The sequence below is a fragment of the Aythya fuligula genome, chromosome 10 (assembly GCF_009819795.1).
Source record: "Aythya fuligula isolate bAytFul2 chromosome 10, bAytFul2.pri, whole genome shotgun sequence".
NCBI classification, from domain to species: domain Eukaryota; kingdom Metazoa; phylum Chordata; class Aves; order Anseriformes; family Anatidae; genus Aythya; species Aythya fuligula.
Window position 1 is genome coordinate 11,823,626 of NC_045568.1, and position 143,533 is coordinate 11,967,158.

General features: G+C 40.9%; 5 protein-coding genes across 7 annotated transcripts; 3 read left to right on the forward strand and 2 right to left on the reverse strand.

Annotated features, from left to right (window-relative positions):
- The first annotated feature begins 1,623 nt into the window (after positions 1 to 1,623).
- On the forward strand, positions 1,624 to 54,012 carry LOC116493183 (netrin-4-like). 2 transcript variants are annotated; one of them, XM_032194343.1, is made up of 10 exons: positions 1,624 to 2,485; positions 9,140 to 9,681; positions 21,739 to 22,002; positions 35,813 to 35,939; positions 36,472 to 36,660; positions 44,346 to 44,559; positions 45,425 to 45,561; positions 46,578 to 46,646; positions 47,733 to 47,903; positions 49,736 to 54,012. In XM_032194343.1, the coding sequence occupies exons 1-10, from the start codon at positions 2,419 to 2,421 to the stop codon at positions 49,870 to 49,872; spliced, it is 1,917 nt and encodes a 638-aa protein (XP_032050234.1). In that variant the 5' UTR covers positions 1,624 to 2,418; the 3' UTR covers positions 49,873 to 54,012. The 2 variants fall into 2 exon arrangements, with proteins under 2 accessions (XP_032050234.1, XP_032050235.1); XM_032194344.1 differs by having other exon boundaries at positions 1,624 to 2,308.
- Positions 54,013 to 59,861: 5,849 nt separating this feature from the next.
- Positions 59,862 to 68,683, reverse strand: CHCHD4 (coiled-coil-helix-coiled-coil-helix domain containing 4). The gene is made up of 3 exons (XM_032194476.1): positions 68,593 to 68,683; positions 66,442 to 66,540; positions 59,862 to 61,033 (listed from the first exon to the last, which is right to left on the reverse strand). Exons 1-3 carry the CDS (start codon positions 68,612 to 68,614, stop codon positions 60,738 to 60,740), a joined length of 417 nt encoding a protein of 138 aa, XP_032050367.1. The 5' UTR covers positions 68,615 to 68,683; the 3' UTR covers positions 59,862 to 60,737.
- A 217-nt stretch (positions 68,684 to 68,900) lies between these two features.
- TMEM43 (transmembrane protein 43) lies at positions 68,901 to 80,414 on the forward strand. Its single transcript, XM_032194342.1, has 12 exons — positions 68,901 to 68,992; positions 69,553 to 69,702; positions 70,724 to 70,858; positions 71,601 to 71,695; positions 72,465 to 72,514; positions 73,938 to 74,007; positions 74,905 to 74,975; positions 75,128 to 75,249; positions 75,857 to 75,931; positions 76,013 to 76,114; positions 77,631 to 77,748; positions 78,713 to 80,414. The coding sequence occupies exons 1-12, from the start codon at positions 68,981 to 68,983 to the stop codon at positions 78,913 to 78,915; spliced, it is 1,203 nt and encodes a 400-aa protein (XP_032050233.1). The 5' UTR covers positions 68,901 to 68,980; the 3' UTR covers positions 78,916 to 80,414.
- An 866-nt stretch (positions 80,415 to 81,280) lies between these two features.
- On the reverse strand, positions 81,281 to 92,761 carry XPC (XPC complex subunit, DNA damage recognition and repair factor). 2 transcript variants are annotated; one of them, XM_032194397.1, is made up of 16 exons: positions 92,629 to 92,761; positions 92,053 to 92,251; positions 90,998 to 91,122; positions 89,985 to 90,108; positions 89,804 to 89,888; positions 89,154 to 89,311; positions 88,831 to 88,951; positions 87,867 to 87,956; positions 86,445 to 87,380; positions 85,817 to 85,977; positions 85,515 to 85,596; positions 84,953 to 85,087; positions 84,274 to 84,443; positions 83,851 to 83,944; positions 83,221 to 83,310; positions 81,281 to 82,561 (listed from the first exon to the last, which is right to left on the reverse strand). In XM_032194397.1, exons 1-16 carry the CDS (start codon positions 92,738 to 92,740, stop codon positions 82,349 to 82,351), a joined length of 2,895 nt encoding a protein of 964 aa, XP_032050288.1. In that variant the 5' UTR covers positions 92,741 to 92,761; the 3' UTR covers positions 81,281 to 82,348. The 2 variants fall into 2 exon arrangements, with proteins under 2 accessions (XP_032050288.1, XP_032050289.1); XM_032194398.1 differs by lacking the exons at positions 81,281 to 82,561; positions 83,221 to 83,310 and having other exon boundaries at positions 83,925 to 83,976.
- Positions 92,762 to 92,824: 63 nt separating this feature from the next.
- On the forward strand, positions 92,825 to 95,690 carry LSM3 (LSM3 homolog, U6 small nuclear RNA and mRNA degradation associated). The gene is made up of 4 exons (XM_032194399.1): positions 92,825 to 92,893; positions 93,763 to 93,873; positions 94,869 to 94,964; positions 95,289 to 95,690. The coding sequence occupies exons 1-4, from the start codon at positions 92,873 to 92,875 to the stop codon at positions 95,367 to 95,369; spliced, it is 309 nt and encodes a 102-aa protein (XP_032050290.1). The 5' UTR covers positions 92,825 to 92,872; the 3' UTR covers positions 95,370 to 95,690.
- Positions 95,691 to 143,533: the final 47,843 nt, after the last annotated feature.

A 143,533-nucleotide genomic window follows, 5' to 3' on the forward strand; every position in this document is an offset into this window, starting at 1 on the left:
GGCAGCAATCAACAAGCAATGGCGACAAAGCACAATTATTAAATGACAGCATCTCATTAATGTCACACTGCCTGTAGCTCTAGGACATACTGCATTTCCCCAGCTCCCACTGAAGATGCTTGAGTTGAAAGAACTCAGAACGTCCCAGGGGAGCTGAGCACACCGCTCTCAAACCCTCTGAAGGATGCTAACTGTCACTTATGACAGAGAATTATGTTTTGTAATTATACAGTATTTTAACTGTTTTTAAACAAAAGGCAAAGACAAAAAGGAGAGGAAAAATTTCCTACATATTTAAAAATTTTATATTTGGTTTTCTTATTAAAAATGCACAACAGAAAAAAAAAAAAAAAAAGAAAAAGAAAAAAAAAAAAAAAGGAAGAGGGAAGATAAGGGTAAAGTTAGAAAATTCTACTCCAATACATAGTTAAATAACTCTGCCTTACTTAAACATTCCCACCCCAAAGGGAAATAAATCTTTCCTTATTCTTCTTTGTATGACCCACATTCTGCAAATCCCTCTAAGGTCTGATCCTGTGCACACATGGGCACAAGAATAACCTCGTCTACTCCCATTGAGCCTGCTTCCCTCCGTGACATCAAACAGAAGGTAGTGGTATGACACTGCCTTAACAGCTGAAGAAAGAGAGAATAGAGCTGGGGGGTGGGTTGGGGAGGGGTTGTCACTCCCTGAATTAAAATTATTTCTAGGGCTGTGTGCTTTTGCCCCTGATGCTGGAGCCTCGCTGGGTGTTGGAGTTACCACCTCCAAAAAAATCTGGGGCTGGCAAATCCGACTTCAAGGTGAAGGCAGATGTGTCAGGGGATTGTGCAGCCCCCCAGGGAAGCCTTAAGTCCCCTCGCTGGCTTTGCCCAGCTCGTGTCTGCCCTTGCCTATGGAAATAAACCCGATGCTCGCTCCCAATCGCCCACCTTGCGAGGGACAAATCCCCCCCCAAACCTTCCCCGCTGCCCCAAAGCCTTGGGGCTGCCTTTGGGGTGCCCTGGGGGGGCGGTGTGGGGCTGCTGTCATGTGCCGGCAGGGCTGGCAGAGGGTGCTGCAGGGACAAGGGACAGCAGGCAGCAGCCGGGGCGGGCTGATGGGGCTGCCCCCGCCCCGCACAGCCACGGCCGGACAGACGGCCGGGCAGACAGACAGACGGACAGGCAAGCAGGCAGGCAGGCTCCTGGAGGAGAAGATGCTGCCGGGGAACAACGCCTGCATCTGAGCGCACCGAGGACCAGCCCAGCCGACGAGGAGGTGCGGAACCGACCCATCCTCCTCCTCCTCCTCCACCCTATAAAAAAAAAAAAAAAAAAAAAAAAGCACATATAAAGAGAACAGGAAGAAGATCACATGTTATAATAATCCCCTCTGCAGCCAGACAGGACCAGAGAGGCGAACTGCCCGCTCGGGACCGAGGGATGTGCTAGAGGCAGAGAGGAAACTTGAGGCGAACTCCCAGCCCCGGAGGGAGGGAACCCCAACCCTGAGCCTCGCTGCAGCCGGAGGGAGGCAGGAGCTGCCCTCCAGCCCCTCTTTTTTTCCCCGCACCTGAGCGCAGCCCCTGCCCCAGGCTCCTTTCGGCAGCCCCGACCCCGACCAGGGGTCCCCCGGCCCCGGCGAGCCCCTCCCTGCTTTGGGGTTTTGCTCTTAGCCCCTGGCGCTCGCTGTGGGATCAGTGGCTTCCGTGCCAGCGGAGGGAGGAGGGCTAGGAAATAAAATCGAGCAACCCAAACTGAAAAGAGAGAAGAGCCAGGAAAGCACTTGCTTCTCATCAGCTCTCAGCGAGAAAAGCCAACTCTTTTCTTATGACCCTCTGCTGCAGGGAGCAAAGGGGAAGCGGGTTTTGGGGCAGAGCTCCCACCCAAGCGGGGTTCCCGCAGCCAGGACCCCATCGCCACCCCGGCTAGCTGCGGGGGCTGCCAGGGGGGTAGGGAAGGTTGCCAGGGGGAAGGAAGCCAAAACGAAGCTCCAGCAAAAGCAAGGAGCAGCAAGGAAAGTTTCGGACTAGCATCTGCAAGAGAGCGGAGCGAAGAGAGCTCCCCGCGTCGCACCAGCCCTCGATGGTGCATTCAGGGGGCTGCAGCAGGGATGTGAACATCCCCGGCCCGCTGCATGGAGAGGGGTGAAGACACGGAAAACCCTTGTTATTTATTTATTTATTGGAAGCGATGTACGGGTGACACCCAGAAGGCATCTGAGCCCTGAAAGAGGAAAAAAAAAAAAAAAAAAAAAAAAGCCTCCAGACCCAAAGGAAAACAAGAAGAATGAGACAGCAGCCTTGACCCCTGCACTAAGAGGAAGGTGAGCAGAAAGAAAGAAAGAAAATACAGAAAAGCCATGCAAGCACCAAACCTGTAGTTTACTGCAGCTCTTTTTTTGCTTCACCGAGGACAGATATTTTACTGACAGCCATGCAGCATAAAGGCATCGTGCTGATTGTGTTCTTGGAATATTTTATTTCTGGCCATGGAGGAGCAGGTAAGCAAAATAAATCAATATTGCCATTCATGAAACAATTTATCCTAAGTTGAGCAAGGGGAAAAGGAATAGAAATCTAATCTGTAAAGTATGGTAATTTTTTAATGTCAACCTCATTTTAGATTGCATTTTTACAAGGCTTCTGGGTTAGTCAATGTATACAAATGCCTCTTATTCCTTGTGATACACAGCTTTACAGCTCAGCTTCCCCCCAAAGACTTATAATAGGATGTACTGTTTCATACATTTTTAAAGGGAAAAGGTGTATTATTTTTGTGAATGAAAGAAAAAAAAAAAAAAACAGAGAAAGAAAGAGGTGGATAGATTGAGATATGCTGGATGTTTGTTTTGAGGAAGAAACACTGCCTTCCTGGGCAGGACAAGAGTGAAATGACAAGATCCTTGGACAGCACCACTGAAGGAATCTGAATTATTCTCTGCTAACTTCATTTTTCATCATTAAAAGTCAGGGACACTACTTAGGAATTCCTGTTAATCCAAGAAAACCCATTCATTCAGTGTATTCACTGATTCAATAGTTAACATGCAGTGGACAAGATTAAATCAGTATTAGAGAAAACAAACAAACAAACAAAAAAAAAAAAACACAACAGGGTAGGGCAGAAAGAGAAGTTGATAAGTTGTGTGTGTATATGTGGGTGTACAAATGAGCATACATAAGAATGATATAGCTGCGCTGGTATTCACATAGGCTTCTACAAATGCCTGGATTATGACAGAGACTAATTCCTTAAGGGAAAGGAAGCAAAGCAAAGCATTAGATTGCTTTCTTCCTGCTATGGTTTAACAAATCTTTAAGGTTAAAAGGGATGAATTATACAGATCAGCCCAGAAAAATATAAACAAGTGTTGACAAAACAGCAATATGTCCTTGGTGACTTTCTCATTGGGATACTGGCTTGGGATCCGTCTTTCTGCAGAGCAAAGCATACCAGTGGTTTAAATTTCACCTGCGTGCTCAGAGTATTAGGACTGGAGCAACACTCCTCATGCAGTGATTATAAAGTGACTGGAGTGTTCAGATACCATGCAGGCTTCGGTAAAATCAAAGGCAGATCAGGAGGCTTCAGCTCAGATTATGGTTTAGTTAGAACCTTCTTAATAACAGAGACATTAGATTTCCTAACTGCAGAAGTTATTTTCGTAAAAACTGAAAATAGCTCATAAATTTAAAGTCCTGCCAGATTATCCTGTGACTCACTTGGGAAAACATTTGGCTATCACAACATTACAGGACTGATTGGAGGGAGGACACGGTATCCTAGTCCTCTTGGTGTTTTATCTTGGGCATTCACTAGTCTCCTGGGCTAGGACTCTCCCTGCAGGATACATACTTTGAAACATAGCACAGGAAGGTTATGGAGATGTCTTGTAAACTTGCTGATGCTTCTGCAGAAAGCAGCCTGCTATAAACTAACCTTAATTTGCTCTGTATCCAATACATAAAGTGAAAATGAATCTCCAAGGAAAAGCAGCCCACAGCTGACCATGCGGAGCTAAACACTCTCAGAATAACATTGTAGGACACCGTGATTAACAGCAAAATAATTGACTATTGAAGGTGACGACACTAAGGATTCAAAGTCACTTTAAATAAATATAGACTGCTTGACCAAAAGGTTGCACAAACCACCCTTCTGTGAAAGCCTAAGGGCTACCTGTTCATATTTAATTCTTTTTTTCTTTTTAAGAAGCAAGGTAAAAATCTTGAACTGACCTTAAATCTTTCCGGGTCCTATCGGAGGCAGGGACAGTATTGCTTAGACTGTGGCTAGTTCTGGGAGTATTTAGCCAATCTGTGTAAAAGGAAGCAGACAGGTGTACAGAGAAGTATGTCCATCATATTCTATTAGCCTACACAGGAAATTCCTTTTTCAGCACTATAGTTGGTCCGTCCTGGTCAGAAGTGAAACAAATTGCTGGGCAGTTGTGTGGGGAGTACCTGGAGTACAAAATTTGTGGCAAGTGACATATTTGCCTTCTGCCACCTCTGTGCAGAGGAGACAGCCACAGTTGTCAGGATTGGCTCCTTAGATCTTTAAATACAATGCAAGGGGAAAAAATCTTAGCTGTTAGGCTGGAGGAGTCACCTAGGTTTTATATTGTCAGACATGGACCTTCCCCTCATCTTATGCAGGTGTAGGGCCTTATTCCCCTCATATAAAGCCCACAGCAGCCCGAAAACTCTTGCATATGGGGCCAGCTGCTCACAGGGCTGACAGCAGCCTGGGCTCTCCCTTTGCTCCTGGCCAGCCGCAGCCCTCCCCAGGGAGCAGCACCCAGGGTGCTGGGCCAGCTTTCCTTCCGATGGCAGCCCTCCAAAAGGGGGCGTGGTGTGGTCAAAAATGGCTATTTCTTACACCAAGCTTTCGGTCAGCTGTAGGACCTCATTATCCGCTGGGTTTGGTTTCCTCTGGGCTGGGATTGTTCAGCTCTTCTGCAATAAGGGTGCAGGTGCTGGTATTTATGGGTATTTATTTAGGGTATTTATGAAGGCTAGCTCATCAGCTTCAGTTGTGAGGCTACTCACAAATGGGTGACAACTTGTCAAACTTGTTGCATGCCGGCCCCAGACAAACCAAAGGGTTGTAGCACTTCTGGTGAAACCAGCGTTGAGGACCACAGTCCTAGATTTGATTAATAAAAGCTTGAGCAATTCATGTCCCCAGGATAGTGGGCTTTAGAATGGCATTTATAAGTCTTTGCTTATTAAGAAAAAAATTAAGCAAATGTAGAACAAGTGAAACCCAGGTTGGAAACAGATGGTAAAACTGCTCCATCAAAAACTTTGCAGAAGAAGACCAAAGATCTATTCAGAAGGGTGAAAGTTGCTCTCCTGTTTCACTGTAAGAGACTCAAATGCACAAAATCACAATTTTTGCATATGGAAAAGAAATAAAACCCCCAATTCAAATCACACAGAAAATATTAGGCATTTTTCTAGTCATGTCAGCAGGCTTTGACTCAGTTGCCATATGACCTTTCCTCTGCCAAATATCCATGGAGGGCGGAAAAATAAATAAATAAATAAAACATTGAATATGTTTTTAGTTAATATCCATAAGGTTACAAGACCCTGAAGGAAGATACCTCTGTTTGAAATGGTGTCCCAGCCATATCATCAGTGTGGCCTCCCCTGAAGTCTCCCCAGCCATCAGCTAACACCATTGTTGGAACACGTGCCAGCCAAGTGCCACTGACCTGCCGCTTTGTGGCACAGCTCAGAGGGAGCAGAAAGACAAATAGATTCATGATATCACTTCTGAAGCCAAGCTGTCCATCATGGAGTATAAGCTAATCAACTTCAATACCGGGCAGTGCCCGTGCACAATCAAACTGTTTCATTTTTTATTAATTATTCAGTGAGCCCTCTCGCGTTAAGTTGCTTGTTTGCCTGGCTGCTGTTTCTCTTCTGCAGCAGTACCCCCTTGCTGTCCAAATTCCACACTTGATGTTGTTTCCGCAGAATTGGTGAGTGATGGGAAGGCTGCACTATCCTTGCAGCCAAGCAATGTTCTGCCAATTGATTTCTTTAAATGCAAAGTTTTTAATCAACTGCAGATTTTGTTTTCCACCATCCCTCCTTCTCTCAAACTCCCTTCTGATAATTTACATGTTGCTCTTCTCCCATTTTCCTTATGGCACAGCAGTTTGGACAGAAACTATTTATCAATGTTGCTGCATTAGCTGGCAAGGCAGATAAAGCTTCTTGTGACTGTTGTTCAGGAGAACAACCACTATTCTTCCTCCTTTTCCAGGTTCAGATAAAAACAGCTGAAAAACTTGGTGTGGGACTGATAGCCCATTACTGGGAAATGTAAAAAGCAGCCATTCCTTTTAAAAAATGTTTCCTTTTTTGCTTTCTCACATTCTTGTCTGCAAAGCTTCCCCTGAATTTAGAACTCCAGCATGCCATTTCCTCTGTGAAAGCATCAGTGGCGTGGTGCATCAATAAAGATGGACTTTCTTTTAATTACACTGTATATTAATCCATAACCCAATAGCATTTGTAACACGAAGCCACTCTTGTTCAGAACTAAGCAATCTGGACTCTTGTCAGAGCTAATGCTCGTTCAAAGCTCAGCTATAAAGCTGGTCCCACTACAATTCTCTGGAGGCAAAGATGACACCTCTCTGCAGCATGGAGCAAAAGCACTTACTATCCAATCTACTTTAAATGCAGAAATTTCTGCACTTTCCTTATTTCCAGTAATTTCTACTGAACAGCTGAGACATGAACAAGTCAGACCAGATAATGTGGGCATTTAAGTGCCACTTGCAAAGACTTTCTTGAGGCATTGCAGTTGCGGGTCATTTTATTTTTGCTGACCTGCAAGGATGGATTTATCTTTATCTCAAGAACTGTGCATGACTCAGTGAAATTCACCCTCCAGGCAGAAAAATTTGGAATGTCAATTGTTCTGCAAAAAGGACAAAGCTCTAAACAACTTTTGGTGAAACCTGAATCCTTTCTCATGAAAAGACTCAGAGAAATTGCAAGAAACCTTCCAGGTAAAATGTCTGAACCTCCTGGTGTTCCCCTGTAACTCTACTAGCCTCAGATAAGAAGTTTATGCTCAGAAAGAAAATGGCTTGATATGGTTGTCAAGCAGTCAGGGTGGTAAGAGGGCTTGGTGGAGGATCTCCAGCAGTGCTAAGAATCAACTGCTCGGTTGCAGATGGGGAGCAAAGAACAGAACTGATAGAGAGAAGCATCACCATCTTCTTTCCTTTCATTTCCAGCTGACTGGTGAAAGTCCTCATTCTCTTCATTCTCCTCATTCCCACCTCATGGTGGGACAGCTTCATTCCTTCAATCCAGGGACAATTGGGTGCAGATCAGACACTGCTGCCCTCCAAACTCTGCCAATCTAGGATATCACTGGAATACCCAAATAAATCTTGGCCATCCCATCATAGCCAATGGTGGAACACCACCTCCAACAGGAGAAAGCCTACTATGTCTCCTGACAACTGTCCTTCGCTGAGACTCCTGCTAAAACTGTCTGCAAGGCAAACACACATTAAATCCAAGTGCCCCTGAAGGTGGATTCCATCTATTTCTAAGTAAAGAGCATTTTTGGATCATCCACTTCCATGCTACCTGAAATTTAATATCACCTTACATTGTATGTAAGCTAAAATAGCACACACCATTGGTCAATGGGATCCAGTGGATGTGCAGCAGCTTGATTATTTGTCCTAATCCTGGAATGCAAAATGCATGAGATGTTTTCCAAAACAATGTCTATCCCTTTCTCTTCTGGCCTGTGCAGAGCTATCATTAAGGAGCTAAGGACAGAAATAACTCAGAGGCAAAACTGTGCAGGCTCGATGCATTTTTTTCACCTTAATTCTTTGGGAAAGAAGAACACCAGCTTCACCCAAATACACTTATGCTTGGGCTAATTTTGTAAGGCTGAATCAAAATGATTTTTTTTTTGGCCTAACTTGATTTAAAAATTTATTTTGCCTGTGGAAAGACCAAATATAAACTGAGCGGGGATTTTAAAATTTGACCTAGAATCTTGAACTAATAGCTGACCTTTGAACTGCTCCTAGATTACCCAGGGTTTACGGTCATCCTATGTTTCATTGGAAGGGTCATTTCCTGTAGGACTTATATTGAGTCATCTGACTTGTGACCTCTTGGATTAGATTTGTGACCTTGCAAGGTCAGTCTTTAACTCATTCTGGACTGTTAAATTGCAAAGTGGACATTGTATGTCATTAGAGAAGCAGTTTTCTCCAATTTGGTAATAAGGTTTTGGGAGTGACCTGTAAATCCAGTGTCACAAAACACTGCTAATTTCCAAATAGTATTAGGATTTTGTAGTTATCCCTACCTTTCCTAATTTAGAAATAAGTAGATGCATACATTGAAGATATCAAATCTTTTTTTTTTTTTTTTTTTGCTGTACCTGCAAACTGGGCAAACAGAATGTATTCCCCTATCTCCATGTCAATGTGTAAAAAAAAAAAAAAAAAAAAAAAAAAGAAAGACAGACAGACTTGATTTTCAGCTCTGATAAGTATTAGAAAATCCACCTCATCTCAATAGTAGCAGAAATTCAGCGCCTCTTAAAATTAGGTCAATAACATATAAGTATAGAGATATATGCTTTCTTCACATGATTTTATGTGCAAACAATGTCTGCAATTTGTTGGACAGGAATCATCTCTTTTCTTAATGAATCTATAATGTACAGTACAGTTTAGCTTAGCTTTCTGATTACAGTAAAATAAACATATTGCACAGATTCAGCCGTCAGATATGCAGCTGTATAAGAGTAAGAGTAAGAAAACACAAGATTCCTGTAGTTAAATGTAAAACTTAATAGACTGATGCAACTGCATTTGCAACAGGTATCGAAGTTAGAGTTTCAAGTGCTTATGGGTAAAGGCTGAGTTTTCTGGAGATTTCAGTTTCTAAGTCAGGCACCTAAACCAATGACTAGATTTACTGAGAATCTCCCTCCAGACTTTGAGTGAATGAAGCTCTCCTTAGGACAAGCCCTCTTGGATGTCAGTCCCCAGAAGAGGACTCCAAACATTTGCACGGTCACCTGTCTTACAGCTTGAGAATTGTTTGAGGAGTTCTGCTTAGCTTTATTTCTTTTGCCTGTCTTTCAGATCCCATGAGGCTACAAGCTTTCCGCTGTAATGGCCGTTCTTGCAACCCTCCAGTGGGAAACCTTGCAAGAGGGAGGACACCAGTCACCCTCACCACATGCGGGCAGAACAGCACAGAACTGTACTGCTTCTACCCAGACCAAAACCTCCTCCACCTGGCCTCCCGTGGCTGCGGGCAGCCTCGCTGCACCAAATGCAATGCCAACCAGCCTGATAACTCCCATCTCCCTGCTGACATGACAGATGATTTCTTCGCAAATCCAGTCTCCTGGTGGCAGTCTGCCCAAGGGGTGCACAGGGAAGAAATCAGGCTGGACTTCGAAACGGAGTTCTACCTGACCCACGTCATCGCTGTGTTCAAGTCCCCGCGCCCAGCCGCGATGGTGCTGGAAAGATCCCAGGACTATGGGCAGACTTGGAGGCCCTACAAGTATTTCTCTGTCAACTGTACAGCGACTTTCGGGCTCCAGGATGATCTCACTGAGGAGGGCTCCATGTGTACTTCCAGATATTCAGATGCAGTGCCCTGCACCAGAGGAGAGGTAAGCGATAACTAAGGTTTGGACAAAATTTAATGTCAGACAGCTAAAGACTGGCTGAGAGTTGCAGAGTACATACTCAGAGAGACACTGTGCCTATAAATTAAGAAATGTAGCCCCTTCTCAAAGGCTTTATGTTAAGAAAATAAAGGGGAAGAAATAAAGAAATGATATATCAATGAAAACGAATGGAAATGTTTTAGCAAGTTTCTTTTATGAGAGCTGCAGAGGATGAGATTAACATTTTTGCCTATTTTTACATTGCAGATGCCAGTAACTGAAGTAAAACACCACTAAAAACAGATGTAGAAAAAACACACATTTGTAGAGCCTTATTTATCCAAAATGTTTTCCTCCTTTGTGATGACGTGAACAGCACTTTCAAATTGTCTTTCACCATATAAAAGGTCCTGAATGTTTTAAATACTACCTTCCCTGAACATTTCATGCAATGACTCCTGCTGGGGGTGTCCATTCTGGTTGTATCAAGACATAGGCTCCAAAAATGAAACCATTTAGAAACAGGAACTCTGACTGAGCAGCCAGATTCCACTGTTCAGCAGGGGGAAAGGGTCCTCCTTTGGTATGAATATTCTGACTAAATATGCAGAAGGCTTTCTTTTAAAATAAATGCACAATTGTTCTGATAAATTCCTCTGAGAAGAACATAAGTGACTGCTTAGTAATCAGATTATTAGTTTAGTTATAACCTTTTGCATTCATTAATCTCAAAACAATTCAGATGGGAAAGAAGGTAAGTATCATTGGTGTCTTTTTTTTTAAGAGGAGACAGAAAAGCACACAGAGAGACTATGAGACATTCCTGTAGTCCCGCCAGAGGCTGGAATCCTTTCACTTCCTTCTCTCTTCCTTAGAGAAGTCACAGTCCTCTTGGTTTCCCTGTCTGGAAGTGATCACACAGGTTTGGCAGTAATACGTGCTGTAAATTAAGCTCAGGTGTGAGGTAAATGATCCCAATAGCCTTCAGAAAAACACAGTGGTTTCAGCAGTGCACTTCAAAATGCACTTGAGAAGAAAGAAATCAGTGTGTTACACCTGAGACAGAAAAAGAGCAGCAAGGAGAGACTGAGTCAACCTTTGTGCAACAAGGCTGGGAAACATCTCTGAGTACTGGAAATCTGGAGCAAATCATCTAACTACTGTCTTCTTCCTGGAGTAGTAATTCTGCTAGTTAGTTATTAGGATACAATGAAGTCATATACATCCAATTGTCTTCTGTAGAGAGGTTAGAATTTGCCACGTCAATACATAATCTAGGCAACTATTGTGATTTTCCACTGTTTTGTGCCATCCAATGAAAAATCTGGAAGTACTTTGCAAGATCTATATAATGATCTTCAGCACGCATACAACAGTCCTGTTGCCATTTCACAGATGGGGAAGCTTCCACAGAAAGGTGGAAGTGGTTTGTGGTGAAACGGGACAGTTCTGGTAAAATAAGGAATAGAATTCAGGGTTCAGGGTTTGAGGAAAACGGCTTGGCCTTAGACACAAAACAACTCTTCCTTTTCTATACAGTATCTCCTGTTACCCTGCACTATATAGGGTTTTGTGCTTGCTTAACCTTGGGGAATATCATTAAGACCGCGTGTTGCTGCTGAAACAAATCCAAGAGGTGGATGGCAGAAAATCAAATAATAAAACACACATCCAACAAAAGCCTTTGTCATTACAAGTGTCAAATGATTCTTTCTACTTGGGCAGCACCCACACCAAAAAGAATATGCGTATCTTTAATCAATTCATGCTGTAGTAGTAGATGTTAGAAAATAAGAGTAACAGTAAGAACAGTCATATATTTACAGGTCATGTCCTTACAGATCCCAAATACTTTCATGAACTGTTACATGAATTGAATACATGCAGAGGTCACTTCCTCTATGGGATGGAGAGCTGAAGCTTTAAAGCAGCACATGGGAATCTGTACAGCTACTTAAGAGAGAACAAGCTAAACAGTTTCACAGCAAATAAACTCAAAAGGATTCTGGAGTTCTGAACAGACTTTACAGAGAACTCTTAACCAAGCCATCAAATACTGCTATGGCAAGGGTGCAAAAGCATCAGACTTTTCAGGTCAGCAATATGACACAGCAGATTCTTTTGTGAATGAAAATAAAAGGCAGCAGAGAGTAGTTATTTAAAGTGATACCTGACCAGATTTGCCTGTGTGACATTGCTGCTCTTACTACAAGTCTCGTGGGAGCTTTGCCCACACATCCCAGAACTGCAGCTTTACAATTTATTTTAAAGATGTCACAAAAGTCACAAGGGTATCCCCTCAAGCACTAGCTCCCAGCTGAGGTGGATGGAAGCTGAATCCCCATCAGTGCTTTGTGCAGTGTTCTCTCCTTTTGCACCCTCACTCTGACCCATCCAATTACTGATGGTGGCTAAGCCTTGGAGGGCTGAGGAGCTCACATCACAAGCTGACATTTCTGAAATGATCAAAACTGTTTCCAACCTAATTTCTAATTCATGCACCGAGATGAATGTCAGTTTTCTCTACTGAGGGACAGTCAGGTTTTTCTTGGGTGCTGTTCTATTCGCTTTCAGAAGAGATGCAAAATTCCCTTTTAACAGGGCACAAGAGGAATCAAAAAGAGGAGATAGCTTACTAAGAACACTTAGGTTTAAAACCCATGGGAGACACATCATGGAACAAGATTTCTCGTCAGCTGGCTTCCAGACCTGAGAATGTGGGTGGGTAAAGAGAAGGTGGCAGAGTTGCAGTAACCTACATGCATCTATAAACTGACACGCGTGTCCCTGAGTCAGCACACTCTTGTGAGCCTTTAAGACCACTGGAAGAGTCTGGGAGCATAAAAAGAAACATGGCAGAAGAAAAACTTTGAGAAGCTTAGAATGGAAGCAAAATCCCTTTAGGGGGGTGATATTACAATGTCACAAAAGAACCCAATGTATCACTACGTTAAGCTGTATCCCCCTTTTTTGGTAAATCATCCTTTATCTTTCACCTCTTGTTAGAGTCACACATCTCTACTTCAGATGGGGTACAGCTGAGACAGACGGTGTCATACATTCAGGAACAAGTCCAGTAGAAATGCAAGGAGATGATTTTTAGTGTCCCTTTTGCAGTTTTCTTTTACTCCAGCATTAATTATATCCCTTGCTTCTGCACTTTTGGAGATAAAATCTCAGATCCTGGATCTCCCCATCTTAATTCTTCTGGCAAAGAACTTAGGCTATTGATAGTTTCTGATTTTGGAGTCAGAGCAATTTATTCACTGCCAGTTGTCTACAAATCATTTGCTTCACTTGTTTCATCTCTTCGAAAAAGAGCTTCCATTGGCTGAATTCCCAGGACATCATTCTTGTCATTTGTCTCACCTTTTAGCCACAGCAAAACCTATACTACTAGCTCATTAGTTACGGTGGGCATCCAAACTTCCAGCTACAGTTCCAGCACTCCAGTTTTCAGCAAACTGTTTCTTCCTCAGTCTTTGTAACCACTAGAGATTAATAAGGATCCTCTAATTCTCAAGCTTGTTTAGCAATGTTTAGCAATGTCTATTAGTTGTTATGTTTGCACCTGTACTCACTAATTCTACGTATTTTATAGATCAAATTTACACTGGTAGGTTAATCACCTGAAGTCATGTAATGTTGAAATCTAAAAGTGAATAGGGAGCCCGACACTCATTCATTCAAACTTTACCAGTTCAGCTTAGCAGTCCTACAGTTTACTAGGAGCAGCACTAGACATGCAATTTCCTTAATCATTTGTTTATAATACCATATACAATATGTTTTGAATTGCAGCAAGGGAAGAAATAAACTACAAAGCATGTTCCAATCCCTGCAAGCATTTTGTTTTCTTTCATTGGTGTTGATCTGCAAGCCACCTGAGCATGATACATTGGTTTCTTGCCACTCTTTCCTAGAAGTCCTTGTTACTGAATATGCCAAAAACCTGTGTCTCCATAGGCCTTTGCCAGTTCCAATACAATTTTTCCTCTGTCTCCAAATTGTAGCTGAGTCAGGGCCAACCCAGACTGACAGCTGGCCCCAAACATCATGTCAAGGGTTTGAATCACGCCTCGATAAGTCAAGTTAATTAGGAGTACAGCAGTCAAAGTGGTTTTAAAAACCAAGCCGTTTTTTCTGTCTAGCAACCCACTTGCCTATCATAACCCAATAAGCTCGTTACAGGGTCTTTCCTTCCAAAGTGGTGGTGTGTTAGTTGAGTTAGCACAGTTCAGTCTCTAGTTTCTTGGGTTACAAATGAAGTAGAAGCCTAAAATGAACCTTCAGGCCAGCCATTGGAAATCTAACTCAAACCCAGACAAAAGGAGAAATTGCCACCATGTTGCATCAGATGTTAGTGTGACTTACAGTTCATACACCAGCTGGGGAAAACAGGGACCAAAATGTTTCAACCTGCATCCTGACAGCATGTGCAGTTAAGGAGTGCAGTCAACTATCTGACAAATTAAGAGCAGGTTTTTAATAAAGTGGAATATTGGGAAACGAAAACAAATGTTCTCTTCCATCTACAGTGATGTTTGCATGAAAGGAAGACTTTAGCATGCAAAGCTGGGTATAACACTAACCTGCTTATAACCACAAGACCCTAAAGAAGACTCTACCGCTATTGGGTCTGGCTAGAGGAAGGTAGTTTTAAATCAAAAGCTGGTTCGTTTATGTGAATGTCTGCGTGACAGATGACACCAACGAAGTGTGATATAATAAACCCATTACTGGAATTCACTGGGGGCTGGAAGAATTGTGTATGGCTGAATTAGGTACTGGTTTCTATGGCAACAAGTTAAATGTGCCTTGTGCAGAAGACCTGTTCCTTCCCCATTTTGTAGCCTGTGGTGACCTCTTTAGGGACAGAAGTCCCCAACAGCATCTTTTATCAAAGATCAGTGGACTTGCTTTGTAGCTGAGAGACTTTTAATCACTCTCCTGAACACACTCTGTGAGTGTCAGATCAAGACGCGGTGTGATGGGATGCAATTCTGTCTGCTTCAAAAGCCACCGGGCTGTTCAGACAGAAGCCACAGACAACCCTACTGAAGATCTTTGCCTCTGCACTGACACTGTGGATCTCTGCTGCCTTTCTCCATCTACAGGGACTCCTTGAGCAATGATTACTGCAATGGGGAACCACTTGTGCATTAAACCAGGCCAGGGATGGGGCTCTGTGTGGAATGTGTGTGATCCTGCTCTAACAATCCACAATTTTTGCTGTCTTTTCTCAGGTTTTTCTTTTACTGTATTCATACCAAACCTTTTGATAAACAAAGGAGGATCCCCCTCCCCTCCCACACATACCTCATTAAGTGGCAGCATCAATAATTCAAGAGGTCACCACTGAGGCTTCAGTGACTTCTTAAAGGTCTGATCTCATACAGCAGTGGGGTCACTAAAAAGAAACATGCTCAGCATGTCACGAGGTTGAATTCCTAGCAGCTAAGGTGCAAGAGCAGGGTCTTGCACTGCAGTGAATTGTCCAACAGTCATCAGGGCTGTCCTCTAAAAGTTGTATGATAGTATTCTGACTTACAGATGGAAAAGATTCCAGGAGGGATTAGTCACTCCTGAAGGTAAGTGCCTGGTTGTTATGACTAGGGCCGTCTGTTCAGCATTTCGTTTAACTTGAACTGTAGAGGAGATAAAATGCAGAGGAAAGTTGAGAGGAAGCAGTTAACACCAGCAGTGTAAACAAACAGATAGCACTACCAGGCCCTGCTTCCCTGGAGGAAGAATTAAGGGGCTCAAGTATTTGTGTCTGAAGGGAATTTGAACTGACATGAGACCAGTCCAGGATTCCCGTCCGTGGCAAGTGAATTCAGGAGTGCACCAAGTGTCCTGCTCTGACCTGGTATGCAATGAGCCATTTCAGAGATATTTGGCACCTTATAAACCAGCTAGGAAGACAAAATAGTATTTTGAGCATTACTTCTGAATTTCCTGACATAATAGGCAGCAGATATCAAATCAAATTTTCTTCCTGCCCTGTTTTATGAAAGCTTAGTGAAAGTCTCAACTGTGAAAAAAGTTCTTGTCTAAAACATTACAGATCTTAGAGATTCATTGTTGTAATTTTTGAACTCCAGGCTAAAAATCACTTACTGTTTGCTTTTTATGATGAGTGTTGTCCACACCTCACTCTCCTGGTGAGACTATGTTCTTTACTAGATCTTTTCATGTGTAAGATTTCAGCCAAGACTTAAAGATATAAGTGGCTCCACTTATGAGAAATGGATGCTCTCCCATGAGGATGCAGCTCAGTAGACACTGTGTGATACTAATGATAACTGGGTGTTTTAACTTTCCCTGACAATTCGGAGGAGTGAAATGAGACTCTTGTTCTCAGTCCAGGTCCCAGTAGGGCTGTCTGCGTCACAGAATTCCTCATGCCACCCTCTGCCATTTCAGAGCAAATATCATAACTCATCATGAAAAAGGACACTGCGTTGTGTGGGAGCAAGGAAGTGTTTTCAGATCCTCATGTAAGGTGATGCTGTGTAGAATGGAAGGAATTTTGTCCATTCTCTACATACGGACTGCAGACTGAATGATTTTGTACCCAACAGTCTAGATTTTGCACTCCAAATACATTATTTGGCTTGGTACAAGATACTGCTCCTTCCTACAAACCTTGTTTTTTACACAGATGTGGAAGTTTATATCTGCAGATAACCTGAAGCTACAGGAAACATTTGGTTCAAGGAAGAAAAAAAAGTCTGCATGGTTCTTCAGATTTGTCTGTCTCTAATCACAATTGTGCAGTCTTTCCCCATCATCGTATTGGCAGCAAAGCCTAAATATTAATATTAATGCCACACTGACTGGATTACTGGAATAACCTCAAAGCAGATGCAAATTGAAGGGACATTGACCTGTCCTGTTTTGGAAAACACAGAATAGATTTAAGACACCACTGTATTGAAAGTAGTTGGTTTTACACAGATCAGATAACTTTAAAAAATCAAATGGACAAATAGATTATTTCTTTAACAAAGTCTCATATTCCATGCTGGCTACTAACTTTTGTTCTCCAGAAGGACAGAAGAGCAGGGAATCTTGACTAAGAAACCCTTTTCCATGAATCATCAGAATAACCCTTCTGATAGCTAAGAGGGTACCCAGACTTTCTTTGTGCTCTAGGCTATTTCAAAACAGGAAAAAAGGCTGCTTTTATAGTAAAGTCTACTGTTCCACAAGATGGAAGAATTTTAGTCAAGAGCTCCATCAAATAGATCAGAGGATATTTGCCACTGGGTAGGAAAAATTCTGAGACACAATTGTTTACTATTCCTTTATGAGCAAAATCAACTCACATGAAAATCTCTCAATGAAGAGGATTTAGGACTGATGAGAGTTTTTATTGCAGCTTCCTTCTGATGGGCCTAGTATAAGCACACAGACATTTCTGACCTCATTAACCTGATTGTGTGCAACATGATCAGCATAGCTTAAGGATGATTTGTAATACCAAATTCTTGTTCTGCACAAGGATCTTCTTTTGTAGGAGGCCATGCATTGGCTCTGCCCTCCATTTGTGACTCATATTCCTTGACCTTAGGCTATAAGCTTGCAAGGGGGAACCTTTGCTGTGTCCACATCTTTTCTGAATAATACTGGCTGAAAGATCAGGTTAAGAAAACAGAATTATCTGCATCAAGGATGGAGAGGCAAAACATGGCAAAAAATCAAAAATCTGAGGCACTGTCTCTGGAATGAAGATGATCTTTTGACTGGGGATAAAACATCACCCTCTGTGAAGCTGTGCCAACTTGCGTACAGCAAAACCAGCCAGCCCTTTAACAGTGGCTATCATTTTTAGCTTTGCACACTTACAGCATTCTCCAAACTTCCTTGCTCTTAGAAAGGTCAGGAGAGGACACGGTACTGAACATCTTTTTGAGGCGTAGCTGATTGACTTTTGAAAATGAGAATGACAAATATGCGCTTGATAGCAGATATGCTGATAAGCATGAATGCCCTACTCAGCATTCGGCTCCAGTGGCAGCTCCTGATTATAAGGGAAACTCAGGATCTAGGATGTATTTCCACAAAGGGTCGAGACTATAAAGGTGCTGAATACCCTTAACCTGCACACAGTTCTATGGAAACTGAAAGATTTCTAGGGTGTCTTTACATTACTCAGCCCTTAGCAGACTTAATCACCAGCAGATTTTCTTCTGTAGCTGTGCATATGCTATTTTTATGAAAACTACATCCTGATGCTTAGAGAAGTGACTGGGGGATAGCCTGTTACAACAAGAAAAGAACAGATCTTCCATAGAGCTTGACCCCAGATAGAGACTTATATGAGAAATATCCTTGTGGTAATAATATCCCTGGGAAGCTGTTTTCAGAGCTTGCATCTTAATTATTAGAACATCTTTTTCATCACACTTTTTAAATCTCTTTTACATTAATGTAATGGAAAAGAGCAAATTTGCAAAATGTCTCTGGGAAATGAACAATGCACATGTTTTTCTTAAGCTAAGCAAAAGGCATAAGCCAAATGCCTATGTGTACAGAAGGAATCTCCTTCATGCGCTTCAGAAAGCAAAACACGACCTTGTGAAATAAACAAAGAACAGATAATACAGTGAAAATGAAGTGTCTCTTCCCACAGTGTATGATTCTAAGAGTTCATTAAGACTTAGATCTATTTCTAATCTAATCTTTAAAACATTTATATCAAAATGGTTGAGATTGCTAAACTTCTCTTTGACCTATTATTATTTTTTGAATTTTGAATGTATTGAACATCCATCCCTAGGAATTCTAAGAGAATTCACAGATAGCAATTTATTAATCTTCCTCCCCTCCTGTGAAGTACTTGAGTACTTGCATCCTATTTTTAAAAAATGTAAGCAGGACATACAGTAGATGTACATACTAAAGTAGTACTAAATACTGATTAAAACTATGCTACCTCCACACAAAGTGCAGCTCACCTAAACCTATTTACATCGTCACAACATATCTGCTTAGACTCTGCTGACACAATCTTTGTTTAATTAAGTCCTCAATATCTTTGACTGGTATAAAGCTAGGGAAGACAAATTCTTTAATGGTTGTTGAATCCAAGAACACCTAAATGGCACTCCCAAAAGATTTCACTAGTGTTATGTCACCCAAATCAGATCTTTAACATTTAACAAATCTTGCTTTGGGAGAGATGAGGACGAACAAATCCAGCCTTACCACTGAGCTTATTCCAGACAGAAATGTGTCATGAATTAATCATACAAGCAAACTCTTGTATCTCAACTGGAATGGAGCACTCTTTTTGCTTAAAAGGATAGTGCAATCCCTGTGGGACAACTAAGCTATTAATATGTCTATTCACAAATAAAGTTCAGAGTTCTAAGGAAATATGGAAATGCCAAAACAGCTCTCCTGAAGACATGCAAAGCCTGAAATGAAAATATCTGGAAAACAACAAATCCACAGGAAACCTAATCTTTTTTCCAAGTTGTAAAGCAAAGAAACAAAAAACAACCCAGCTTCATGAAAGCAAAAGTCACCATGCTGAAGAAGAGCACCCAACAACTGTTCTTTTGCCCAAAGAACTCAGTGCTGTCTGGGTACCAGTTAAGACATGGTGAGGATGGATGATCAACTGGAGATACCAAGACATGGACATCTCTCTAAACTTAAAATGTATGCAAAATGAGTTTCTACTAGCACAATATACAACATTTCCTTCATATTAATCATAACACAAAGCAAGACTATTGCCAGCAAGTACAATGCTGGAGAAGCATAGTTAAAAAAAAACACAACCCTTTGGCCATTATCTGGTCATTTCTTTCAGAGGAGCCCAGTAAAAACTCTGGTTCTTCACCTCATTCACCCTTCCTTTCTGTCTCCTGTGAGGAAATGCATACCTGTTTACAACTGGGAGCTCTGGTGCCCAGATACATTAAGCCTCTTGCTCAGGCTTGTATAAGGATGTCACTGGCAGGACCAGTGCAGATCTTGCAGAAGCTAAAAACATATTGGTTACCTGTTTTCAGATGTCTTGTCCTGGAGCAAAAAACTCTAACATTTATGTTCTTGAGCCAGTGATCTCTTAGGTATCCTCTGCTGAGCCATCCTGAAAGGAGAGACCATTTTTTACTAAGCATATATATTAGAGAAGCCACAGACAAGAAAGTCAAGTGTGAGAATGCAGCTTATAAAAACTGGTAACTGAACAGATTACTTTACCCCTTGGCTCCTCTGTTTCACACCAATTTAAAACAGCTTCACCAGGGCTTTTAGCTATTAATGTCCTAGTAGTTAGTTTTTAACGCTGCTTTGGGATCTTTAAGCTTAGCAGGCTCTGCAGAACAATTCTGTTCAGTTCACTGCATTGGGCTTAGATGAATTGGCTAACCCATGCAGGAGGCCGTGTGTGTCTGCATGTGACCAGGTCCTCAGGACTCTGAGAAACCACTTTACCTCTGTGTGCTCCAGAGGGGACTGGGAAGAGGGAGAAAAGGCTCTTAAAACTGGCTTCCAGTAAAAAGACCAGACCGCCCGGGATTAGGGGGAACAGGACAGATGAGGTTGGACTTTGTCCTTTGAATCCATCACAAGGGGAATGCTAGGCACCAGGACAAAAACAGATGGGTCATTTGCTTATGGTTCCGTTGACTGGGGGAATGTACACATTGGTGTGGAAAGGCCCAGGCTATTTTGTCATGGCTTCATTGGTCAAAGGAATGTAGGCACCTGCACTGCACAGCCTGGGCAATCTGCCCATAGTTCTATCAAACAAGACACCTCTCATCACACCAAACAGGGCTATTTGTAGCTCTGTAAATAGCTGACAGTACAAGATAAGGGAATTAAGGAAAGAAAAGAAAAAAAAAGAAAAAGAAAAAGAACTAACCAAACAGAAAATGCTACAGACAGGTGGGAAATGTACCGCTGCCTTCACTGTGCTACTGTCAGGTGCAGCTCTGTGTGAAGTCTGGAAACCGATGCTGTTAATTTAAGGGGTTTTATCTCTCCATGTGCCATCAACATGCAACAAAATTATCTTCCAGGTGTGTACCACAAGCTCTTTCCTGGATCCTGTGAGCAAAACGAAACAGAAGTATTTTACATGCTGCAAGTATTTAAATTGGTTGGTTCACCAACCAATAAATAAATAAATAAATAAATAAATAGAGAGAAAGAGGGAATCCCTATGGAAACAAAGCTTTCACTCCACTAACAGAGTTAGTCAGACAGAGACTGTCACCACTTATTAAGCTGGGCCAGAGAACCCTCAGGGCAAGTCCCTCTGCTATGATGGAGAAACTGAACCAGAGGAGAAAATAGCTCTTGGTTTGAAGTTAGCGTATCCATAACGGGCATCTAAGCCTGGGAATGAATGCATCCAGCCCTCTAGCTCACTGCTACGGACTGTGGCACAGCTCTCCATTGTCACCCTCTCCCCACAAAACCAGCAGAGACAAACACACCCTGAGACATACAGAGGGGCAGAGTAGTACATGAGCTAAAATGCAGCAGACAGCCAGCAGACAGCAGGCAGGCACAAAGCCCTCCTATCCTGTGAGCTCGCTGCCATGTAGCTATTTCTCCTCTTCCAATGAATAAACCAGCTTGCTTTGTTTGAAAACAGGGTTCTCTCAGTGCTTACTCACCCTAAGCCAAGTTGTGTTTTCTAGCCCATAGTCCAAGTGACCATGCCAAAAGTGTGATCACAGTTCTCACTTCTGTCACAGATCCACTTCGTGCCTTAGTTTACCTAGCTCTAGAACTCATACTAAAGCCATATTCCTGAAATGCTTCAAGAAATTTCAGTGTCATTAATACTGTATTTATGCCAATAAACCCTGGGTTTCTCCGAGTGACACTCTGATGTCACTTGGCTCAGAAACACAAGGAAGTAAACAGTGTTTGACAAGTTTCCATATATTTCCCAACCTGTAATAAGTGACTGGGCCCAGTAACCCCACTGACAGAAATGTAAACTAAAGTGTTTCCTGTTACACACTCGAGACGGAATGAAAGCAGGTATGCAGTCACGTGCTGTGTGTAATTTTTGTCTTTCAGGTGATTTATCGTGCCTTAACTCCGGCTAACAAGATTGAAGACCCCTACAGCCCCGAGGCTCAAGATCTCCTGAAACTCACCAACCTTCGCCTCCTTTTGTTAAAAAGACAGGAATGTCCGTGCCACGGCTCAGGATTGGTAGAGAAACCTCAGAGGTTTGCCCACTACGCTATTTATGACCTGATCATCCGAGGAAGCTGCTTTTGCAATGGGCATGCAGAAGAATGTGAGCTTGCCAACCGGACGGGAGACATGGAGAACGTGGTGAGTTGTAGGCATTCACTGATTTCCTAGAATCATTACCTGCTTGTGCTTTGTCTCCGTCCAACTGTGGATTGTGTGTATGGTCCTGTCCCATCTTCCTTAAGCCTGTCTAAAAAAAAAGACAGCACTCTTAATCCACATCAGTGAAACCTAAAACACCCTGGGTAAAGATTTTCTACAATCCTTTATACAGTTCCAAGCTTTAATTGCATCACTAGAGATGAGATTTTCCAAAACCTCTGGATCTCCAAACACCTATAAACCGTGAGGGAACTTTGTAACAGGAACAGAGGTCCAAATACAGGGATTGAAATCTACCTGCACAGAATGAACCAATCTCTTTAATGCAAAGAGTGCCCTGACTTACCAGAATTTTATTATTAGATCTTGATTTTCAGGTTTTCTGAGTTTGTGAGACATGAACAGCTCTGCCATACTTAGGGTTTCAGTCTTTACTTTTAGTTGTCAGCCTTGTATGTTTTTGTTAATTTCACTGCATAGGCAGAGGTGTTCAGGACCTGAAAATATTTTCTCTTCCCTCCCTTTTTACTCTTTAACTTATTTGAAAATGTTAGAACTTAAAATAAAAAATAAAAGGAGACAAACTTCATGTGAATCATCTTCCATAGTACTATTATTGCCAAGTAATTTCAGTATTTTATATGCATGCTCAGATGTTGCTGTTCAGGGGTAATCACTGATGTCTGCATTTTGATTTAGCTGCAAGTATTATGCAGAAGAATGGTAATAACAGTCACAGGGAAATGATGCTAACCCAATACCCAGGTACTTCTAAACATGTACATCACAGACAGACCTCAAGCCACTTTAAACTAGCCAATGATTCCACTGGTTCCAGTAGGCTGTCTATCCCTGTAATGCATTTTGAAAACCAAAATAACCTTAATTTTTTTAGTCCCTCATGCACTCTGACAAAATAGATGTAAGAAATACATCCTCAGGTAACTTCCGTCCATTTAGATGTGTGGCACTTGACATTTTGGTTTATTTTCTTCTGGAATATATATTCATCATCTTTCAGCTCTTCTAAGTTGAGACGTAGATATTGTACAAATAATTAGGACTGCATGATTTCACAATATTTGCAAAATCATCTCTGAATCTGTACCATCTGTGGTATAAATCTAATTTACAGTACTCTAGCACTGGGTGATGTCATGAGGCTCTGTTAACTACAAATATAGACCCACATAGGACATAACTGTGTGGAGAAAAGCTGTTTAAAGAGTGCATCCTCTCCATTGCAAACTGTTAAATACACACATGGTGAAACCAAATAACAGGCTAAATGAATACAGCTGGTAGAAGAATAAACACTCTGTCCATCAGAAGAGGAAAACAAGATATTGTGTATGTTACTGACATAACCATTGTAAACTATGACTGGAGGTTTTTTACACCGTTCACAAGGGAATAGAATCTTTGCGTGCCATCAATGACTTCATGGGGCAGAAGGTGAAGCAGTTTTGATGAAATGCACTTCATGAGTGAGTCATGTCTCAGGAGACCAGAGGGTGGATGCATCCCAGCATTCAACACAGGCACAGATATTATCAAGTCTTTGCCTAAGCAGGGATTCAAAGACAGCAGGAAGTAAGAAAAGCCTTCCAGAGCTTTAACTACTTCTTGAATCCTAGGTGAGGGCTGGAAAAGACTGTGATTGAGCTGCTTTAAGTCCTTGCATTAAGGTATGATCAAGCATACCTAAGCTGTCCGCTAGTGAATGCCCATTGAAATAGTTATTGAAAATCTCTAATTAGGGGGATTTAATAGCAGCCTTCAGTAGTTGTTACCATTCCAACAGTCTGAAAGCCCTTCCATGGTGCCTGCCTCAATAAGGTGGTTCGTTCTTGTCCCTTTTCCTCCAGTGATCATGGAGAGCAGTCAATTCTCATTCTGTTGATAGATCTGGAAGGTTCCTACCATGTCCTCTCCTGGTTTTTGCTTTTTTGTATAACCAGAAAAGCGTGAAACCTCAGTGGTCAAAACTGAAAATTCTAACACAAGTTCACACGAGCCTGAAGGAAAGATGGTGTTATTATTTTGCTGCTGTTTTCTATGCTCTGGTCATTAAATCTTAGCTCTTTTTCATATATACGGTGAAAATTGGCTAAAATGATGGTATTCAAGCAAGTGTATAACTCTGCATCTTACAATATGGTAACCTCCTTGCCTACATACAGAAGGAAAAGGTTTCTGTTGTTGAGTGGCAAACACCAACGATACATATCATATTAGCCAAACTGCACTGCAACAAAACTCTTTGTCATCTTCCAGTTCTCCTTTCTCAGCAGAGAGATGAAAGGTGCTCTTCCTTCACACAAGGACTAAAACAGAACAGAGGAAAAGGATGTTAAAAACAAACACTGCCTGTTCAGAAATAATCTGGTTCATTCCACTAGCCACATCTAATATTTAACAAGCACATGGGCAGAGAAAGTCTCAAGACACAGAGTTTATTATGTGGCTAGCGTGGGTGATAAAACAGCATGAATGCAGAGCAACTTCAAGTTTCCTGCGTTCTGTCATGTAATTAAATAAAATGCTGGAAAAAAATACAGACCTCCACAGAAAGGCCTAAGTAATAGGAGTCAACATCTCTTAATATCTCAGAGCCCTCATGCAATGGTCTTTTCTGTACTTAACAAAAACAAAAGCAAGTCCATGTAGAAAACAACTGTAATTATTTGTCATGGGATAGGCCCAAAAACTGAGATCATTCTGCACTTAGGTCTTGGAAAAGATGTAATTGTTAATTTCTAAGTCTGCTTTTCTTACTCTTGAAAGAAATCTGTTCCATTTCTAATACTTGTTGCACTGCTATACTGTATGGAGACTAAATAATGGAGAAAACGAAAACAAATTTCTTGACAATTTTGAACTAACACTTTTTAACTCCATTCTGGTGGGTCTTGACAATTTATTACTAGTAGATAATCTATCAATCACCAGTTTATTTGTGGATCTGTCAATTCAGTCAGGACAACCCGTTCAGCTTCTGGCTTTTCCACAGAGGCTGCCAATAAGAAATGCAGTGGTATGAGAAGTAATGTCACAGATGCCACAGTGTCACAGAAACTAATGATACAAGACAAATGCAAATTATCATATTAACCCTCCAAATGGCATATAATTATTCCTACCTTGGAATCCTAGATAGTATTGTGTATATTGACTCTATTTGGCCATAAGTCACTAGTGAAAATAACGAGTAAGTAAGGTGCAAAGGATACCATGGAAAAGTCCTTTGACTTAGTTGGACTGCAAACCAGTAATAATTACTCTTTCAACATGGCTTTTTTTTTTTTTCTTTTTTTTTTTTTTAAATTAGTTTGCAACCACCTCAGTACAATTTATCTAGATCTTATTTCCCATATTAACTACTGAGAGAATCATGTCAGACAGGAGAAAAGCTTTGAGGAATGAAGATGGGAACAGTAAGCAGTAGTCAAGAAACTTCTGGGCAAGCATATATTGAATTTGGGGTTTGTTGCTAGAGACAGTGATATTCTCTTTTCTACTTCCCTTCTTCAGACCAAAGACAAGAGACACGGAGATGCCGTGACCAACTTAAATAGCTTCTTATGATAACTATGGACAAAATTCTTCTTTCTTAATTTAATTGCCTGTAATATTCAAACTTTTTAAGGCAACTCCTTTGTCAGTGAACAAAACTGTCTATTGACATTGTATTTTGGTGAAGAAACTGCAGAGGTGCATTTGCTTTTAAGTGTAGGGCATGAATATGCTCTTATGAGGGAAACAAATACTAGGACCTAGCCACCTGAACACATTTCGTCATCTTCCACCATTGGATGGAATGGAAAGTAATCCTGCCCAAGATGTTGCTGATGAAGAGTATACAAGGGTATGTGTTGTTTTATAGTACATGATTCCTTTAATAAGCTCCAGCAAAGTTAGGAACCTTTCAGGTTTAGAATCTGCTTTGATGACATATTTTAGCTGAATCCAGGGGGGCTACCAGAATTTACAATGTTTACAAAGAAGAAAGCACACATGGACAATTCTGTCTGAATCTAGACCAAATTCCTTTCCATTTGCCAAACATTTCACAATTCTCTTTCTGGTGCATGGGAAATAAGCATGGACAGAGGAAAGCAAATGTAGATTAAAATGTTACTGACTAAAGCATTAGTTTTTTTTACTCATTAATTTTTGGTACCTTCACTGCCAGGAAATTCTTACAAGTTGCCTCGGATGTTTCTTTTCCTTCTTCATCCTGTTTACAGAGACAAACTAGACTCCCTGTGGGTCTGATCCTCCACAATGAAGCAAATGGAAAGTTTTCTATTTACTTCAAAGGGAGCAGGATCTGGTCCTAAGTAAGATTCCTTGTTTGGCATAAGGCAGGTTACATAAGGTAAAACTTGTTTTTCTACAGTGATTTTCTAGGCAACTTGGCTGTCATCTCTCTTGCAAACATTATCTCTTCTTCAAATATCTTGTGCAGTTCTTGATAATCCCTCAACTAAGTTTTCACATTATCTGATCCACGCTGTGCCAGTCTGTATGATGTCCAGCACTCAGAGCTGCCAGGAGGTGCACTATGCTGCAGCTGGCAACTCAAAGAGCAGGTTTTGTTTAGAAAAAAGTTAGTCTGAGTATCAGCCATGTGAGTAGCATTGTGAATGTTAAAAAGAATCACAAAAGCTTCAGAATAAATTACAGAAACATATGCCTACGCTGATATGGCAAACCCCCAAATCAGCAATTCCTTCTGAGATATTAAAAATTCACATCCAAGTGAAAATACCATACAACATTTCTGGTTTTGATGGCTCTTCACCAGTAGACTCAAACTTGAACAAGATGGTCATGCCCACCCTGACAGCATCCCTGCTACTTTGCTGTTTCAGCTAGAATAGCAGGGACATGTGTAAGCACTACTTCACCCAGTTATGAACCTGACATTCAGGTAAGGTTCAGGTAAGGACAGGTCTGCCCACCCCCTACCTTTCCACTTAGCACTGCCCACTGAGTTACAGCCAAGAGCAGGAGGAGTTTTGTGCTGCTCTGCAGCCCCATACATCTGCACTGGCTAACACGTTTTTTTGAGCTCTGAAATGAAATTAGTCTAAGGGCTATTTCATCTGATGAAAGACAATTAATTTGGCTACTCTGGTGTAAAATATATGATGTCCTACTGTACCTTGAATTCACTTGTGGCACATCAGGTGTGTGGACTGCGCTTCTACTGATTATAATTGGTGTGTTTAACTTGATGTTCATGCAGGTTCTCCATAAGCACTACTAAAAACCTGTGGTTTGCCACCACAGCATCTGGCATTCAGACCATCAACATGAGGTTTTATGTATGGTTTAGAGAATAACCACAATTTTGATGGTATGATCCACATCGTGGTTCAGCCAGCAGGAATTCTGCAATTATAAAGTCAACAAGTTTTCCCTGCATTTTATTATTGTTGTGGAAATATCTTTTACTACTGCTAAAGTCCAAATCAGAAAAACATGCCTATTCAGGAGTGGTGTTTAAACAAATGTCTAAATGCTTTCCTGAGTCAGGGCTCAGGGCAGATTCACCCATGCAACACTCATACTACGTTTAGGAAACTGTCTCTTATTTTTTGGAATGGGGTAAACAATTTCTTATCTCACATTATTAGCCTTTAAATGGTGTTTTTCTTAAAAGCATGTCTATGAAAGAGCTATTTAAAAGTAGTTTAATTTTATTGTTTAATTGCTTTCATTAATGTTTTTGTTGTTGTTGTGTTTTTAATTGCTGAATTGATGTTCTCTGCTAATTTTATCTCTGTGAAGGAACCATAATAACCCTGCTAGTAGAACCATTTGACTGCAAACAGTTGTAAATATGCTTTAGGGCTGGTAAAATATGCCTTACAATTCCTTCAAGAACTGCTTTTCACAATAAAGCTACGAGAGTCTGTGTATGTGTGAGAGGGAGAAAAAATTGCTTTATCTCAGAGATATCAGCCACCATTTTGCTACCAACACTTCTCTAATGTCCTGTAGTCCAGCATGTTTCTGAGTGTCTTTCATTTAAGCTCCACAGAATGTACACTGTTCTGTCTCTAGGTTAAATTTGACACAGCCACCAGTGCTAGGAAGTTGCTGTGATGTGACAGTCATAGAAGCTGCTGCATTTGGCCTCATACATTAGAACCTTGTGTTTTTAAGCTCCCCTGGGATGAACAGACTGCTATGTTGTTTCTGTCCTCAGCTCACCCACCTCTCACCACAACACAAGTTTGCAGTCTTTTACCAAAGCTTTTCAAGGCTTTTCAGCCCATGCACTCAGCCCCAGAAACCTAGTAATTTAAGCAAATTTTTCTAGAGTTGTACCTTGTGGGTATGTGGAGTTTGCAGTTAAGTGATTTGGAGGCAGGTGCACACACAGAGAAAATTTTCACAGGATCTTTAAAAAAAAAAATCCATATTACTCTGCTTAAAAGTTATAAAATCCTACATCCATTTCCTTGCCTTGTTTCACCCACTGAGCTAGAAGGGACTTGGGGATGAGTCTTATGCCCATTAGGGCTTCAGAGTCCTTCTCTTGCAACGTACAAGTTTTCTGCTAAATTATGGACTTTCTCTCCCTTTTTCTCCATTCTGTCAGACAGATTCCTTATAAATTTGGCTGGTCCAGTGCTATGTCAACCCTGCCCTCCCCCACTCTCCGAACTGTAGCCATCTGCAGAGGAGCTGTAGAAAACTATTTTTCTCTTGGCTTCATCTGTTCCATTACTCAACATAATTTCACTTGAATGGGAGCTACGCATGTTGCCAAATTCGCTGAGGTAAAAATTCAGAGAAGAGTATGCAGGCCCACACTTGGAGTGGATTTGAATCTCACACCCCCAGAGCCACTATGGATTAACCAGCAGAAACTCATCTAGTCCAGACAGTGACTCAGGTATTCACTTATTAAAATATTAGGACTTGCTCCACCTTCTGCTTCCTGCTTTCATAAGACAGTCCCTCAGATATTGTGACCTGTTGTAACTCAGGGGCGGCATTTCAGCACGACAGCTGTTACTTGTATGCAGCTTGTTATAGACTGATAATGGAGTTGTTGGCACTGTAGGTAAAAATAAAAGGACACCAGCTCAAAAAAGAAGAAAAAAGCACTGAGGAAGAAAACAACAGGAAAACAGAGAAATGTGGCCTAAGGCACAGCCAGGCATGTGTGTAAAGACAGACGGAGGTGAATGCAGGCAGAGGATGGAGTTGTGTCTTGAAACTGCCACAGGCCGAGGTTGGCCTGCTATATTCCCTCACACGAAGCATGGATTTTGTACCTCTTCCGTTCTATTTATCCTGTTCTTTGTTACTGTTCAGATAGGGGCTTAGCGATGCCAGTCTGAATATGCAGCTAAACACTGCCACTGATTTTTTTTTGTCACCATTACCTGGTTAGTCAATTTGGAACTGGTGGCAGCTTTCGCTCACTGCTGTACAGGCCGTATGGTCTCAGATGGCCTTGCCGCAACTGCCCCAGCTCTCCTTATCCCTGCCAAGTTCCCTCAGACTTAATTTACCAAAGTGACCAAGTACAAGCCAGAAATCCAATTCCCTCTGAAAACACCCATATGTGTACTAGTTTTCAGACACACACACTTGTTAGACCTTTCCCCAGAAACCAGCAAGTGACATAGGAAAATAATGGCTTTTTTCATTCCTGATTAGAGCAGGAATTTGAACTATCAACCTACCCATGGCAGGCACTGTACTCCCAAGCCACTCATTCTCTTAAGTCTTTGAAAACTTGAAAAAGTTGACGTAATTTTTTAATTTGGTCTCTTAGAAGTCAAATCTACTCTCCTCAGGACCTGATATTGAAAAATTTATTATAAATCTGCACAGATACACTTCTTAATTAGAAGAGACAACAGAGTACATTTGAACTGTGAGGCAAACAAAGGGGAACAGGAGACACTAGTTTGTATTTAACCATTCAAACAACCCAGAAAAGGTCATTTTACTAAAAACAGGTAAGGGACCAGCCTCTGATGTCATTGCAAACTGCTGTATCCAAAATTGCTCTGGCGACATTACAAAAGTGAATACAGAGCCCAAAGACAAACAATTTCTCTGAATCAGCAACAGTTGCTCTGTTCTGGAAGGCTTCCAAATTTAACCTTCATTCATTAGAGAAAAAAAAAAAAAAATAGACTGAGAATAGCCCAGGAGAAAGACTAGCAACCACAACATTTACTGAAAGGACAAAAGGTAAAAGAAACTGAACAGGGAGACAGAAAAGCAAAATGCTTGAGGTGTTATTCTAAGCTAAACAGAGTTTAAAAAATAAAAAAAAAATGTGGGACAGAGATGGCAAATATGCACTTGTTCTCTCAGCTGCAGATGAGAATTTAGGTGAAATTTTGTACAGGCAAAGGTGAATAAGTATAGTGCAATTTCTGGGAAGCACTGTACCAAAGTAAGAGGTGGTCCTACAGTATTTGTTATAAACCAACCAGAAGCTACTGAGCTCCATGCAAAAACTACGAGATGAAATTCGTGGTTTAGTGTAGCAGGGTGAGCTAAGTGATTGAAATTGATCATTCAGGCATTAAAGTCTATGAAGCTATAGCCTCCTTCAAGTCATGACTCAAAGCTGCTCAGGTGGTAGATGTACAAATCACAGCCTTTGGCAGCAATACCAGACTGTTATAACAGCACAACTGTACAGTGAGTCAGATCATGGAATTAATCCAGATTAAGAATATTATTGCCAAAGTAAAAATAAATAAATAAATAAATAATTTTAATATGGTTAAGTTTCACTGTCCAATTTACACATGACTCAAGGCATGATGCAAAAGGTAGTAACATAGACAGAAGCAGTACTAAAAGCAGAAATATCTTAAATTGTGCTTGCTGACAAAGACTTCATATCCTAAAACCACTGCCTGAGAACATAGCCACTATACAAAGACACAAAAGCAGAGTTTGCTTTCAAGTGGCTGCTAAATCCAATATGATTGTGATTGAGAGTGTAGTATAACATTTTGGTTCCTGTCCTAGACTAATAATATCTTCAGACTGCCAGCATATCAGCCTGTAAACTTTTAACCTTTGCAAAAGCTGATTAAAAAACTGGAAGTTTGACGTAGACAGAATATTAGTATTGAAAGCTACAGTTTTCATCTTTCAAAGCTCATAGCATGCATTAGTGACATGAATAACCTTGGCAGAAAACATTCTAGAAGCTAGACTGCAGGAATACAAACCATCACAGGTTATGAACATAGTACTTCTGACTGGTTTTATAAATGTGGTAGTTTACATAATCACACGGTCTGCCTGCAAGCGCACCTATTTCTTTGATCCATTTAGCACAGTAACTTTGGAAGGCACCGTTCAGTTTCAAACACATTTGTCAGACCAACTGAGCTCTTAATACAATGATGATCCAATGAAGGGGAACGATCATTGGAGATAACTAGAGTTATCACAGTAATGAGGAGAAGCAGATGGAGGGAGATGTCATGAAAATAAATTCCTTATTATTTCTGAAGTACTCAATTATCGCAGCAATAAGCATTGTGGAAAGGCCCATATTGGCCTAAATTCTTTTATATCTACGGATCAGTAAGCATTGAGTGATGTGGTGTCACATATTTCATGTTAGATAAAGTGAAATATTAGAGATGTGAGACACAAATCCCCTGCGTCTTAATCTTTCTCCTGCTGTACTAACACATTTATATGTATTCACATAAATCTCTGTCATAAACTAATCAGGCTTGAGCTGAAAAATGGCTAGGCTTCTTAAGTGACTGCACAAATCTCAAATAAGTCTGTGTTGCTCATACCTCACTTTCAAATCCCCTCTATCTGGACCACCAGTTCCAAGCCTAGAAAGGAAAAATATTTTTGCCTTCTAACAGCCAAATATCATAAATCTCCCAATAACGTGAATCCAGTAGTAATCAAACAATTATCAGTGTCCTGAAGGCTTTAATAGGGTTTTAATGGTTGTAACCAGCCCCACCTGGGACTCACACCCATGCCCTCTCTCCATAGGCCCAGAGGCTTCATTTAAGCTCAGCCCTGGGCCTGTACTTTTTGTTTAAGCAATGCTGTAGGAGTTCTTGCCTGTGTATCTGCCCCCTGGAGGGATGTTGGGCTTGTGCTATAGGTGGTTTCCCCTCCTGGTAGAGCTGTTACATTTGTTGTCATTTGTCTCCCTTTCTGCTTCCAGTGTGGGTTTTGGTCAGATGTTGTAGGCTTGGTTCTAGGCCTGTCTCTTGCTGTTCTTGAAGTCAGGGCACAGTCTTTGCTATAGTCACTGTCAACCTATAGCTCCATATCCCTCAATGTCCTTGCTGTTCCATGATAGTCATCTATCATATCATCTACCTTTACTTCTACCTTGCTTTCTAGAACCTAGAAAACATGTGTCTCTCCCTTAAATCTGTATTTCTTTAACTATTTTATTTACTGTGGTTTGATCATCCGGTGAGATCCTGTGCATCCTGAGGTCTTCTGTTATGCAGAGAGCACAACCTGCTTTTTGGACCCACTTAAGAGCTCTTAATGTTTTTCAGCAGGGAATAACAAGTCAGAGACCAGCCTGCTCTTGTGGTGTTGAGTGTGACTCTCACATTCTTCCTTCCCTGAGCAGATATCTCATTTCCAATTTTATCTTACAATTTCCTATATATCATTCTTGTTCCTTCCTGGACTTCCATTCCTGGCTGCCTTTCCTATCTCTTCTTCTCTAAAAGAACACATTGCTTCTCCTGTTACTTACTGCTGCCTCTTCTATCCTCATTTCACATCTTGGTCAGGTGTAACAGGTCTCTTCATAACTCAATTTCTCCTCCAGTCTTCCTGTCATTACCACTTGCTGAGTTGCTTCTTTGCTCTCTTCTTTTGATCCTCTTTCTGTACTTGTCACTTCATGTTGCGCTCTCCTCTTTAACTATTTTCTCATGTAAATGCAGTATGAGATGATTCTCACTGACTAAACATCTTCCACCCAGTCATAAGAAACACAGGCACGTTTGCTTTCTCTTCAATTATCCTTTACTGTTTTCTTAATGTCTATCAGTGCTTCTTCCCTGCTCGAAGCCAGTTATCCTTCCATGCATTTGGAAGTATATTTGCAACTGTTCAATAGCAGAGATTGTAAGCAGGAAGCTTCCTTTATGCTTTTGTCTTACTTGCAACATGTCATCCCTAGATAGTCTCCACAAACTACAACTTGCAACAAAACAAGTCAGTGGACAACATCTATTTACCTTCAAACAACAACTTCATTCTTCCTTCCTCATTGAACTTTCCTGTTTATTCTTAATAATTGTTTATGAGTACTCATACCATCTGTGCTGTGCACTGTAAGCACAGGGTTCTGTGGAATAATGAATATTTGATCATGTCATTCAAGGCTAAAACAAGATTGCATAGTTTAATTCTGCCATTTCCCAGCTGTATAGTCTCTATTCCTTTCATGTGATTTTTATTGTATAAAGGAAGTGTATATTTTGTATACCTGTAATCATTTTGAAAAAAAAGACAATTTACAAATGTTGTGCTGAAATACACAGGCATTTCCTGTAAACTAAGAAATTTTTGGTTCTAGTCTGTTTTGGAATCAGTTGAAAAGTTCAGATAGTCTGAAGTTTGGGGTCACTAAAAAAAAATAATTCTGTAGTTCTGAGTCAGGCTCACTTTTTCCTCAGCTCTGGTCCTTTTCTCTGTTCTATGGCTTCTGAAAAGGATTCATTGCTTTTAAGTCACTGTGTTCAGAGGGGGAACTAAAAAGCCTGAAGAGCCAAATTCAAATGAAGAAAAGCCAAACACTATTTCTTCTTGGTATTATTGTTTCTCTGTAATTTGTTGTCATATTTAGTACTTTGAACGTGGATGACTTTCTTGGACAAAGGTCTGGAGAGGCATCCCATAATGTGCTACATGCTGTATCCTCCTGAGGTTTACTGGTGCTGAGCCCTGACAGAGAAATGCATACCCTGAAGTCTGTGCTCAGTCTTCCGTGAGGAGGCAGCCAACCGCTCTGTGCAGCAGCAAATCTGCCAGCTGGCCAGAGAGGGGCAATGGCATCAGCTGCAGCCTATCCCCTTTGCTAGCTGCATGACATATCTGGTCTGGGAGGATTAAAAACCAGGGCAGCAGAGAGCAAATTGCTGCAGGGAGATGGCTTTGGGGGCAGGGGAGAGCATTCACTCTTTTAAATGTTTGTCTTGATCCCAAGCTACCTGCTATGAGGGATGGGGTTGAGGGAGAACAGCAAAGGGGAAGTCTGACTTTCAGGAAAGACTGTGGAGAAGCATAACTCACATTAGTGGTGAGATTAAAGGATTACATTCAATTCACACCACAGTCAAAATGAAATCTCGGCTTCTGCTTTTTGTGTAACGTGGGCAGAGCTGTGATGGTGGTTACAGAGCTTAGCATCCTGAATCATGCATGAGGGAGAGAGTCTAGTCCCAGATTTTGTTTGCTACTCTAGAACAAATGTCTCCCTCCATGTGAAATACATGCCACTAATTGACAACTGCTTTTGTGGTGGGCAACAAATAAGATGTACAGTCCCACATTTCCTCAAATAATTTCTCAGGGGCCTTTCTCTGAGGCATTGCAAATATATTGCAATCTTTTCTTAATAAATTAACAAAAAAAAGTGTAAAGCACTTCTTGGATATAGTTCAATTATAGAATCTCATGCACCTGTAGTGGACCTGGTTATTATTATTGTGTATGAAACTAATTTCAATAGTACATTTGAACTAGATTCATTTATTAGATTTGAACTAATTTCAATAGTTCATTTGAAGGCTGGACTCACCCAGTTTCTGATATCAAGTTTCTAGTGCGAATACCTGATTTCAAAACTGATATGTATTAAAATATTTTCATGAGTAAAAATAAATTATTGTATTCCACTGAAAGCAGGTAAGTATAGAGGAAGCAAGATCTTTCTTCAGATAACTTTTCAAGAAAATAGTTGCAGAGGAAACTATGCTATTCAGCCATCTCCAGTCAAGACTTTTTATCACTTCACTGTTTCCCCTTCAAATATTTGGTGAACTTCTATTTCCTTGCCTAGGTAGGTTCATATGTTTAGTTTCTGTAGATCAACTCTGTTCTTCATCCACACCAGTTTCTGTTGAACATCTTCTAGTTTCTCATTATCTGGTAACAATATGGTCAGAACTGAAAGCTGTAGTGGAGGTACAGTTTTCTCACAACTGAACAATAAATAACTATTTCCTATCTACTTAGAATCACAATCCTTTTTCTTACACAGCCCAAAGTTTAACTGGGTCATTCCTGATCATCTGTTCTTTGCATATTCATATGTAGGCTGGTAAATTGGTGCCTGTTGTACCTAGGTCTATTTCAGCATCTGTGCTGTCCTCATGGAACATGTGGTTTGGATTGTTTCTCTGTGGGTCTGCTGAGTGGTATTTTTCCAAATTTCACAATTATTTTTGCTCAATTTTTAACTGTGCTGGGAGGTCCCAGATAACTTGCTTGCTTTTCTAACAATTTATAATTTAGTAATTCATGATGATTTAATTACCATCTTCCAGATCACTGTTAGTACCTAATAAGACAGGGACCAACACCCTCTGGTAGGCTGTGTTCTGTTCTCCTATGACTCAGCTCTGCTAACCAAGCCTGTATTTGACACTGGAGGTTTCTTAACGGAGTCAGGCAGCTGTGGAAGAGCTGTGCAGAAGTCTTGGATCTTCACGAGGCTGTTGGGCACTCCACCATGTTAATGCTTGTAGCTGTTTGACTGTGTTCTCTTTCCCGACAGGTCCATGGGAAGTGTGTGTGCAGACACAACACAGCAGGGGACCACTGTGAGAAATGTGCACCACTATACAACGATCAGCCTTGGAAGCCAGGAGATGGAAAAACAGGGGCACCGAATGAATGCAGAAGTAAGTGGGAGGGGGTTTACTGATCCAGGGCTTCAGGGTGAGCACTGACAATGACAGCAGGCAAAGTTCTCTGGCTAAGATGTCATCAATTCACATTAATGATGCCATTACAGAAATGGTGGTAAGTTGCTGGTCGTTGATGGAATATTTCAGTATGCTTATTGTTTTACTGCAGCTGATGCATTTGGGCTATTGGAAAGCGGAATTCACAAGGAAGAAATCTTTTTGTCCACGCCTATATCCGCTCCTGCATTTTAGCATTCTAGGGTTTTGTGTAAGGCTTACAATACCATCAGATTGGTTTGTGTTACTATGAGAACATGACACAATTTGCAACCACCCAAGCTTCTTGGGTGTTCTCTGTGTTGCAACTTTGAATTTTTTTTAATGAAAATCAAGGATTGCAAGCAGAGGAAATGTGTTGTATTCAGATATTTCCTCTATGATTCACAGTAGGAAAATGATACTATTTAAATAGCATTTGTTGTGCCTATTGGATAAGCCTGAAGTATGTTTCCCTGTTTCCCATCAGAGTGTCGCTGTCACAACCATGCTGACAGCTGCCATTTTGATCTGAGTGTTTGGCTGGCATCAGGAAAACGCAGTGGTGGAGTCTGTGACAACTGCAAGCATAACACAGAGGGACATCGGTGTCAAAGGTGCAAACCAGGGTATTACCGAGATAAAGGGAAACCCATGTCTTCTAGCGAGGTCTGCAAACGTAAGTGATTACTGTTATGTTCAGTGAAGATAAATGAGTGGTGGAAGCCTGTTGAAACAATCAGCAACTATGGAAGTATTACTGTCCTTTCTTTGTATTTTGTTCCTAGACTTCAGTTTTCTGATCAAAGGCCATTTTTCTGATTTGCTGTGTCTATTCCCCTATGGTGTCACAAATTATTTTTTTCTGCTGACTGTAATAGTTCTCCCAATGCATTACATCCTAGTGAAAGTGACATTCCTCTTGTGCTTGCATTTAAAATAATGTGATTCTATTTCTCACTTGAGGTGCATTTTATTTAACTTTTTCCTGCACCTCTCTTAAGGCTGGGTGCCTATGTGTAAGCTATTGTTAAATTCCCTTTGATTATGCAACATCTGTGGACGTAAATGTATATGATAATGGCTACAGGAGGTGTATATCCATATGGGAACAGATGAATCAGAGCTCACAGACTTATCTCTAAATTCTACAGCTGTATTATGGGGTGCTCTGCCCAAATTAATTGCCTCATTAACACTTCAGCAGGATGTGTTAGGAAGTAACTCACACGCATGTATAACCTCTGGATCAAGGTAGTTTGCACCCAGACAGTCTGGAACATAGCCAGAACAAGCCCAAATCTCCCTTACTGTAGATGTTCTCTGAGTATTCTGCCAAGCTTCACACCTCTTATTCCATCTGGCATCTATTTGGGAGGATGCTATTTTCAACAATGTACGTGATTTTGATCCTCCCTTTGGATAGTCTTTCTTCCCTTCAACTTAGACATCGGTTGCCAGCGTGGAGAACTTCGGCCTCTATCATCCATACTCACGTCTGCTGGCAGCATATGCCTTTGAAGCTTTCCTAACACCTTGATGGTCTTCATCAAGATTTCTCTTAAACACTCCTCTCCCTGGGACTAATGGCCTGTGATATTGCTTAAACTTTCTGTGAACAGCACATCCTATGCTTCTGGTCTTCTGTATACTTTCCACTGGAATATCTTCCCAATTAGGGCCAGTAAGGACTGCTTCCACACAACTCTTTCTCTTTGATTTCATAATTTCCAAAGAAAACTGATAGACAGGGTTACAGTGAGTTTACCTAATTTACTCTGTATGCCATAGTGTTCTACAGTGGTTTCTCTTTAGTCCTGTTTTTATTCAGTGCAGATTTTCTACAGGGAAATGTTTGTAATGGGGATACATCTTTATGCGAGAAGATTAGTTTTCAGTCTTATAGTATCTGAAAGTATTTGTGTATGAACACTGGTATACAGCAGTCGGGTGAAGGTGTAGTAACCAACATTGTGTGTAATATTAGATAACCAGTAACATAAAGGTGCACTGGAGAGAAGCAGAAAGGAAAAAAAAAATGTTTGAAAATAGAGCCTACCTGTGAGGAAACCCTAGAACAGTCTGCCTGGGTGAAATCAGACCTTGACTCTACCTCTGCATCTTTTGTCTGGTCCCGTTACAAGCCTTGTAGTGCCTCCTGCCAATACTCTGCATAGCAAAAGAAAAACTATTCAGAGGGATAAGCAGAAATTTACCATGCTGAAAGAACTTTATTCCTATCATGCCAATCAAGCACAATAACATTCTTTTCACCTGGGAACATGCTGCTGCCAGCAGAAGTCCCCCAAATACAATTGTTTCCACTCTGCCTTGTGCAATCAAGCCTAGATTGCTGCCATTCCACTCTAGCTACCTGAAAGTTGTGTGTCTTTTCCAGCCTCCCTGTACAGGCAGTGGAGAAGCAGTAGGGTGTCCAGGGGATGATTTATTGTGTTCCAACATAGACACCTGTGACAGATGAACTGAATTGCCCTCTAAAGTGCAATTCTATTTCTTTTCCCTGACTTAAGAGGTATTCTGGATCACTAGCCTGCATCAGAGTTTCTGTTGGTTGAGATGAATTTAACAGGTTTGACCAAGCATTAATACCAATAAGTAAACCTGACTTTATGTGTGCATAACTGAAGTCACCGAGACCTTTCACAGACATGTTAAGTAGTGCATGAATGCTTGCCATATTAAGGTATAAGGGAAGGGCAGGCAGTTCACTCTTGAAAGCATCAATTTTTATAGCAGATTGGTGTGTGCATGATGCTTGTAGTTGTGTGGAAAAAGAAGGGATATTCGAGATATAATTAAAAAGTTAAGCTTATGTGTAGTGAGGAGTGTGCGTGTTGGGAGAGGGGCGTTAGTCTGCTTTTTCTTATCTAAGGTGAGGAAGACAATTCCTACAATGCCCTTTGACAAATTACCTTAACAAGGTAGCATTTTGTATGATGAAAGAACTGATCCCCAAACACTTACACACTGCCTACATATCACATGAGAAAGTGTGCACTTTGTTATGCTGTACATCTGCAGATAATTTTCAGGGAATATTACCATACTTTGGACGTTATTATCAGTGATAGCAAAACTAGGAACCATAGCGCAGACAGGCAGAATTGTTTTGGTTAGAACAGACTCAGTTTGATAGAGGTGAGATTTGAGATTTCACCTTCAGAACCACCATCATCTCCTTACGCCTAGTGCTGATACTAGACTCAAAGACTCCATGCAGATTGAAGGACAGACCATCTTCTCCATTCTTTACGTTGCAAGATATGCATTGCTATTAAATGTAATCTGGTGTGGTATGAGTAAATTTTTCAGGTTGTATGACCCTAAAAAATGGTTATTTGTTAAAAAGTTACTGTTTTTTTTTTTTGTTTGTTTTACCTTGTTAATAAGTACTAAAAGCAATAATCATATCGGGTAGATTTTTCTCAGCCTGCTGATCATAAATTGAAGAGCTGCCAATGCTGGACCAGAATGTGAAGATTTGCACGTACCACTTCACAGAATCACAGAATAGTTGAGGTTGGAAGGGACTTCATCAACTCATTTTGAGAAAACCATGCAAGCAGCACCAGGCAAACAACACTAAATAACCCACCCACTGAGCAAATGCTGAAAAGCAGTAATAAACTGCAAACAGCAGGCTGAATGGATTATTTTGGTGAGAGCAACCTGGTCATCAGCTTCCCATTTTGAAATCAGAGAAGAAAAATCTCCATGGGAGATCAAAACTTGACCCATGTGTACAGTGGATACTGAGCTGGGAAAGGAAATCTGATGAAAAAGCTGAATGAAATGCTGTGCTAATCCCTTTGAGAAAGCACGCTTGAAGAGTGCTCTGCCATCCAGAGCAAAGTCTAGGTTCAGCTGTGGCAGCCCCCTCAGGCTCCCAGAAAGTGAACAGGACGCTGCCCAGGCCCAGAAAGTCTTTAAGCATTAGTCATAATAATGAACAGCATTGTCTCTTAATCACTGCTAGGAAAAAAAAAAAAAGTTGTATAACAATTGGATGTCCTGGCATTATCCAAACCACCCTTTGCTGACCTCCAGTATGAGACCGCAAAGATATTCCCTTGAAAAAAAAATAAAAATCTGTTGAAGTTTGACATGTAAGTGTGAATCTGCTACTCCTTTTCATCTGCAGAGACAGCCCGCCTCTGATCCCTTTGCTTCTCTTCTTCCAGCTGGGGATGAATGAGAGCCAGGTCATGTACAGAGACTTGTTTCAACACTGTTTAGATTTATTAAATTAAAAAAAAAAAAAAAAAAAAGGAAGGCATGAGAAAAGTCCCAGAGCCAAGCCTGGGACACCTGCTTGTTATTGGGGGTGACAACACAGGATTAAGCAGTTTGAATATAGATTTGTGTGAGAGCTTTGACTCATAAGCCTAATCGTTTCCTAACCAATGGCTAGAAAAGCTGCTGTATCCTTGGGTCTTTCCTGTGGCTTATTTGGAGGCTTAAAGGATCCTTCTGAAATGGCACCATCTTTTGTACTCACACTTTGCTTAGCTTAAAAAAAAAATGCAGGCATGTAGACCAATTAGAAAGGCTCTCCAGGAAAACAAGCTTTCTACTCTAAGCACAAGGGTTGAAAATTAAAATGTGACCAGATGCACATGCACACACATTCTGAAAAGCTCTGCTGCTCTTCCTTTTACTTCTGCACAGAGGGAGTAAACTTTTAATTGTGATATCACAAAGGCCTGATCACATCTTGGTTCAGTCTGTCTTAACCAGCCCTGACCACACACACAGCTGTCTATCTTATTGCCTTCAGTTAAGAAGCATCATTGGCTGAGTCAATCTCCACATCTGACATGCTTTAAAAATTGCTCTGACTTGGTCATATGCTCAAAAGATGCACGTGTATATATTTCAGATTCAAAAGGCGTTGTTGCCTGTTTTTCATCAAGTAGCTGGTCTGCTCACAACTATCTTCTGCAGTGTAACTGCACAGAAGTTTAAGGGGAGATGCCTCAAAGTCCACTGATCTACTTGGACCTCTTGCTATTTTTCTATAACGTGGTACCACATTGTTGCAACCCATATTGCATTTTACATCTGTGTCCAATTACATGGAGAAGACAGCTGTGCTGAGGGCAGACAGATTTATTGAGGATTAGAGTGGAGACTGTTGTATGAATATGTTTTTTTTTATTCCTTGTTTCCCTCTTTTACAGTATGTTACATCCAGTAGAGTGACAAAAAAACTTAGGAGAGTAAAAGCCAAGAGGATGCTGGTAATACACAGTGAAGTGTTGTTCATTACACTGCTGTCAAGGGGAGAACCCATACAAACCAGCCATCTCTGGGCCAGAACTGTCCGCACACCGTCCCTAACATAATTGATGATGCCTTTGACAAACAAGGCCATTGTCATGCTGGCTCGTGTTTTGTTAGACAGGGAGGTGGATAAAGAGAAGACTAGGGTTTGCCAAGAGGAAAGAAGCAAAACTCAGCAGGGGAAGGTTCTTTGTTAAATATTGGGAAATGTGAAAGGATGGGTTTTTGGAAACTTGCTTTTCTGTTCTTTTAGTTATGAGGTTTATTTGCAAATCTATGATACCATTAAGCAGATAAAACCCAGTCATCAACAACGGCCCCTTCAGCATGTGGCAAGTGAGCTCTTATTTGGGGAGTTTCCTTAGATGCATAACTGATTTTGGCCATAACACTCTGTAAGCCAGACATGTACACACCCAAGCTGAAATGCTAAATAAACACAGACTGAGTAAAGCATTTGCAAGCCACTTGTATAACTCATCTGAAAGTGTTGTACATTTATTGATCTGGCTTGCTCTCTGATCCACCAGAAGGCTGTCCATGTTTCTAATTGGGAAATATGCCCCACAGTTCATTTGGGAACATCAGTTTTCATCAACTGCAGTCCTGAAATAAATTAAAAACCAAACCCAAAACCCAACAACAAACAAAACAACAACAAACCATGTTTTTTTCTACCTCCTTATCAGCTGTCAATGCTGTCATTCACTGTCCTGCAATACTTTCCCTTGGGGATAGGCTGTGAGAAGGCCTCGTCTTGAATCAGAATCTAGACTCAGTAATAGGGAGGCTAATGATGCTAAGGATATACCCATCTGTTATGTGACCCTCACAGATAAAACATGAAAACTGGAAGTAAAATGGGAATGAAGACAGATCCAGAAGTTGCAGAAACATGAGGAATTTCAGGTGAAAACTCCACAGGCAGATCATATCTACAGAGATACTAGAATGAAATCAGAAACCTGGATTCAAGCCAACATAGATGTTGGCAACTTCTGACTTCTTGTCAACCTCAGAAAACCTGCATTAAAGAAAGAGTGTTTCTGCTCCTTATCCCCAAATCTATGGCATCCATTTTTTTTTCAGTGGTGGATGGAACTAAATGTCTTCTTTTTTAGGATGATGTAGTCAGCCCTGCAAAAATCTGGGCAAAAGTAATTCAAGTTGAGCAGTGACAAATCAGAACTTGCCTTTGAAACTGTCAATGCTAATGAGCGCTTCGTTGTTACACCTGCTCTCCAGAACTGACAGCAAAATCCCTGGGTTTGCTCCCAAAGTCAAGACTGCTTTGTGGCAAACAGGCGAGCCTGCTGCCATCCGCCAACCAGCTCATTGTGTTGAGTACATTGCCCATGACAGCACGCTTATTTTCTGTCCTTAGGCTATTGTGCTAGTGTCCCTTGAAAACAACTGACTGAGATCTGTCTACAGCAGAGTGTAATAATATTATTAAAAATACTGGCATAAAGAACACAGGGCATGGTGAAAAAAATAACTATGTAGTAAGCAGATCATAAGAAAAATGCCTATTAAACAAAACTGCTCACCCTTTTTCTCATACTGTTTTTGGAAGATATTTTTTCTTGAGCATCAGATGTGAGGTTCCAGATGAAAGTGAATCTGCACTTGCTACAGTTAACACTCTTTGTAGTCATATACTCCCCCTCCCCTTGGAAAATGACGTGTGGAATCAGAGCATTCATTTGTTCTAGTATCTGTGAGCTCATGAAGAAAAGTAGTTTGATTAGTAGCAATGATGGGCAAACTTCGAAAGCTTTGGAGATCATGTTTGGTTCAGATAACCATCCAAAAGGCTGGCTCCTGATCCAAGCTATCCAAACACCTTGGGTGTCCAACATTTAACCGAAAATCTCTGTTAAAGCAGGTCTTAGCCATAACAGTTTTACTTCTCCCCTTTTCCAGATGGATGATGTAGTGATGCATTTACTCCTCAGTCTCTGCTACAAGCAAAAGCCAGGGCACAATGCTTTATTAATATATAAGTTCAGCTTAGTTCTCCTTTTAATCTAATTTGTTTGAATATCAAAATGGATGGGTATGTTAATTGCTTTTATTTTACCTATGCAGAGCTGTTGGCACAAGGCTTGACCATTTCAACTAGCCTCTTTCCTGATGAGGAAGAGTCAACTGAGCCTGGCTTTGTACCACTATATATATGGATAAATATAGATATGACTTTCCACCTCACTCCCTTACGCTGTCACCTTGGGAATATACTGGTGGCATGGGACTATGGCAATTTATTGTTTTTGAAGGCAGAATGGCCAACAGGAGCTGTAACTATACTGCTGTGTTGTCTTGAGTTGCCGAGGCTGGTGTCAAACAGGCAATAGAGTTGAAGATGTTTGGTTTTTATCTCTTGTATTGCCCTTCAGCTATATATGAAGCATGTTTAGTGAGTTTAGAGATCCTCTCCCATTCTGTCACCTTTTCTTTCAACAAGTCTGCTTATGTATTTGTACAACAAATTTAATGAGTTTCCCCACACACCTACAGTACTGCATGGTGAGACATCCCTTAGATCTCACAGTGAAAGAAATTTGTGGACTTCTTGCAGGCAGAAATTGAAGAAATATTTCAGGTCATTTGAACCACCTGTGTAAGCCACAACTAGCCCCAGAAGAAACACTAGTTTGTTTCATAGGAAAGAATGCAGGCAGTAGCTATCATTTGAGACCATATCCATGATAGTGCATCTCTCTGTGAATCACCTGAAAGCTGCTTGAAAATTGAACACACAGTGGAGGCCTCCTGCCACTGCTTCAAAACCCTGTATGTTCCAGATTTGTGGAGCAGGTAAGAATTGACTTTCACACACATGGGTCTTAGTTGGATGTGTTTTGCTGTGCTTCATGTTATAAAGAAAAAGAATATTGCAAGCATAGGCTGACAATGCAATGATTACCTGCATCGTTTCAATATAAAACTGCTGAGTATCAGGAAGAGGGAAGGGGTCTCTCAACCTTGCAAAAATGTCACTTAACCTGATGACCCCTGGGCACATAATCTCAGTCACCTCTTACCGTATTTCCATAGCTTGCTCCTGCCAGCCAATGGGTTCAGCCAACGCAACTTTCAGCAGAAGCTGGCGATGCCACCCCAAGACGGGATTCTGCTACTGCAAGCCAGGTGTGGCGGGCCCCAACTGCGATAGATGTCTCATGGGCTACTGGGGCTTTGGAGAGAATGGCTGTCGTCCTTGTGACTGTGCCAGAGACTGCGACCAGCATACTGGAAACTGTTTCAATGGGTAAAGAAGCCCTTTTTTGGGTTCACTTTGAGATGGGATTCTGTAAAAATGAAACGAAATTTAACTGAAATAGTGCAGTGATGACAGTAAATGGAGGATGCTGGAGGGGACCAGGGGATGCACATAGTTTGAAAAGGTGGCTGTAAGTTGTAAAATGTATCCTAGATGCCATTTGGTGGCTGGCACACTTGAAAATCCATTGTGTTATCCAAGGCAAACTAGAAATGATGACTTTTGCAGTAACAGGCAAGTCCACAGCACCAAAGTAGTCTGTATGGCATTTCTAAATGCACCTGTTTGCCTTGGAAATAAATGTAAGAGTCTGGAGTGCTTGCCTTTCCTCTGTGCCCAGGGTAAAAAGATACAAGGTCTCCTTTTTTGTTTCTGGAAGGCAGGCATCTGCACCTCAAACATGCTTTAATCTCAGTACAGGAGTCCCATGGCTTGCTTGCTGACTGGCTGCAGTTTTATTGGTCCTGCAGGTGTCCTTAGTTCCTAGCGATGCCAGCAAGTGACCACTAACTTTGAGTTACTTGGTTGTTCAGTAAAAAAAACAAAAAAACAAAAAAACAAAAAAAACAAACAAACAAAAAAAAACAAAACCAAAAATAACCTCAAAAAAAAAAAAAAAAAGGCAAGAAAGGCTCAATACACAGTTATTTCATAGAAATAGTAAGTCAGCATTGCTGAGGCCTAAATAAAAGCCTAGATCTTGTGGTTTCTCTGTATGGCATGAGGTTTTGCTCTTATTTACACTCCCAACCAGAAGAAAGTTTACCTGTCTGGATGCAGCTACATGCTATGACCACTTGCTTCCCACCCACCTTGTGTTTTAACCGAGTCTTCTCTTTTTATTCCCTTCCAGCTATGACAATGAGCCATTCTTTAATATCCCCATTGGGGGACGAATCCCTGACCTTGTGCAAACACCAATTAATGAGAGTGAGGATGAGTGGAAGTGGAATGACCACGAGCAGGGATTCTCTGCCCTGAGGCACCCAGGTACAGCCCAGTCTGGGAACAGCTGGAAGCTTCCCTCTGTGCCAGCTCTTTCTTCTCTTCACCCCTACTTAAATTCTCCTACTCATCTCTAGCTCCAATCTGTCCCCCATCTGCTGGCAACATCTGCTGATTTGAACTATCGTTGGTTATTATTATACCTACATTGTTATTTTCCAAACAAGGCTCTACTTTTTTTAGCACTTTGTTTTTGGAAACTGATGAGACATAATTAAGATTGTGTGAAAAAACACGCCCCATTTGTGGTCCTAATTATAGTCACAATGCTTATGAATTTGCACAGCTTCTCAAGTATTCAGTTTCCCACAACTTCAGATGCCATTTGTAAAAATATCATGTCAGCCGTCACTGAAACGCAGCCACCTCTGGGGTGGCACGCAAATGGTTTTAAGAATAAGGAATTCCTCATGGCACAACAGCTCAAAAGAGAAAGCAAAGAGTTACTATGCTGTATCCAGATAATGTCATAAAGTAAGCAAGCTTTTAGAACGAGGTGGAGTCTTTAATACTTGAACTGTTGTTGGTTTTGCTTGCCACATGTGAAAGTCAGCACTTACTAGCATCAATGACTTGGTAAGGCCCCGAGGTAACAGTGCCACCTGTTTCATATCAAGACTTCCCCTGAGAGGCATATTACCTTAATAACAGCAAAGTTCAGCATTTCTTAGCTTATGTGATTGAATAAAATGTATTTTTACTTACTTGATTTATACCTGGGTCCAACAAAACTCTATTAAATATCAGTTTATTATCTATATAATAGGCCCCATGAGGGCCTCATTTTACTCAACAGTACTGATAAGTTGTCAGACCAATTATTGTATCATCTAACAAGTAACACATTTGCAAATAACTGAGTTCACTCTCAAACTTCAGGTCCACCCAGATTATAGAAGTTAGATACATCTAACTTTATAACTGAATAGCATATGCTTTTCTTTCCTCTCTCATGTCCTGGCTCTTCTCCAACACCTTGTGTGCTGTGGTTTTCCTGCTAGAAAAGTGTGTGTGCAAAGAGAAGGTGCTTGGAAGTGTCACTGACTTCTGCCAAATGAAATATGCTTACGGTAAGTGAGTGATGTGCCCTCAAGGTATGATACTTTCACTATGTTGTTTATGCGTGTTATTAGCTGATAGCAGGGAAGAATTACAGAATTGGCAAAGTCATGAAATAAGAGGTAGGATTTCCTCTGCCTTTTTTGTCCAGTGACGCGTCCAACTTTTGATCAGAGCTGAGCAGTGAATAGCCTTTTTCATACCAGGTTCCTTGGTGTCTCCTTTCCACTTTCACTTTTTGCAGCAGGAGTGCTACAATTTGAAGTCTGCAGAATGGTTGACCTCTAGATCAAGAATAAATGATAAAAGCCTTGCATCTAACCCGCCATTGCTTTTGCACTCATTGTGCAGGCTCAAATGGCCACGCTTGCTTACCGAGAATGTATTTAATGCTGTGGGTTATGAACACCTGGTTCATACCATCACATGAAGAAAGGAAGGCTTTGAGGTTTGATGTGCTTGTGTCATGACACAACAAAGCTTGCTTGTGGGGCTATCTGGATGAGACTACTCTGCCAAAAAGTTATGGATCCTACCAAGTTAAAGGAGCAGAAATTTATCATGGCAACCAGATGTTAGACCACAAAACAAAAATACTTTTTCTGGCTTGTTGTGCAATCATGGAATTTCACCATGTGACATGCCTACAGTCTGACAGGAAACTTCCTGACTTCCTTCCTGTGGAGGAGACAGTCCCTTCCCGCAGGACACAAATTTTGAAAGGTCAGAGGTAAAGCTATACAAATTCACCACAGGTTTTCAAATCGTCAAATATAAGGCAAATAATCAGTGTGCTTCTATCAGACTGTTAACTGTATCTGTTTTTGTACCCTTCCTCTGCCTACACACAAGTGCTTTACTACGAGTTCCAGGTGTTTGACAGCAACCCATTAAAGAGCAGTTGATAAATAACATGGTGAAAGGATTAGGTAATTCAACAGAAAAAGCCAGTTTTCCTTCTCTAAACTCATTTAGAAGGAATTATGAATGCCATGGAACACAACTTCTGTAAAACTTCAGTGTTTTTCATGTCTTCTTCCAAGGTGTTAAATCACTTAGAAATTCTTTGTTGGTCTTATCTTGATGTTTTCTGGCAGTGATAAAAGCAAGAATCCTATCAGCTCATGACAAAGGGACACATGCAGAAGTTGTTGTGAAAGTGAAGAAGATCCTGAAATCAGGCAAAGTGAAAATTGCTCGGAGCAACAGAAGCATTTACCCCGAATCCTGGACCAACAGGGGATGTACCTGTCCCATTCTCAATCCTGGTAAGGACAAAATGTTTGTAGATCTTGTTCTGTGGGGTCACACTCAGGTTCATCAGTCTCATCTATATCTGCACTGCTACAAATCAGGAATAACTCCCCGAAAAGAAGAAAGTCATGTAGCGTGAGTGATAGAGATCAAAACCAACTGTGGTAAAGCAGTTCCAGGTAACATAAAGCAGAGTAAACCTATTTCTTTCTGTGGACTATTAAGAAAAATGCCAGCTGTAATGCACTCCAGGTTTAAACACTCAAAGCCAAACCACGCTTCCTTGTGGTGGGTGTGCTAGGTGGAACCTTTATCTATTGGACAGTAGCTAGACTTAAACTACCTTCAACAGCTACTCCAGCCCACAGCTTGCTTCCCCTGTAAACAGTGGTGACAATTCTGAGTTTTCGGAGTAACAGTTCATTAAACATCTGTGAGACACAATGAGTGAGTGATCACCTACTAGGGTACCCCATCACTGCAGGTTAGCCCTCTGATCCTGCCATGAATGCCTGATGGTTCTGTTTCCTGAGGTCTGAATTGCTGTAGTCTCCCAACTGCGAGAAGGGAGTGTGGATTGCTGTGGCAGAACACACAGCTGTCACACTGAAGAGCCATGCCAGCTGAGCTGCACAGGGCACGTAGATAAATCCAGCCCTTCAGGCTGCTCAACAGCCAGCCCGCATGCAGCCTCTCTCAGGCACTTCAGTAATTGTGTTTATTTTGTTTCTCTCCAGAACACTGAAAATGTGGTCTTTCTGTTGCCAAGAGTTTCAACTCTGAGTTCCTTCTTGTCTTTACTCCAAAAAGTTTCGTTCCACAGATGGAACCCAAAGAATTGCTCTTTGGAAGTTAAGTGGGTGGATATAAAAAGGTTGTCTGCCTTCCATCAGGATGGATGTAGAAATCTCAGCTAAGATCAAACAGCCAGCACAAAATTTTACAATAACAAGTAAAATTAAACAAACAGAAAACAGCAAACAAAAAAAAACTATTCTTTGTGTATGACTTTAAAACACTTTTCTTCCCTGAACACCTCCACATAGAGGCTGCTGAAAATAAAAGATCATAAACTGCCAGTGCAAATCTAGTCGTGCATAGCGTATTCTGGCATTTGCAAAACCAGAAAATACACATGTGCAGTCCATGTTCCACACATCTATTAATAATACTACAAAACCAAAATATCCAGCCCCACACGTAATTTGCAGTGGGTGCCTCTCATTTCCTCCAAGTTCTAATCACTGAGGGAATTTTAATTGTCACAGTTCATAAAACACAAGGAGTGCTTATCTATCTAAGTCAGGGACGGGATTTTCACTGGTACTTGTTCCTAGTCTGCACATGCAGTTACCTATTTTTTTGTTCACAGACCTTGTTCTTTGAGGCCCACATACCTGTATCTTCAGGTTATAGGTCTAGGAAGTCTGGCTTACTATTATCACATATAAAAATTGAATTCTGCTACTCATTATACCTACACAGGCCAGAAGTAATGCTACTGAAGCACACAGAGTTATACTGGCTTAAAACAAAGGTCAGAGATAAGACTCAAAACTGGTCACCTGCACACTGAGGCGGTGAATTCACAAGTGGTAAACCCACTGGAACTAAATCAATTTGTAATTGCGTGACATTTAACCTGTGTGGCCAGGAGTCAGCACTGACCACATGCCCACAAAGGCATGTATATAGGTAAGACTGCACATGCACAAGCTGGAATATAAAAACTGCAGGAAGCAAAAATGCCACAATATCACATGCCAGATCATTAAGAAATTGAGAAATTCTGTTTAGTCTTACTCTCTTTTTATGTTTTTTTTTTTTTTTTCCTTCTTTAAACTAGGTACTGACTACCTTATAGCAGGCCAGGAAGACTCTAGGACCAGCAAACTTCTTGTGAACATGAACAGCTTGGTTAAACCCTGGAAAGCACATTTGGGAAAACAAGTAGCAGATATTCTTCGAACTGGGTGCAAGTAATTTCTGCTTCAAAACTTACAGTGATGAACTTTGCCTTTTAATAACACTGCAGTGAAAGGTTTAGGTAGTTTGTATGTTTCCATTCATTGTGCTCCTAGCTGAAGTGATGAAGGCAGGCTCACCACCCTTTCTCCTTTCATTTCCCTAAACAGAAAACTTTGGGACATGACTTTTTTTTTCCAGCAATGCACAGCCTTATCACACAAAATGAACTAGTGCATCATACATAGGTTGCAAGTCAGTTTTTAATTTGAGCCTGATTCCATGTATCCAGAGAATCATTTTACAAGGCCAAACTGAAGCTATGGATCAGTGTTTCCATACTTCAAGTCAGCGCCTGATATAAGCATGTATAAGCTGCTTACATAATGCATTCATTACTGGGGTGTAGTTTTCTTTATGTAAGTGACCACTAACAGGCAGCAATTTCTTTCAGCTTTACAAGTGGCATAAAGTAGACAAGTATGTCATAATAATTACCTACAAGAGCTCAGATATTTTTATTTACCATCGAACTGTTGTTATGCCAATATAACATGCTGCTTTCTAGAGGACAATATTATCACACTGCTGAACAGAAACTAACATGGGACTTAGATCGGACAAGGCTCTATAGATGTACATTGCTATCATCAGTGCTTAGTGATGAGGCCTGCTGCAAAAAGCAACTTGATTCCAAATCCAACTTGTGCTCTTTAAGGTCATTTTGCTCTTTCCTGTAGTACTTGAGTCTGTAACACCACACAAAGGTTTCACAATGATTACCACCAAAAAGCCTTATGCTAGGAAAGAGCCAAAACAAGTGATGAACGTCAGCTGCTCTACTGTTGAATTTGTAATTCTACAAAAGCTACAGAAGTAGGTGGAGGTAAATTGGTTGGCTGGACTGCGTTTTAGATGAGGTAGCTGTGAGAGAGATGTGGTACTGTTAGACGAGGTACTGTGAGAGCAACCTGGCTATTTGAGCTGTGCTCAAGACCACTGCCGTTTGATTTGCACTTAGCGCTTTCATTCTGCTTTATTTCTCTTGGTCATACTTGAGGTTAAGATCTGAACCTAGGCTGCCTTTCCATCGTACCCGAGGATTGCTTCTCCCCCCAGAAATATAGGGGAGGTTAACACCTGCCCTCTAGATAGTAGTTATGTTCTGCAAAAGCATTCTTTCTAAATCTGTTTCACCGTTCTCCAAAGGAAAGGAGAGGTAGCTACTTAAATTGTTCCCTAACAAAGCATTTTGAGGAAAGTGTAGTTCTAGACTCTGTCCATGGGACAGGGGACTCACGAGCAAATGAAGCTCATTGGAACGCCTTCCCTCGCTAAGTAAAGCAAAAATTATAATGGATCAGTCTGTACTTCCAGGTGGTTACAAATACCACTTCTGTATATTTCTGCTCCATGTCTATGACTTGAGCTCTCAAGAGGAGATATCTTAATTTATCACTCCCTGACTGGTGCATGGAGTATCTAGGAAAACCTTAAGCTAATGCACAAGGATGTCTGTTCCAGGTTACATTCAGGCCATCAGTTTGTTCTCTTTATCACTGAGAACCTGAACAAATCAGCTTCATTAATTCCATTTGTCAGTTGTCCTTTTAACTGTGTATTGGTTGAACAGCTGAAAAATCTTTAGGTCATTTGGAAGTGGGCAATAGGCAGATATTTACAAAATGAAAGCACCGCTTTTCTCCTAACTGTGCGTAGTGTTTCTTCCCCTTCCTTTTCAAGTGCTCCCCTTCTCCATTGCCATTGATTTTCCTCTTCCCTTCTATTTATTTGTTGTTGCTAAAGTGGTATCCAAGTATATGGCATCTCCAACAAGCCATTTAATTAATGCAATAAAACACATTTTAACAAGGATATTTGGCTTAATTTATATTAAGCTTATAGAAGTTAAAGCATAACAACTGCTTTCTTTATAGTCTTCAGGCTGTCTGCACAAAAAGATTGATGATCTTCCTTCCAAGTAGCAATAAAGATGTGCACATTAATTTATAGTCTGTTCTCAAAGGGCCTCTCAGTATAAATGAAAATCAAGTGAAGGTTTATAACTAAGTTAAGGAACATGCTTTTCAACACAGACCATTTTACCTGCGGGGCATCCCATTTACCAGTGATCATATTCCACTTTGGTTTACAGTCAGTATTGTATTAAAGCAAACTTCCATGTTTCAATTTTTGTGCCAGATGGATGGTTTTGTGGAGAGAGTAAACAGCTGCATAGTTCCTTCTGTGGGCGAAAATTATTTGTTACAGGGTCATTCACAAGTATTTCCAGCAACTGCTAGGAGAAATACCATCTGTAATGCAAATATTCATACCCCAGCATGTTCTCTTAGGGCCTACTGTAATACAGCGATTAATAACTACCATACTGCAAACACTGCTGTGTGCAAAGATTGCCATCAATATATCACACACTTCAAATATCTCAAAACTGGGTGACATCCATACACAGTGAGGTGTGTGTGGGGGGTGACCCTAAAAACATTCAACCAATTTATTTTCCTAGTTTCCCATTTTTTTGGATCTCTTATTTGCTCATAGCTGTATAGTTAAGTGTAATTAATTCCCTCTATTAGTTAGAAACAATGCACATTTTATTCCAACTACTAGTTCTCATTTAATGGCTTTGCTCTGTACAGTAACAGGTATTCCATAAGTATGGAATTTAATTTCAAAGTACAAAATGAAAGCATATGAGGGTGAGTCAACACTGCAAGTTGACTTTTCACGTCTCTGTCTGCTGATCTGGTACCTGAATTAACAGAGAAGAAAAATCAAAGAATGAAGTTCCAACCCAGACTACCACATGCAATCTATTTGTTCTGCAGTGTTAAAAATCCAAGTAGTCTATCTGAAAATAAGTATTGAAAATTAGTCAACATGAACTGCAGAAATCAAGTTAGAACAGCTACTGATTAAGGTACTGATGAGAAAGTTTAAGTGATCATAATGTGACTCAGGAAAGTTAAAAAAAAAAAAAAAAAGTTATTTGCTTGCGTATTGGTATGTGAAAAGATGAGCCTGAGATGGCAAGATGACAACACTTTTCCTAGCAGGAGCTGTTACATATTTCTCAGAACAAGTACACATGGTCATGGCACAGTAAATTAACAACAGTTAAAGAACCCTACCACAGAAGATATCTCTTTCCAAGAGGAATTGTTTTGTAGGTCTGTATTCACTATCAAATATCTTGTGCCCATCTGTCATAGGTGGCACAGCAATATAAATAGCACTAACATGGAGAAAAATATGTATTTGCCCAATACAGAAGTGGCTGGACAGCTTCTTTCAGTACTAGTGCCCACCTTAAAAGATGTCCCCATGAACAACCCTACAACACCCACATGGATAAGGTGTCTCAGTAGCAGCAGCAATCACATACCAAACAGTAGCAATAATGCATCGCTTGGAAATCCTGCATAAGGATTAAATAAAAGCATTTACCCACAAGACAAATCTGGAAAGCTGTGGAAAATTTGTAATAGTGCAGGCAATTGCTTGAAGGAGAAGCACATTTAAGTTTCCACAGCAGCAAGCTTGGTATTGCTGGTCAAAACAGCTCTCTAGCCACTGTACAGCATGTGCAGCCATTAACACATGGTCACTCTTGCAACACAGACCCCAAAGCATCAAATTAGTTCATTAAGTGGCCATTGTGAGTGCACAGCCTTAACTCCAATGTTGTATCATTACTAATGCTTCTTCCTCTGCTGCTCCTGGCAAGCGGTTAAGGAAAATCTATCTACGCACAACCTTGTGCAGTGCTCTTTGGAAAATGGCTCATTGCTATAAAGAACAAGTTTTCTCTGTAGTGTTTACTGTGTCTCATGATTTTTCCATGCTGCTTGATGTAAGTTTTCTTTGAATTAATATAATTCATCTGATGTGCTCTCTGAAGAATCCCCCAAACCTGGAAGAGTTAGTGTGTTATTTGTTAAGTGTTACAGCACATTCTTTTTTGTACTTAAAACTTCAATTAAAAATACTCAAAACATTTACACTGATGTGAGGTTTGGGATCTATTTTTAAAATTTTAAACCACACAATCCTCAAACCACATGCACATTAATTCTTTTTAAATTAATAAACCACAAGCATTACAGACATCAGGCTCTTGCTTCAACAGTCAGGCATAGTCAGGCAAATGGAGAAAAGCATTTAGCCAATAAGGCAACCATGATGGTTTTTTCTACTAACTTGTGAAAAAATGTCCGTTTTGTATGAAAAGGTACAGATTGAATGCAGAACAAGTGCTGTTGATTTATGCTAATCCAATAGCTGATTGAAATTCAATGCTGCAAAACCTTACATGCAGGTACTTGCAGGTATTTAATTCCCCATTAAAACACATGCATGAAGTTTTACAAGTTTGAAGTCTAAAAAGATACTTACCAGGTTCTTAACCACTTCTTTGCACATAGCTGATTTCTGGGATGCAAGACATGAAAATAGAAAGGTATTTTTGGTATGTGGAAGATGCCTTACCTATAAATGCTCAGAACTTAGAAGGCTGCTGGCGTTAGTCCCCATGCTTAAAACCAAACCCAACAAATTATCAGAGACTTACCTTCGCAATTCTTTGTTGTAGTTGAACTTATTCTTCAATATACTGTACAACTGGACCTCTGAGGCCTAACCTTCTTTCTTCATACAGTAATGACATGATACATACTGCCATCACACTTTTGTCTTGCAGTTTGTGATGGGAAAGCACTTTTGTCTTGCAGCTTGTGATGTACTACTTTTAAATGCACAGGTCTGAGTCCTGAATTAAAATTTAGTTTTAGGAGATTGTCCCACATTGGCTTATGTTGTCATGGCAGCACTACACCTGACATAAAGCTGTTACATGGTACCAGTGTTGGGGGACAACACACAGAACAAATTCTGGTAGACCAGATTCTCAGGACAGTGGCTCTTCTGCATTTAAAAAAACTAAGTCTAGCTCCGAAAATACTAACTCAAATGTATTCAAAATATGGCTCTTCATGAGAAAAATCACAAGCACTGAGGGTATTTCAACCTTTACCTGTACAGGAAACATCTGTTAACAACATGTGTACACATTCCCAATATAAAAACAATGGTTATAAACAGAAGTAATTCTGAACCAGAATTACTATATATACAGCGTTGGAAATGCAAACTACAAGCACCGAACCCAACTATCAAATTCTGCCAACCCTAGCTTGTCCCATGCAATGCAGTCCCAAATCAGAACAGTATCAGCTGTATCCAACCTAGGTCATTTTTAGGCTCTTTGTATCTCAACGAGAAAGAAGGGGCCAAAGAAGGGAACAAAGCACCTGTAAGAAGAAAGGGGACTGCCTGCAGCAGAAGGGGGATAAAAAGAAAGCAGTAATAATATTTGGGAGTATATGAGAAGGGGACAACATAAAAAGGAAAAGGAACAGCATGGAAACAGCATGGTAACAGCAAGAAAAAGCACTGGAAACAGATGCAGAAATCCAATACCCCTCTCTCATACAGCACCCTGTGAAAGGAATAAGATTATTTTGAGAAGATGCTTTCACCTTCTTAGGAAGCATAAAGGACTTGCCACTTTCAGAAACAAACAAATCAGCAGGACCTGTCATCAGATCTGGTACAGCAAATCCTATGACCCTTCAAAGCGTTGTGGCATCCGGGTTAATCTGCACTGTGCAATCATTACAAATCTTCCTGTGCTCTTTGTTTTGGCTATAACAGGGCCTTCGTGAATGGTCTGCGCGCTGATTCATCAAGACTAGTCTGTAATGTGTTATCTTTAATTTTATTTTATTTTATTATTATTTTTTTTTTTTACAAAGTACATTTGTTATTGATTTAGAGATTGTATCTCCATTCAGGCTCTGACTGCTGACCATAGCTTATGCTAAGAACATGGAATTCACTAGAGGAAACACAAAAAGAAATAAAGAAAAAGTCCAAGGATTCCTGAGGAAAGTAAAGTCAGCAGCAGATAGGAGAAAATCAGAGCCCTGTGTTAGGCAGCCACAGCTGTACATTCTACGTCTGACACTACTGGAGGAAACATGTCACCTCATGCTTATTTTCTTTGAATTAAAAAAAAAAAAAAAAATTTTTTGTATACCAAGAAGCAACAGATACTGCAGTCCCCATAACAGGGAGGACAAAAGGCCTATTGTTTAATGATTTCAATTAAATTAGCAAATGGCAGAAAATTAAGCAGCATTCCAAGCATTTCAGTGTTGCGTGGGGCTACTTTCAGTGGATCTGAATGCCTGAAAAGGCCTTTCCAGCTTGAACCACTGGCTGATGCACAGCATACTCTAACCATAAGCCCTTGTGCTTCTGGCAGAGATAGGCACAAAACCAAAAGCAAGCTTTTACTAATGCTATTAGCATGTTAACAGCAGCTGTCTGCACCGCTCAGTGTTAGTAAAAGCAGTTACATACTACATTCATTAATACTTCAATATTTTAGCAGTCTTTGACATTATTTCTTGGTCTTCATAACATCAAGATACGTCAGTATTTGAGAGACAAGCTTCTCCTTGCATGCTTAGCTACAGAACTAGAACTCCAGTCATCTTACCCTAGCAGTCAAAATTAGTCTACAGTGAAGAGCACAAACCCACTAATATCTTACCATTTCAAGCCTACAGAACTTTGTGCTCTGGCTATGAATTTGATACCAAATTACATAGTTTGTATTTCAAATAGCCTAACACTGACAAATGAACACTACTAGGTACTGTTTGATATTACTGGGAAAGAATTATAACATTGGTATTGTAATTACTGCTGTACTTTTTGACCCTTCCTTTACTGGGGAGGACTTTTCTCTTAAGTTCTCAGCATTACTAGCAAACCATCAGCTCCAGAGGGGTTAAAAGCAGTTAAAGTAATAATAATAATAATAATAATAATAATAATAATAATAGCAGGCAAGCTAGTGCTGTTCTACAAAGTTAAGTCATATTTAATAAACAGAGCTGATGAAAAATAAACAACAAACTGCTGGTAGCTTCTCTACACTGTACGACAGTAACGGTTAGAATTTTAATGAGAAGTAAAACAAGAGTCCAAGAAGTATATACTATCCTTTTTTCTTCCCTAGGAATAAGAAAGTAGGTCCTACCTATTTAGATAACAACTTTCCTCAAAGAGATTCATTGACATGGGATCAGATAAGTGCCTTAGATGAACAGGAGACATTGCTGTAAGGTTTAACAAGGACGTTCTCAGTAAGAACTGGATAGAATCTAGATCTTGTTTCCAGCACAGCCCTGCCAGATTCCCAGATGTAACGATCCTTAAAATAAACTGTAAGATATACATCTCTCTCTTGATACCCTTGTGTACGGCATTCCTACCTAGTGCAGGGAAGAAGGCAAATAAAGGTCATTTTCACATCTGAAACAAGGTCGTATTTCTAGGAAGATTACTAAGCACAAATTAATGCCAGGAAGTGGGCTGTATAACAAAAGAAAAAAAGATAATCAGCAAATAATTTTAAAATGTTCTGGAAATACAGTTGTAACTAATTTTAATCATTTTTCAGGAACTATATTTTAGAATATACAGTATATTAAAATATTTGCTAATAATAGGCAAGTGTTACAGAATCTTTATCATCAAAAGATGTGACACTTTCTCCATTATTTAAAGGTTAAGTCGATTGCAGGAACAATCCCATCCTAACAAGCAAGTTATCACAGATTATATATGAATTTGTGGCCTGCATCATACATGGGTTCCAAGTGACTGACAGCAGCCCTACCCAGCCTTCAGAATTACAGCTTGTTTCACCTGTGCACTAAGCCTGGAATTACAAGGACATGAGGCATTACACACTAATATTGTACAAGGCAGTATTTTAGGAGCAATGACAAAAATCAGTTAAATGGATAAAATCCAACTAGGATTACATTTGCACATAACTGTTTGGGCTAAACAGTTTGCATTAAAACCATGTTCTCTCATGTCTAGACATACTTCATGTCTTGCTAACAGTTCCTTCCAGCTAAACTCTAATCAGCATTTCTCGATACTCAACAGTGTTTTTGTGAATTTTTTTTAAAGACAGAGAACAACAGAAAGGCACAGAATTAAATAAAGATCAATTATTTCATACTGAAATCTTTCCTTCCCTCCCAATGATTACTTTTGACCTGATACATAGGAATACCTGGTAAAGCATTCTGATCATTGGAAAGTAACTCCATGCAAGCAATTTCTCAGAAACATTTAAATCTACAACTCACACCCAAGATTTTGTAATTCACTGAGACAGAGAACCTAAGTATTATTTATACAGCAAATCAGAAACACATTAGAACAAGACAGCATTATACAGCTACAAGTTTTCTATCTAGACAACAGCAAGACAACTTATCTGTTTATTTCACAGGTTTGCCACATGCCACACGTGGGATCATTTTATCATCCAGTTAAACTAGATGATAAACTAGTGAAAAAAAAAGAGGGGGCATATGAAAAAGACCAGAAATGTTTCCACTTCTAGAGGGCTTATCCAGAATACAAATGCAGTGAAATTAGGACACTTTCTAATTTGACAGGGAGAGGGGGGAAAAGAAAATGAATTTCCACACAGATGGCTTGAAGATTACAGCTGAGTCCCTTTCTTAAAACATCTCAAACACATTAAAGGTTTTCAAAGCTTCTAGTATAAAGCCCTAACACGTACACTGTATTTGTACCAAATCTAGCACAACAGGTTACCAAGCCATAGCAGGTTCAAACAGAAACAACTCCACCCTAAACAATCCTTCAAATACATTAGATTATATGCTGTGATTTCCCTCTGTCCGTATAGCTTCAGGATCCTAACTACTGTGGCACCAGGATTCTTATGTTTTATGTTGTGTACACAGATGCTATAAACACTTGTTACAGAGGACAAATCCAAAACCTGTAGAGCATTGAGGCAACGTGGGAAAGAAAAGCAGAGAAGAAAAAATCCAAGACAAACAAACAGGTCTTAGAACAGAGCACCCCTTCACAACCTGCTATTGCTCCGTCACAAATAACGCATTGGATTTCCATTTGAACAACCAAAAGCTCAGGTGCATGTGACTTTTTTTGTACTTGGTGCCCAGTGTTTATCTGATTGCCTAACATTTCATGTTCATGGTCCAACTGCCTATGTGCCAAGGTTTATCACTGCTGCTTTTGTGCTTATTTACTCAGGTTAACTTGGTATTTGTCTTCCTGTGCATGAAAGAGTCAGGCTGAGAAGCTCTGTCACATCTTGTCTCTTTTAAAAGCACAGATGCTGAGTACCTGCTATCCATCCCCCCAGAATTGCGTTGTCAGCAACTCAATTCCCTCTTCGCTTACAACTTTTTTTGAGGATCCAATAGCAATACTGAAATATGAGCAGTTCATGCAGACCTTAAAATTTAACAGAAATTCCCTTCAGACATTCAAAAACATCCCTCCTAACACTGAAATAACTTATGCAAACAAGATACTAAAACTTTGTGAGGAAGCAATGTTGCTGAGCACTCAAGACTGCTGCACACAGAGACAGGCAAGTGTTTAAACATGACTAGACTCACTGCATGCTTTTTATGCTTTAGTTAATCAACACATGGAGGAAACCTGCAAGGAACACTTACTGAAAGGCACTGGTAATATCATTCTCAGAGCCTATATTTTGCTATGCAAGAAAAACAACATAGCATTCCCTTATCCATAGGTATTAAACTATAGTGGATTACTATTAAATTATTTGTACCTGTAAGCTAATTCTCACATAGTTTACTAGCTCTTCAGGTCCTCTATAGTGCTGGTTCATGATCCAGTAACTATGGCTACTACAAACGCTTTACAATTTTTATACCTTCTCACTTGGAGAGAAATAAAGCAGCAAATGATCTTCACAACACACAAATTGATTCCAAGTCTCATCCTTGCAGAAGAAGCTCTCCAAAATACAAGCAGCATTAGTTTAAAAACAAAACAAACACAAGCAAACAAAAAAGAGCTTTCAGTGAAGGTAAAAAGTATTTGCTTTTTAATATGCACTTAAGTCACAGTATTTCTTTTGAGATCATTACACCAGGTAACATTTCCATTGTATTCTTGAAGTATTTTCTATAAGCCTGTCTAAACATTAAAGGAGTAGGCATTAACTAAGGGAAACAAAAAAACTGTGCTTTCAGAACAAAAATAAAGCAAGTGATCAACATTCTTTCTATTCATTTATATCAGTGGTTGCACAAGAGATTGTTTTTCAAAATTTAAATGCCATCACAATAAGCAAACAAAATCAAAAGCAGCACATACTTCATTGTTTTTCTGGCAGTCCTTACCTGATGTCAGTAGTAAAATGCAACCCAAATCTAATCACACCACTTGAAATTATCTTACAAATTTTTGATTTACGCTATTTTCTGCATCTTGTATTCTAGCAAAAAAAAAAAAAAATCATTAAGGAGAAACAATCATTTAATGCAATTTCTATTAACAGAACAGAAATACATTACAAAAGAGCAGCTACTGATCAGAGCATACTGAAATGAATACAGACCTGGTGCACTACCAAAATTTTTGCTGACAGTTATGTATATTTAAAGAGATTATTCAAGTCAAAACTCAAGGAGAAACTGAGGTGTGAGAACAGCTGTTAAAGTATTAACTGCGTCCGGTAACAGTTCACACAGCACACACACATACTGGTTCTTTCTGCAGTATTTATTTGCGAGGCTGTAGCACTGAGATTTCTCCTCCTACAATAAATTACTTACTATGATACAGTGTATAGAACAATGGTGAAACATTTCTTGACGACTCAAAGGACAGACATACTGCAAAAGTCCACGCCTCTGAAAATGAGAAATGGAGACAACAGCCTCCTTGCATCTTCATTAGCTAGATCCTTTCTCTTCTTTGGCAACAGAAGCCTCCACAGGAGTATCTTCCAAATCTTTGCTTGACTTCTCTTTCTCATCATTTTCATCTTCTTGAGGGTAAAGATCTGGGTATTTCTGCATGCATTCCTGCATGGCACGGAATTGGTCCACACAGTCTGATCCCTTTATTTCTTCTGTGCTATAGTGGAAACAAGAAAAGGCTGACTTGAACTGCTCCCCACAAGGACCACTAGCCATTCCACCCAGACACGGGCAGTTCCAATTGATATCTCCATTGGGCAATATCAAGCCTGAACAAACAAAAGAGAGAAGAAAAGTTAAACGCTCCTTTCAAAAATTAATTTCATTCAATGAAAGCTGCTAAGCTGCAGGTGTAAGTGGAAGTATCAGGAATACTATACTACTTCTGTAGCTTCAAGAGCACAAAACACCTCATGCTTCCTGGCCCATTTGTTTCTCTCTGATCTTTGTGACCAATAGCGGATCATAAGTGAGACTGTTTCTATATCTATGCCTGAATTAAGGCTTTGTCTCTTGACTACAAACCACTTAGAATATGCTAAGGCAACTCCAAAAGGAATCAGAGTCAAGTCAATTCACTTGCCAGACTCTGTCAGGGAAGCATGCAAGCCTTAAAATCACATCATACAGGACACAAGAATTTAATTCCTGTATTAAAATTAGAATTCTTTTTAAATCAAGCTGAATGGATGCTTTTTTTTTTCTTTTAGATGAACTCTTGAACGCTAATCCAGAAGTTCTTTCCTCAAAATTTGAGCAGGAAATCCATAACAAAAAAAAGAAAATCAGTTTCTTTTAAGACATGCAAAGACTAAGTCTCATACCGCAGAACAAAAAGAAAAGGGAAAGCATGACAGTCTGTCTGATCCAAGAAATCAAACAGCAGTTTAGATGACAACTGAAAGTGAGTTAAGTTGCATTCTATACACTAACTAGACTGGAATAGCTGGAAAGTTCTGCTCCAGAACAATTAAAGTCACCACAGAAATACTTCAGTGATGGAATAGCAAGGTGGAGATATAAAAGGGGAATATATGTACGCTCTTTGATAGAACAGATGATTTGCATGAGGGAGTTCAAACAGAAAGCCAGAGAATTCATTTTCTCTGTATGTTTTAGAAAAAATCCTTTACAGTCAGGTAGGAAAATTGAATATGATGGACCTGTTAAAGTGCACCGCTAAAGTTGCTATTAATAAGCAATACAACTTCGTTTCCTGTCTCTGCTTTGTGAGAATGTACATGTAGTTATGTTTATCAATGAAGAACAGAAAAAGTTCTTTAATCCAAGCAGGTTTATTCTTGACTTGAACAGTTTTCTCCCCTCCTCTCCAACAGAGGACTTCCCTAACTTCATCTCCAGACTGATTTCCTGCAGGAGCATAAAACTGAAGTTTAAGTGCTTTCCCTTTAGAGGAAGGTATGCAACTACCATTATTAGATAAGTATGTATCAGTTCTGCTCTGAACAAGAAATTATATTTAGGGCCTGATGAAACTTAAGATTACCAAAAAAAGCCTACTTAATATCTTTGTCCTGTGAAATCATGAATTTCCAGATATGCTTATTGGTGTATTAACAAGAACAAAAGGAAAATTTTACTCAATACTTTGCTCTCAGTCAAACCAGTTCAGCAGAAAATTCACTAAGTCAAATGTCAGTGCTGATCTCCTTTTCCTTCAGGAGGTAAGTCTCCTTAGCATGACTTTCTCAACTATAGTATTGTCATTTTTCATAGATCAAGCTTTATTCAGCATGACAGTTTTGTAAAATATCTGCATTAATCACCGTACTGACAAGATACACCTAGTACAGTGCACTGTGGCACCTCTAGCTGTCTGGAGGAGAAACAGAACAGCTGAGACAAGGTGATACATGGCTGGTGCCAGATTCCTTCTTGCCAAAGATGACAAAGGAAAAGAAGGGATGTTGATCACACAGTGTAGAAGAAAATTGGCTTGCTTTAACTAGACTTTGAAGTCCTATATTCTTAACATAAGCCAGACATTTTTTCAATACTCATAAAAAACAGAAAACACAAGAGGAGTCTTGAAAAGTTCTTGAAGATAACACGGCAACAAAATTACTTATAAAATATTTCTCTTTAATAAATACAAATTATTCATTTTGGAATCAGAACTACTTGTGAGCATTCAAAAAATACAAACACTTCCTTGCTGATAATTGCAACAGGATGCATACTTAAATGATTCAGCATATCAGTTAGATAGTAACACAGTTAAAATAGCAGCAGATTTTATCCATTGCTCTTCCCAAGTCACAAGTCTATAATAGACAAGGTTACTATCTTTAATTCTCTGAATTAACACTTCTTTCAAACGCAGTCTGAATGTCACTGATTCAGTGGGATATAGTCTATTTGAGCCTGCACTTGGGGGAAGAAAAAACACCTGTTTACATCACGGGGGAATCAAGGCTTGGGTTAGCAATCAACCGCTGACCTCATGCAACCTAACTTCTCTTAGTTCGTGGGATGTGCTAATATCACGGATGAATGCAGAAACATCTGCATTACCTACTGAAATCTCATAGCTGATAGGACAGAAGTCAAAAAAAAAACACCAAAATACAGCTTTATTTTCTTCTCAAAGACTAATGTCTATTAGTGCCAGGTGCTACATAAGAACTACGCAATAATAGGAACCTACATGCTTATCTTAAGGATGGAAAAGGCTCCTACCAAAAAAAAAAAAAGCAACACTTCAAATAAATTAAAAAAACAGTTGTATAAAAAAAAAAAAACAGATTATTATATATCTATATAATAAATCTATTATTTCTCAATATGACTGTTCTGTATATAGTACAGCAAAGAAGATAAAGAGAGACATAACAGGGGATTATGCCACAAAAAACACTGGAAACCAAGTCTTCTATTCAAAGTAGAAACTAAATTAGAAAAGCCTGCCTGTTACTTTATGTACAAAGCCCTTTCCAATTTTCTTTTAAATAAAAACCACACAAACCAGAGCTTCTGCACTTCAACGTATTCTAGAACGTTTTGCCCATGTGTCTTTGCTGGCCACAAATTTCTCTCCCATTAGATGCAGCTCATTCTGTGATATGTGAATTGTTTTGATCTGCTGCATTGTAACCTGAGGCTGTTCAAGTGAGAAGCTTTCAGAGAACCCTTAAAACATGGCAGCAACTAACCACATACTAAGAGTAAACTTATTACAGTTTTTAAACAGTTTCACATTCTGAATTATACAGACACACACTGTCACTGTAAGGTGTCCCTGATGTAACCAGCTTCTGGCTTTCTTTGTTCTCTTCTCTATACTTTAGGAAGAAGGTGATCTAGCATACCGTAAATACCAGATTGCTAGGAAAAAAAACGCAAACACTTCCACCTCTATTCTTCACCACAGCTTTTCCATTCATAGCAAAATGCATATCAGAGGAATCAATTAATACGGCAGTCAAAAAAAGAAAGAAACAGCTCCTTTAATTTTTGCTAGTTTATAAACCAAATAAATGGCACAACCCTGTATACTCCTTGCATATGTACAAACAGAATAATTTGGGGTAGAAGGACAGAGACACAAAACAGAGAAGTCCCTCTTTGGAGGCACCAAGATAATTGTATTTTATGTTGGCATTCTAAAGTTTTAGGTTAGATGTTAGGAAGAACTTCTTTACTGAAAGGGTTGTGAGGCATTGGAACAGGCTGCCCAGGGAAGTGGTGGAGTCACCACCCCTGGAAGTCTTCAAAAGACGTTTAGATGTAGAGCTTAGGGATATGGTTTAGTGGGGACTGCTAGCGTTAGGTCAGAGGTTGGACTCGATGATCTTGAGGTCTCTTCCAACCTAGAAATTCTGTGATTCTGTGATTCATAGTATATCTCTGTTAGATCTGAGACACGCAGCCTTTCCTCTTGAAATCCAGTGTCAAAAATAGATGCTTAGTTGCAGGACCAATATGCATTCTCATGCTGTTGCTAAATACCCAGCTTTTGTTAATAGAATATCTTAATTATGACCAAAGGAAGACCACAAACGATTGTAGCAGGGAAGATGTACAAACTTTAAACTACCACATGTAGCATCAATACAGCTTGCACGTTTTGATTGCTTACATTTATTTACCTCAACAGCAAGCTTCTCTGTTTAGGTGTACATCACACAAGGTGATTTAACAACTAAGCGAACAATAAAACTCTCCAAAGGTTTCTACGCACTCCAGATGTAGTATCTAGGAAAAGTATCTTCCTTTGCTTTATTTTGCAAGCAGTCGCCAGGTTTTTTTTTAGAGGAAACAGAAAGCCACCAGCCAATGAAAAGCAATTGGGAACTTAATGCTGCCATTTAATCATTAGAGGCTGTTACCTCTTCACGTAATAGACCAATAACGGATTATAGGCGGGTCTAGCATGGCATCAGCCAGTAAAGCACAACCTGCCTGAAAACATAACAGGTAGAGGAATTCCTGACAGACACTAAGCTGCAGCTTTTAAACATTTTTCTGAAATAAGACACAGCCACCTGATGACTTAAGGCAACATGAAGTTTCTATATTCTCTTCTCATTATTCTCATGTGGGTCATTATAAAACTAACGGATTCTGTTCACATGAAATAAAACATTTGTGTATATGTTTGCTGCTCCTACAGTTCTAATGAAACCAGGATAAACAGCTAGAGTGCAAGATTATTTTCACACAGATCTATGTAGGAAAACAAAGTTATTTTAACGACGCAGAAAGATATGGTTCAAATTAAACCACATATCACATCAGTTAACAAAGCATCCCGTGTGCTACAGCTGCTAAACAGTGCTTAAATGCTGCCCTCTAAAGGTCACACAGCCACTTGCATATCTTCAGTTTCTAAAATTTCAGTCTCAGTTGAGCTATAAGCAATGAAATCGCACAAAGTGAAAATTAAAAAAAAAACAAAACAACAATTTCATAGACACTGAGAACATTTTATTAACCTAGGGCAAAATTCAGTTAATCATCATGATAGGAACAAGATATTTCATTCATCCATTAGAAACAAACTAAAATACACCCTATAAAACCAAAATATTAAGAGTCAATCTCTGAAATATTCTCATCTCTTAAGTCTCCTGAACTAATTCATTTGCAGGTTCGATGTACTTTCTGTAAGATCTGCAATCTTCATTGAAAACTTGAGCTAATCTCTTCTCAAGACAAGATAGTTACAATTGAAAACCAGTAATTTGAACTTACCTGTCATACGAAATAAAAACATTTTACATCTATTGATTACATTGCCACTTGTACCATATAGGGTAAGTGAAAAACATGTAATATTAAATAGGATAACAACCAGAATTTACGCCTTTTAAGCCCTAACTATGTTAACACAAGAAAGACATTTTTTCCTGGATATCTCTGGTTACTAACTGAAATTATAAGCCATCAAGTGATGTAATTGAACAGATCACTTTGAAAGACCATTAAAATTCAGAAAAAAAGAGTTTGAGTGTTTTTTTACTGAACATTTTTCTAAATTTACTAAATAGATTGCTTATTTACCAAACCAGTTGCCCCGCTATCAGTCTGTAAAAATTAATCAATATTTTTGCTTCTACTTCATAAAAAATTTGGTGTTTTCTTCTTTTTTGGGGGATTGTTAGATTATCATATATTTCATATCTCACTTCCTACTTCCAGCCTGCTTACTACTGACCTTGTTCTTCATAAGGGTCATCTGGGTCATCCGCAACCAGTTCAGCACTGCTTGGTGTCTCATGGTCCTCCTTGGTCACAAATATAATTTTGTCTTTTCCTGTCATACAGGAGACAAAAAGCAAAAGTTGAGAGAAAGCTGAGACAGAATGAGTCATTTACAAAGCTGGTGAACAGCACAAGATAATGAGATATTCAACATGATGCTTCGGTGGTAATAGTGAATGAATTCTACTGTGCTTATTTATCACCTTCAAATACAAGTTGTTGGTTCACAGGAACAAACATAGAAAAACAATTTGGAAAGTATTCACAGCGAAGGTGCTAAAAACTATAAAAAAAGACCTTGAAATAAGACCTACAATAAAATCAATGGAAATTTAAAAAGATTAGGCATTAATTTATCTAGAAAAATGATGAAAGAAACTGAGCCTGTTCTTTTTGTATCACTCTCATGTACCTGTAGGAAATTTTTCTTTTCCTATTGACTAATGAGAATAGGACATAACCAGTTAAGCTGATTTACAATAAACATTTGCATAAAGCACAGTTAGGCAATGCAAATAAATGTCTACAGAGATTGCAACAAGTCTTCACTAAAGAGAAACAAGATAAAACAGGTGCTTATTTCTAGAGGAGATCAGAATCAACTATCAGGGCTCAGAAGCAGTAGAAGATTGCACACTATTTCTGAGCTGTGACAGCATTTAACATGCCTCAATTAATTTTATTTTAAACACCAGCATCCCCCTCCCCGCCCTAATGGAGGTAGGGACTGACACAGTGTGGTGACAGGAGCTGGGTGCAAGCAACCTGAGAAAGGAGGTGGAGAACATGAAATAGTTTGGGAAGCGTTCTTTTAAAGCACTCATTTAAATAGTGTTAGCATACATAATAACAGATCGCCCATTTGTTTGTTAGAATATACATAATATCATAATATTCTATTCTGTTTCCTCTACAGTTCCAGTTTTCACAGCAACAAACTGTAATGGCTGGAGATCACAGCACAGCTCATTGAACTGTGAAGTTAAGAAGTTGTTTTGAAACAAGCTCAAGCTACTACTCTCCTAGAAGAACTTGCTCAGCTGAGGGTGGTTAGACAAAAAAGGAGCAGTGAAAGCAAAACTATAATGAATTACAGGCAAGCATTCAGGAGGATACTCATTAAGATCAACAGCCTCAATTAGAGGCCAGTGGCATGTTTTGCAATTATTACGTGAATTAAATACTGAAGAGTACACCTTAACGGGGTTGAACCAACTACACCCAACGGTGCTGCGCACATTACCAAGGGCAGAAAAGCCCCAGAACGTGCTTCCTGCTCTGGTGCCACTCCTGATTTAACAAAGAGGTTCTGAAGGGGCAAAAAGAGGCCTGGCTGGAAACCAGGGCAGAGTTTCCCAACAACTCTGCGAAACTATAAAAAAAATGTTCAGAGGCAGGAAGGTCACTACAAGGACGTGGTGTAATTAGAAATTAGTCGCTCCTTGCATCTCAATGTGACCTCAACCAGCAGCTGCTCAGGGCTTCCCTTGACTTTGCATTCAGACATGTCTCACACATTCAAACATGTCTCAGAAGCAAATAAATTTAAGTTATTTTTAGGAATAAAGCAGTTTTTCCATTTTTTTTTTTGGTCAATTCTGCGTTGTACTCCAGCTTGCTTTACACCACAGAACACCTCAGGATTTCTCACAGAGAACTAGAAACGTATGAACTCTAACCCCTATTGCTCTAACTGTAACTTTGTACGATGCCGTAAGCCAACTTACGACCTTATGACCCAGAACACTGTTAAATTAGGTTATAAGCATGAAGCAAAGAGGAAAATAACTTAAGGCTGCCTCATCACAGCATTCAAACAGCATTCAGCGTGCATCAAGAGCTTTCAGACCTAGAGAAAAACCGCTTTTCAAACTAGAAAACTCTTCTTTCTAGCGTAAAACCAGTCACGTTATCAAACATGAAAGAAAAAAAAAAAAAAAGCACCAAAAATCCACCCCCCGGGGCAGGAGGCGGCCAAGCCACAGGAACCCCAAGACCCCTGCAGCAGCCCAGGCCTCCCCCTCCCACCTCTCCCCCTCAGCGGCCGCTTTCCCTCCCCAGCACTCGGGCCCTGCCCGCCTCGCCCGGCCGGAGCCCAGCGCACCTTCTTGCCTGCAGTAGGACATGGCGGCACCGCGCACACCACGGCAACGGGCGGCGGCGGCGGCGCGCGGCTCCCCCCACCTCACACACACGCTCCCGCCTCCGGAAGCGGCCACCCGCCGCTGAGGCGTCCCCTCGCCGCGGCGGGAACGGAGCGGCCAATCCAGGCAGGACTACATCTCCCAAAGTGCTTCGCGTGAATAGGGGGGACACCATTTTCTTGCACGCTGGGAACTACACATCCCGGCGTGCACCGCGCTGGGGGGGCTGAGGCGAGGCGTGAGGCGCGAGGCGGGGTCGGGCTGAGGCGGGGTCGGGCGGAGCGCGGTGCTCGCGGCGGTTCCTGCGGCTCATCCCGGGGCGCTGCCAGCTGAGGGAACGGCCTCAAGATGTCGAGGAACGTAAGTTTGGCCCTGCCGCCGCCCCTTCTCGCTCTGTGAGGCTCCTTCGGCTCCCCCGGCGTGGTTCTCGGCCGGCCCCTGCAGCCCCCACTCCGCAGGGGGTGTAACCGCCGCTGTCAGCCTTTAGCGCCGCGCCAGAGGATGGCGATGCCAGATTTGCGTTGATAGCCTTCTTTGGTGCCCGGGCAGCTTTTATTTTAAAGTATGCTGGCGCTGGTCACTGGCGAAGTAAAGCGTGAGGTGTTATTTATAGCCGTGTTGTAGCTGGCGTGGAATCTGGGAGCATTACTCAATTTCTCATCGCCCGAGCGAGGGGCGTGGGCACCGGGTTGGGAGCGCTGGGACAGAGCTAAGGAGGCCTGAAGGGATGGGCTGAACAGCTCTTAGAGCAACTGTTTTTTCTATCAGGCTGGAGTTTGTTTGTAGTGGGCAAGTTTAGGCCCAAAGCAAGAGGCACTACTTTGCAGAGTAGCAGGTTTAACAAAGCTACAAAACTCATTTTGGAACAGAACGCCTTCCCCTTTCACACTGACACTGCATTTTTGGTTTATCTCCAACAGTTCTCTGACACAGGCAGCAAAAAAGAACATGTTAAAATCACAAGTGAGGCCAAACCGGGGTTCCTGGAGAGGCTCAGCGAGACCTCTGGAGGCATGTTGATGGGACTTGTGACGTTTCTTCTGTCTTTCTACCTTCTTTTTACCAACGAAGTAAGTGAAGTACTGTCAGTGTTTATACACAGCTTTAGCATGTCATAGCCGAGTTGACATTCAACTGTTTTGGCATGTATAGACTCGCTGAAATTTTCATGCTAAAGTTTTAATACTGCATCCATGAAAAGAGAGTAATATGTCTGGAGAGTCTGGTGCTTATGCTTGAGATGTAACAGAAGAGTGAAATCACAGGGCCACAAATGTTTTTTCTATAGAACAGTGTGACAGAGATGTAGGATGTGTGTGGTGGGAGGTAAGATCCAAAACCTTTGAGGTGGTGGGGAAACAGCCTATATATAGTGTTATTGAAAGAGGCTCGTATGAGACAGTCACATTCCATTCATCTCTCTTATTGAGCTAACACAGGGTCCTCATTTCTAGTGCTGTTACAATTTCATTAAAGGAATTCATATTCCATGTTGCAAAAGTGAAGGTGTTAATTATTCTCAGTGTTACTTTGTCTTAGTTTTATGTTTAAAAAGTAATTAAAGTAAATAAGGAATTCTTATACCCTACCCTTGCAAACATGCATGAGTTTGGCAGTTTTGAAGTGAGGTATGAGACCTTCACCTAGGTGAATTTTCACCTAACACTTTCTTTTGTACCTCTACAAGAGGAAAAGGAACTACTGCCAGTTCCAGTGACTGTGCAGGAAAAAAGTAGTCAAGTAGTTGTACAGGCCTTTGGAAAAAGGATTATAACTAGCATAATTTTTGCAGTCATTCAAGAACAATAAGGTAAGAGGTAAAGAGCAATAATTTTAGACCTTTGTAATAATAAACTATGTGTGTTTGTGTAGTTAAGTCAGTGTTAATTGTCCTGCTGCATGGGTAAGAAGTATTGCACCAAACTGTCAGATGCGGAGAAAGAGAGTGAAGGATTGCAAGCTGAGAGCTTGCCTTGAGTCTGAATGTAGAAGTCCCAAGGGTCTGCAAATTGCTTGTCTGCTAACCTTTTTCACAAAATACTGCAATATCGTTGTTTCTCTACAACTTGATTTTGTTTTTCTTGATTACAGGGACGAGCTTTGAGGACAGCCAAATCTCTTGATGAGGGACTTTCTCTTGTGATCCCTCTTGATAACATTCACAGTGTGTCTCAGCAGAATGAGGGGAGACTAGTACACTTAGCTGGCGCTCTGAGCACATCAAAGGTAAATACAAACAGTATCCTGAAGATAGGAGAATTTCAAGCTTGGAGGGAAGAAATTTTGCTGCCAATTAAAACTGTTTGCTATCCATGCAGAAAACAAGTAGCTTCTCTCCGCTTCTGTAAGAACTACGTGCTACCATCCAAGCTATAGTTCTTGGCCAAAATCAGGGAGGTGCTGCACAGCACCAGTCTTCATTCTCCCAAGCAACATGCTGTGTTTACCCTTCCACTAACTTGAAGGATAATTTCAGTTTCCTTTTGTGTAAGGAAGCTGCTGTACATTCATGGCATTGTAAAGTGTTTATGCTTTTACAGTACAGATGGGATGGAGATGCAACCTCTTGTGTTTAAGGTATTTAATTCAGTTGTGAAGTTGTTAAAGATTTTTGAATGAAAGAGGCTGTGTGGTGGGAAGGCAGCACTGATGTATTGTGTTGCTCCTTTGGCCATGCAGAAGTAACAAACTGGAGGAGCTTTGATCCTCTATTTCATCTTCTGGGACTTTTTGCACGTTGTTGCTTTGTTTAGAAGTATTGAAATTGAATGAAGTATTGAAAATGTATTGAAATAAGTTTTCTTTCAATTCATGTTTTCTAAATAATGAACTTTACCTTTGCTCTAGCAAAGTAATAAAAGTGTAGTAGTAATATAGTAATAAAAGCAATCAGTAATAAAAGTATAGTGTTTGAATTTGTGAGGAACAGCATTTATACTGACTTGTTTTTTCTTTATTTTTGACATAGCCTTTGTTTGATCCCAGCTATGGGCTGACAATCCATGCTGTCAAGCTTAAGCGCACAGTGGAAATGTACCAGTGGGTAGAATATGAAGAATCTAGGTGAGTGAAAGAAACTTTTAAAAGTTGTTAAGACAACATCTTCGTAAACAGGATCCCATTAACAAATACTCCTTTTCTTTCCCCGCTCACAAAGCCAAAAAAAAAAACCCACCTACCAACTAACCACACAACAGAACTCTGTCAGGAGAGGTCTGGAATTCTTGGGGTGTTTTATGGAGTCACTTTAATTTCCTTAGAGATGTCAGGTTTTGTGGATGGCTGATGTTGCAGAATTTACATCCGATAAAATCAAAGATGTTTATAAAATGTTTCCACTTCCTGATTTAGTATAGTTTGTATGGGGTTTCTTGACCTCTGTGCTGTAGCTGTGGCTTTTTGTTTTCATTATTGTTGTTCTGTGCTGGGCCTCTTCAGAAACCACTGATTTTTGGTCATACGTGTTTTCAACAAAGTTCAAAAATCTTTAACAATTTATGGAAAAAATATAAAACACTCCTGTTTTTCCCAAAGGCACAGTTGATTGCTACCCTTTCTAACGTTCCTAAAGCTTCTCTGATATATTAATGTTCTTTCTGACTGTTAGGAATTCCCTAGTTCCATCCCCATAATATTCCCTCTCTGCTAGTTGTTTAGCCAAATAAGTATTGTTTTCCCTGAATATTTGGTCCTGTTTTTTTTTTTTGTTTGTTTGTTTTTTTAAATAAAACTTTATAATCCTTTTATTCCCCCATGATTACTAAACCTTTCCTTCTGTTCTTTAAAACTTGAGCATAGACCATGAAGCCAATTCTTTTATCTTTCTTTGCAGGGAGTATGAAGAAAATGGTGAGATTAAGAAAGAAACAAAGTATACATACAGTAAGTTGATTAACAGAAAGTCCCTTTTATGCTCTTAACTTTGGATTTTCATGTGTGTGTATTCTGATTTTGTTGTAAAACCTTTATTTTTTTCACTAGAAAAGAAAGCTATTTGAAAAAATAGCAAAAATTCTATTTCCTAAGGAAATGGCAGGGCCTCTCGAAGTAACTGAGGGGAAATGATACGTGCTGTGAGCAAGCAACTTCTAAGTCTTGTCTTGGAAATCCCAGGGGTTGGAAGCGCATCCAGGGATAGTGTGCTCCCATGATAGGATCCATAGGGCCCTCAGTGATGGGAGACGGGCAGAGCTGGGAGCCCAGTGTGTTGAAAGCTACTTCTGAGATTGCTCTTCCAAAGTGCTGTAATTGGGCGTATGTCAGGTGTGAGCAGAAGCAAACAGACAGGGAAGAACGGCGTAGCTCCAGTCTCTAAAGGCAAAATGTTGAGAGTCTGTTTATTAGGTGTTGATACTAGCTAATGAAAACCACCACCACCTTCTGATGTGTGCTGTAGCTTTTGCCAAGTATTTTTTTGGTAGGAGCAGAAGTGGGAGGATCATTCTGATCTACCCAGTGGCAAAAAAATTGAGTCATTGTGTATCTGGAGATGAGTCTCTCTGCTTCATTTATTCCCAGTTAAAGCGCATGGGTACGTAACGTGGGTGTGTGGTTTCTGGGTGTGATCACAAAAATTTCCCAGCTCACTGTAGCATGGGGCTCTGCAGCATGGAGATCTATAAGGAGCAAAGTTAGGTGGGTGTGAGCTATCAAAAATGGCAATTTAAAAACAAAACAAAAACGAACAAAAACTGTGCTCTCAAGATTGTTGGATTCTGTCCAGTAAAAGTTGGTATTTTTCTAGATGTGGTGGGTTGTCCTTGTCTGGCAGCCAAGGGCCTACATAACTGATCGCTCGTTTACCCTGCAGCCAGATTTGGCTAAAAAGAAATCTGCTCTGGGGATGTGGGGAGCCTGCTGTAGCCCAAATGAAGGCAGTGTTAGGCATTTTTGACAGTGGCAGCTACAGATTCCATCTTTATCTTGTTTGACTGCGCTGAAATCTGCTAGTTCCAGCAGAGCTCACAGCCTCTCCTTGCAAAACCAGTTTGATCCTAAAATGTGGAGCCAGTGCTCAAAGTCTGATCAGGGAAGATGCCAACAGCAAAGCTCCCACTGAGTGAAGATGAGTTACAGTTTTATCTCTAAAATCCTCTTCTCTAAGCCCTTCCATTTATTGCTAATATGTTAGGAGGCTAGATTTAAGTATCATTACAGACTATCACATTTTGTCTCTTGATGTAAAAAGTATTACTGTGAGTGTAATTATGTAATTTAGAACTGATTGATTGAGAGGTGTCTGCAGTAACTAAGATCTGAGTGGCAATTCTTCCTGTCTTATCAATCTTCATATCGTTTTCTTCAGATACTGAATGGAAATCTGAAGTTGTGAACAGCAGGAATTTTGATCGAGAAATTGGACACAAAAACCCAAGGTAATTTATCACCTAGCACAGTCCCTCTAGATTCTGTCAATGTATGCGATCAAAGATGAGAGCTCTGCACCTAATCTTCATGGCACAGCAAAGTAGATGGAAAGTGTTTGCCTCTTCCTATTGGAGAGAATTTAATCATAGATAAATAGCAGTTTAAAGCTGCCTGGTGGAAGCAGCATTATGCTACTCATTAGCCATGGCTGGATATCCAGGCTATTACTTTACCTCTGGACCATATGGTCTCCATGTGGGAGAACTTGAGTGGGTTTCTGTCTGACTTTTATTGTCCTTTAGTGTAGTCTATTGCTAGTTCTTTCTTCTACCACAAATTGAGTGAGAATAGCTGTCATCCCATGAGCTTGCCATACCACTTGCATGCTGTTCTTCTAAGCTAGCATGTATGAGCTCAGGCATATTTGTGGCAATTGCCTCTATATAATCAGTTTTGTATTTCTCTCATCTGCAACATTTTAATTACACTGCAGTGTGCCGTTTTTAATGCTAAGTTTTAACTTGTCATTCTTAGAGCACCTGCTAAGTTCCTTAGGAAGCAGGGTACCATGTGGCAAAAAAAAAAAAAAAAAAAAGTGTAAGTGACAAATACAGCCAAAGGGATAGGAGAACCAGGATTTGAATAAAACTTAGAACTCTGCCTAACCTCCAGAGCTTTGTTTTGGCCCTATGGGCACATCCAAATAAACTGCCCTTTATTTGGAAATACTGCGTTAGGAAGAAAAATGAAGACATACATGTTTTTAATTATAAATCCCAAGTAAATAGACCTGTTTAGATGAGAATGGAAAAAGGAAGCATAGATGACATACCTGCTTTGTCTCTTGTCCCCATGCACACTGTTCATAATTCTGGAACTAATCAGGAACTCTTTCTGTTCTCCAGTGCCATGGCTGTGGAGTCTTTCACTGCAGTTTCTCCTAATGTCCAGGTTGGAAGCTTTGTCCTTTCCAAAGGTAAGAATTGCTTTGTACTGACTTCGTGTCTTCTGTTAGCAGCAGACTTCAGTTCTTCCTAAAGTGGCAGTCATTTCAAATGAAGCCAGGAAGCCACCCTGCAAACTGGCTGTTAGACACCTGACCTGAGCTTGTTTCTTTATTCTGCTTAGGTCTTGTGGATAAGATTGATGACTTCAAGCAGTTGAGCTTGTCAAACCTTGAGGATCCACATGCTGATGTTACTCGGGGAGGAGATTATTTTTACCACAGCGAGAACCCCAGGCGTCCAGAAGTAAGATGAGAAAAAAACTAAAGCAGAAATTGCTATAATGTGAAAAAGAAAGCTGGGGTATGTCCAATTTCTGTTTCAACATGTAGAAAGTGGGGTACAGAGTACCACATAGGGCAATACTGTTAGTATAGTCCTTCAGCGAGAGTGATCGTCATGAAGGAAGCTTCTGATTCTGCTCGCATCTTCTCTTTTTGTTTGCTTGCTTGTTTTTTGTCTATCATGCTTTTAGATAGAATGACATGGGATGGTGTTGGGAGGTAGGTTCAACCTGTGCCTTGCTGTACTGAACTGAGTACAAAGAATGTGCTGCCTGCCTTCCTCTGAAAAAAGATGAAATGACAAGGGATGAACATAGGATCTCTTTGGTGTTAATGTGTTCATGCAGCTAAAACAGAGGGGATATTGCAAAGCTGTGTTTGAGCAATCACATTTTGGTCTCAAAAAAGTGCAGCTTAGAATTTCTACAGGATATCCTCTGGCTTGACATAAATGCTTAAGAAAAGTGACGATACAGAAAGAGCGTTCCGATGCGCAGTTGTCTTCTCTGTGATTCTCCTTTGTAATGAAATCTTTCTCTGTTGATTTGAAATATTCTCCTTATTTGTAGGTGGGAGACCTTCGTGTCTCATTCTTCTATGCAGGTCTGAGTGGAGATGACCCCCATTTGGGCTCAGCTGATAAGGTGGGTCTTCAGCTGCTTGAGAATTTTTCAAATTCTGTCCCTAACTCAGTAACCAGTAAAATTATTTCTCTTTCTTCCAAGGTGACTGTGATTGCTCGCCAGAAAGGTGACCAACTTGTTCCATATCACACCAAGTCTGGAGTTGTCCTGCAGATTCTCTACCCTGGGGATCTGTCCGTGGAGGTAAGATACCACAGTGTACAAGTGAAGGGTTAAAATTGCCGATGGTACTGCAGAAGCAGCAGTGGAATAAGCTCTCATTCTCCCGCAGGCCTGTTCTAGAGGAAGAGATAGCTGATGTAAACATTGGCTTTTCTCCATGCTTTATCTAGGGCAAAGCATTACAGCCCATGTTTGCCTTCCTGCTTTCTGCATGTTCTTTGTGTTGCAGCAAAATGCTGTGCTTCACCTGCTAGCAGTATATAATTTGACTGTAGTTATTCCTACTTCTTTTTCCATTTTAAGAAGAAGCTGTAGCTAAACTGTAGTTTAAACAAAAAAAAAAAAAACAACCCCTTGTAATGGTGCTGAACATCATTTGCTCTAAGGACTGTTCCTGTGCCTTCTCATTTTGCATTTTATTTTTTCCTTGGTAGCTTCTCACTTACACACACACAAACACATGCTTTTGAAAAGGTCATATGCAAAAACAGTAAAAATCAGGCTTTAATTAAATAAACCGTAGGAGCTATCCTCTCTTCAGCCTCTCTAAACAGGGAGTTTAGGCTTGCTTGAAATGTTTATTGCTGTTCTGGCTGAGAAAGAACCTTCAGGCAGTGCATAATGCTCCAATAAATCCTGCATGCTCCAGCAATTTGGTGATTCATTTACTACTTTTAGTAGGTTGGTTTCCATTAATGATTGCTTTATGCCCTGCCGCAAAAATCCCAGATGTCAGGAATTTACAGGAGCTTCCAAAAGCAGTTAAAGTGTTTGTTTTGAGTTGAAAGAGTAGCAGTAGAATCAGCTCTCTGCTGCGAGCTCTGAATCTTCATTAAGTAGAATTTTAATTCCCTGGAAACAAACTCACTAAAAATGAATAAGTTCTAAAGTATTTGTACATACAAGTAGTCAATCAGTCATACGTGTGTCTTTTCCTATGAGTGTTGTATTATTTCTTAGCCATCTGCATGTGTAGGTTTCACTATGGAGGGAGAAGGGGCACAGAATCCATTTTGAAAAAATCTTGCTTGGAATTCTTGCAAATAGATGTTTTGCTTTGCTTGGTGAAATATACACATCTTTTATCTTTTCTTCTCAGCATACTATTTTTTTTTCTTTCATGCACTTTTCCTTCATTGCCTTTTCTCTCTTCCTGCAAAGATACCGAAACTAAATCTTTCATGTTACATGTACTTACTTGTGCTCTGTTTTTCACAGTAATGTTCAGTGTATCCATTTGCACCAAAGTGTGTGTGCACTCTCTCTCTCTTTGGTTATAGAGAGTATCAGAGGGTGCTTAATCGAGCTATCTTAAATTGGAAAAGTAGAGGCTTCCCTTGTGCTGCGCTTTGAAATCTCTTGTAGTGTGCTGGGGTACTACAGCCACAAAAAAAGCCGTAAAGAATGAACTGCAACATATCTTCTGTGGGAGAACTTGTACCTCTAAAATACTCCGACTTGTTCAGAATGCACTGGAAAGAGTTGGATCAGAAAAGAAGTTGAGAAACAGGCTGCATGTAATGGCATTTGTTTTCAGGAGGTGTTTCAGAAAGAGCACGAGAGTAACACCATGAAGACTTGGGCCCTCCGTGCAGCTGGCTGGCTGGCAATGTTTGTAGGCATCAACCTAATGACCCGAATTGTTTACACTTTGGGTAAGTTTGTGACAGAAAACTAAAATGACTTAGAAATAGGATCATAATCCACAGAGCATCGTCTCTTGCTCAGATGTGTAATTAATTTGGAGGCCAGGAACAATCTTGTTTGATCTTAGATTGGATTCAGTGTGAAAGTCCCTGTAAACAAGTGAGGATAAACAGAATCCCAGCACCAGATGGATGCTTTGTGAAAATAAATAAATAAACAGGTATCTCTCTGCCAGTCTCAGAAGATCCCAGCCTAGTGCTTACCAAAATTAGAAGCCAAAGCACAAGCTGGGCTGGTTCTTTCAAGTCTTGCTGTGGCTGCTGCAATCCAGTTACTTTCTACACCCATATACAGGTGGTCTCCCACCAAGTCTTAATTAGTAGTTTTATAATAACTTGTCTTTAGTTATTCTATGCTACTGTGAGCACAGCAAAGAAGTTTTGGTTTCTTCCTTTTAACTTAGAAGAATGTTGGAATAAACGCTCACTGAACAGGAGAACGGTGCCTCAAACTTGCATAAACTTCAGACATCAAAGCTATCATTTGCTTTGATAATCTTTGATACTCCTTTTTATTTATTTACTTATCCATATGCATACAGCTGAAAGCTTTATTTTTGCCAGAAATTCCTATTTTGCTTGCATGTTATATCCGTTGCCTTAGACTTGGTTCATAGCTGCAAGGTTATTTGTCTATGCTGCCTCTTGAGCGTTGGACAAGACTTCAGAGTTAATTTTGCATGATTTCCTGTCTGAAGAGATGAGGACACCATTGTCTTAGATGGCTAGCTGTTGCTTATTTATCAAATGCCTGGAGGATACTCTGCTGAAATGCCTCATCCAGTGCCCTTGGTAATAATTTGAGTCTTCCTTTTGATCGCAATTGTTTATGTGTGGATCCTAAGAATGAATAAGAGTTGTTTGTAAACGATAATCTTGTCAACTACTTTATCTCATTTAATTCTTCCTGCAGTGGACTGGTTTCCTGTTGTGAGAGATCTGGTTAACATTGGATTAAAAGCTTTTGCCTTCTGCGTAGCCAGTTCATTGTCACTCTTGACCATCTCCGTTGGCTGGCTCTTCTACCGCCCTCTCTGGGCTTTGCTGATTGGATTGCTCTCTGTAGTTCCAATCGTGGTTGCAAAATCCCGTGTTCCACCAAAGAAGCATCAGTGAGAAAGAAGCTCTCATGTTCTGCACTGAATCCAGGCTAGAAACTCTTCAAGTGCATTTCTGTTCCAGTTACTGCAGCATGCTTACAGCACATCGGGGTTCAGCAGCGTGCACCAGCAGCTGGGGAGGGCCATTCATAAATGTATTATCTATGGAAAAGATGACTGTAGCATGCTATTTGTAGGAAGTCAGTGATACTGACTTCAGGAAAAAAGTATTTTGGAGCATCTGTATTCATTCTAAGTCAGAGAAAAAGCAGATTATCTTTCACCATTTATTAATTCCCCCTGAACTGGCAAATCCTTACCAACAAGTGTATTACCACTGTGTGTATTATGGAGAAAGTGCCAGCTTCATCACATGGACTGGGATCTGAAATCCTTAGGAAATACGTGTTCATACCTATCTCTGACAATCCATCCCTCTGCTACCTTTTCTGATTTGTACAGTCATGTGCTCTTCTTTGGCTAATGTATTTGGAAGTGCATTGTTAAAGGAAAAACAACTTTGACAATATATTTTTGTAAAATATATTCTTTTGGACTCAGTATTTTTAAAGTTAACTTGAAGTCTTGAGTGTCCAGGTTAGCCGTGCTCTAAGACAGGGAAGATTTGCCAGAAAGCAGTGATTTTCCTCAACTTCTTTTAAAAATCTCTGAAGCTGTTCTCAGTTAAACACCCAAAATGGTAGTGTTACATAAAAACTTCAAATTGCACTTCTTTAAGGGGATACTCAGAGATCACTCACCTTTCACTTTAAAAATAAAACCTGCTGCCTTGAAACAAAACTGATTAATAATCAAATATATATTCGTCATAATATTTGGTGTGTTTTGCAATACATACTGTTTTGTTTCTTGAATTTCATTTAGCAAGGACAATGAAAATGCTCCATGAAATTAAGTCATGAAAACATTTCTGCCTGATTAGCTTTCATAGACTTAGTAGCTTAAACGTTGCGCTATCGCTGTATCATAAGAACACTTTTCTTGTAGAGTTGTGATGCTTACAGGTTCCTGTTGTAACTAGTACTTGAGACTGTATTCCCCATACCAAAAGAATTTAACTTGAATATACGTTGAAGCAAACGTTTCCTATAAATGGTACTAAAATAGAGATCTGATTTATAAATCACAACCATTTTGAGTAGGAATTACGTTATTAGCCTTAATTATTTTATTTTTTCTGGTATTTAATGCTGTTAATTCAATCTCCTGTCCCTGAAAGCAGTGGTAGCGAGTGGAACATTATAGGAAGTGCACGTAGTCTCATGCGTGTAGCTGACATGTGTTGGTGATCCTGGGCAGTCTGTATCTGCTGCCCTCTGACTTTTACTGCATCTAATGAGAAATTGCACTTTGCTGGGGAGAAAAACAAACGCTGGACTGCTGTTTTACTGATGATGCAGGAAGCTAACCAGTATTACTATATTAGAAACAAAGATACAATTTTCTACAGAAGTGCTGAGCTTTTGTACGTTTAATAAAATACAATTTTCAGAAGATTGGTCTGCGGGCTTCTTTTTTTGTTACCTTTAAGCATGGCACACCTTGTGTCCAGGTACATGGAAGATTAGTTTGTGGCTTCTAGGCGAGCTAGTTTTTTACTGTTGGTGAAGATGAGTGTTCAACTGGGTTTTGTATAACCTGCAACTATTTCCCCATCTTGGGAAAACTCTTTCATTTTTTTGCATGCTTAGTTTAGGAGCTGGCTCCCTTTGCAGCCAAGTAGCATCCTGCCTTCTGCAGTCATTTTGTCTCTCTTTCCCTGCTGACTGTATGTAGCGACTACTCACAACTTCTTGTATTTAAGTATCCCGAATTAAGAAGTGCTGAGTCACATTGATACAAGTGATATCAGCTCTCAGTTTAAGCAGATGAAAAATTACTAATGCCAGGTGGAGCTGGACTTCAATCCTTGCATTCAAAGCACTTGTCTCAGGGCGTACCCTCCTCCATACCCACACAATGATTAACGCAAAACACACTATCAGCTTGAGTCCACTGCAGTGTTAATACTTTATGCAAGACAGAGACTTTTTCGTGAAGTCTTATGTACAGGTTATACCTACTCACCAAACCTACAACTCATGTTTTTGTTTGTTTTAGTACTCAGTAGCAAAAACTAAAACTCAAAATGAGTATTGCAGTTCTGCAATATCCTGGGACCTGATGTGTGATGTTTAGAAATAGCTCTCTTAACAATGCTTTTTGTCTCACGTTAGAATCCTTTCAGGTAAAACAGCTGCTGCCAGAAGAGAGGAATAAAAGACAGCATTAGTCTGTTTTAATACTTTATTTTATTCTACAAATACAGTACAAAAATAGATTTTTTAGAAACATAATTAAATGAAAAACATTTTCTTGCATTTTGAAGTCTTCCTCTGTAACAGCATCCAGCAATAAGTAGACCATATTTTTCTCTTTAAAAATATAGACTGTCAGTTTAATGTGGTTTTAAAGATACTGCAAAATACAGATCAGTGTTTCTGTTTCTAAACTGCAGGAAAAGCTTGTATAGATTTAACATTCCTCTCAACGGTTTTTAAGAGCTTAAGTACTAGATAACATTTTAGAAAACCTCCCTGGTTTCACTGAATTTCTTTTCTGACAACACTGCCAGATTTACACATTTTTTTTCCAGAACAATACCAAACAGTCTTGATAAAACAAAACTGAAACACGTATACGTTTTAAATGACTTAAGATGACACATTTAACCTTAAGTTTGAAACAAGGACAGGGCTTCTTCCTTCTAATGCACAAGATTTCTGAAAGTAAAGGAAGGCTGAAGACCATAGGCTAAAAAGCCAAAGCTGAGTTTTCACAAAAGGCACATGTGTTCTTCAGAAAGTAAATTTTTGGATTCCTCTAAATCTTGATTGCATGTTTCATGACACCTTAGAGGAAGTATTTCCCCCTCTGTGATGATGAGACAGACGGTGAGACTAGAACTCTACCTCACTACTGATTTGGATAAAGTATGAACTGAAAGTACTGAAGAGGACATTAGCAGTGTCTTGGCCAGCTCACCACAGACTGTTAAACAGCAGCTGCATGTTTTAGTTCTGGACAAGTAGGAAAAATGGAAAGGAGAAAAATGGGAAGAGATAGTGCTAATGAAATGCCTCAGAAAATGGATTTATTACAGTGCTAAGTGATGCTAAGTGATATTTACAAAAGAGAACAAAAAGAGACCAACTTCATTTAGAGATCTTAGAAGGTCCAACTCTGCATCTGCTTCTCCTAGGTTCAAGGATAAAGGGATGAACTTAATCATCCACAACAGCAAAAGATATTCCTGATGCAGAATTAGGTTGGTCCCTGATAGCTCAGAAACACAAGTGCACAGAAGAAGATCTTAACTGGCATAGGATACATTTGATGTGACAGTTATGTTCTTGCATCTGGAAATGGTAAAGAAATGCTTGTTTTGATCACAGTTTCTCAAAAGGAAACAACTGTGCTGCCTCTCCCTTTTTTTCTCGCTTGCTCTTTTTGGTTGTCTGCTCTTCCTTCTGCTTCTCTACCTGGCGATTTTGGGGCCAAGAAATTGCCACATCCCGTCCTGCAGTTCCTGAACTTGGACCTCCTTCTTCATCAGAGGAGAATCCAGCTCCTTTCTCTGTCTCAGGTGCAGATGACTCAGTCTAAACAAAAAAAAAAAAAGGCCATGAAAATGGAAAAGGAAGCTCTAGGAATCACTTGTAACTAAAAAGGTTCATTTTCTGTCACAGTAGCTCTCAATGACATTACAAAAGTTGGCTGTTCTTGTCTGGGCTTCTCACCCAAAGCAGTGTGTTTCTATTTCTGAACGTCAAGCATTCTTCCAACTCAAGCAGGTGTTTTAGGTCACAGAAGAATAAAAATTAACCATCTTTAAAAAGATCATGCTTTTCACCTTTCGCAACAGGGAAAGGATTAAGAACTAATATCTGAGTTCATACAAAAGAGCAGCCCACTGACATTCTAATAGCTACATACTTGGCTTAGAGGAAGAAATTTAGGAAAGGGGTATATCAAAACAGAAGAGTAATATAAAAATAAAAGTGCTTTGTTAAACAGTAGTCTCTTGTAAAATAATACTTAATCTTTCATGGCTGTTTCATGACTGTTGGATTTTTGGCGTAGATTTTTTTTAACTAGTTGTTAGTCAAATATTAACAGGAAAGAGAAAGATTTTTGAGCGATTACATTCTGAAGTTCTACACTCTACTGCTGGAAAAATAACACATTGGAAATACTGGAAGAAAATCTCTCCGTAGAGAAATATCTTCCTGAAAAAGAATATAGCAGAAATGCAGAATACCTTGATGGAATAGCGTTGCTTCAGTCTCTCTCTGATAAGAAGTCCTTTTGTCAGCAACTTCCAATTCCCCAGAGCTCTCTTCTCACGCTTCTGTGTGGTATTAACATTGAAAAGAAAAAGAATCACTATTTCAAGTTCCAATGTGTTTACATTGACAGAAAATATAAGTTTGAAGACTTTAAGTGGCAGTTAAAAAAAAAAACACACACAAACCACCAACTTAAATGCATCACATTAAAAGATTATAGGCTGGTAGGATTCTTAGGAGTATGATGTATTGGTGTCCGCTTATCTGCTAAGCGTATTAATTACTGTCACTTTCTGATATGTGCACTCACTGTGTAAAATACACTGGAGCCTCTTCAAAAAGTTTAACCTCATACATGTATTCTTCACATTTCCCAGGAGCCATGGAAAACTGTTCCAAAGATTTCACTATTTCAGATAAAACTACACCCTTGTATTGCTTCCCATTGCAGTACAGACAGCAAGCCCCAAATAAGGCATTTGGGGGATGCCATTAGCCTCTTACCATCATAGAGCTGTGTCCACTGCTTACATAGCCGACCTTTTATTGTCCACAGCTTAAATTAAATTTAACAGTAAGGAGGCTGCAAAAATAGTTCTCACCTCCTTCTCCTTCTTTTCTATTTCTGCTTGTTCATTCTCCCAGGCAGCAATGAGCACCTCTTTATATTCTTCACAAACAACGTAGCCATCAGTACTAGGAAGGAGAACAGAATCCTCTGTCAGCTACTAGAAGAAAAAAAAAAAAGGGAGCAAATGCCTGCTGACCCAGCCAAACTAAAAGTTGATGAATACTGACAGAACTGACTAAGCTGTCTCATAGGATCTGTGTGTGTAATTCGTCAGCTATCCTCCGCACACAAGTGCAGACCCTTTAAGCATATAAAGTCACTTCTGCTTGCCAGGGACATTAACTCTACTACCACAGCTAGCACAAAAGAGGAGGACATGTCCTCCTTAGCACAGGGGATACTGCTTCTGCAGAAAATCGAAATCCCTCAGCTGCAGCAAAGCACCTTTACGTACACTGGGTGCGAGTAGCCACCATGAAAATCAAATCCTGTGATTGCTTGAGCACAGTCAATGTCCAGCTTCCGTGCCAATCTGTTCAGGTTGGGGAGTCTGAGCTGCACACAGCCAACGGGTAACATGGATGGCAAGAAGAGATAGACGTTTCCATACTCATTCCGAGGAACCTGTTATTGCAGAATTAAAGAGAAATGACACTCCTGCCCTCTGGAGAGAGGCGAAAATCCCCGCTGCAATTCAAGGTCTCTCCTCTATTTCTGGCCTTCTACATTCATAGTACCATATTCATATTCACATATCATATTCACATGAAAAGGCTCAAGTCTATATTTTAGCTGCATGGTTATCTCCTAGTTATGTTCTCCAACCAGGCCTTGTTACTCTGGCTGTAATGCACAGAATTAGCAAAACAAAGATGGGGTAGGTAAGTTGGATCAACTGAATTAGAAAGTCAGCTGCCTTTCATTACTCAGCATTACTTGGACTCAGGAACAAAAGGCCTCAATAAAACTTTCACCATTTCTCTCTTGGGTACAGTTACCTCAGAACACTAAACCTCAGTTCAGATGTTACTGACTGATCTCACCTTACAACTCACATATAACTTCTGGAAAAATAAAGCCCACAGCTTCATACAAAACAATTCTTTTAACACCAACACTGCCCTCCTGGCTACCTTTCCATCCACTGCTATAGGTGGCTGGTACTCCTCTGTTTGCCAGCGACCAAACAGTGCCAGGTCCTCTTTGTCCCGGTTTGCAGGCTCTGCAAGGCGTGCCTTCCTTGCCTGGTTGGAATATCCCTTCACCATCTGTGCAAAGACAGAGATCAAACTTGTAACACCACAAAAACAAGCTGCCAGTGATTTCAGACTTTCCTGGGACAAAAGAGGCATCAGAAAGAAATGCCTATTTCCTGTCTTCAGTATCTACTGCTTATAATGATAACTCATGCCTCCTGTATGGTACAGGGAGCTAGATTCCCAAGTTTAAATGGAAGAGGATGAAAAGGGTGCAGTTCTGCTAGACACCCTTGGAGTGGGAAGAACAGACAGCTGGGATTTGGGTAGATTGTATGCCCAGTAAGTGGACAGATGCGTGGTGCTGCTACAACATGCAAGCAAGTAGGAAATCTACATCTGCCAACAGAAAGAAGACAAAAACAAAATAAACCAAACCAAAACAAAACTTCAACTTCAGAGGGCAGACATTGCGCAGGAGGAAGCCAAACTCTCTTACCTTGTAAGGTACTTCTCCAATCCTCACTACTCGAGCCTGCTTTAGCCAAGTGTCCTTGGAGTGGAGCGTGTGTACACAATCTCTTAAAAGGTCCGAAGAAAACATTTCTATTAGAGACTTTCAAACCTTTACTCACATGCTAGAAATGGTAAAAAAGCTGTATCTAACTGGTATGCAAATGCTGTCTGAATTGCTAAATCTCACACCCTATCCATGCATGTGGCCTGAGACTGTTGTTGATGCCACTGTGGTCTTAACACCAATTAACTCTTTAATTTGTTACAGAGACACACTCCACTCACCTGGAGTAGACAGCCTCTCCCCTGCAGTACCCTAGGATAGCAGCTGACTCAGGATAGATTGCCTGATACTTCAAGAGATGCCTCTTTAGTGCATAAAGAGGGTGGTTCTTGTACTCTCCAATTGCTGTTGGTAGAGGTTGATCTTGAAGCTTAACTTGAAACTGTAGGAATTACGCAAAAGAGAGTGATTTTGCAGCTCTCTTGTATTAAACATTTAAGAAAATAGTAATCATTATAGTCTGTATCAAAGGAAAAAAACACCAGGAATTTTATCAGGTGAACCAATGTACCAAAGCACTCTTGTTGCACACAGACACTTAGATGTGCACCCAGATCTATGTATCCTAAAGACTCTCTCCAAGAAGGGTAATGCTAGTCTGTACAGAAACTCATGCTGGTATGTTTTCAGAATGAGCTGTCCAATACTTTTGCTATCTGTATTTCTCTTAACAGCCTCTATCTGACTATTATTTGAATCGTATCATTGTATATTCTACTTAAAACAAAAATATTTCAAGTTCAATAGAAACTTCCTCATGGAACTGTTACTAATGATTTTTACGTGAATGAGAATCCAAGGACTGAACTCATGGTATTAAAAGTCCTGAAAAAAATGATCATCATTTACCTCCTTTTCCTCCTTCTCGTCTCTTTCCACAAAGGGACTTCTATATGGCTGCAGCGTGTCCTCCCACCACTCAGGGTCCACACGGTTCTTCCTCGTTGTGGTCATCCACACTGGGTCATATCTTTGTGTCACGTCCTTGACGCTCCCATCGTTGTCAAATCCCACAACGTAGTAAAGTGGCTTTGTGGAATATCTGAAGCACTGCTGGGGCTGACCAACACTGCCATGAACGCAGTCCACACACACCCACTTGTTCTCACGCTCAAGGTAAACCTCTAGCCACTGGTCTGTGCCAACGACTTTCCTTACCAGCTGCTGCCCATCATCCTCATCACTAGAAATGATTTTGTTCCTCTTTCTCGATGCATGAGGCAATGCTGGAGCCATGCTTTTGGCTGGTCTGGGCTCAACTCCAGAACAATTTTTGGATTGCTTTGATTCTGAAGTCTCAGTTTTGGGGCTTTTGATAGACGTTAGCTTTGATTTCTGGGAGCCCAATGACCTTCTCTGTTTTTTAGATACAGTTACGAAATCCTCATCAGAGAGATCACTCTCCTCCTCTGAAACCTCAAAGTCTGAAACACTGCCCTCATCACTTCCACTCTCTTCTTTGTAACACACTTTGGAGGCCACTCGTCTCCTGCGATCGTTCTTGGGCTTGACGGGCACATCTTTTTCCCCTAAACCACTCTCCTCATTACCAATTTCCTTCTGCTCCTGGCTGCCTGAAGTCAGCTTCGACTTGTGTGTCCTTTTGGTCCGAGCAGTTCTGGGTTTCTCTGGCTCCTTGTTGTCTTCTTCACTCCCTGAGGATTTCTCATCCTTCTTGGCTTTTTTGCAGGGACATTTTTTTGCCACAGCTTTGGGTGTTGTGCCAGAGCTTTCCCGCCCTTCAGAGGTACTGCTGAGTGACTGCCTCTTGGATGAGCCTTTTCCCTGCAAGAAAGAGGCTAGGTCACTTTTACCATAGCTAACAAAAAGCAGGGGAAAAAAAAAAAAAAAAAAAAAGAAGATAACACTGAGATCAGCATGAGGTAAATAAAGACCAAAGGCATGGTCAATTTGCATATCTTAGGGACTTGAAAACTTCAGGCAGGTGGATGAAGAGAGATGTACTCCAGCAGCATTTCCTGTCTAAGTTTTTAAAAATATTCAGTTCATCAACTGAAAAATGAGAGAACATAAAAAATACTGTGCTTAAACATACAAAATAAGAGTTTTTTGTTTGGTTGGTTTTGTTTTTAGAAAGGATAAATCTAAAACTTAAGGGTTTGCGTCTCCTGTAGGACAGACAGAAGAACACTATTACCATCCTGGTTCATGCAGTAAGTGATTCACTTCAAGCTGCAACAGCCAGGCAGCTTTTGCACTCCTTTTGGGGAGTGACTGATTAGAGAATTCTACAAACCCTATGAAAATTACCTTTGCTGTTGTCTCCTTGAGAGGAACAGGCTGAAGAGACAGCACAAGGCGACACAGTAGTTGTAATGCTCGGAGAATAATTAAAAATATCTGCAAAAGGAAAAACAAAGCGTGTTTAACCTTTTTTTAAGGTACATGAAAAAAATCTCAAAACTCTTTGACAGCTCACAAACCATTTTCATTCCTAGCTTTTACCCAGCACTGTAGACACTGACAAAGACATGCAGGTAGCTCAGCTGCTATAGTATCAAAGCACTGCACAGTTGTCTTTGGCTCTTATTTATGGTACAACAGTGACAGAGGCACTGCTGTGAACTCACAGATAAAGACCCAAGAGGCTAAATGACCCATCCTGCTGGAGCACATGGTGAGTCACCATAGTCCCATCTACTGTATCAGCCTCTTGTTCTTGAGGCAAACTGAGTAAGATGACTCTAAATTCTCCTTCCCAAATGTGGCCGAGGCCAACAACATACCATAAGCTGAACCCAGCAGAAATACCAGCTATTCAGAAAATGGCATTACAGTCACAATTCAGTGCTAACAGCTGTGACCCAGCACCTGCTTTCCTGCATGGGACTTCTAAGTGCCTAAGCCAGGCTTGCTTTGTCTTTACCTCCTGTCCCAGGAAGTGGCATCTCTATTTACAGAACAGGGATGCAAAGACCACAACAACTGCTTTGTGACACAGAAGCTACAACATCCAATTTATCAGCAACAAGGCAAAGCTGCAAGCCACACGTCTGCAAAGCAGCAGCTCTTTCAGTTCTTTCTTAGTCACAGTTCATACTGAGGAACTTAATCACAGAAGAACTCCAGACAAAAATAAAACAGAAAGAAAAAAGCAGGGAATACACTAAATCACCAACTTGTTTTCTCCAAATTCACCCCTCAAACACCACCTTGTTTGCAATGATCTAGCATCCAAATTCAGCAACCAACCCTGCAGTTCCCAGTCACTTACATGAACCAACTCTTCATCGTCTCGTGCAGCATAGATGGCAAAGCGCCTCTCCAAGGTTGACTGAAGGGGCTCTCCTTTTTCAATGGAGAGCTCATCATTGACAGTGAAGGTTCCAATAAACCTGAAATGTTGAGACACCTACTTATTATCTACCATTGTGAGTATATTCTTACACTTCATAGTTCATCCTTTCCTTCTTCACAAAGAACAGCCTCTCACTCTTGTATTTAAAATTACTGAAAATTTTTAATTACATTTACCCCTCTCCCTGAACCCTTATTCTACATTCTGTATGACAGCAGGACTAGCAGAGAGCATTTTACCATTTCACGAAGTTGGAAAGGTAGAGAATGTCCACTTGGCCTGCAGACACTTTTGTGAAGTGTGTGGGGATGATGGACAGACCAATGGCATGAAGATCTGGCTGGCTGCAGATCCTGTTCCTATAGAAACCATTCGCTAATAAACACAAGAGGTGAACCTGAGAGAAGAAAGTTTCTATAGTGAGTTCAAACAAGGTTTTCTTTGCTGGAACTACTGTCCATGGTTAAAAATGAGGATACCTCTACTGCTCCTTTTGACAGAGACAGGCAGCTACAAATAAGATGGGCACAGGACTGTCATCTAATCACCATCATAATAGAGAAAAGCCTTGAAGTTCCTGTCAGTGCCTCCTGCTCACTTGACTGACAGTTTACATGAATAGAATGAACAGATACACACAATGGGGAAACACACCCCCTACTCACATCTCTTTTCACTTGGAAATTTACTAACACAGTCATGGATGTTTCTAACTTACAGTTCAAGAGAAGTCCAGTGAGCATCTGTCTGGACTACAGCCTTTTATTTTTTCTCTTGTAGCCATGACCCCAAATTATTTTGATCAAAAATTACTTTCTTCCTCATTACAGACCAGTTCAGAGATTTTACATTCATTTTTTCCTCTGCCAGGTTTCTTTGTGACCAATACCTTATGCGTGTCCTCACGAACCTCCTTGCTGAAACGTTTCATCATTCTCCGAAGATAGGTCTCAAACTCAGATTTCCTTTTTTCTCTGCATAAGATTACGGAAGAAATGGATGTTGTAGTTTTCTATGGATCTGCCTTTCTAGATTCATGAGATGCGCTCCACTGCCTTCCCTGTTCTTACCTTCTCTCTCTTTTCTTACGTTGTTCTGGCGTTTCAATCTCTATCTCAACCGGATTGCTTGGCAGCGCCACTGAGGAATGAACAGCAGCTTCTTCTAACTTATCTGTGACAGGTTCCTGGAGTTCTAGAAAACCAAACCAAAACAAAACATTACTAAAAATACGCAAATGTGGAATATTTGCCATAGGAAGGACTGACAATGGGTAAAAACCCACCCACTCCTCCTCATGTGTTCAAACAACCTACAAAGAGAATGTCCCCAGTAATTATCAGTTCCTGGATCTTCTGTAACACAGTGTCTACTCAGCTTTTTCTAGTAACTGGGGGATGATAGTCAACTGCCACTGAGGAATCAGCTCAGCACAGTCTAATGACAAGTGACTGCAACAAGCAAATTTAATCATGAGAAAGCTGAATGAAGCAGATACCACCCAAAGAGTACTTGTACTGAAACAAACAAACAAACAAACAAAACAACAACAACAACAACAACAACAACAAAAACACAACTGACTTCACTTTAGAAGGCATAAATCTATAGCAGCAAATTATGAAGATTATGATCATCATGATTCTTACAGGTTGTTGGTAGAAACCTCACTGAACAGCTCAGTTGATTGCACCTCCATTTTTCTTTACAAGGAAGTCAAGAGTTTTGAATGTTCAGACCAATTCATTCTTTGCTTCTCTCAGTATTAAACAATGCTAATAGCTAAGAAAGTGCTATACATGGTAGCATAACCCTAACAAACACCAAAAAATTGTCAAATTCAAAGCTTTACCTTGAAGTCAGTTGTCTGTTTTTTTCCTACTTTGGAATCATTCTAGAAGTATTGTGAGATATGACCTTTTAATATAGAACATACATGGAACCTGGCACATGGAATATACTCAGTACACTTAGAGTATGTATTTACCTGAATCCAAATGGGAAATGGCTCAAAAATCAAATTACAAAAAGACCCATTGTGTACAAGAATATTTACTGCTTGGAACAAACATGCAATTGTTACCTTCCACATCCTCCCATTCATCTTCACTTTCATCATCGTCATCAGTATTGTCTTCATCCATCTCCTTTTTAACAGAAGATTCTCTCTTCAACTTTGTCTCCTTCTGAGGGGGCTTCAGTGAATCACTATTAAAATTACCAAAATGGTTTTAGCATCACAAAGTTCAGGTGCTTGTTTATTTAAAAAAATATATAGAAAGAAAATATTTAAAATGGGGAAATATATGAAGCATGACCTCTACATCTGTAACAACAGATGCAAAGGTTTTGAATATTTGACACGTAAACCACAGATGTCGTCTCAGAAAAGCAAGCAATCTTTGCCATAAATAACCACAGGTTCATTGGGCAACATTTTTTCAGTGCAAACTTAAATCTTAGTTCTTCAAGGTTGTTTAGGAAAAAAGATGCTTGAACCTAAAAAAAAGGTCCCATCCTTTTTAACAGCTTGTATAAATGAGTTCTTGGAGAATTTGTTCATTGAATAATTTGTCCTTACCAAACCTTCACAGAGTACTGGGATTGGAACCGTTTCTGTCTCACTATGCTAATACCAAAGGATCTGGTTGGCCAGTGAAGTGAGACCAGTTTCATTTCTTCTTATTGATACATTCCCTATAGAAATCACGGCAAAACCATACTAATGTTGTATTTGGATTCCTAAAAAACACAGAGGAATTATATGTTTAAAAGTTTCTGCTCATCATTCTACACCCTAATCTCAGGGTCATATTTCTATTCGTGCTAGATTCCATAAAACCTCCCTCACCCTATGTAAAAAATAGAATAAAATAACATCATATATTGAAACCATTGTTTTGAAAAGGCTCAGATATTTGCTTCCCATATAGACGGTCTTCCTCAAGACTGATTCTGCAATCAGACAGTATGTCTGTTAAAGTGTGTGGCACAAATGAACTAAACTGGACTTCTAGCCTAAAGCAATCTACTCACGTGCATATTTGCAGTAAAAGACCCTAAAAAAAATATAAACAATCAACAACCAGAAACAGAGAGCCCCTCTATACTCTAATGATGAATAATAAGTAAACTTACCTGCAGGTTTGCTCTTTACTGTGATTTCCTTTATTTTCTGTGATTTTTTTATTTTCTTTTGCTAGCAATTTTACCCCTTTTTGTTTTGAAGGTTTATTTGCTGACTTGGAAACTCCAGGATCAGAGTCTTCTTTCTTCTTCGTAGCTGGAACTTTGGGTTTGCTCTTCTTTATACTGGGCTTCTTCTCTTCAAAATCATCTGCATCGGATAGAAGACAAGAAGCTATGTCAAAGGATCAAATCTCACCTCCGTAGCAATCAGAAAAAAATACCTCCACAGACTTCGTTAGAAGCAAATTATCCACTAGTTACATAAGAAAGCAAACGCTCAACATGAAGAGCACATCATCGTTTTGTAGGAAACAGGCAAGAACTGCACAACAGCTCCAGGAACGCACTCATCACAACGCAGTGAACAAGAAGTACACAGAGATCCCTGCGGTCCTACCAGTGGGGTCAGTTAAAAACAAGCCCCCTGGTCATCCAAGCAGCTTCTCCCCCCTCCAGTCCCACACAACGGCCCCTGTCCCTCCTCGCAGCCCCAGGTCCTGGCGATGGCCGCCCGCTCGCACCCACCTGCCTCCTCCTCCTCCTCTTCCTTCTCCTTCTTCACCTCATCCCGCGGCCCCCCGGGGCGTTTCTTGCTGGCGGTCGCCGCTGGGATGGAGGCTTTGCGTTTCCTCGCCATGGCGCTACAGCGGCCGCGGACACCCGGCCCCCTTGTCTGCCCGCCCCACAGCCCGCCCCGGCGGAGAGGAAGGGGACGGGGAAAAGAAGGAAGAGGAAGGGCCATAGCGGCTCGCGGGAGAGTGTTTGAAAGATGGCGGATGAGGTGGATCAGGTGAGCGGCTCCCTCCGGCTGGGAGGCACCGGGGAGGTCTTCGCCGAGCCCTGGCTCCCGGCCGCTGAGCGCCGTGGTGGCGGCGGGGCCCTTCCTGGCGCCTCGCCGCCATTTGCTGGGCTCCTTCCCTGCCTCCCGCCTGCTCCCCGCGCCTGTGAGGAGAGCGAAGGGGGGCGTAAGATGGAGGCGGCCCGCCGAGGGGGTTCGGCTGCACAGCTGAGGTGTGGAAGCCGTCGGCTGCGCCTCTCTGAGGGAGAAATGGGTGACGTGTTGGGGGTGGGGGTGTAAAAAGGTGTTCACACTTCTTAGACGTGGTCCTGAAAGTTTGCTTTCCTCACAAGGAAGAGACTTCAGCCCATAGGGTGGCCGGGTCTCTAACCTGCTTTGAGGCTTGGCAGAACTGAGGTGTGGTGCTCGCCTCAGCTGGGGCTGTCTGTGTCACCCAGCTGGCTGATGTGGGCTCGTGAAACGGGTGTGGTTTTGTTTTTTTTTTTTTAGCTAGAGCAGTGTGGTGCTACAGATACGGTACTTTCTGTTACCATGCTCCTTTGTGCAGATTAGACTTTCTCTTTTAGTACTGACAATGCTTGTGGATTAAAAAATACAGCTCTTATGACAGTATGCATGAGGCACTTTTTGGTGCAAACTAGCCAGACTAACAGACTATCTAGTCTGTTAACTAATTCTGTACAGGCTGCTGGACATCTGTAGAGTATTAATATCATCTGCACTTAGAGTCACCAGGAAACAGAAAGAGTGTTTCAAAACAGCCAGCTTCTGTGTCCTTACATGTTTGTTTTCTTTTTCAAATGTTGAGGAATCTAGAAGTTCACAGTCATCTTTATAAATAACTTTATTGTGTTTTTTAGCAACAAACAACAAATACTGTAGAAGAGCCACTTGATCTCATCAGACTCAGTCTAGATGAGCGAATCTATGTTAAAATGAGGAATGACAGAGAACTGAGAGGCAGACTACATGTAAGTAAAACTCAGAACGCTACTATGCTTACTCAGCCAAGCACTGGGCAACATTTTTTATTTGCAACACTTTATTATACAAGCTTACCTGTAACATTCTATTGATTGTTCAAACAATTAGTTTAAAAGCACAAGTAATTAATTGTATCTCATGATTAAATGTGGAGAAGTGGCTGGAGAAGGTAGGTTAAAGGTTATCTTAGTAGCAAGGGTTGAACCCTTTCTTCTTTCAAAAAGTGTAATATGTTCAGGGGCAAAATTGAATTTGTTCAGTACTCTGCTATAAAAAGCTCCTCTAGAGATTTAAAGATGCTTTTTTTTTTTTTTTTTTTTTTTGCCTGTGGTCTTCTAGATGATATCATGTAATTAATTCCTCTGCTTCTGACTTCTGTTTCCATGTCTGTAAAGTAAGTAACGATGCAGACATCTTCTTGTAAAGGACTCTAAGGTCTATTTAGACTGAAATAACAGTCATTATCAAACAACTTTCTTATAAGGCATGCCCGTGAAGGTATACTGGGATATGTACTTTGTTGGATTCTCTGCAAATTTCATTTAAGTGCTTCTTCTGAGCGTAATATGTCTCTTTGTAGAAAACCAGTCTGTCTCATTAGGTCTGTCATTCTTCCTGAATACAGTACAGTGTTGTGGAAGAGAGCCAGTTGCCCAATGTATTAATAAAGTCTCAAACTCATTTGGGAACACAAAGATGAGAACAGATCTGTGATGCGCTGGTGTAATTCTTGATGTGCTTTTGTAGGGTGGAGCTTGTGCTTATTTTAAATTTTTCTCACACCGTATGAGTTACAGTTTTCATGGCCATTTAATTTGCCCCAGACAAATTCTGGGAATGTAGACTGATGGGAGAAAGTTGTTTTGACATAATGGTACATTTTGGTCAAAATCAGGCTAAAATAATTGTCTGAATGTCTTGCTAAAATTGTAATTTTATTGAGTTTGAATTTTTGAAGAAATAATTAACTTTATTCCTACAGGCATATGATCAGCACTTAAATATGATTCTGGGTGACGTAGAAGAAACTGTAACAACAATAGAGATTGATGAAGAAACCTATGAAGAAATTTATAAAGTAAGGACTTCGGTGTATTTATCTCTACTGAAAACTTTTTTCAAGCTAAACTATGTCGTGTGGTTAAAATAGTGTATTAATAACTACTTTCTGGACTAAAATCTAGCAAGTTTCAGACAAGTTGTGGTGAAAGTCCAAAGGATGTGGAGAGACTTGCTGTTGATTCTTTTGATCTCGTCAGCATGACAGAGTTATGCATCTGAGCTGACATTTGTTGGAGTTGTTTCTGGTGTTTTGTTATGATTGAATTTGGTCTTTGGTGCTTAGCAGGTGTTCTGTAAACTATCTTTTTGTAAATTTAAACTCTTCTTTCCTTCTTCATAGTCTACCAAAAGGAATATTCCGATGCTCTTTGTCAGAGGTGACGGCGTTGTGCTTGTAGCTCCCCCGTTGAGGGTTGGCTGAAGCAACCAAGGATTTAACCTTGTGGGAAGGTTTCAGGCCCTTGGACAATGGTTTGTGTTTTGATCATGTGTCTCAAAACTGTGTACACATTTTTGTAGGATGTTTTTGCCTGTTATTTTTGGAAGGAAAACAAATTTATCTTGCAGAATGTGCATGTAGTCAGTTGAAGCAGTGTAAAACAACCACATTTCCCTGAATTAATGTAACTGCTGTAAATTGGCTGTCTTGTCACATCAGTAAAAAAAAAAAAAAATCTTTTTTTTTTTTCAAATCTTGGGAATAGCAGTGTCTTTGTTTCAAATAAACTTGGCTTATCTTTCAGATTTGACTTGTCATATTTTTGTTGAAGATATTTTTATGTACTAATATAGTCCTAATGCTATATTAGTTGTATGTGAATTTACTTTCTGAGAAAGTAGTAATTTGAGTATGTTGTGTTAATTTTTGTCCTTACTAATACTTAAGTCTTGCAGATTAACATTTATGGTGGGGACAGCATTACATTAATCTATGGTGCTATAATTTATGGCTTTTCTGTGTTCAAATTCTCTAACCTTATCCTTGTGGCAGGGAAATTGTATGTGTGCATATATATACCCACATGTGCATCTCCCACTTATGATACATGAAGAAGTTTTTATAGTGTTTCAGATACTTCTATTACAGCATTATTAACAGAACAATGGTTTGCAAACACGTAAGTAGGGAACAAAGATGCTCTCTCACATGCTCTTGAGTTTCTCTTGAGTTGCCTATTGCATGCGTTCATTTTCCACTGTCTGTGGCTTGCTTCAGTTCTTGAATACATGAAATTCTGCAAAATGCTTAAGATGCTTATTGGTTATCTGCTGTGAAGGTGTACTGGAACCCTGAACAAAGTCCTTTTCTTAATATGTAGTTTCTCAGGCCTGCGCTACTTGCAGATTATTCTCCTAGGGGGGTAAAAAGGTTTGAGTACAGTTACTCTATGCATTGTTTAAGTATGTTTGAAAGGCATACCTGGACAACTGGTCTACACTGGGACACTTTTTACAGACCTTGACTCATGACTTTATAAATTTGTCTAGGTTCTTAGGCGTGCTCTTTATGGTTGGCAAAAGCAGCTTGCTTTGTCCCTTTGTTCTACAATTAAAATATTCTTAACTTACGATGTCCATAACCTGTGACAAGGGTGAGGAATGCAAGATCTACCTTGGTAAGCTCCAAGCTGGATCCTTTTTAAAGGAATGCTAACTTTTTTTTTTGGCAATAAATTATATATAGCCTCAAAATGTGAATGAATACTTCATGCACTCAGAAATAAAGAGAGTAGGGACTAATACAAAAACCTCTGGCTTAAAGGCAGCATCCTTTGCTGCTCTCATGAAATGTTCTCTAGTATTGGAATAGATACAAAAAGTAGGAATGGTAGCTGAAGCTGAAGTAGTGAAGCTATTACTGAGAATTAGTGTTAATAGCAATTACATTAAACTTTTTATCACGTGTAGATTTACATGTATATTCCTTTTACCGCAGCCTAGAAAGGACAAGTCATTCCAGTTGTATACACATGCAAGAATCTGTTACCTTAAAGCTGTGCACGATGTTATTTTCATATATAGGTACCTTATATGCAAAAGAGAGGAAAAAGTATACATACAACTTAAAATTCTTAACATTATTTGAATGATGAGAAGGTATGCAGTGGCTTTGCGGTTGGCTTCCTTCACTATATCATGCTTGTTTTGAAGTTGGTCTGGGCTGGTTTAAAAACAACTGTTGTCTGTGACCTGTATCTCATCCATCCCTAGCATGCCACCTCTGCAAGAGTTAGCTCAATTCCTGTTCCATGGGTGCAATGCTCCTTGATGTTGGAAGAAACCTATGGATGCTGTAATAGTTCCCCTTTTGAATTGATACAAGGATGACTGTTCTGAGATCCTCTTTAACATATTATCTTATCTCCTATTACTCCAGAAAGCCAGAATAGATAGATCTGGGGAGAGCAAGAATGGGTGAACATATAGTCTTCCAGTTTCCAGGGATCTACAAATCTGTTATCTTTCACAGAACCTGATGGAGTTTTCTTCAATTAATGAGTCTACATCCATCTAGCAGTCTTGTATTATTACAGGATGTCACGGGCTGAGTACACGTTCTCTGAAGAAATACTTCTAGTTTTGCCTTTGTATAGTTCGGACTTGGTTTTTAACTTGCCACCTGTTACTTTCATGTGATGCCTCTTTAATTCTGTGCGGCACTGCTGTCTTCTCAGTATTGAGATAGCAGATTACATGTTTACTTTTTCGTCTTTTCTACTCCTAATTGTCCTTCAGTTTTCTCTTTCCTAGACTGCAAAGGGATTTCCTATTTAACTGTTTTGGGGGAAAGCTGCTCCATTCATTTTGTACTATGATTTTTTAATTGAAGAACTGATGTGATACACAAGGTACAGGCACATCAAGAACTTCTACGCTGATAAACTTTAGAGTAGATAACTGTTAACAGTTATGCATTTTGAGAATGCTAATGGAGATATGTGGTGTAAAGTTCTCTTTACTTGAACCATATATGCCTGCATAACATGCTTATCTATCTAGTAATTCTTACTAGACATCATAAACCATCAGCAGAGATGAACAGTTAGATTTAGTAATACACAACTCACTGGAATCCCTATAGAAATCTTTTAAAAGTTGTCTCAACACCTTCTGCCTCTTTTGAATTTTTAAGTAACAGGTTATGCATAGTGGTTGCTCACTCAATTATTGTCTAATTGAGTCCTTGGTTATTTGTGGTCTGGTCATAATGGTCTATTATTACGTTGCTGAAATGTCCAGCAACATCTTTTACTGAGCATTGAATTTGAAATGTGCTCTTCAGAGTGGAAGCTAGCCGAAGGTCCTCTGTGATGAATGCAGATTTAAAAAAAAAAAAATAAAGTTTTTCTACAATCTTGTCTTTCTGACTGTTGTTTTTATTCTTTTGTTGCATATCAACTGTAATCTTACATGCATACTTGCACTTTATTTTTCAAACATGAGGATTGCATACATAATGTATCATTAACTTTCCTAAAATAACTTCTCAAGACTTCTCAAATGCCTTTTCAGCTTGTCTCATGGCTTCAGATTGCCAGAATTTCATTATGTGATGTAACTTTTTAAAGATTCTCTCTTTTCTAGTAGCTTTTTATAAATAAGAGTAACATGTCTAGTAACCTTCCAGTTGTTGCCTTTGGATTTCATCTTTTTTGAGAAGAGTAACTTCTCAATTTATTGTCTTTGCAGACAGTGCAGAAATTCTTTAAACATTTGACTCCCAGTGGCTCTTTTAATACAAACTATTTATTTTGTAATTCCCATTCCAGAAGTGCTGTTATAGCCGGATTCTTTGCTGTCCTGTTAATTTTGTGAGCATCAACCGCTTGTGAAATTCCTGTGCAGACTTCTTTGAATTTAACTCCTGTAGAACGCTAGGTGGTGGTGTTGTCTCAAACTTCAGCTTGGTTGGCTTTGCCTGATATTGATGTATGTAGCCTGTGTCAACAGGCCCTGTGGTTGTACAATTACTCATTTGTTTTTAATTAGTATGGCACTTGCTGACAGTTTTAAATCAACTCTGCTGCTCACCCATAAGTCAAAATCAAAATATGTTTTGATGTTTATGTAGGCACAGAGCAAGTCCTCAGAAGAGTTGAAGTAAAACAGTATGTGTGTCTTGCATTGTGAGACTTCAAAATGCACCAACTCCAAGCTAGCAGTTTTGCTAGCAGCATTAGCTGAAGCAGTATGCCATCTAGAACAAACCGCTGTGGTTAACCACTTTGCTGCTGAGCACTGCTTGGAGATGAACAGCACCCTGTTGTGCGTGGCATACAGTGCTGCTCCTACACCCCCTGCTGCAAGTGCTAGCTGTACGGCTGGAGAATTTCCCTGCTGAATTAATGGCATGGTGAAACAACCTATGCTTATGAATGTATGTACATTGGACTCTCGAGGTGAAAATGTCTCATTTTACTTCTAGTCACCAACACTTCTTCTGGAACCAGAGAAACATTTTGATCCAGTCCATGTATCTAACAAAGACAGAACTTTGTTTTAATTCATTTTTTTTTTTTTTCAGGTTGTCCTTGTTTTCTTTTAGTTGAACAGAGTTTGTTTTCTGTTTCATTCCTATTCCCTAGCACAGGACAAGCCCAGGACGTGGATAATAGGTTCCAGTAGGCCTCGAGCTGTGTGAGCAATGGCAAAGCTCTGCAGGCACTCAGGGCTGGAAAAGCAGAACAATATTGATCACACTGGGAGTTCTCCAATGACATTGTCTTCTCTTGTGTTTTATTCTTGTTCTATAGGCATTAGGAATCTATAATCTGAACTATTTGAGAATAGCATTTAAGCTTCTAAGCTCTTAGAATTCTTATTAGAACTGGAGCACAGGGAAGGGAGCGTGATTCAGTGCAAGATGACAAATGCTGTGCATTGTTTCTTGGACTGATGATGACATGTGCAGAAAATCCCATCAGGCTTATTAAGGTTTAAGGCATTCATGCCAAGATCATTGATGGGCTGAATACATCATTACTGAGGGTGTAGGACTCCCATGTTTCTAAACAGGAAGCTGCTTTCATATACTAAACAAAAAGAATGGGAAAGAAAAATAGAAAGTTCTGCAGAAAATTGAAGCACAGTGTCTAAGCCAGACTTTTTTGGGGGGAAAAGAATGGGTGGAAGGAAGAGAATAGATGATGTGGGTTGGAGCGGAAAACGAGAACCACTGACGGAAAAAGATGTAGTCAGAAACCCTGTTTATGAGTGAATTTTTTCATTGTTACCCAAATTAGTTTGAATGGAAGAAAGGCCTACTCCCAAATTTTGGAAACTTAAGCCAAAAAGCCTATTTGGTTTTACAATGGTATTTGGTTTATGATGTGACTGCCTGCAACAGCAAGGGACTAGGCCTGCTGACTGTCTGTGTGGGTACACAAACTATTGCAGAAAGCTTTGAAAGAGTTGGGTGATCATAACTGATCATGAGAGGTTTTTAGCAGTGTTTTCTACTGCATGGTACTTGGTAAACATGGATATTTACTTAAGGTGCATATAGAAATCTTTGGAAGAGATCAGAATATTGAAATGCAAGCACTTTTTGAGAGTTGGGATGTTACTTCCACCAGAATATACAGTGGTTCTTAGTCTAACGCCACTTTTTATATTCTGAAAGTAAGGGATAACATAAACCTTAAATATATAACTATAGTTAGATCATAAAATACCTTTTAATCCCTCAGATAATTGATGTATTTCTAGTTTCTCTTTGGTTTTAATGAAGAAAATTGCTCAAGGTTTTATAGAGCAATATAGAGCAAGAGAGAGTTTTTGAATTAATTGTCTGATAAAGACCTGTGCCTTCTGCATCTGTGCTGGCTAAACATGATGCTTTCTGATCAGTCTGTTAGTTCACATCACCCGAAGTCCCTGTCAGTACACAGTTCTGTACAGTAGATGATGTAGTGCTTTACCCAGCCTGTTTCCAGATGATTTGATCAAGGAACTTTCACTGATGTTTGTGTTATAAATAGTTACCTGTTTGACAAGTGGAAGCCTCAATTCCATCAACTCTGCTGCGATACTGGATTTGTTGTAGCCTCTAAAGGAGGCCTTTGTGCCACGGCCTTCTTAATCTTGTTCCTGTCTCCTAGCTATTGCACAGACAGGTTGTGTTTGTTGGTAAGGAGGCTGCAAAAATGTTTTCTACCAGTGATACAGTTTATTAAATGTTTCACTCTCTGTTCACTACCTAATAGAACTCAGTGTGGTGATTCAGCTACAGTACATTTTCATTTGCTCTTATCTAATCTGCTGAGTTGTTGGACATAATTACATCAAATACGTACGTCACTGGAGCCTGTCACACTAATTAGCGTAATATGCTGTCTAAAATCTTGAATAAGGAAGCCAGGTAATCCCTTCCCCAACCTGTCCTATAGAAATCACAAAACTTTCATGAAAGCAAATGTGTTCTTTTAAAGAAGAAGTTGCTGCTCTAGATTCAAGTCAAAGCTCCACTCCTGTCGTGAGGGAGGTGCAGGCCACCATGAGGCTTCCTCTCAGCCTCCTCTGCTCTGGGCTGAACAAACCAAGGGACCTCTGCCGCTCCTCGCACATTTTCCCCTCGAGACCCTTCACCATCTTCATAGCCCTCCTTTGGGCACACTCTAGTAGTTTTATGTCTGTCTTATATTACGGTGCCCAAGACTGCATGCAGTGCTGGAGGTAAGACTGCTCTGTAACACCTTGAGCCTGTCCCGTCAGCCATTTGTTCACCCGTCATATTATGTGTTGTCATAACTGAATGCATTACTGAATTCCTCCAAAGCCTCCAAATTTCATTGGTAGGGAAAAAATCTGAACCAATAAATAGTGGTATAAGCCTTGATTTCCTTAAATTACATCTGCAGCAGACGACGGTGGCTTTGTCACTCCTCGTATCATTACTCTAAGTAGTCTTTGTGACATAAGGTGATACAGCCTAGGTAGACCTAACTACTTTTTTGTAGCAGCTATTTGTTAGCTCATCCTGTGCTGTAGGTGGTGTATTAAAGCAGTGTGCCACAATGTTTTGTAACACCTATATTTAGTACTTCACTGTAAAAGCTGCCTCCCCTGACTGCCCAGATGTTGGTTGCATTCCAGTGGTTACCAGAAATCTGAGGAAGAAATGAGATACCAACAGATAACATCTGAGAGCTAATTTGATTTGTTCTACATTTGTAATGCATTCCTCCAAGCTAAATTCCTGTGGACTGAGGTGCTGCTTATATAAGGAAAGAGATGCAAAGCTCTGTTGCAGCCTGGGAAAATACACTATAGTTACATTGGGCATAATTTTATACATTTTCATACTAAACCTTCCGATCATTGTTGCTCTCTTGGTGTAATTCAGATATTCAGGGAGTTGTTTCTGTATCAAGGCTGTCCTATCCATAAAGCACTGGCCTTAATCTCAGTACCAGCTAACAGAGATTTTCCTCGTGATTGAACGTTGAGCCTTAAAACCAGCATTACTATATGGATGCAGTTTCCAGTTTCATAGCATGCTACGGATAACACAAGAGATGCTTATCCTCTGTTCTCAGTGCTAGACCCAGCTGTCATAGAGCTATTTTTTCTTCCTTGAGGCAGTGATGTTTATACAATGATTTTCCCATCATGTGCAGTTTCATGAGTTAAGGAGAAATATTTTACATGTGATGTTTCAGGTGTTGAATATGAAGCTGTATAACTTTCCAGTACTTTTTCTCTGGATTCTTTCAGTACCATCATCCCACAGGAGGGTTCCCTTATTATGAAGGATTCTGATGTCTCTGGGATAAAACTTCCTGAATAGGTGTTTCTTCATCTTACTTTTAACTTTCTGGTGCTGCTCTTGATGCACAACTCTCAAAACAGCACTGTTCTTTCAAATCAACACTACTGCACTGAGAAGAGAACATTATCAGTCACACAGACAAATAATAATAGCATCACTCTTATGACAGAGATCTGCTGGTTCTGGATCCAGTGTCTCTTCTACTGTCTGGATTCTTTTGGCACAGCACTGTAATTTATAATCTAGTTTTCTTTTCTGAAAGGGATTAAATCCGTTTACCTGATTCAAAATAAATGACTGGTTACAAAAAAGCCATGTCTAAGGAAGTAAGCAAACACTCACCTAATCTCCATGGTATTTTTCCTTGTTTTGTAGCCTAGAGCTGGTTAAGTTTTTTGTCAACCTCCAGAATATACTCTAGTATGTCCTTTTATTGTAAATGATGACAATTTTTCTCTTCTGTTCTCCTCTGATTTGTAATTGTTTTGTTGTTTTAATGGAAAACTAATAATAAATATCAGTGAATGCTTGACAAGCGTCTGCATGGTTATGAAATTTCTGTAGACACTATATTGATCTCACAGGAGAAATGTCAGAACAGTTGGGATCTGTGGATATCTTCTAGCACATCAAGCAAATCTCTGAAACTTTTTAAACTATACTCAAACTGCAGCTGCAGCTTTGATCTGATGATAATCTCAGTGTACTGGCAAGAGAAATGTCGGGCACATGATTTGTGGCACATTTATAGCAACCTAATAAAAGCATGGTACTGATCTACCATAGCGATTGAGAGAAATTATCTGCTCCCCTGATCCTGATACCAAAGCGGAGATCAGCTGGGAGATCACTGTTTGAAAGATCCTAGTGCAAGTGATTCAAAGAAGTGGCAGGCTTCTGTATTTCCTCCTCTACAGTGCACCATTTTGATGCAGGAAGCAGTAGGTAGATTCAACCAGCATCAGTATAAGATGCTTAGCAGCAAGAAGTTCATGGAATGATGGCTGCCAGGATGGTATAAATATTCAAGAATATCTTACAGTTTAAAGAGGAGAGGGGTGGAGAAAGATTTCCTCTCATGCTGCTTCAATCTCACCAGTTTAGGGCACTTTGTTTTCTTATTTGTTTTTCATTTCAAAGACTCTGTCCTGGTCCCTTGTAGCATGTAGGTTTAGATTTAATTTTCAATCCTCACTGTAGTTTCATGTTCCATTGAGATCTTAATGAGATGGTGTGTGATTAGGGAAATCAGATAAATCTGGTGTTGAAGTATGAGTGTAGGAAGATGCAATGCATAGCTGCTGACATCCTTGGAGCAAGAACTCTTACAGCAATATATAATTTTCAATTTCTGGCAAGCTGTATTCAAAGTTCCTGAGCTCCTAAACCAGTACAGCAGACAATCAAGAAGAATAACTGAAGTTTGCCTTTGCAAATCAGTAAGTAATCTAAGTTACTTTAAACTGTGGAAAGACATAAATTAAAACACTTGTCTCGACAACAAGAAGAAGGAAAAAAAGCCCCCAAAGAAGCTACGCTTTCTCTTCACTCTTCAGGGTCTTATGCTCCAGAAAATTGCGTCGGAGAAAAGATGTCTGGAATTAGATATCCTGAAAACATATGTAATGTTTGCTTAACTTCATTTGGTTAGAAATTTTATCCTTGCCTGGTTTTGGAGCTCACAGAAAAGACCCTCAAACAGATGTACTGAGGTGAAAATTCATGCAAGCAGAAGCGTTATAAAGGAAAAGGCAGAGCTGGGATTTGTGACCCATTGCTGCCCATGGGGACTTGAATCTCCATGTGTATTAATCATTTTCTTTTTCAAAACCATCTGTTGTCATCAGGTATTTAATAAAGAAGTATGGCCGTGTAAGGAATGATTTAACTTTTGGCCTCTTTAAAACATGCAGGTACATCTCTGAAGCGTTTGCTTTCTGTCAGGATGTATCTACCTCAGGAGCTCTTGTTTCCTTGTGATGAAAGAAAGGTGTTAGATGGTGAGTTGCAGAGCATCCTTTCAACTAATTGTCCACCCACTTGTTTACTTTAAAGTAAGCCTTTTCTGTGGCAATAGCAATTAGTCATTAACCCTTAGGGTTCTTATTTCTGGTGAGAGTTTATGATGACTGCACATCCAAAGCCACAGAGTTCTGTATGCAAAGAGGGCATCCAGATGTTTAAAAACTTTTTTTCTGAGTCTGGAGGTATAACGTATGTCTAATTTTCATAGTATTTTCTTTTTCTAGCTGTAGACAAACTCCCTTGATTCCTGCATTTCTCTGCTCAGGGATATTCTGCTTTTGGAGGAGAATTGATTTTGTTTCCGCTCTTGAAACCAATCATTACAGCACTGCTTGAATTCTCATCTCCGGCATGCCTAGCTGATGCAAGTCTTCATAATCATAGAACCATTAAGGTTAGAAAAGACCATTAATATCAGGTCCAACCACATGATGAGTTACTGTGTAAGTTTCTCTTTCTCCCCCTCTCACTCCCCCAAGCCACGGTGAACTCCAGCCACCATCTCTGTCACTTTAAAATGCTTTCTGAAGTTTGGGTCTCCTTTCTTAGAAATGAAACCACAAACTGACTGCTTAAGGACCTGATCTTCCTTGTAGTTAACTCTTTAGGGACATGTGACATTTGAAAGAAAATGATGAAAAGCTTTGCAGCAGCTTGTCAAAATAAAGTCTTTATTCTAGACCACAAAGGAAATTAACAGGATTTTTTAAAATTGCATTATAATTTTAAGATATTCCCTACTTCATTTTTGGTCCTTTATGTATGTGTTCTTCTGACTTGGGTCTAATGCCTTTTAGAGCTGATCATTTTTGGCTGGGCTCTCTTTTCACACCATTACCTTTCTTTAAAAACATGGGGTCTCCCTCCAGCTTCTGCATGCAGTATACAATAGTTCTGGATCATCACTCAGTCAGCAGATTCCCTCTTGCTCAGGAAGCCTGCCTCTGAGTTCCTATGAGTCCTTCTTGAATATTTTAGGTATTCTGTTTTTAAATGTCTGCTTTATTTATGTTGTGCTTTTGCTCTCTAGTCCTTTTGCTCCTTAAAGCTTTAGATGTCTTTGGCCAAGCTGGAGGAATTCAATTGTCTCTGGGATGAAGATTTCTACTTGGCAAAATCCAGTGAGTTCTGACATCCTGCATGGCAGTTATCAACAGTGGATTCCTGAATTCACAGTTCCATGATACTGGGGCACTGGGGGTCATTTTTGGGCTATTCTTACTCATAAACCTTTCTTTCCCATCTGCCTGATATCCCTTCTATTTTCTGCACAACATTCCCAGTTCTACTGACAGATTATTTGTGGGGACCTCACTGTGACTCAGTCTGTGAATCAAGTTAAGAAACAGGCATGGTGGGTGAGGGAGAATTTTCAGGAAATTTTCAGTTTTTCAGGGATTGCTGATAACAGTAGGATACTATTGATAGAAGTATGATAAAAGGAGGAATTGTTCGTGTTGTCTGAGCAACTTGGGGAACTGACACAGGTAAAAGAATTGTACCTTCAACCTGCATTAGTTCTCAGGTCAGTTCACTGCTGGGAGCAGGAAACAAGAGCTGCTTTAGCCAGCACTTCAGCTGGGGAAAAATGTTCATTAAGTTCCTGCTTAAATTAACATCAGAGTCCCCTTAGTGAAGAGTTGAGGTTTCAGACTCCACTCTTTCGTTTGGTAGTGCTGATAAGTAGGAATATATACGAGAGAACTCAGAAGTGAACACGGAGGGAGGGAACAGTGCTCTCAGAACAGAATTCCCAGGGAGTATATGGAGGGCATCGCCCCCTCATTATACTTGGCCTATTAATGGTTTAGATATTAAAAATAAAACAAAACAAACAAACAACAACAACAACAAAAACAATAAAATAACAAAAACTCAAATAAACACATTTAAAAGAAGACGATGTTCAATTGAAAGCTAAGATTAATGTTCAAAAGTTTGTCTTTTTCTTATTTCATCAGAAGTGATGCACCCATGTCTTATACAGCAGAATTGTGAGAGTCCTATAAGGAGAGATTGTAAACAGAGCATGAAAATATTTGATGTACATGTCCAATTTGCCTTGAGCAGTGTTTTCTCTTCCACCAGACCCTGTTGCATAACTGTTCCCTTCAGTCTGGCTCGTGTGTTTATGAGCTGGATGGTTACATGATGAACTAATCAGCATGTTTTCTGTTTCTAAGGACTGGTAAATTTTAGTGAAATCTAGAGGTCTTTGTATGTAGGAATAACATTCATAGAAGCAAGGGTTAATTCTCATAGGATTGCTTCCCAGAGATTTCTCCAAATATTCTAAGTTAGTAGTATTTTTATGTCCTTTGAGCAGTAATTGGGACAAAGAGGCTTGTCATAAATATATATATAGGTAGATAGATATAGATATAGATATATTTAACTGTTGTACCAGGGAGTTGTGTTGGGTGATAGCTAGTCCTTGGTATGTGTTTAAGAGCAACAGAAGCAATTACTGCAGGTCACACTGACCTTGGGCTAGGTTCCTTTTGATTTTATGTTGCTTATTAATTGCCCTTCTAACCCAACATCTTTTGTTTCCGATTGAAAGCCATTGTAGGAATGTAACAGCAAGGGAAAGAGGAATGCTTCATTCATAAATCTGAGAGCATTTACAAAGGAGGCTGTAAATTATTATCTAATTTATCTTTCATCTCAAGAAGAGAAGGAAGGACACTGTAATTAACGTTTTGTTCAAGACAGCATGCTGAGACAGTGGCAGGGTTGCAAATAGGGTACACTGCTGTCCTCTGTAAAAGGTCTCAAATCCTAAGCAATGGGCCCAGTAATGCAGCCCGTACCATGAATACCTGGATCACTGTTTCCACTGTTTCCCCTGTTATGTCAGTAACATGGAAGGCGGTGGTGCACAGAGAGTTTGGCATTGCCAGACACTGTAAGGTATTGAAGGAGGAATTAAACTGAACCTACCGGGTAAAGTTTACTTTCCATCAATACATAATGCAAATGAAAGCACGTCATGTTACTAAAAAGTAAGATACTTTTAATATTAAGTGTTAATCTTAAAGATAAAAAATAAAATAAAAAATATCTATCCTGAATAACTTAATCTCTTTCTCTGCAGAGAGCTGATAGTGGTTGACCATACTGCTGTAAAGTTCAAGTCAACAAAAGGTAATTCAAGAGATAGAATAGAATACTGGGCTGAGAAAAGAGATGTGATCCCCATGTTTGGTCCGAGCTTTGGGAATCAAAAATTACAAGTTTATTCTAAACTTTTCTTACTCTATTGTCACAGCAAAATCACTCAGATGTCATTAGCACAAGTTAAAATTGCGTAATGACTTTTGCACTGGTAGCTTTGGATCTGCATTAGGCAGCAAACTGACTTAATTGAAACTCTTAGCATGCAAATTCTTTATATTTCTGCATTTTTAGTCCATACTTTGCTATTTCACAGATGTTTTGAGAATAACTTATTTATAATGTTTTTTAAATAGTGTTACTAATAAATTATTATTATAATTTTCTACTGGCAATCCAGAAAGGTAGGTTATGGTACAGGGTTTATTTATTAAGGTTATACCACCAAATCCTCCAAAGATATTACAGACATCCAGCTATAACTGCATTTATTCAAGCTTCATTTTTTAAAAAACTCCATGTTATGTATCAAAGGGTCTTATGATATGTTATCTACTGTGAAAATTCCCATGTTTATGTGAAATTTTGCAAGACATTTCTTGCTGCTTTTCTGGACACCTTTGCAACAAAGCATATACTCAATTTCTATATGATTTTGGTAATGTCATTAGGTTTTGGTGATGTGGGAGGAAAATGCATTTATTTTGTACTTTTTAGTGATATGTAAATGTTAGCATGGGGCACACTTACATGTATATGTGAATGCAATTCATGAAAGAATCAGCAAGCTGATGGGTGAATACATACACAATCAGTTACGAACTTCAGAATAAGCAGAAGCTCTGTGGTAACCATGCTGGTTACAGAGGGGTAGGTAGTCTCACCCTCTTGAAATCCAAACCAAGCCCCTCCATTGAGTACTTACAGATAGCAAGCTGGAAGCCTCCACAGTAGTGGTGTGACAGGACGGCTCAGGAAAGGTACAGGCCCTAGCATGCGATCCGTGTTAGCTGGGAGCCAGATGGAACACCTCTGTGGGCTGTACTTCAGGTTGCTGAACATGAAAGCTTCAGCAGTGTGAAATTCTGCGTGGGCTGTTTGGCCACAGGCTACATTCACCAGCCCACATGTGCACTAGAATGTAATGTGTTCCAGCCTAATACAGATTGTGCTTCATTTTTGTTTGTTTTGTGTGTGTCTGGTTTTGTTTTTAAAACTGCTTAACATAATGGAACTTGTGATTATCTGACCCTGACAAGGACTCATTTCAAATGCATTAGTCAAGGCCAAAGGAATTACCATTTCACCCAAGGCTCACTCTAGCCCATATAAGCTTTCTCCTGCGCTGAGAAACTGACAACTCAACTGCAGATGAACCATCTTTACTGGCATGATGTTGCTCAGATTGATGCCAGGCATTCTCATTTTAGACTCAGGGTTGTACACTGACACCATGTGCTCCTCTTGGGCACACTTTTACACTTTAAGTGAGAACTCCCCGCATAGCTCTGACTTCTTGGGGCTGAATTTATAAATTAATGCACCTCTGGTTATCCTCTGTGGCTTCACTAAGGAGACTTGTATAAATTCTGAATGAGTATTACTTTTTAGAGAAATAATCCAAGCAGTTCAGAAGTGCCTTCCAGCTCTACATGGTAACTCCTTTAAAATATCCAGATAACCAGTGAATTCTGGTTTTACAAAATGCAATGCTAAATAATTTTCAGCAAGGGTTCAGACCATGAAGTTTTTCTCTGGCAGGCTCAAGCTTCTTCCGTATATTGATCCTGGCTTCACCTTTCTCTCCAGCTCTCTGTAAAGAATCTGCCTCTGCATTTGTTGAGAAGTCCTTTTGAAGGTAGATGGGAATTCACTATTAGTGTTTGTTAGAATTAGTGTTTGATACTGAAAATTTCAACTGATTTCGGAAAAACATCTTGTCTCAGATGTAATGTTCCATTCAGATCTGTTGGGGACAGTGCATTGTTTGGATTTAGATGAATGTCAGCATTTGCTCAGCTCCTTGTCTTCCAGTCCAAGGAAACACAAGGAGGCTTTGTCTTTTCACTGTCCTCACAGAAAGCATCTGTAAAGGTGATGAGGCATAAAGAGTGATCCTAATACAAAATACTCTTGGTATGTGGTTATGGGAACGAGCAGATGCAACGGAGGATGGAGGGCTGTATGCATGTAGCAGCTCTGTCTTGGCTAGCCTGGTGGCCTTAATGACTTGATGATGTGTTGGGGGGGGGGGGGAATTTTTCCTGTTTTTCTCCTGGATTTTCTCCAATCAATAGATTTCCAATAGTTACATGATGGAATGACAAAAATGATCCTGTTTCCTAAGAAATGTCTCTGGTGGCTAACTTTTTAAAGGTCTGGGAGTTTCCCTATTGAATTTAATAGGGCCTTTGGCTCATAAACACATTAAACAAAGAAACAATAGATCCCTAGGGGAATTTTAAAATCTGAAGTGTAGGAACTTTAATAATATTATGAAGAACTAATATGTCTGATGTGGAAACTTAAATCTTAGGCAAGAATTTTGAAAAGAATGTTCGAAGTGAAGATTTAATTACATGATTTATTGTTAATCATTTATTATTATATATATGGTGCCAGGGGCATTCCTGGTGCTTTACAGATGATTACAGAATAGCAATTCTCAGATCAAAGGTCCTGATCATGCAATCTTTATTCATGTAAATATTGCTCATGGTGCCTGATCTTATTCCACATTAAAACTCAATAATCCCCCCCTCAAAACGCCCCCATCATAAACAATTAAAAGAACTTCAGCAAGCAAACACTCATAAATTATCCTCCGCAGAACACTGAATGTTTTGGTGCCATATATTGTATGGATAGAAGATATCTATTGTGTTTTAGCAAAACTCACATTTTTCTGCAGCTTTAATTCTTAATTATGGTGTCAGCAAACATTAAGATTATTTTCATGATAGCAGTAGCTTATTGCTGGAACAAAAAACATCCAGTTGCTTGGCCCCGTGTGTTTCAGACACTGTTGATTTAATGGAGCCAATTTACTTGCATTAATTGTTCCCTCATTGACCAGTATGGGAAGTTTCACCTTCAGAGGCAGATGCTGAATGTGAAATGCCCCTGTGAGCTACGAAGATGCTGAAATCTCTGTTTGCAGAAGGTTCTGCTTTTCTTTCTTTCTTCCTGTGACAGTTTGCACTCTACGGGAAATGCCACCAATCAGCAGTGCACTTAAATGGTTTTCTTATTCTTCAGCTGAAATGGCTGCTGTTTATCTACTGGGTTGCTGTAGGCAGCCGCAGAAGTGAACACAGCTTGTGCAGCAGTCTTTTGGCTTATGTCTTTGAGACATAACAGCTCTGGTGGAGAGAGATTGAAGCGATTGTGCACAGAAGGCAAAGGAAGTATTTTTCCCTCCATCTGTTGCAGGATTTAATATAGCTTTTTGCAGCATGTTGGCCTGTTCCTCTAAAAGCAGTGGCATGTAGCACACAGAAAGGTATTCTAGTTAGCGATGGGTGATGGTCTGCATACTGAAGATTCCAGTGGAGTGATCGGGATTCAGATTCCTATCTGAGTATCATCGGTCTAGACAGTGGGTAGGGAATATTGCTAAGGAGGCACTTTGGATGATACCCAACACTGAAAACACCCTCTTTCTTTCTTTCAAGGTTGTGTTTAATCATTAAGATTTAAACGGCCTAAGGTGTGATATAATTCCTCAGGATGTTAATGAAGTCGTACTCTGCAGGAATGGGCATTGCTCTGGCCAGTAGTTGCATTGCACTGACCAATTTTGTGTTCACAGCTAATAACAGGGAAGCGCTTTTTCATGCAGCTCCTAATTACCTTTAGAAACTTACTGCCATGAGATAGCATTGAGGTCAAAAGTCTAGGTAGGTTAAAAATGGGATTAAGGTAATTTATGGAGGGTAGGTCAATTGGTGACTCTTAAACACAATAGTTCTGGTGTGATCTACCCGTCCTAAATTGTTAGTTGCTGGAGAGTAGGAGGATGTCCCTGGGGAAGAATTGCTTTACATACACACCCTGTTTCTTATGCTCTTACCTGACTGTAGAAAACAATGCACTGGGCTAAAGGCAGCTGTCAGCTGGCTCAGCATGATTGTTTTTACATTCTTACGTGTTCCATGTTCTTGGAAACTTGTGATTTCAGACCCTAATAGCACTATTAATCCTCTTTATATTATATTCATAGCCACACAACCCTTCTCAAACACCCTAGCTCCTGTCTGCACATGCCTTGGGTTGAATTCTCAAGAAGGGCTGGTCTGTAGGTGCTACCAATTCCACACAAAATTCAGGTTCCCCCAAATCTATGACAAATCTCCAGAGGGACAGGAGATTCACTGCTGTCATGGATCCTCCAGAGGCTGCTCAGATTCAGCACCAAACAAAAGTTGTCTCACCAACCTTCCCAGCTGTCTGCTAGGTCTCTCCTAAGTGCTTCGGCAGCAGGCAGTTTTGAGGTATAAAGCTGAAGTATGGCTGTGAAGTGATTTACTTTAAGTACAATGGAAGGAATTGTGAACTAGAATTAGGATTATCTAGACACAGAATGTGAAGTTTCTGGCCAAACAATATAATATCACTTTTGGAGGACTTCTAAACCATATAATATTGTATTAAGGATCAGCTTAATGGTCACAGGCAGGTTTGGCTGTGAACAGCAGAAGAGATATTTCTGTCTTCCCCCTTCCCTTGAGATGTTACAGTTCCTAGTCTAATGCATTAACAAAATCTGCAGCTAATTTCAGTTCACATGAATAAAACAAGCTGTATTGTGTGATAACTGAATAGGGCTACGCATACCACTCAGTCCTGCCTGTTGTGGGACCAGTGAACTCTGGCACAAAAATGGGGTAAACAGATGGGAATTATAATAGCTGCAGCTCCCACAGCTACAAGCACCTCTGATCATAAGCCAAAGACCTTCTGGTTGAAAATAATTTGGGAGTGGGACAGGCTCATCCCATAGGTTGGATGCAGTCTGTAGGCTGTCACTTTCTCTGATCTAGACATCCGTAGTATTCAGGTCTAGCCGGAAGGCCCCTAAACATGCTAATTTTCATTAATTATTCTTGTTCATATTCTGGTAGTGCTTAGAAGCCCTAGCTGAGATTGGGACTCCTTTGTGTTAGGTGCGGTGCTAACATACACACCGTGTTCCCTTCTCAATCTGTCTTGAATTCAGCAAGGAGTATCAAAAGGAAAATGGAAGTTAAAGGTAAGGGGTTACTAACTTGGGTTGTTGTAGCTCCACTGAACAGAGTGGATGTCGTCAGGTTGAGGTTTTTCCCAAAGATTGGTTTTCCTGGAGACTGAAAGCATTCTCCTCGCTTTTTGAAACAGCTCCAGATGCACTTTTTTATCTGCAATGCTATGCATCGATATAAAGCCTCACGACAGAGCCAGAAACTAGATAAGTGATCCTGGCTTGACTGGAACCTGTCTTCAACAGTATGTAGAAAGAGAAATGGGTTGCATTTTATTCAGAGCTATGTTTTCTAAGTTTTCTATAAATGAATGTTTAAAAACAAGTGACCTCCTGGAGGCCTCAGGATTCAAAGAATAACTCAGAAGTATCCTACAGGGTAGTGTGACCCACAAAATATCTATTACGCATTCCTCTCTAACTCTGAAACTGCAGTGCCTTTGTGTGTGTCTCTTTCTTGTGCTTCCTCTTTTTTCACCTCTTAACTTGAAGGCAGTAACAGGACCTGTGGCTTTGCTCCATGCATGTCACTGCCTGCAAGAAGAGCATGCAAATGAATAATAGTATTTCTTCCTTGAGATTCTTTCCTTGAAGTGAAATTAATGAAGATCTTTACCGGGAAATCCAATAATTCAGTTTTGTGGAGAAACAAAGGAAGGATTTAGACTTTGATTGGTTTACCCCTTTTGCAGTTGTTTCTACAGTAATGGTGGAGCAAAGATGGTCCTTAGAAATCCTCAAGGAAAAGGAGTTTTTGCACACTTAAATTTTGATCTTCCAGCAACTGATTAGAAGCCAGTAAAGCTAAAGACAGGACAGCACTGTGATCGAAATGTGAAAAAGGTCATCATAAGAATACCTTTCTAGCCTCGGATGGTGAAAGAGTCATCACTACCAATTTTTGCACCAAGAACTGGGAGCTTTGGGACAGGACTTTGTGAAGGCCCTCAGCTGAAAGAACAAAATCCATTCACTACTGAGCAAGCTGCTGTGCTGCTTCTTCAAGGGTAGGAGGTAAACACACACACAGGCTCTAGAACAGCACAGGAGGTGCGTGGTAAAATGACGTGCTTATTCGATCTCATCATTAAGCAGTGTTCACCAGATCTTGGTGGTGTTATCATCAGACAAGTATTCTCTTGTAAAATTGATACCTCCCCGACTACTACTTAATAGTAATGTAATAGCTGTGTTGAAGTCATGGTGGTCTAAGGATAGAATGGAAGCTAGGCACTCAGAGAGAGATGATATCTTTTATTAGGTATTTGAATGCACATTCTGCCTTCCCTGAGAGACCTTAAAAGAGTCTAGTGGACAACTTTATAGCATAAGCTGATGAGTGAAAAGGATGTTTTCTCACCCTTAAACTTCTTCTCTTTGGGCGGGGTTCAATAATGATAAAGTAATGTAAAGAAGCTTGCACTGTTGTGTTCTGCAGTGTGTTTGCTGTGTGAATAAACAAAGGACTTCAATCTCCAGCACTGTTCCTGCTCTGGTGACTGCTTTGTAAATGCTGATGGATGGATCAGGGGAGGATATAAAGATAAAAGTCTGACACATCTTGCCAGAACTGAATTCATGTATGGATCGAAAGTGAAGTGTAACTACCACCCAGATCAAATTCTTTCAAGAGCCAGAGCTGTCTAGACCAACAGCAGATATTTATTTTTAGGGTTGATATTTGTGGGTTTTATTAGCAATGCTGCTTTCCCTGGGGTAAAAGCAGGGGAGAGAACACCAAATCGTCTTGAGCTTCTATTGTTAAAGCAAGCTTTATTTTTTGTGGGGTTCCTGAAATATTCTGAAATATTCTCTGCTTTAAAATGCCTTGAGGAATCAGTGTAATAAAAGTGGCATTTGAAAACCAAATGAGGTATTTAGAGAAAAGGGACTCTGTAACTTAGATAAAGAGTATCATAATGAAGTTTTTTTTCCTTGTTTTACTTCCGTTGAGACAGTTCTGGGCAGTTAATTTTACCAGTAGTCGTGATGTGTAGATAATGAGGTTTGCAGGTTAGCTCACATGTAGATATGGATCTGTTAACTACAGCAACACAGAAGGCAGCCTTTGGGTCCATTCTACTAACAGTACCCCTTCTTTAGCAAATTGGGTAGCCACTGCTAGGCTCTGATGTGCCTTACTTCTGTATTTGGGTTTGCACTCATGAAATACCTGCAGACAAACCTTTCAGGTGTAGGAAGCACTGACTTCTTCATTATGTTCAGCTGGGTTGTGGGCAATGAGCAGGAGGTGTGTCATGAGGTTTTCCAAGCAGCTTACTCAAACTGGAAAGCAGAAGAGATGAACTTGGACGTTTTGTCAAACGACTCTTCTCAAGGACATGGAGTGGAATCCTTGCAAGGTGATTTCACCATGGGAGAGTGGGTGCTAATACTCCTCTTTGCCAGTAAGGCCTTCTTAGACTTCCAAAATGTTCTAAAGGTCTCACAGAACACAATCTCTACACAAAAATCAGGTTTTTATTTCTGCAGCATTTCGTCTGAGCAGCACCGTTCTGGCCAGCAAAGCTCAGTAACTGCCTATTCATGATGTAGGAACATCCCGGCGCTGGAAATCATTTGTGTTGCATTGCTGAGCTCCAGCAGTTGCTCTGAAAAACTTTCCATCCAAAGCAGAGGTAAACGTGTCTCTAATACCCTCTTCAAAGTGAGTTTGTTGGGAGTTTGTGAATCAAAAAAGAGCAAGCAGCATGGAATTCCTGTTTGGTATCTGAGGCGGCATATAAGTGGAAGAAGCAAGTTCATTTTTAGTTACAGGTGGGTGGTTGCTTTTCCCCCTCGTGCCAGCTACTTAGCACTACAGCTCCCTGGTGCTGCAACATACCAACCAGCACAACCTTCCCTGCTCTCCAGATGTGCCTCCACTAGATGACAGTGTTGTACAAAGCTAGACTGAGAAGGCTCGTGCCCAGTCCTGCAGCCCTGGGTGCTTTGCTCATGATATTGGGAGCACAAACAGGTCTCTGTCTCCTGTATGAAATAGGTGTTTGGTGGATCGGCTGTCTAACTGCACAGGGAGATGCTGTGAATGAGAAGACACCGAGAAGTGCTGTGAATGTGTCAGCTGGTTGTTCTGGGATTACAAACAGGATTCAGGATTCCCACATGTCAGTGAAAATGTCTACATGGAGAGGACAGAGTTTCAACTTTGCTGTGATACCTGTAGCAGCAGTTTTGAGTGTACAGCTTGTAACAGCAGACTTCTCCAATTTCCCCTCACTCCCCATATATATATATATATATATATATTTGTTATAGATATATATATACACACACATAATTATCATTGCTTACAGGTGGCTCAAAGACTGGAATGAAGTCTGTTGTTTTGAAAACACAGAAGTTTTCCTCCTGGGAGCATGAATTAGAATATTAAGTGGATGTGGCACCCCAGGTATTAGGGAGGAGTATTGCCCATGTTCTCACGTGGGGAATGGGATCCAGTGGCCAAGATTGGAATATTGGCTGCTAGTCCTGTAGGAGAAAAACAGATTAGAATTTATTTTGCCTTTTTTTTTTTTTTCCCCAGTTATGTCAATTCCCTTTTCCTTTGACATGCTGTTTATCTCGTTTCTGGACAGATAGCGGAGATTTTATATAGCAGTGAACAAAACAAGACAAGCTGATCAGGAGCTTCTAGCTTCTGTCTCAGGGCTTAAGAACAAACATACGTATAATTTTTCTGAAAGTCAACAAGTTTGTAGTGGATAAAAGAAAATACTTTCAGCCCCCCTAAAACAAAGGTCTTAATTACATGTATACTGTGTGGAAAATGTTGCAGAGGATATTCCATGTTGCCAGGCTTGTTTCAAGACATTTGGGATAAATTACTCTATAAAAGAAAATTTTACAGCTGCTTTACATTTTGTTTAAGCTTTTAAGAGTAAAGACTTTGTAAAAGCTGTCTTCCTGAAGCATACACGTGTGGAATGATGTGATTCTGTCTGACCCAAGTATTTTCTTCCCACCTCATGCCTGTTCTGTTGTTTGTATATTTGGAAGCTTAAGCGCAGAGAGCCTGGATGACAACACAAACATAAATGCTTTGGCTGTGGTGTGGGAAATGGCACCTGGTCCATTGATTGTCTGTGGCTTTGCAGAGTGCAGCTGAAGTATATATCAGGGTGATGCTGCTGCAGTCTGCAATAACAGGTGCAGTGTATGGTCTGTGTGCCTTGGAAAGGGACCCTTCCACCTGCACTGTCACATTTCCATCCTCTTTAAGTCTTTTCCCATATTCCCTATGGGCAGTTGGATGATGGTGCAATGTAGTTTCCTGATGTGTTGATCAACACAAAGCCCAGAAAACACTTGTGGTATTCCTGTGCCATTCTCTGTGGCACAGCCATTCCCATTGCTTTTTATGGGGTTTCCTCCTGTGCTCCATCCTGGCCCTGTAAGGATGTCCCCTCCTCCTGATGTACCTCTTCTGTCCTACCCCATGGCTGTAGCTTCAGAGGGAAAAACCACATTCTGTCCTATACCACCCAGATTGCTTGGAAGACCTATACTTACCTCACGCTTTTTTATTTTTTTATGTTGCTAAATAAAGCCCTCAGTACTTACCAAGAATAAGTAGAATTTAATGGCAGGATTAGTACTGCAATGTTTATAAAGGTCAAGATAAGGAAGAGGTCCACGGCAGCACCCTTCCAACTTCAGGAGAACAAAATCACAGCAGAGAAGGTGCCAAAGCAGGACTGAGGCTTGGTTAGCCCTGAAATTCAAGGACATCTGGATCCAGATAAAAAGCTGTGGTCAGCTTTCTTCTCTAATATGAACTGAATTCAAACACCCTTGGACTTTGTGTTGAGCCAGTTCTGGAACCCATCCCCCTCTCTAATCTCTATTGATCTATGCTCCTTTTTGTGTGTAGCTAAATTAAGAGAATTTGGCGTTCTAACAAAGTGGCTAAGCCAAACACTCAAAACTTGAGAAATGCAAGAATTTAAGTTGTTGCTACAAATTCATTATAGCCTTTGGGTGTATGCATTATGGCATTGTCTTTAATCGCAGGCTCACATACTATAAATGTATGCTCTGTTTAAAGTGCAGGATGGATACTGTTCACTTAATGAGCAACTATTAAATATTTTCTTTTATCTTCATTGTTCAGTGTGTACCCCATGGCTTATTTGCTGCACACTATTCAAAGCCTTTTCTCAATACAGAATTATTAACTTCCTTGGGAGCTTTCCTTCAGCAGTCATCGTTATTGTATCTGGGTGCTTCACAGACATGAAATAACCTATTTTCACAATGCCTCAATGAAGTGAGGGGATACTGCACCCCCACTTGCACAGATGGCAGGCGGAGATATGAAGATGAAGTGAAAACATTGCCAAAGATTTTTGAATGTCTGGGACTTGATTTTTTTTTTTTTTTTTTTGAGTTCACAGCACTGCAAAACATTTTCTATATCCAGAGCATAGGTCCTACCAGTTTCAGTTCTAGCTGTAAGTGCTCAGCAGTTTTGCGGATCAGACTCTAGGGTCTCCTGTTGGGTCCCTACGAGGATGACTAACAAGCTGCAAAAATGTGGATTAATCGACTTGCTTGGCAACACACACAAACACTGTGCTGGAGGCTAGGGTAGCGACCAGTTCTGCAGGAGCAGCTTTCATCCATCTTGAACAGAGACCTGGACTTAGCAGCACCCAAAGAAGAGACTTGATTCCCCTGCTCACAGCTGTATCCTCAAGCCCCTTTCTGCAGCTGAACCCTGGAAACAAACCATCCGTCACCCTTGCACAGACTCTTTCACAGAGTCTAGCTTCACCCTCTGGAGGCTCACTCTAGTGAGAAGGGTTTCTCCAGAAAGTGGTTCAAATCAGTAGCTTAGTTCAGTCAACCTGACTAGCAAGCCAGTACAGCAAGTCCTTTCTTCACTGACCATGGAGGGACCTGAAGAGGAATATCCTCACTAGGCCCAAGTTACTCGGTGTAAATGACCTACCTGGGTTTCCTGCACTGCCAGCTGCCCTGAAGCCCTACTCAGTGCATTGCTGGCCTCCCGGTCCCAAAAGCTGTGTCTTCTCCCCCTTCCCTTTATCCCCAGTTCCTACACCAAAAGAGCCCTGCACTCCCTTTTTGCCTATCCTGCAGTTCTCACCTCAACAAACTCTCTTTCAGACAGTTTCTTTCTCTTCCTAGTAGGCTTGTGCTTTTTACCTTCTGCATGTAGACAGTCTCACCATTGGTACTACCAGCTTGGTAGCAAGGTGGGCATTAAAAGCTCAGGGAATCATGGCCTTTCCCCTGCCTTTAAATGCTGGGATGTGTCTCAAATGGATGGGACTAAGAGTGCACAAGGAAAAAAGCAGTCAAACAACCCCCCCCCCCCCCCCCCCAAAAAACAAAACACAAACACAACAGCTCCAACAACATAGTCTTGAATGCTGCATGCTCAGCTTAGAGGTAAAATTTCCTTGTTGCACCCACCCGTTCCCATGTAGGTACTGCCAGGGAATAGAGATCTGCAGTGAAAATGGATTTTTTTCCCCCCTTCAAGAAATGCTGTTTAAAGTTTTTGAAACACAGTTTCTGAGGAACAACAGGAACAACACAGGACACACTCACACTGAAAACTCTCTTCTTCAGGATCTTTTGGGAAGTGTTGAGATTTCCAGATTTTGTTTTAAACATAGCCAAAGCAATGTATTTTTCTCCAGTTTCATTCTTGGAAAAAGCAGAGTGTTTTGGCTAAAATTTCCTTTAAAGTAAATAAATCAGCCAACGAGAGGCACTCAGCATGGAAAATTTCAGCCTGGATAGCTAGAGGTTGGCAATGTTTTCAGCAATTGAAAAGAGGATTTTATAATGAATGGGAAGTGTCAAGCAACCTTTGTAATAATTGATGCTACCAGCCCCTGCTTATAATAAGTACAATTATCAAATGTTTCAGTAAAATCATCTCTGTCCCAGAAAGAAGCTCCATATTAGTGCCAAATCCTTCAGGCTTAATACCTTTGTTACTAAATGAAGCCTCCATTGCCAACTCCTAAGTACTTAGAAAGGAATGTTCTACTTAATTCCCATTCATAGCTGTAATTCATGACTAGTCTGAACTTTCCATGCACCTGTAAAGGCGCTGTTTGTGTGTGTTGTACTGCTGGCAATGGCGACCGTAGTAAAAGGTACGGAATAGATGCCACAACGAAAACGTTTTCCTAAGATAATACGAATATTAGTCAATTAAAGCAATCCAATCTAGATCCAAATCAGTGGAGACGGTAGGAAGATGAGGTAAGTGGCACTGCCGCTACCTGCGTGGTGTTCTCCAAACAGCAAATGTCACTCTCCAGTCTTCAGTAACCCTAATCTGATGGGGAGAACACCAGCGGTGGGAATGAACGTGGGGTATCGGTGGGTAAAGGTTACTGAAAGCTGAGCCTATCTTCCTTTTGAGGGTGTGTGTGTATATGTGTAGGCGATGAGTTCTGAGATTGGTTTTCAGATATAATTCGGAGACCAACTGCAAGGAAACCAAATTAGAGCCAGGAGCTGTATTCAGGTAAAACGCAGCTATCTCATGAAAGGGGGGATGTCAGAATGGGGTCTTCTCACCCAGCTGATTTCTGGGCAGTGTCACAATTACGGGCTTGGTAAAAGCGAACACATTTTTTTCTGCTCTTTGTCCTGTTCTTTCTTTAAAAACCAAAGCAGCATATAGAGAATTGGACAGAATTCCTCCTTTAGGATGCTTCTTATTAAGTTGTGATCGGTTCCACCGACGTACCAGGAGGATTTATTTTCAAGGCATTGGAACTGGATGACTGGCTTTGAAAGCCTGCTTTCGCCTGCAGAGTCTCTGCGGATGCTGGGAACAAAGAGACCTAGTCAGAGTCCAAAAGTTGCACAGTAGATTTGCAGAGGGAATTAAAAAGTTATTTGTCCAGCATTTATTTTTTAATCTTGCTTTTAGAAAAAAGAAATTAAGCTCAGCAAGGAACAGCTTACAAGAGAAACTCTGCCTCATTCATAGGTGTGATGCAGACCGTGTATCTTGACACCTCATCAGATCTTTAACTTAATTGCATTTCTGCAACTTGTGGCAACGTGCCGGATTGCTTATATCCCATCAGCTTCCAGCACTGAATATAGCAAGTAAATATGTAGGAAAAGTCAGCTGATGAGGCTAAAGAAAGACAAAACAGAGACAGAACACTACTGTCCTATGTTAAATTTAGGGGAAAAAATGTGGCAACAATCTAAGATTTAGAAATTTGCCACTTCACAGGTTTATTATTTTTATGGACTGGGTGTCCCCTCCAGTTGCTCTGCTTTGTCCAGGAATTGATCCTGCAGGCCACACAAGACTCGCAGCATTAATAGCTCTCTGGGTACCCAAGCACCCCAGTTTTTCAACATCTTCTCTCTTTGATCTGTATTTGTCTAAGAAAACCCTTAAAGTTCTGATGAAAGGCTGATTTTTTGACTAGAAGATACTCTCCTTAAAACAGAACTATCAAATTGCCAACAATGACCTGAACAAATATCCAAACCACTTCTAATGAATCCCAGTGATTTGTTTCAGTGCATTTCCATTTGTTACCTTCAAAATTCATAACCCTGTGAGAGTCCCCATAGAAGTGGAACTTTTAGTCTATATAAGGCTGATTATGATCAGCCTAGTTTTATGTCTTCCCATAATGCTTTCCTCTATCAATAGTTTAAGAAATGTACCTATTGATTTAAGTTACCGGGACACTTCTTTTTCTTTTTCTGAAAACAGATGCTGTTAAGTTTTGCTTCAAGCTTGTTATAAGTAACTGTAGATTCAAGTAACTTCTACAGATTTAAGGGAGGGTCCTACTCCTATGTAGACTCAGAACTGAAATTCATGGCGGTCTTCAGGACATATTTGGAATTGATTTTTATCTGACCAGACCAGAATTTAGGGAAATTTTAGGTCTGGATATGAATTAATGATTCATATAAGATGTCTAAAATTATCACTAATCAAAGGACTGAGCAATACACCTGCTGCTTTTCTCTGTGATTCTCTTTTTGTTTGTTTGTTTCTTTCTTTCTTTCTCTCTCTATTTTATTTATTTATTTATTTATTTATTTAAGATGGTAGAAGTGGGCAGCAGAGACCCTGAGCAGGAGAATGATTTCAGGCACCAAGTGCAGTATTCTACTAAATCACCGTCTGTTTTCTTCACCGTTTGCCAGCACTTGGCAGAAATATTTCACATAAATGTTGCTTTAAACTGTTTTAAACTCCAGGAGTGGTGACTTTGTTGTCTCTGCCTACCAATTTCATGTGATCTTAACAAAATATTGACTTCAAACACAATCTTTGTCCCTGAGTTGTACTCGCATAACATTTTGTCCATGACTCCTGCATTGTAAGTATGCTGTCTCAGAGCACTGGATCCAGCCCCTTCTTATCATGATAACAATGATAATTATTTAGTTCTAGGGAAATACTAGCTTAAAAATCAGTGTAATTTGCAGTACTTCGTAAGCCAAATAAGAGTCAAGAATGTCCCTCTGTAAAAATATTTAAAACATGCCACTTCAGATAGGTTGTCATGTTCCCGTTTAAAAGATTCCTTTTATCCTGCAGAGATCATACCTGGAATGACCACTTTTCACTCACTGATCTTCAAACACTTCATAAAGGAGGGGAAGATGGAGAGGTTCCTGACCCTTCGTTTAATGCCCTTTCAATTTGACTATGCTGGCTGCCACTTAGCTTGCTAATAAAAAAGTCCAAGCACTACATTTTGTGCTAGAGGAGATTACATCTCCTTTTCATTGGTACAAAGCATTCAGGGCCAATTCTATTCTCCCCGAGTACAATGGTAACACTCCCAATGAGGGGCAATCAGTCCTGGGAGTCATTTACTTCACCAAATATCTCTTCAAATTGCTCTCTCACGTCTCCAAATATATCCCTCAGTTTCATCACGCTGTTTCATCTGTCGCCTCAGTACACAGGCTCCTGCAGGGGTAGTACCAGTTCCCTTCAGATACTTGTAATCCTGCTGCAGCACTGTGCAAACTGTGCTGGTTTTTTCCTCTTTCAGTAAGGGAAATGCATTTACAAGGTACGTTCTGTAGTCGTATCGACCTATTCTTTTTAAGGGATCTCTGCCTTCTTATCTTCTTCACTTGACTGTGTTCTGAAGCATCCTAGTGTTCCTAAATATACACTACATGCCCCCCATTTGATTGGCATAAGATATAAAGGTGCAGCTGTCTGTGAGGTGCTGGTGGGCAGGACCTCTTTTGCAAAACAGTTTCCATACAGAGTATTAGAAAAATTACTAGTATTTAAAGCAAACCTTTCATCCATGAGCAGGGGAAGGACGTGGCAATTACTAAATCTCTTCCCTCATTCATTTCTGTATTTTCCAAAAGGTAACATTCTTCTTGTTCTTAAGGAATATCAGAAAATTATTTATAAATTCTTAATAAGGCAAGAGAGAAAGCACCTCATGTTCTTCCTCTTCTCTGAGTCAGCCCTCATGTGGTAGGTGTTGCAGATGCTACAGTTAAGCACATCCAAAGGCAATCCAAGGCTTGCTTTCTTTTATTTTAAAGACAGACAAACTGCATCTTTTCTTCTTTTAAGTTAATTTTTGACTGCAACCCATATGACACTTCTAATGTTGAAATTTCTCTATGACCATAAAGAAGCCTGAAATTGTGATTCACTCTCAATATGTTGCTTGTCACTCTGATGCCTTCTAATATTGTCTCAGAGCCATCACCTGCAGGATTTGGAGCTGGACATGGACACTGTCCTGTGTCATGTCGTGTTCTGTCCATGCCTGTTTTTACTTTAAATTGTATCCATGGTGTCAAATGTCATTTAGAAACATACTGCCAGGAAGGGATTGAGAGTGGTATTTAGCTTCCCTAACTAAGATTCTTTTAAAAAATCTGCACTGGATAGGACACATCTTTTAGGGGAAAAGTGAAGATGGTGATATGGCTGAGATCCAACCCCTTGGAATAAGCGAGGAACAATAAGTAAAACTGAACAGTTTTCCAGGAAGAGCAAATTTGAGAACTGAGTCCTTTAGCTAATAAGGGATACATGTGCATCATTTGCAGCTTACACTTGTGTACTCAGCCTGTCCACATTTGAGCTGCGTCTCAACAGAAATAATAATCCTGATGACTTTCTGAGACTTATGGCTTTGAGACGCGTTCTGTAAACAAAAGAAAAACATAGCCAGTCTAGAATGGTCTAAGCCGGATGAAATAAAACAAAGACATCATCAACAGAAAAGTACTTTAAAAAATGATTTTGAATAGACTGGAGTGTTATCCCAGATTTATGGTGATTGTGCCTCTTGAAGCAATCGCCAAGTTTATAGGCAGTTTGTGTGTGGTTTTTGAATGCTTGGCACCAAGTGACATTGAGAGAGTTTTTTTCACATGCTCTGCCTCTCCCGTTAATTCCAATTCCCGAGGGCTCCTCACAGAATAATTTCAGATACTGTTAGCTAATATGTTCATCTGCATAATTTCATCTTTAAGATTTTCTCCCTGTTAAGCGTGTGATCAGTATGAATGTTTGGGGAGGTCATTATCTGAACTGTGATCTTAATGAAGAGGATGAGGTATTCATATGTACATCTTGAAGAGCTCCAGCGAAGTGCCGAAGTGCCATGGTATTTAAGAACTGCCTAAGGCACACTTTGTGCCAAGAGACAAACTGAACACCACAGGAAGAGGGAGTAAATCAAGGGATCAGCTGTTGCATACAATGCACGGATCAGGACAAAACAAAAGGTTACCTAAAGCACATTTATTGGATTTTGACATATGTCTTTAAATGACAGCGGTGTGCTTCCCCCATCAGATATATTACACTAATTACCTTGGTTTTAAAGTTGAGCAGCATTTGGAGATAAGATGACACAACTTGAAGCCATCAAGCTGGGCACTAGCTAACCCATCCAGCTATGCAGGCTCATCATTAAGGAGTTCATCAGGAGCTTCCTGATGAGATTTTTTCTTCCAAAAATGCTGGTTTGTCAAAAAGATTTGTAAAAAAGAGCCTAGTTGGAGCAGATGTGGAAATGAGCCCTACCCCAGCAGTGCTGCAGAACTCACCTGCAACAGGACTGAGACAGGATTTACATCCAACTCTGTCTAATTAGCATTAGGGATTTCAGTTTGGGTTTTCATTGCCAGGCTGTAAATCAATTGTCTTGAATGTGCACACATACTCTAACTAGTTCTGGCCCAATTTGTTTTGAATTATTTATACAAAATAGAAATTCCCAAATAGAAAGACTGAGTCAGAAACTGATTAAAAAAAAGAATGGTCTGGGCATTTAACTTGGATGACCCAGGGACGTGTGTTACGCCTGAGTCAAGCATAGCAAGGGCTTGAATTTGTCTTTTCCTCATTCCTCATGAGCACTGAGTGCTGAGCAGGTGGATGCTCTGAGATCAATGTTTTCCTTCCCCTCCTGGCCCCTAGCTTGGACTTTTGCAGCTTGTTTTTGAAGTCTGCAAAGAATAGGCTTTCTGAGGCAAAGCCAGATGCAGTGAGACCCTGACCCTGATCAGGACCTGTGGCTGAAAATGAAGCACATCACTGGCAAAGGGTATCATTGCCCGCTGGAATGGACAGTCTGCCAGCTTGATGATACCTCGTGTACTCTGTGGCTATGAAACAGGTGGAAATTTTCTAACCCTGCCAATTTTGATTCCTGCATTGTCAGTTCTCATGATGTCCTCATGCTGCACATTTCAGGGTGTTTAAACTGTTCTTAAAGCTCTAGTTCCTTAAGTCATGTGATTTTTTGAAACTCCTGTCTTTCATAAAAATAAGTTTCTAGGCCCTAGTTTGCAGAGAAAACATTTAGGACTTGAATCTCCTCAATGGTTCAGATACCAGAAGATTGAAATGGGGAAGGAACAAATACAAAGTAAACAACCAGACCTAAGGGTTCCTGACTTTTAACCCACGTCATTTGTTTTGGCCGGCTGGAATTGATTGTACTGTAGGATAGGTTGTTAATTTGAACTTTCCTTTTGAAAAGCTAGAGGTTGAAGAGGCAAATGAGAAGGCCATCAGCAAGTGCCCTTAAAATTACATTCCAGTAAAGAAATGGAGAACGGTACTGGAAGAAAGGGAAAAAGTTGTATACAGTACAGGGGAGACTTCCATGAAGCTGAAAGAATAACAACATAAGAGGGCCAATTCTACCTTGATAAAAATGAGATAATTTGGAGTGAACAGCCTGGCATTCCTGTGCTGTTGGTGAAATTGCAGCTCTACCCATAGCTGTGTCCCGTGGAATTATCAACGGTGTTTTGTAAGGTTCAGTATTTAGGGCATTTGGACTGGCACCCATAAATGGCACAAACTTCAGGATGATAATTATTCACAGAAGCATAAATTGCCTGCAAAATTAATATAACACCAACTGAAACATCTTCTTCATAATGTCATTAGAATGTGAAATGGATTGTAATGCCAGTCTGGGGGGAACTGAAGTGACGCTGTTCAAATGTGAAATTTTAGGGGGGAACAACACTGTGCTGGTCTAAGGTTATTGGTTATGGCATTTAAAATGTGAAATGCCATGGAAAGCCATTTCAAAGAGAGTTGGTTTGTGGAGACCAACAGCACTATAATATGTGGGGTATAACAGAAAAATGGTTTCAATGGAAGTTTGCAGGGAGAAGGAACAATGTCACTTTACATGGAAAAAATATTTCAGTGCAAGTCCTCAGAGACCTGTAACAATACTGTTTGGGTGTGAGATTCTATGGGAAATGAATTTCAGTACCAGTGTGTCAGGCTGAATAAGGCCATTAGATTATGATGAGAAAATCATTTGATGGAAAGAAACAAACAATAGACACAGAACAGTTCATCAGTAAGCTTTCATTTGAGGCAGCAAACAAAACCCAACCTTTCCTCTTCCTTAAGCAATGCCTGCTCAGGTTGGGCTCCCAAAGGAAAGTACAGGATTTTAAGCCCTTGGTGACCCCGCTTGGTATCTCTGGCTGGTGAAGGACCAGCCAGAGGACTGGACATTTGCCTCTTCCTCCCCTGGGCTCCCTGCTCACCAGTCTCTTTCTGTTCTGGGGAGTGCATGGACCAGTTCAGAAATTCATGCCTCCTGCTTTGAGGCAGCTACCCATCTGTTTTATTCTGCAAAGATCAGCATGAAGCAGCCCAAGCATGGGCCATGGAAACAAGCATCATGTCAGGGACATTGTTTTTTCATACTCACTTTCTCTAGGTACAGTTGTAGCAGGCCCAGTGGGGTATATTTGATCCAGATTTGTTTCAACAGCCCCTGCTGTATCACACAAGTCTGTTACTCCCTCCCCGTGTCCAAACATAACCACGGTTTAGGGAAATGTGAGCTCAGTCATCCTGGCTGTCTACAGCCTTGGGATTTCAACAGCTTATAAGATAGCTGAAGTTTGCATTCAGATCTAGATTTCACGGTTCCAGCCAACTACCTCAGCAGAAGAATGTACCAAAACAAGGTTCCCGTTTTAAAAAGAGAAGGACGATTTCCAGGCAAGTGATTCACCTCAAGTCCTGTAAGCACAAATTCTTGGAAGATAGCATGAAGTGACGTCTTTAGCAATTGAGGTTATGATGAGACACCTCAAACATTCTTCTGTGTTTCCTATGTATCATGGATATAGAAACAGCTTTTAGCTGCCAAGGTCATCAGCTCCCAAGAAATGCCATAGATGGTCGGAACAGGAGGTGTGAGTGCACTGATTCAGTCAGGGGCTTTGAGAATATGCTCTGCAAAGCCACATTTTGTGTAATTTATAGGCAGGACATTCCTGAATATAAGAAGCTGTTTGAAATTCTGGTGGTGCTTGCTATATTAGTACAAAGATAATAGTTACAAACAGGACTATAATGTAAAGCATTACTGACTTGGTAGACAAAGTACAACGTTTTCAGAAGTGACAGCTCTGTATGGGGCTGGTGTGCTCAGCAAATGATGGCTGGCTTCTCAGTGAAGCTCACTAAGCCCTCTTCTTCATGGCAATCCATTTGTTCAGCAGCTCCTTCCCTTGCCATTCCAGAGGGACACCTAAACTACTTCTCATTTGTCATGAGTTGTTGCATTAAATTATTCATATTCTGAATAAATGCGATGGCCTTCTTCCAAGTGCTCACAGCAAAAATAAAGAATCATTGTGCAGATTGTCCAGAAAGAGCTATTTGTCTGAAAGAGAGAAATCAACAACTCTGAGACAAGTCCCACACTTCACGTCTGTGCCACAGCCCGTGGCTCACATTTCTCCTGTGGCTCAGGAAGTACAAAGGCAGCAAAGTGCTGCGAAGTACAAAGGCAGGTCCAATTCTGGAAGGATATCCAGAGTCAAAAATCACTTTGCATCCATCTCTAATGCTCAGTAAACATTGATGTGAAATTTAGGGGAGGCACTGTGGCTCTGGTTTGTGTTTTTTTTCCTGTAACGATCTGCAGAAGCAGTAAATCATCTTAAGAAGCATGTAGTCATGGGAAATGACTCAGTTCTTTCTGCTGATAAAAGCAGAGGCTTCAGTTCCTGTCTTACAGGTTAGCTGATTGATTTACATGTACAATATAACAGCTCCTTTTCCAGGTTTCCCAGTAGTTGTGTGCAAGTAGATGTGGAATGGGAACTGATGAAACCTGAAGATAGGGACCAGATTGTGATCTTAATTGCTTCTGAGAATGGAAACAAATCTGAAAACTTTTCAGATTTGCTAGATTGTAAAGGAGGAAAAGCCAATTTATAAAATCTTGTAACAATTCAGTGGAATTTTTTATCGTTGTTTGAATTAATCATCTGCCCGTCATTAATCTTAATCCTTGGGAGAAAATGAACAGCCTGTGTCCCATTATCTTCCAGCAGAGCTCCCTGGGCTTTCAAACTTTCTCTTGAAATGGGAGGAAATCTTATCTGTTGTATTTCTTCACAGCCACATTGGCAAATGATCTTGGGGATGTTCACAGCGTGGCTGGAAGCAACATAAAAGCAGAGCCCCTTATTATTATAGATGCCTTGGTTTTAGATGTATCCTCCCAAGATCTTGGAGCAGCAGCAGCTTATTCTTGCTTTGATCAGCCCTGAGCTGATTCTTGCTTCTTGTGTATGGGAAAGCAGCAACAAATCTACTTTCCCCGGGGAGGTATTTGGAGGATACTGCATGTGAGAACCCTGGGAGGTTTTCCTCCCCACGTACTCTGTGCCACTGGGCCTCATTTACACAAAGAGTCATTCTACACAGAGAAACTATACAGGCTTAACAAAGTAATTTCCCAAATCCCTATTGTAAATTGGCACATCTCTGTACATGGATGTATTTACACTCCTTTAGTTCAACTGAGTAACAAACCAGCTGCAGTTAGTAGGATCTCGCTGAAGGAAAAATACTTCATAAAAAACAGCGACATATTTTTGTACACCAGTTGGGATTGTAATTCAGATTATCAGTCTGGCACATCTTCACCCCAAATCTCTTTGTAATTAATGCAGTCAGCTTGAATTTACATCCAAAGAAGGGCAGGAACAGAATTCAATTCCTTTAGAATTACTGATTTGCTGTTGCTTGATTCCCTGGTCTTTGCAGTGTGTTAATATTAATCTCTTATCTTGAACTGTTTATTGTTCTTTATTTTAATAACTAATTAGCCTATCATTTTGAAATGCAGTGTATTGGGAAACAGTTTACGTGACCTTCTGTTACTACTGAGAAAAGCAAATGAAGCATCAATTATACTTGTTAGCCAATGAAGAGGGAATAGAATTAAATCCACTCAGGCTGTACCAAGGTAATGTAAAGTAAACATTAGGTAAAACTTTACACAGAGAGCTTTAGCTGCGGATCAAGATGCCTAAGGAGGTAGTGGAACTGATGTAACAGAAGATCAGAGACTGACTGGATACCTGCATCTTGGGGAATACTGGAGATAAAGAAATCAGTTGTGCTGCACATGATGTAGCGCTTTTGACTAGATGGCAAGCTACTGTTTCATTTCAGCTTAAATGACCCTATGTCCCTTCCTCTGTAAATAATAAATAATTTTAAAAAATGGATCCCCCCCAAAATAAAAGAAAAAAAGAAAATGTGCATAAGGGAAATCAGATGAAGAGCAGAAATCACCAGATTTTCTCAGTACTGGAAAGGTTCAATTTTCCTTTCCCCCAAAACACACACATCAGAGGAATGAGAGATCTACACTTTGATGTTAACTCAAATCTATACAGTCTAGAGCACACACACAAATCCAGTAATCCTTTGGGCTTCTGAAGCACAGATTTCTTCTCATTTCCCAGTGGTAGAACAAAGACTCCCGATGTATGTCAGAGATCCATCAGAATGGACCCTGTAGATCAGACTTGTGCTCTTCACTGAGTACCACACGCAGGCCATCACATTGAGAGCGCATGCAACCATTTCTTTCCTTACAAAAAAAAAAAAAAAAAAAAAAAGCTAGCATTATTTTATTATGCCAGAGTCTTACATAACTGCGTGGTGAAAATGAGAACACAGATCTGGGCCGCAAAACATTCCAGCAATTCTCATTGCAAAAGAAACATAAACTTCAGCATCCATCAAACAATTCTCCCTCCAAATGAATAGTGAACATACAAACCCACCATCTCAGCTTGAGTTCCTTTGCAAAAGAAAGCCCTCTGGAGTTATTAAAAATAATAATAAAGTAATCCAGGCTCCCAACAGACAGCGTTTGAACATCATGTCAAGTTCCTATAAAGTAGCAGCAACACCTCCTTTTACTAATTTCCCTAAATCCCTAGAGGCTTCCCACTGCCACAAACTAAGCTCACATTCCATTCTGTAAACCTAGCAAGAATTGCAGTCCCAGTGTCCCCTGTGCACAGCTCTTTGAGGTCGGATGCTTTGGATTGTCTGGTTGTTGCTCATCCCTCCTACTGCGGCGCCCAGTATTTCCCTGCCCCATTATTTTCCCCGTACCCCACAGACTGTTACAAATGACTATTCCCCTGCAGGGTGTCGTGGAGAATGACTTTGTCGGGACAATGTAGGGTCACTGACAGCATCAGGAGCGTGTTGAGTGATCTCATAGGGAGGGAGCACTGTTCCACTGAAGGCAGCAGTCTTCTGCCTTTCATGTGAATTGAATGTTCGCTCTGATGGGCTGGAAAACCCAGCCCAAGATCTGTGCTGTGCCTCATGCAGAATGTGGCCAACTGTATTCTGTTTGTCTCTGTGTGTGTAATTCTCCTTCCCTTTAATCCTAGTTTTACCTTCCCTCTGTGTTCAGAACTCCCTCTTTATTTTCTTGTTGCTCTCTTCCTTCCATATTCCTGAACAGCTTCTTCCCCCTCCTTCCAGGAATGCCCCATCCCTGGAAGTGCTCGAGGCCAGGTTGGATGCAGCTGTGAATAGCCTGATAACCTGGTCTATTGGCAGGGGGCTTGGAACCAGATGATCTTTAAAGGTCCCTTCCAACCTAGGTCATTCTGATCCTGCGATTCTTTCACCAGAAAGCACCGCCCTGCTTGGCTTGGCTCTGCTCACAGAAACCCACCACACAGCTGCTTGGTGTCAAAGACGAGTCCCCGTGCGCTGCTGAACCAAATCCAGAGAAAGCAGAGAAGTGTGGCTAGCACAGGGTGATGCCTGTCACTCCTCACCTCCAAGAGTCACTGATGGCCAGGTGGAGCAGGAGCTTCATCCTGGGGGCAGGTGGGCTTCAGGGGGTTTTCAGGCAGCACCAGGCAGCTTGTTTGCAGAGGTTCTTTGCTAGGAAGGACTGGGATGATAGTCCTAGGATGCTAGGAAGGACTACAGGCCAGACAGCCTTTCATTTATTCTAACTAAGGACCTCATGGTCTTTGATTAGGCTAACAGACACAGACATAGCACTGTTTGTACTCTTCCTTTCAGTGAAAGTTAGAGAATAGTGGCAGTGTTGAGAATCAGAGAGCAGCACATTATGAGGTTAGGTTTGGGAGTACCCATTTTTTTATCAGCTTGGGAAATAAGGTGTGCTGACCAGAGCCAGAGACTGGCTGCATTTTTGATTGTGTTCTGCTCCACTTTCTCCACCAACATCTTCTGCAGAAATTTTTAACTTTGTTTTCGTTCACTTTTTCCTTACTTATCTTCATAAAAATCATTAAAATAAATCTCCCACCCCCCTCTTGAAGCATTGTCATGACATTAGATGAAAGACACAATATTAGCATGAAGTGTTGTGGTTATTACTGTTCATTCAGCGAGCACATTGAAGGGAAGTTTGTTTAAACTAGTGCTGCTTTGCCTGATTAAATAGTCAGCCATGAATGAAGCCACTCAGAGATGCATCTTTGGCCTGGTGCCACAGTCACCAAGGGTAAGAGCAAGGGCAAGCAGGGCTCCTCTTTTCCCATGCTAAGGTACAGCACAGCCGTAAATACTCATCAGAAACGAGCACTTTATTCACAGGCAGGTGGCAAATGTACATAAGAAACCCAGCTTCCAGAGCCATGTGGAATCAAAGCCCTTGGTGACAGGAAAATATTTTAATTGGGAGGTAAAAAATAAGCAGAAAATGTTACAGACATTAGCATTTCGAATTGATGGTGACATAGATATAGTCAAAACCACAGTCACAGGATAAGTTTGCCCGTGTTTTCATATGGAAAGCAATCTGCAAGTGAAGCAGAGGCAGGTAGTGTCCACACATGATTCCTCTTTCCTCACCTCGACAGGTATGTTTACTTACTGCTGTGATTATTTTTTCATGGGATCTGAAATGGCTGGGAGAGCACCAGGTGGTGTGCAGTCCTGGTGAGCCACTGGTGACACGGAGGCATGGTACAGGCAGGGCTTTTCAGACAAAGAGAGCCAAACCTTTCAGAAGCTGTAGAATACTTCTGCTTTGCTGAGATCATTGGCCCCATGAATGCTTTCTGTGGAGTGTCCACCAGAAATCCACGGAAGGCCGGTTTTGAAGAATATGCCTGTAGCCCGGGCTAGGTTAGAGGAGGCGTGGATGGCACCAGCACAGTGCCAGCAGCCGTGAGGACTCTGCTGAAGGGAGGTAATTCCTGCCTTTCTCCCCAGCACCTAGAACTTCAAGTGGGAACTGTCAGCAGGAAAGGCTTCTAGATAAAGCCTGGTCCTTTCTGGGTGTTAGATGGAAGCAATGAACCCTTGGCAATGCTCTGACCATCACTGCTCAGAGCCTACAGGCTCGCTGTGCTCCTGCCACACAAAGCCCTGCTTTCTCAGCTGTAGCTGTCACTTCATTCTTCTGCTCCAGGCCTCTGGGCACTTAAATATAGTCACTGTACGAGTTTATGAGCAGTGAGGGGTGCCTACATGTCTCCTCCTCCCACCTCCTCTAGCCTTTTTGACACAGGGCAGGACACGCTTTCATCCTGTAGCCCCAAAGCTGATTTACCATGTGAAGCAGCTCCAGTTAGATTTCGTTCTTGGACAGATTCCCTGCCCTGACTTAGGTGCCCAGAATGCGTGTCAGAGGCTCAGCAGATCCTACGTGGGCAGTGAGTTAATCTGACAGATATACTCATTCACGGTGACGTCCCGGGCAGCGCAGCAGCACAGAATGTTCAAGCAGCGTGGGGAGGAGGTGGTGGGACGGACGGGTGCCACCACCACCCACCGGGGCCGGGCCAAACCCCCTGTCCCCAGCAAGTGCCCTGCCTTTGCCAGCCCTTCTCGGAAAAGAGGTGGGCTGCCTTTCCATTCAGCGTGTACCCCTCCAGCTGCTCCCAGGAGGAGCTTGTTACACAGAGATACACGCACAGTAGGCTCCCTCAAGTGGAGTAAATTATGTGTTTGGAGAGAAAGGGGACCAAATAAATAAATAAATAAATAAATAAATAAAGCAAAGCAAAACAGTTAGCATGATGGAGCTGTCGCCTCGCTGCTCTTTTGGGGATCACAAGCGTGCAATTAGCATGGAGAACTAGGACATTTTTCTTTGCCCTAAGACACCTACTGCAAGCTCCTGATGGGAGCCTGGGCGTGTACCTTGTTTTCAGACACAAGGGGCTCCACTGCAAAGGGAAAGGCTGCGGGATCAGGTAATGGAGTTGCGGTTGGGCCATACTGACTGAGCTGGGAGACCTGGGAATCCTGCCCTCTCGAATGTGCAAAAGGAGTGGAAGTGCACACATGCCTGAAAATGTGGCTTCCGATGTAGGTGTGTGCAGCATGAACGAGCCTGTCTTTCTGCAGGTCCATGGTGCAGGCCTGCAGGTGTGTGCAGCACATATCCCCCTTGGCATCAGCAGGAGAGATGTTCTCTAAGATCCTTCAGGGCCTTCTTTGAGATATGCATTCATTTATAGAAATATTAGAACCTGGAAAAATTAATTGGAAATGGAGCTTCGGAAATGCTGTGGCATAGAAGTAGAAATACCAAGCTGAAAAAATGATGTCCGGTTTTGTTCTCAGGCACAGCTTTAACAGAAAGTGAAGCTTCTGTTGGGGTCAGAAGTTATTCACAAACATCTCAGGATGAAAGTAAGGCTGTTAGCACTCACCCCCACTAATACTGGGGTAACTCTGCAAGAGGATTCCTCTCAATCACAGCTGTTTTCAGCAGCAGTCCCAGGAGTTCTGTATTCCTCCAGAAACCTCCATTCCTCCAGCACAAATGCCCGTGTTATGTTATGACATGCGAAATTGCTGTTGTCTATCAAGCAGATATGAGGAGATTTCTGTGTCCTGTCTGTAGACCGTAAATAGGGAGTAGACAGGAGAGTTTTCCTGGTGATGCTAAACTGAGAAATGTATTGTATGCAGTTGTTCTGAACACACGATGGTAGAGTTGCCAGGCATCCTGATAAATTGGGACAGTTTTGATCTCTATTGATTTGTCCCACATTCCTGGTAAATCCTGAACATCTGAATTTGTTATGCACTGCATCTGACAGCCTACACAGAGCACAATTTCCCTTCATGAACCTGTGAGGCTGGGAGTCTGCTTCCCCTCTGTTTCTCCTGCAGGAAAATCCAGCTACATTTAGGATTTTCCTCTGTTATCTGTGCATATGTGTAGAGAGACTGGATGCAAAACAAACTTCTGAAGTCAAAGCTAAGGATGCTAGGAGCAGTCCTTGTTCCAACAAAGCATTTCTGAGTTAATCAAGACTGGAACAGGATCCTGAAAGGGGATCTGTGAACCAGTCAGACGTTTACTGACTTCTTAGACATGAGAAGGGGGAGTGAAAAACTTTACCCCCAGAAATGAGCAATATGCAAGACAGCCAAGAAATTTTTGCTGGAAAGATTTAGCAAAAATTATGGTGTGTGCTTTTTAAAAAAAAACAGTTATGAATTTTTAGAGCTGGTTATGTTTGTGAGACATCTGGCTAAGTGTAGTTTGTTGTGGATGGGCCTCTCTCGGGTCAGAGTCAAGGCCAAGTTCCTCTGAGCTTCTTTTCCAGGGAGATGGATACATTCCCAGGTGATCCTGCCTTCACTCCTGTTCCCTCCTCCCATCTTTACCTGAATGTCATGACTTTTTGATGGCAGCCTTCTCCTCCTAGCCATTAGGGGGACTGTTCTGGGTCCTCCATCCTCACTATCGGAAGATCACTCAGGAGATTGCTATTTAGATCCTGCGGTGACCCACTTTGCAGTTGGCATCAGTAGGTGGAAAGATACAATCACGGGTTGAGGATCAAACTTGCTATGAAAGGCTGGCGATAGCTGCAGCGGGAACAGGGAAGGTTTTTGTCACAGCTATGGAGAGGGTGCTCTCCCACACAGCAGTGGAAAGGACACTTTTGTCCTAAGACTGCTCCCCTGATCCCCTTCCCTCACCAGAAAATCAGTTCCTGCCTGTGAACAGTTACTCTCAAATTAGGAAATGAGATAATTTGAGAAGGGTAAAGCCAGCTTGTTTCTTGACAAGTTTTTTGGGGGAATTAACTTATCTCATTGACCCCGCCGCCCAGCACAGACAGCATCATGCATAAGGCTCCAGAAAAAATGTGAGATTTACATTTGCATTTTAGAAATAATAATGAGTTTGTGCTTATTTTTATTTATTGTCTTGTGACCTAGCCTCCAGAGTTACTAAATTGAAGCTGAACTTTGCAGTCAAGAGAGCTGAAATCTTGTCTTCTTTTTTTTTAACAAAGCAGACATCCTCAGTTTATCACAGTAATTAAAAAAATAGACTAGAACTAGGGGGTTAGAAAAGTTATCAAGTACTAAGGGGGGCACAGATAAAAGGCTACATTCTGCAGCTATAACCACCATGTGGGAAAGATCAAGAAGATTACAGAAATTGTCTCATAGGGGCAATTTCTTGAATTTGGATGTTGTGGGACTGTTTCAAAGGCTTGTATAGAAATTGCAGGTCACAAAATGAGAGGTTGCTTTTCAAAAATTATTTCGAATTCATAGAAATGGCATTGTTCTGCTAAAAACAATAAGAAGTTTGATAGAATACTTTTGGCTCAATAACAGAGTGATTTGGCAATGAAAGTAGGTCAGTTCTAGGCTTCTTTTTCTATCCTTTCTTTTCTGGGAGCTGGAAAGAAAATGTATTTTGATATTAGAAATACGAAATTGTGAAATCTTGTTCTGGCATAGGTCAGTAACTCTTGGTATTTATTGAACAAGCAATCTAATTCCAGTCTCCAGAGTTCATTGTAAGACTGCCACTTTAAACTTCACTGTAAAGCGAGCAATTAAAAATAATGCATTTTATACTGGTGAAAATTACAATTACTGGTATTTAGGAAAGATGCCATCTCAGATATTAATATGATGAGGCCTTATAAAAACTGGTTAGATAGATACCCTTGGAACTTTCCAGAAGGGACTTGTCTTTACTAGAAAAATAATAATAAAAAAAGCAGATGGTTAAGATGAGCTAAAATCCTATTGAAGAGGACAGAAAGATTTTTCCTATTTGTGTGTTAACAAGCCAAGTACAAACGGTTGGAGACGAGGCTGTGTTTTGACTTGTTGATAGGTGGTAATTTCAAACTGCCTTCTCAGTAACATTTTTCCATGCGAGAGGACTACATACGCCTTTAGAGAGAAGAGTGAGTGTACAGGAGGGAATGCACACAATGTCTACGTACAGCTGCTGTAAACATCCAACGCTGATGCTCAGAACAAATGCTGGCCCCTCAGGGAGCACTGGGGAAGGAGCTGATGAAGGGCTCTGATTAAGGGGACTGACGTGGTCCTCTGAAAGTTCTCTTGGGCTGGCAGGAACTTGTGCTCAGCACCATGGTGTGTGGGGCTGCCCAGCTGAGGGCTGGGAGCAGGGACAGGTAGCAGAAGTGCCATGAGAATGAGACTGAGCTGCTACCAAACCTAAGCTGAGGCACTTCAGCTCACCGTGTTCCTCCACCATCCCATTTTCCAGGCTACTGGCAGCAGTGTCCTGGTGAATAAAGCACCCTCATGGTTAAGACGTGCTCCAAGTACCCCCGTGTTACATCCTGAGGAGCTGTACCCAAAGCCGTTAGCCTAAATGATCCAATGCCAGTGTTTTCTAGATGCTGCTTGGCTCATCCTAGTGGGTTTTGGAGACGTCAGTCTACACACACCAGCAAACCACATCTTACGCGGCAGGTTTGTCACGTGTTGCCACATGTGTCGCTGCCCAAATGCTTTGATATGCTGAGTGTCCATGTGAGCATTTCTGCCTGTCTGTGTGGCTCCTGTGCTTGGGGACTTGGCTGGAGATCTAGAGGAAAGGACACGTTGCCCTTTCAGCTCCGTTCCTAATTGCCACTTTGAAATAGGGAGGCATGTGCGCAGCCAACAGCTGTCCAGGCAGTAAAATATATTCCTTTATTCATTATAAGAACGGGTTTTCTGGACCAGGCTAAAAATCCATGTCATGCTGTATGGACCCTGTCCCTAACCCTGGCCAGTGGTGGATACAGAAGAGCAGGAGAGGTGAGGAGCAATCCCCTGTCTGCCAGCCCTCTGTGCCTGAGAGCTAGAGATCTCCTGAGAGCAAAGCAGGGTTCCACCAGGGAAAAGTTGGCCCTTCTCAATTTAGGGGTTTCAGGAAGATAGCATCTTCTTGTTGTGGTAGATATTTATTCTGGATAGGTTGCAAAAGCTCCTGAATAAGCTGATGTGTAGGTAGGGAGGAAACACATGCTGCAGTGATAAAAATACCAAACTGCGGCCTTGGCATAGTACTGCAGGTAAATTGCAGAGAGGGTTTGCTTTGTCCCAGAGAGCAAATTCTGGCTGACATCTCTGTCTATGTGGCTTTAGACTCTGGATCGGAAGGAGGACTTTGATGGATAGGCAATGTCTGGTTTGCTTGCACGCAGTCACAGTGATGACATGAACACCGGCTTGCCAGTCAGCAGCATCTCAAGCCCACTCTCAGTGAGAGCCATCACCGGTACCCGTACCTGTATCTGTAGGGCTGCACCGGCAGGGCCTGCCGAGAGCTCAGGATCCGGCCCTCACAACCCAAAGGCTCAGAGGTTAAAGCAGAAAGCAATAAAGCAGATCTCCAGCTATAGCGCCGTGCGTCACCAGCCCTTCTGCCCCAGCCGCTGAACTCACAGCTGCCCTCGTGCCAGCTGCTCCGGGGGGTTAAGGCAGAGCCGCGGCCGGCAGCGCACGCGTTTTGTGCCTGTAAGAGCTTTGGCTCACCCAGGCTGGGACTCGTGTGGCTGTGTGGGCTGACAAAGAGCGCGTGGCCCTTCCCCCATCCGCCCGCTGCCAGAAAATGAATTTGTGAGACGCGAGCTGCTGCCTCCAATCTGCTGCCATGCGGGGGCCTGGCGCTGGCAGGCAGCGGGACACATGCACACGCGCGCACACGTGCACGCACACAAGTCCTGCGAGGCGCAGGTGCTCTGCCAACGTGCCATCTCATGGGGATCGAGGCGAGCAGATGGGGCTCCAGGGCCCTGCGTGTGGTTTGGGGAGCTCCTGTCAGCGAGGAGCTGCTCGTGGATGGACATCTGGGTGCCTCACGGGTACGGCCCAGCCTGAAAAAACTCGAGACCAGCTGGGATCATTTATCCCAAGACCGTCTGGGAATCTCGGCTCACCAGAGGCACAAGCAGCAGGGCTAACGGAGGAGAGCCCAGCTGGAGTGGCAGGGTAGGGAAGGTGGCCTGCTGGCCCTGAGCGTGTTTGCTGAAAACACATCTGTCAGCACAAGGGCCACACCGGCCCTGAGGTGCCTGAACCATTATGCAGTGTGGGTGGTACCAGGGCAGCACCACATTTCTAAGGTTTCATGGCACCTTGCTGTCCTCCTCCCGTCTTCTCACAGCGCCACCAGCCTTGGGGTTATGGAGGAGCTAAAAGTTCCCGTAGGGCCCCAGAGCCAGGGGATGTGGGCTGTGTGCGCTGCTTGTTTCATGGGCGGCCTGGTGGCAAGATAACAAGTGGAAGCACTTCCAGCTCCCAGAAAACATGCGGTGTGTTCCCCTGAAACCGAATGAGTGCAGTTCAGCTGAAGCCAAATCCTGAAGTCCTTCCTTCACACCTCCAGAGTTGGTTTTAGATTTAAAAGTCCTCAGCTTTCATCTGGAGGTTGGCTGATACTGTTGGTAAGTGTGATAGGACTGGGGCCACTATTTAGGGTGACTCAGAGACAGCCACTCCCCAGCAAAGCACTATCAGAGCAATTCAGGAGGGGCTTCTGCTCCAGGCATGCATTTCAGGACAGATGATTTGAGTCTATGTGAAAACAACTGCTACACAAAGAGTTAATAGCAAGGGGTGTGGAGGGGGAGGGTGTGGGGAAAGTCAGGGTATCAGGTTTTCCTCCAAGGGGCTCTCAAATGATCCCCAGCCCTGCCAGAAGTCAAACATCTCCTCCCCAGTGAAGCCAAGGGTGTCTGTCTGTTTGACTCAGCTGCCAGAGTCATGTTGCAGAATTCGATCCCTGTGCCGGTGTCCCTTCTCCCCTCTTCTGATCAGCCTCTGCCCACTTCTCTTCTGAAGCCCGAAAGATTTCAAGACCATGAAAGTGCAAAGTGATCTCATCTGGCCCTGTGGGCAGTGCAGCAGGTTCTGCCTTCACGTCCGATACAGTTTCAGCCTTCATGCTGTCCTCTGCTGTAATGCTAGATGGGCTGAACAGATGGGGAGGTACCGTGGCAGGGCTCAGGGCTGACAGCTGCTTGGCAATTATAAATCTGGAATGCGATTTGAGGGGTCTAAGATACTTAGTGCCGGGGCCTTAGTGCAGGAACATATATCAAGTAGGTCAGGCTCTGCACCAGAGGAGGAGTGCAGGGAGTTGCTGTTGTGTGACAGGCAGCTCTGGTCCTTCCTTACTGGGTTTATGCTTTGATGTCAGGTTGATCATTGAGATTTTTAACTTCCCATGTCATTTTTTTTTTTCCCCATTGATTCATATTTCTTTCCTGGGCATAATTTTGTAAGACCAAATGCTTGTGAAATGGGACTGGGAATTTCTCACTGATCTTACAAGTCTTGCCATTTTGTCCCTATAGATATTGGAGTGTAAACAGTCTACATCTGGCCTCTTTCTGAGGAAAGGGAACATTTATATCCTGGTTTCTTACGTGAGAAAGCAGAGATTTGTGGAGATTAATGGGTTTGTCCAAACCTTGGCCTCCCTGGAAATTCACAAGGAATTAAGCAAATTCCTGTCCTGCAGCACCCTCCTCCTCCCTGCAAGTACCCAGACTGTAGACTGGCTCAGGGCCTCCTTTAATTAACCCAAACCTGATTTTACACCACAGAGAAACCTCTTTGAAGGAAACTAATGGCATATCTGCGTGGCACCTGATTTGGCTCTATCCAGGCTAAGCCACAGTGTGGATGTGGCCCGGCAGGTGCCAGCTAGCTGAAGGATCTCTTCGTGGTTCTCCTTTGCATGGCGTAGATGCAGCACGTGGCCATTCTGCAGGTGGGTGTAGGATGCGTGCTGGGATCATGGGAACAGGAGAGGCTGGTTTGTGACTGTGGGGAAAAGGAATTTGAGCCCTCAAAGCCAAAAAGCTCTGCAAAATAAGCAAATCACCAGCTCTAGCACATTGAAGTCATGCTAGAGAAAATGACAGTCAAACGCTTTTCTGTATTTTCATGCAGCAGCTGAGATAATTTACTGCTACTTCCTTTATATGGCACAATTGTGTGATTAGGGCCGGGTATGTCTGCGGATGTTTTTGCTTTGTCAGTCCTGTTACCTAGGAGGGGTAATCAGGGACTTACATATCACAACATGCTGTGTGCTCTTGACTTTTGCAGGTAAAGTTCATTTATGCAAACCCGACTGTATCTATATTTAGCTGACATGGAGTTTTCAGCTTCCATCCTTTTGAGCTCAGTGTTACTGTAACTGATCTCTGCCATTTGGGACAGAGTTACATGGTCTGAAAAATGGCAGTGAACACTAATTGGAAAAAAAAAAAAGAAAGAAAAGAAAAGAAACAGGACAAATTCAGCAAAAAGCAAGCTATATTGAATATATTGCTAAAGTCACTGGGATAAGGCCTTTTTGCAAAGAGGCCATAGCTCTGTCTTCTGACATTTTCTCACTTTGCAAAGCTCCTTTTATAACTTCAGTCTGATGGCTCAGAATTACTACGCTGGTTTCCAGCTTCCCCAGGCAGCCAGGAGGGATGGAGAATGATGCCCAGTAAAGTATCCTGGTGTAGGCTTATGGCCAAAGATGTCTGGGAGGCCAAAATTAGAAGCCCATGTGGTTTGGATGTTTCCTTGTTGCTCTATCCCTTGTACTGTGATATACTTCTGTTTCCAGAAAGTAGTGATAAATCAGAGATCCAAAGGATTTTCATTGCCATTCTCAGACACAAAAGACCGGCAATACTCTAGAACCACTGCCTGTCGTGTACAGCAGAATTAGCTCTATAAAAAACAGTGTGTGGAGCATCAGCTCTTTCTGGGAATGTTTGTGACTGTCTTCTCTAAATCTTCCTCTTCCAAGGTCTCTGAGAAAAAGGGCATTTGCAGAGCATCTGGAGCTGGACATACTCATGCTCTGATGTTTCCATCAGACTTGGAAGTAATCCCATTTTTACTGGAGCAATGTCCTTTCTGAAGCAGAGCTTTACAAAGTAGGGTTCCAATAATAAAGCTGCCTAATTTCAGAACTTTTAACAACAAGCACCACACTCAGATTTTCCTAATTTTTGCTTTTGCTTGTCAATATTTTACCCCTCAAATTGTGGTAATCATATAGAGGGTCTAGATCTCCTGAGTCAGTGGATAGTGTCTATTCTCCAAGTATCAGTCTTCAAAGGGGTCATGTGGGAGACTAATGTGGTCTAACTGAAGGGGGGAATTTGGCCTGTTGCCCTTATCCTACATCAATAGGTATTGCTGTCTCATAGTAATAGCATCTCTAGCGTTACCAATATGAAGCATTTAAATCTTACATGTTGGGCTTTCACAAATGCAGGAAAATGGGCATAAAATTACTAGTTCTTATTTTTTAAGAGTATATTTTGTTATTAGTCTTATGAGAGCTCAATGTTAATTGCTTTCTCAAGCTTTTTCCCAGTCTTGCGGAGTGGAAAATTGCTTTTTTTAAAAAAATAAAATATGATAGAAAAGGAAGAGAAAAGAAAGGGAAACTGGGATTCACTACCTTCCAAGAACTGTAGCTAAGAAATATCAACATACAAACTGCATTTCTGTGTTATCTCTGGTCACGTTTTGTTTGGTAGCTGGTTCCAGCAGCGGGCGTGCAAAGTGCTTGCTCACCTTGGACCCTCAGCCTTAACTTTGTGTTTACATACAGCAGGGGATTTCTTTAAAAGCTTGAATCTCAGGTCAGGTTTATGATAAAATGATGGGACAGATCCAAATTCTTTGGTGATGAGACACCAAATCTGGGCATTGACCTTTTATTTTGAGGTGGGCAGAAGAATAACATGTTTCACAAGAAATGCTGAGGCTTTTGAAACTTATGTGTACAAACCTTCGCCTGGCTGACCGTGCATGAACAAGAGCCAGCGCTGGGACGTTCAGCACCTCTGTGCAGTCACCATGCCAGGAGGGCACTGCAGACTAAATCTTTGCTGCATCCTCAGTGTGTGCAAGGGTCAGTCTTGTACTATCCCCCTAGAACAGTGGCTGCAGTCCTCCAGATTGGGTGCTGAGTCCTGCCACTGTCCTGTGTCACTGCCCTTTGCCCCCACGTCAGAACAGCCTTTGCAATGTAAACGTCCAGGCAGATCTGAAAGTTCTGCAGGATTTTTTGCCATAAGGAACAGCAGATGGTGCCAAACCTTGCTGCTCATAGGCTTCCCATCTCTTGCTTGGATGCTCAGGAATCTCCTCTCGGAAAATCTGCATCAGCTCTGCCATGGTGATAACTCCTTGAACACGGAACCTGCCTGATCCAAAGGGTTTCCCCTGGGCGGCCAGCAGCAACATAATCTAAATGGCTGGTGGCTGAGTACTAATTCATGAAGCTAAGTAGCTGTGGATTGCAGGGTTTGAGGTCCAGGA

What these genes read in the sequence shown, in the direction of transcription:
- LOC116493183 (XM_032194343.1), top strand. Translation starts at nt 2,419, where the DNA reads ATGCAGCATAAAGGCATCGTGCTGATTGTGTTCTTGGAATATTTTATT. An exon ending in GGCACCGAATGAATGCAGAA is followed by an intron (nt 35,940 to 36,471) that starts GTAAGTGGGAGG and finishes GTTTCCCATCAG; the next exon opens with AGTGTCGCTGTCACAACCAT. An exon ending in CTGTCCCATTCTCAATCCTG is followed by an intron (nt 47,904 to 49,735) that starts GTAAGGACAAAA and finishes TCTTTAAACTAG; the next exon opens with GTACTGACTACCTTATAGCA.
- CHCHD4 (XM_032194476.1), bottom strand. Translation starts at nt 68,614, where the DNA reads ATGTCCTACTGCAGGCAAGAAG. An exon ending in GTCCTACTGCAGGCAAGAAG is followed by an intron (nt 66,541 to 68,592) that starts GTGCGCTGGGCT and finishes CCTGTATGACAG; the next exon opens with GAAAAGACAAAATTATATTT. An exon ending in TGACCCTTATGAAGAACAAG is followed by an intron (nt 61,034 to 66,441) that starts GTCAGTAGTAAG and finishes TTGTTTGTTCAG; the next exon opens with GCTTGATATTGCCCAATGGA.
- TMEM43 (XM_032194342.1), top strand. An exon ending in GCGCTCTGAGCACATCAAAG is followed by an intron (nt 70,859 to 71,600) that starts GTAAATACAAAC and finishes TTTTTGACATAG; the next exon opens with CCTTTGTTTGATCCCAGCTA. An exon ending in ATTGGACACAAAAACCCAAG is followed by an intron (nt 74,008 to 74,904) that starts GTAATTTATCAC and finishes TCTGTTCTCCAG; the next exon opens with TGCCATGGCTGTGGAGTCTT.
- XPC (XM_032194397.1), bottom strand. Translation starts at nt 92,740, where the DNA reads ATGGCGAGGAAACGCAAAGCCTCCATCCCAGCGGCGACCGCCAGCAAG. An exon ending in AGTAAAGAGCAAACCTGCAG is followed by an intron (nt 91,123 to 92,052) that starts GTAAGTTTACTT and finishes TAATTTTAATAG; the next exon opens with TGATTCACTGAAGCCCCCTC. An exon ending in TGAATGGGAGGATGTGGAAG is followed by an intron (nt 90,109 to 90,997) that starts GTAACAATTGCA and finishes TTGGTTTTCTAG; the next exon opens with AACTCCAGGAACCTGTCACA.
- LSM3 (XM_032194399.1), top strand. Translation starts at nt 92,873, where the DNA reads ATGGCGGATGAGGTGGATCAG. An exon ending in AACTGAGAGGCAGACTACAT is followed by an intron (nt 93,874 to 94,868) that starts GTAAGTAAAACT and finishes TTATTCCTACAG; the next exon opens with GCATATGATCAGCACTTAAA. An exon ending in CCTATGAAGAAATTTATAAA is followed by an intron (nt 94,965 to 95,288) that starts GTAAGGACTTCG and finishes CCTTCTTCATAG; the next exon opens with TCTACCAAAAGGAATATTCC.